The sequence below is a fragment of the Acomys minous genome, assembly GCF_964271855.1.
Source record: "Acomys minous genome assembly, chromosome: 16".
NCBI classification, from domain to species: domain Eukaryota; kingdom Metazoa; phylum Chordata; class Mammalia; order Rodentia; family Muridae; genus Acomys; species Acomys minous.
The window spans coordinates 74,392,938-74,532,417 of NC_140498.1; the positions used below are offsets into that span (position 1 = coordinate 74,392,938).

General features: G+C 50.5%; 6 protein-coding genes and 1 long non-coding RNA gene across 10 annotated transcripts; 2 read left to right on the top strand and 5 right to left on the bottom strand.

Annotated features, from left to right (window-relative positions):
• The first annotated feature begins 24,898 nt into the window (after positions 1-24,898).
• VPS37D (VPS37D subunit of ESCRT-I) lies at positions 24,899-30,700 on the top strand. Its single transcript, XM_084764667.1, has 4 exons — positions 24,899-25,564; positions 26,998-27,169; positions 29,025-29,107; positions 29,580-30,700. The coding sequence occupies exons 1-4, from the start codon at positions 25,427-25,429 to the stop codon at positions 29,976-29,978; spliced, it is 792 nt and encodes a 263-aa protein (XP_084620793.1). The 5' UTR covers positions 24,899-25,426; the 3' UTR covers positions 29,979-30,700.
• Positions 30,701-38,281: 7,581 nt separating this feature from the next.
• Positions 38,282-39,619, bottom strand: DNAJC30 (DnaJ heat shock protein family (Hsp40) member C30). The gene has a single exon (XM_084764675.1). It carries the CDS (start codon positions 39,608-39,610, stop codon positions 38,951-38,953), a length of 660 nt encoding a protein of 219 aa, XP_084620801.1. The 5' UTR covers positions 39,611-39,619; the 3' UTR covers positions 38,282-38,950.
• Positions 39,620-39,720: 101 nt separating this feature from the next.
• BUD23 (BUD23 rRNA methyltransferase and ribosome maturation factor) lies at positions 39,721-52,317 on the top strand. Of its 3 annotated transcripts, none has more exons than XM_084764663.1 (12): positions 39,721-39,861; positions 39,953-39,990; positions 42,675-42,770; positions 42,865-42,947; positions 43,157-43,253; positions 45,561-45,657; positions 46,906-46,956; positions 47,693-47,778; positions 48,755-48,800; positions 49,055-49,113; positions 51,569-51,658; positions 51,778-52,317. In XM_084764663.1, the coding sequence occupies exons 1-12, from the start codon at positions 39,814-39,816 to the stop codon at positions 51,830-51,832; spliced, it is 846 nt and encodes a 281-aa protein (XP_084620789.1). In that variant the 5' UTR covers positions 39,721-39,813; the 3' UTR covers positions 51,833-52,317. The 3 variants fall into 3 exon arrangements, with proteins under 3 accessions (XP_084620789.1, XP_084620790.1, XP_084620791.1); XM_084764664.1 differs by having other exon boundaries at positions 39,788-39,861; positions 39,953-40,015; XM_084764665.1 differs by lacking the exon at positions 39,721-39,861 and adding an exon at positions 41,178-41,258 and having other exon boundaries at positions 39,959-39,990.
• A 1,987-nt stretch (positions 52,318-54,304) lies between these two features.
• On the bottom strand, positions 54,305-84,037 carry STX1A (syntaxin 1A). 2 transcript variants are annotated; one of them, XM_084764655.1, is made up of 10 exons: positions 83,883-84,037; positions 68,140-68,217; positions 67,777-67,876; positions 64,954-65,028; positions 63,950-64,023; positions 63,739-63,847; positions 63,333-63,406; positions 60,545-60,682; positions 56,288-56,398; positions 54,305-55,630 (listed from the first exon to the last, which is right to left on the bottom strand). In XM_084764655.1, the coding sequence occupies exons 1-10, from the start codon at positions 83,910-83,912 to the stop codon at positions 55,553-55,555; spliced, it is 867 nt and encodes a 288-aa protein (XP_084620781.1). In that variant the 5' UTR covers positions 83,913-84,037; the 3' UTR covers positions 54,305-55,552. The 2 variants fall into 2 exon arrangements, 1 of the variants encoding a protein (XP_084620781.1); XR_014775916.1 differs by having other exon boundaries at positions 55,593-55,630; positions 56,288-56,481.
• A 14,193-nt stretch (positions 84,038-98,230) lies between these two features.
• On the bottom strand, positions 98,231-102,643 carry ABHD11 (abhydrolase domain containing 11). Its single transcript, XM_084764652.1, has 6 exons — positions 102,437-102,643; positions 102,155-102,290; positions 101,098-101,271; positions 100,756-100,926; positions 100,438-100,619; positions 98,231-100,165 (listed from the first exon to the last, which is right to left on the bottom strand). Exons 1-6 carry the CDS (start codon positions 102,550-102,552, stop codon positions 100,033-100,035), a joined length of 912 nt encoding a protein of 303 aa, XP_084620778.1. The 5' UTR covers positions 102,553-102,643; the 3' UTR covers positions 98,231-100,032.
• A 4,218-nt stretch (positions 102,644-106,861) lies between these two features.
• LOC311587634 lies at positions 106,862-108,569 on the bottom strand. Its single transcript, XR_014775923.1, has 3 exons — positions 107,927-108,569; positions 107,251-107,394; positions 106,862-107,044 (listed from the first exon to the last, which is right to left on the bottom strand). It is a non-coding gene; the product is annotated as an uncharacterized lncRNA (long non-coding RNA).
• A 12,642-nt stretch (positions 108,570-121,211) lies between these two features.
• CLDN3 (claudin 3) lies at positions 121,212-122,649 on the bottom strand. Its single transcript, XM_084764676.1, has one exon. The coding sequence runs from the start codon at positions 122,269-122,271 to the stop codon at positions 121,612-121,614; it is 660 nt and encodes a 219-aa protein (XP_084620802.1). The 5' UTR covers positions 122,272-122,649; the 3' UTR covers positions 121,212-121,611.
• Between the last annotated feature and the right edge of the window lie 16,831 nt (positions 122,650-139,480).

Here is a 139,480-nt window from a genome sequence, read left to right on the forward strand (position 1 = left end):
AAGGGGATCCTGAGAGTTCACCCTCTCTAGAGCAACTCCCTGTCCTCAGGCAATCTTTCTGCTCAGGAGGTTCTCTCCCTGACCCTGAAGTCTACCTTCTGTTCTTGCCTCCCCCCCCCCCTTCCTTCTTTTCTTCTTTTTTCTTTTTGTTTTGTTTTCAAGACAGAGTTTCTCTCTGTAGTTCTGGCTGTCCTGGAACTGAGAGATCTACCTCCCCACCGCTAGGATTAAGGGCATGTGCTATCACTGCCCAGCTTGTTCCTGATCCTCCCCCACCACAGACAGGGTTTCCTTGTATAACCTTAGCCTTGACTGTCCTGGAACTCACACTGTAGACCAGGCTGGCCTCGAACTCAGTGATCTGCCTGCCTCTGCCTCCCGGGTGCTGGGATTAAAGGCGTGCGCCACCGCCGCCTGGCCTGTTTCTGATTTTTAAAGGACAGACACCAGGCTGGGCATTCACAGCAGCCACCTAACCGAACAAGTCAAAGTCCTTTTCTGAGGCACCAGCTAGGGATGGTAGAGTGCTTACCTAGCCTTCACAAGGTTCCATCCCCAGCAGTGCACAAAGAAACAAAAAACCCTTGTCTGAGGCACACCACACAGGAATGAAAGCACAATCAAATGTCAAGGCCTGATCTAGATGTCCAGATGTTGGTTCAAAAAATGCATTGAGTGCCCGTAGCTCTCCCAGCGGGGTCCCTCAGGCCTTCTATCCCCCAGGGGAAAGAGTAGCTGTGCCTGAGTCTGGTAGAAGGATCATGAGTGGCTTTATTTCATCACACACCCCAACCATCAATTGCTCTTCAAACAGCCTCATTTTTGCACCTCAGTTTTATTCCCTAGGTCCTGAGGAAACCTTTGGCGAAACCAGCAATAAATAGAAAGATAGGTTAGCCTATAAAACCCCCAGTGCTATGGAAACAGAGACAAGAAGATCATAAAATTTAAATCCCAACTTAGTCTACAGAGAAGGTTCCAGACCTCCAGGTGATGGTGGCACACGCCTTAAGCCCAGCACTAGGGAGGCAGAGGCAGGCAGATCTTGAGTTCAAGGCCAGCCTGGTCTATAGAGCGAGATCCAGGACAGCCAGGGCTACACAGAGAAACCTTGTTTTGAAAAAAGAAACAAAGTCCCATACCAAGGCAGGGTCTGTAGTTTAGTTGGTAGAGAACTTGTCCAGACAGTAGGAAGCTATCGACTCAGTCCCCAGCACCACATAACCCAGGTATGGTACCACATGTCTGTAATCTCGGCACTGGGAAGATAGAGGCAGAAGATCAGAGTCCAAAGTCATGCTTGGCTACATAGCAAGTTTGGGGCTAGCCTGGGCTACATAGTGAGATACTATCCCTCCAAAATAAAACCGTGAGGTGGCTCAGTGGATAAAGCTGCTTGCTGTCACGCCTTGGAACCCACACGTGGAAGAAGAGAACCACTTCCTACAAGTTGTTACCGAACCTTCACCCATACACACTGTTGGCGCATGCTTTCACACACACACACACACACACACACACACAGGAACAAATAAAATAATTAAAAAAAAAAAGTCAAAACAAAGCCGGCAGTGGTGGCGCATGCCTTTAATCCCAGCACTCGGGAGGCAGTGGCAGGCAGATCGCTGTGAGTCCAGGACAGCCAAGGCTACACAGAGAGACCCTGTCTCAAAAAAAAAAAAAAAAAAGTCAAAACAAAAACAAACACTGTAATGTGGAACAAATGGGAGAATGCCCCAAACCTTTGACTTGTCCTCGGTGGCATGATAGGACATGACATGATGCCTCTTCCAGGTGGCATGGTGTAAGCTGGCCTGGTTCACCTCTGGTTGCCTCTCTCATTTGCCCTCTAGTACCCGATGCCCAGGGTCATAGCCTCTTAAATAAATAAATCTGGTTCACGGTCCACTGAGGTTGCACGATTAGATCCTGACTGGGTGTGGAGACTCAGTTTTTCCCAGAGTCCTTCGTGGCTCCACCTCAGCCTCCTAGGCTTGCCTCTAGACCGCTCACACTGAAGTTAAGGCTCTTCTTCCCCACAGCCCAGTTCCCATCACTGCTACCTAGGGTTTTCTTCTGCCTGGGATTCACAGAGGGTGCATGGCCTCTCTTTCCCACTAGATGGCAAATTCCTTGGCAGAATCAAAACTTGTTCCTCTCTACAGTCCCACTTCCTCTCAAGAGCAAACGTGGCCAGATGCGGTGGTGCGCACCTTTAATCCCACTACTCTGAAGGGAGAGGCAAGAGGATCTCTGTCAGGGCTGGGGAGATGGCTCAGAGGTTAAGAGCACTGTCTGTTCTCCCAAAGGTCCTGAGTTCAATTCCCAGCAACCACACGGTGGCTCACAACCATCTACAATGAGATCTGGTGCCCTCTTCTGACAGGCAGGTATGCATGCGAGCAGAATATGTATAAATAATAAATTAATAAATATTTAAAAAAAAAAAAAGAGGATCTCTGTCAGCCTGGTCTACATAGTGAGCTCCAGGACAGTCAGAGCTACACACTGAGAGGCTGTCTCCAAAACAAAACAACACACACACACACACACACACACACACACACACACACACACACGTACACAGAATATGTATTTGGTGAATAGATGAGTTAGCTATGTTGCGCCCATCCATTCACCTACTGTCCACGTGTCCACCCACCCATTCTTTCATCCGTCCATCTATACATCTGCCATCTGTTCGTCCATTATCCATCTTATCCATTTTCTATGTGCACATCATCTGTCCATCCATCACATATTTAGTTGTCTGTCCGTGTACCATCATCCATCTGTCCACTCATCATCTATCTACCCACCCATCAACCCATTCATCATCTGTTTATCCATGTATCACCCACTGTCTACCCATCCATCCATCCATCCATCCATCCATCCACTGATCAATCTCTCCATTCGCCTGTATCTTAGTTACTCTTCCTGTTGCTGTAATAACAATAAGGGAGAAAGCGTTTACTCTGGTGCGTACTTCAAAGGCAGCAGGAGTGTGAAGCATCTGGCCACACCCTCCATCAGGAAGCAGAAAGCATGCAATCTGCCGCTGCTAGGCAACCTTTCTCCACTTACGTGGTTCAGGATCCCAGCTAGGGAATGGAGTCACCCACGGTGGATGGGCCTTCTTATCTCAGTGAGCAAAATTAAAAGAATCCAGTTCTGGGGCTGGAGAGATGGCTCAGAGGTTAAGAGCACTGACTGCTCTTCCAGAGGTCCTGAGTTCAATTCCCAGCAACCAGATGGTGGCTCACAACCATCTATAATGAGATCTGGTGCCCTCTTCTGGTATGCAGTTGTACATGAAGACACAACATTGTATACATAATAAATAAATAAATCTAAAAAAACAATAATCCAGTTCTGGACATGTCCTCAGCCCTGTCTCAAAAGCCACTCTAGACTCTGTCCAAGTGGCTACAACTATCACATCATCTATCCAGTCACCTATCTACTCTTTGGTTTTGTTTTTTGTTTTAGGCAGGGACTCACTGTATAGCCCTGACTGGCCTGGAACTCACTGTATAGACCAGACTGGCTTCGAACTCACATAGACCTGCCTACCTTTGCCTCCTGAGTGCTGGGATTAACAACACCTGGCCCCATCCACCAATTCTAATACCCACCCATGTATATGTCATCCAATCATTTATCTATAAATACACTAACCCATCTATTATCTTTCTACTTATCAATCTACACACACACACAGAGAGAGAGAGAGAGAGAGAGAGAGAGAGAGAGAGAGAGAAAGAAGAAGAAGAAGAAGAAGAAGAAGAAGAAGAAGAAAAGAGGAAAGAGGGAGAGAGAAGAGAAGAGAGAGAGAAATATATAGTTTATGCATCTGTCTCAGGACTAAGAATCTACATTTTTGGAATGTGTATGTAAACATGCTAATTGGCCAACCACAGTTAAACTCTAAAAACTACCAGTGATAGAGTTGCCGGGCATGGTGGCACATGCCTGTAATCCCACTTAGGAGGCAGGTGGATTGCTGTGAGTTCGAAGCCAGCCTGGTCTACAAAGTGAGTTCAGGACAGCCAAGATAACAGAGAAAAACCCTGTCTCGAAAAACTAAAAAAACAAAAAAACAAAACAAAAAAACTACCAGTGAGCTGGGCATGGTGGTGCACACCTTTAATCCCAGCACTCCAGAGGCAAAGGCAAGTGGATCGCTGTGAGTTCGAGGCCAGCCTGGTCTACAGGAGTGAATTCCAGGACAGCAAGGGCTACACAGAGGAACTGTGTGTTGAAAAAGCAAACCAACAAAGAAGCAAGCAAAACAGAGGCTATAAAGAGGGTAATGAGAAGCTGACTATATAAATATGGTTCCCTTTTTCTTTCCGGTGGGCAGGGTTTTTGTTTTTTGTTTGTTTAGCTTTTTTTTTTTTTTAAGACACGCTGTCTTGTAGACAAGGCTGAGCTAGAATGTACTAATAACTGGGCTTTTGAATCCCCAACCTTTACCTCATTCTTTTTTTCCCTTTCCGGGACAGGGTTTCTCTGTGTAGCCCTGCCTGTCCTGGAACTCGCTCTGTAGACCAGGCTGACCTTGAAGGCAGAGATTCGGTTACTTCCGCCTCCCCAGCGCTGGGATTAAAGGTATGTGCCACCACCTGCTGGCTCCGACCTCTACCTCTGGAGCGCTGAACATCGAAGCAAGTCGCCGCCACAGCGGGCATAGGGCTCAGTCGTGGGTTTCCTTTTGCAGTGATGAAACTGGTTGAGTTTGATAGTGGAAGTGGTTGCACAACTTTGAGTACACCAAGTACCATGGAAAAGGTGGGTTAAGCCTGGTGTGGTGGCGCACGCCTTTCATCCTAGCACTTGGGAGGCAGAAGAAGGCGGATCACTGTGAGTTCGAGGCCAGCCTGGTCTACAAAGCAAGTCCAGGGCAGCTAAGGCTACACAGAGAAACTCTGTCTCGAAAAACCAAAAAAAAAAAAAAAAAAAAAAGAAAAAAGAAAAGAAAAAGAACAAAAGAAAGAAAGGAAGGAAAGAAGGAAGAAAAGTGGAGGTAAGGGGGCTGGAGAGATGGCTCAGTGGTTAAGAGCACTGGCTGCTCTTCCAGAGGACCCGAGTTCAATTCCCAGCACCCACATGGCAGCACACAACTGTCTCTAACTCCAGTTCCAGAGGATCTGGCACCCTCACACAGATATACATGCAGACAAAATACCAATGCATATAAAATAAAAGTAAATTTTAAAAAAGAAAGAAAAAAGGGTTAAATTTTTTTAAAATTACAAAGGGGATGGGGGAGCAAGATGGCTCAATAAGTAAAGGTGCTTGCTGCCAAACCTGAAGACGATCTGCGTTTGATCCCCAGAATCCACATGTCGGAAGCAGAGGACAAATTCCTAAAAGTTGTTCCCCGACTGCATGCACCTATACACGTACATACACATGAATAAATACAGCTTAAGGTTTTATCAAAAAGAAAGGGATTTTTGTTTTGGTTTGGTTTGGTTTTTCAAGATAGGGTTAATCTGTGTCGAGTTGGCTGTCCTGGACTCACTTTATAGACCAGGCTGGCCTCGAACTCAGATCCACCTGTCTCTGCCTCCTGAGTGCTGGGATTAAAGGTGTGAGCCACCAGTGCCCAGCAAAAAACCAAAAAACAAACAAACAAAAAACAAAACAAAACAAACAAACAAAAAAACATGGCCTTTTATAGCTAGAAAGACTCAGGCTGTAAAGACTCAGGCTTCTAATGGCAGCACTCGGGAGGCTGAAGCAGGAGGATTGCTATGAGTTGGGGACCAGCCTAAGCTATACAGTAAGTTCCAAGCCAACTGAGACTATGGGTGAGAATCTGTTTCAAAAAAACAAAACAAAATAAAAAACAAGAGAAGGGCAGGAAGTGGGAGGGAGAGACAGAGACAGAGAGAAACAGAGACCAAGGAAAATGTAACTGTGTGACTAAGTGGTATCGAGGAAGGAAGCCACTTCCTTGTCTAGGTGTGAGCTTTGATCTTCTGCAGGAGTCTAAATGCCGTTGGTAAACGTGGGCCAGTGAGATGGCTCAGCAGGTAAAGGCGCTTGCTTGCCAGCCAGAGTTCAATCCCCAGGGCCCACATGGTAGAAGCAGAGAGCTGACTCCTGCCGCTTGTCCCGACCTCCATACAGTGATAAACGCAAACGCGTTAAAGAGAGGAAGTCAGATTGGATTAATTTTCATAACAGAAATATCTAACTGTTCCTGGGAGGCAGAGGCAAGTGGATCTCTGTGAGTTCGAGGCCAGCCTGGGCTACATGAGACTCTGTAGTCTCGAACCAAGAGTAATGGAATGCTAATTCCCTCACTCGGGACACTGAGGCAGGAGGAATGTGAGCTGGGGGCTACACGGTGAGACTCCTGTCTAAGAACAGCAATAACAACAAAACTACTGCTATACAAATCACAACTGTATCGTTCCCATGCTTTATACTGTGGCTGCTCCATGTAAACTGCCTCTTGTCCTTGCTGAAAACAGTGATCTCTGGGCTCCGAGAGGGGAAGATGGCTGAGGAGGCAAAAAGGAAGAGGGGGGGGGTCTGTCGTCCATCCATACGGTCCCTTACCTACTTGTCATCCATCCATACGGTCCCTTACCTACTTATCCGTCCATCCTCCAGTTATCAATGTGTCTGCCCTTCTGTTGTTCGTCTACAGCCATCATCTCTCCATCCATCCACCTACCCAACTATCCATCCAACTTGGCTATTAGCCATACTCATTCTCTCTCTCTCTCTCTCTCTCTCTCTCTCTCTCTCTCTCTCTCTCTTCGAGACAGGGTCTCTCTGTGTAGCCTTGGCTGTCCTGGACTCACTTTGTACACCAGGCTGGCCTCCAACTCACAGCGATCCGCCTGCCTCTGCCTCCTGAGTGCTGGGATTAAAGGCGTGCGCCACCACACCCAGCAAAAATAAAAATTTTTTGTTAAAGGCAAAAGAGCTGGGCAAGGTGGTGCACACCAATGCCCCATCATTGACTTGACCCCATCACACTTTCCTTCCCTCTTCATTTCTTTTTAAAGCAGAACAAATGGAGAAAAAGATTCTGGTGAGTTACCATATAGCCCCGGCTGGTCTCAAACCCACAGAGGTGCACCTGCCTCTGACTCCTGAGTGCTTGTGCCTGTTTGCTTTATTCTCTTTCTTTCTTTTTCTTTCTTTTCTTTTTTTTTCTTTGAGGCAGGGTATGGCCTAGAACTCCGGATCTTGACCTCTCCTCCTCCCAGCGCTGGGATCACAGAACAGGCACCACCACACCCAGTTCATGCAAAGCCAATGATGGAACTAAGGGTTTCCTACATATAGGCAAGCATTTTTTTTTCCCAAGACAGGGTCTCTCTGTGTAGCCTTTGACTGTCCTAGACTCACTTTGTAGACCAGGCTGCTAGCCTCGAACTCACAGAGATCCACCTGACTCTGCCTCCCAGAGTGCTAGGATTACAGGCGTGGGTCACCGGCCAGCTTGTACAGTGGTTTTAGTAGAGGTTGTATTATGCAGGCATTGTTGACTAAGTCTTTGGCCATTGTTGGCTGTTGGGCTTGAATATGATTTGCTTCTCTGAATTACAGTTTTCAGTCACCAAAGTCACACGCCAACAGTATTGAGAGGGTGAGGGAAAAAGCCAGGCGGTGGTGGCGCATGCTTTTAATCCCAGCACTCGGGAGGCAGAGGCAGGCGGATCTCTGTGAGTTCGAGGCCAGCCTGGTCTACAAAGCGAGCCCAGGATAGTCAAGTCTAGACAGAGAAACCCTGTCTCAAAAAACCAAAACCAAACAAACAAATAGAGTGTGGGAAAAAAATTCCCCCATCTTTGGGTAGCAAGATGGGTCAGCTGGTGAGGGCTGCCTCTCAAGCCTGGAAATTTGAGCTTGATTACAGAACCCACATAGAGGCAGAAGAGAACGCAACTCCACAGAGGTTGTTCTCTGACCGCCAAGTGTGAACCCCTCTCCATCATGTTTGAGAGTGCTTGAGCACACACATGTGTACACACACACACACACACACACACACACACACACACACACACACAGGCTGAGGAGAAGGAAAGAAGGAAGGAAGGAAAGAAAGAAACTTAAAAAAAAAGAACCAATGTTATTTTAGTCCCAGGTAGTCTGAATCTGGAACTCACTACATAGCCCAGGCTAGCCTCAAACTCGTGACAATCCTTATTTCTCACTCTTGAGTGCTAGGATTGTAGGTGTTCACCACAACAATGGCTTTAGGTGGTGCTGGGAACGGGAGCCCTAGCTTGATGCATCTCAGACAAGCATTCAACCAACTGACCCGCACTCCTAGCCGATGCCTTTTTTTTTCTTTATAATGTTAGAAGTCTTGGTATTTCGTTACAGTAACGAAAAACTGCCTGATACTGTGATTGAACTCAGCCTCCAGTTCTTTTTCCCTCCCTAGAAGTTAGTGGGAGAGTGGTTGTAAATTCAGCCCAATTTAATCCCAGCACTTGGGAGGCAGAGGCGGATGGATCTCTGTGAGTTCGAGGCCAGCCTGGTCTACAGAGTGAGTTCCAGGACAGCCAAGGCTACACAGAGAAACCCTGTCTCAATCAATCAATCAATCAACAAATAAATAAAAGAACAAACACAGGGCTGGAGAGATGGCTCAGTGGTTAAGGGCGCTGATTGCCCTTCCAGAGGATCCAGGTTCACATCCCAGCACCCAAATGGCAGCTCACAACTGTCTGTAACTCCAAGATCTGACACCCTCACACAGACATACATGCAGGCAAAGTACCAATGCACATACAAAAAATAAATAAAAGGAAATAAAATTTTAAAAAGGCAAAAACATACTCATTGTAACGTAGCCAAACGTTACAGCTGTCTGCAGACCTGTCTATCAGTCCAATCAAACCACCGAGCCACAAGCTCATAAACTAAATCACACACTGCACATGTATGGCGCAGACGTCTGCAATCCCAGCAACCAGAACACCAAAAAGGCAGGACTATCTGTTCCAGGCCAGCCTGGGCTACATGGGGAGTCCCACACACTCACCCGAGCAACTTAACAAGATCCTGTCCCGACATTACTTAGGAAGTGAGAAGTTGAACATGTTAGAACACACCTGTGGCAGGAGGGTTAGGAGTTCAAGGCCAGCTTCGTCTACATAGTGATTTGAGGCCCCCTTAAAAGAGACCTTTAAGACTCTTTCTCAGGCTGGGTGTGGTACTGCACACCTTTAATCCCAGCACTCGGGAGGCAGAGGCAGGCAGATCAATGTGAGTTTGAGACAGAAAGAGAGAGAGAGAGAGGGAGAGAGAGAGAGAGAGAGAGAGAGAGAGAGAGAGAGAGGGAGAGAGACAGAGAGACAGAGAGACAGAGAGACAGAGAGAGAGACCCTTTCTCAACCTTCTGTTCCACAAAATGTACCAAAAAAATCCATCCCAACACAAATAAATAAGTAAATAAATAAACCTGGAGCTGTGGTTGTAGCTCAGTGGTAGAGTTCAATCTCTAGGATCAAGAAGGAAAAAGACAAAACAGTGATGAGGGGCTGGAGAGATGGCTTAGTGCACTGCCCCTGCAGAGGATCTGAGTTCAAGTCCTGACACCTCCAGTTGCCTGCAACTCCAGCCCCAGGGACTCAGACACCTTCTCTCGTCTCCAAGGGCACCTGCATTCATGTGGTCACATAACATATATGCACAAACTTAAGAATAAAAAAAAAAAAGCAAAAAAATATTTTTTTGATACTGGGTCTCAGTGTGTGACCTTAGCTGGTATCAAACTCACATAGATCTGCCTGCCTCTGCCTCCTGAGTACCAGGATTTAAAGTGTGTGCCACTATACCTGGCAAAAACAAATCTTTAAACAACAACAACTTGCTGAATATGGTGACAAATACCTTTAAGCCCAGCACTTGGGAGGCAGACTCTGTGAGTTCAAAGCCAGCCAGAGCTATGTAGTGAATCCCTGTAAGCCAAAGGTTCTCAACCTTCCTGATGCCACGACCCTTTAACACAGTTCCTCATGCTGTGGTGACCCCTCTACCACAAAATTATTTTTGTGGCTACTTCACAACTGTAATTTTGCTACTGTTATTAATCATAATGTAAAAATCTGTGTTATCTGATGGTCTTATGGGACCCCTGTGATGGGTCATTCAACACCCAAAGGGGTGTAGACCCAAAGGCTGAGAACCAATATTTACAGTAAAAACAACAATAGTGATAGGGCTCCATTTTGAGATCTGTTCCATCTGCGTGTCTTCCACGGGGCTACTGGGGAACAGAAGGGGGACCAAGCTTTTAGGCTTCTGCTCACTAATATAATGTCTTGGCAAGGCTGAGCCGAACAGTGGCTCCCTGCTGTTTACACAGGGGCGCCCAGCGTGAAGCAGGCGAGCTGAGCTGGATGACTCGCAGTACCAGGGCAGGTCTACAAAGTCTGTGGCCTGCCTCTGGTAGAGGAACTGTGGGGAAACAGGGCTCATCCACTGCTGGCCACCAAGACTGGCAGGCTGGATCAACACACCGCTCAACAGTGGACAAGGGAGACCGACCAGCCTGGTGTCCCTCACAGCAGTCACTCCCCCAGGGAACAAGCAGAGTCTCCTAGTCCTGGGCCTTGCATCGTTGGAGGAAAGAGAGAAAGAAAGAGAAAAAGACAGAAAGAGACAAAAAAGGAGAGAGAGAAGGGGGAAGGGGGAAAAGGGGGAAGGACCGAACAACCAAGAGAGACAGAGGGGAGGGAGAGGGGAAAGAGACAGAGGGAAAGACAGAAAGACAGAAGGAGGAGAGAAAGACAGATTTTTTAAAAGAAAAAAAAAAGAAAGAAAGAAAAAAAGAAGGACCTGCCCAGTCACGGTGGCACACACCTTTTATCCCAACACTTGGGAGGCAGAAGCAGGTGGATCTCTGTGAGTTCGCCTGGTCAACAGAGCAAGTTCCAGAACAGCCAGGGCTACAAAGAGAAACTCTGTCTGGGGAAGGTGGGGAAACAGACAGACAGAGATGGAGAGAGAGTGAGATACAAGCAGAAAGAAACAGAGAAATCAAAGGCAGAAAGACACAAAAACACACGGAGAAATAGACACAGAGACAAAGATAAAGCTATAGAGGGAGAGAGACAGACAGACAGACACACAGAGACAGAGAGAGACAGAGAGGCAGAGAGAGAAAGAGAGAAAGAGACCCAGAGATAGACAGATACAGAAAGAGAGACACAGAGTGAGTAAAGAGACGGGGGAGAGAGAGAGAGAGAGAGAGAGAGAGAGAGAGAGAGAGAGAGAGAGAGAGGAAGAGAGAAAATGGACAGTTGGAAAGAGAGATGTGATCCATAAGCCTACAATCAGGCCATTTTCCAGGTGGAAAGGTTGAGGCCACTCAGCAGGGATGCCTCTTGCTTTGGGCATTAGTGGAAGATGTAATCTCTAGCTTCCCCAAGTGACTGGATGGGTTCTGTGCACATCGCTAAGAAGAAAAGGGGGACCTTGGGGAACGGGGTGACAATCAAAGTTGCCTGCCCCATCACCAGTCATCATCTTAGCCTGGGGGAGAACAGGTTCAGACACAGCCATGGAGGACACAGTGCTCTACGGTTCAGGGGTCCCTGGTATGGAGCTCTGGACACTTTCCTATTGCATGGTCCTGGGCTCCGTTGTACAAAGAGAAAGAACACACTGCAGGAGCAACTCAATGGCCCGGGAGGCTGGTCCTGCCTGAACTGCTGTTGCAAAAAAAAAAAAAAAAAAAAAAAGTCAAGTAGGGCCAGGGAAGTGCCTCAGCAGATAAAGGCGCCTGCTGCCAGAGAGCTGTCTTTGACCGCCATAGGCATGTGCACATATACACACACGTCACACCTCAATAAATTAAAATGTTTAAAAGAAAAAAAAAAGACACGATAGAGCCTGTTAATAAAGACCTTGAACACAGAACTTTCTCAAAGGGGCTTAGGGATGGGAAAAGCCAAGTGGTGGCACGCAGCAGCTTTTCCTCTGCCTGGAAGGGCAGCCCCAGTGCCCTCTGGGATGGATGGTTAACGACAGCTGTGTTAGGGCACTGAGCCTCTGGAGGGATGGAAAACGGGTCACACACCTGGTGGGGCGAGCCATTGTGGAGGTGCCCCCAGATCTACCCAGTAGGCAGCGGCTCCAAGACCGGGAACTTGAACCAGTACCCTTGGCTAGCCAGGGAGCCGCTGTGCTGGTGTGACGCACTAGTGTTTATCAGTGTCAAGGCTAGCTCTGCGAATGTTCCGTCCTTGCCCTGGTGGGGAGACCCTCTTCTCTAATGTCAGTATCACCAGCTTGGAAGAGGAGAGGCAGGAGTGAGCCACCTCGGTAGAGTCTGGGGCTTAAGATGGATGGATTGGGGGGTGGGGAGAGGTGAGATAGAGGAGGCTGATTGGGCACTTAATTGTCTACAGCATTTCTAGCCCCAGGTACAGCTGGGTGGAATGGAGCCAGAGAAAGAGAGTGGAAAAGTCCGGGCCTGCAGGGGGAGCAGAAAGCAGCTTAGCTCTGCTCCATCTAGGCTGTGTGACCTTTAGCCACTGCCTCAACCTCTCTGGGCCGCTGCCTCTTCAACTACAAAGTATAGATAATATTCTGTCTCCTGTGGCCGTGAAGGAGGACCGGGGCCAAGAAAAGCCCCCCACCCCCCACCCCGTGGTGCCTGGTTTAGAGTAAATGTAAAAGAGTTTTCCATTCCTTCTTCCTCTAGCCAAAGAGAGTCTTTAGTTTTTACCTTTTTTTGGCTGTTGTTTATGGTAGGGGTGGTGTGTGTGTGTGGGTGTTGGTCTTTTGAGACAGGGTCTCACTATGTGACCCTGGCTGACCTGACACTCACTGTGGAAACAAGTCCCGCCTTGTGTTCGTAGAGATCTGCCTGCTTGTGTCTCCACAGCGCTGGAATTAAAGGCCTGTGCCACTACGCACGGACTATTCTTGCTGTTCTTGGTTGTTTTCATTTGAGACCCGATCTCACGTCTCTCAGGCTGGCCTCGAACTTGCTCTGCAGTCCAGGATGATCTGGAGCTCCTGCCTCCGCCCCCGGGGAGGCTAGCAATACAGGTGCGCAGCACCACGCCTGCTTCCCGCAGTGTTGGGGAAAGAGCTGAGGGCTTTGTATAAAAGTTAAGCAAGCGCTCTACCAACAGAGCTATGGTTCCAGCCCTGGTTTTTGTTTGTTTGTTTGTTTGTTTTTGTTTTTGTCTTTTCTTTGTTTTGAGACGGGGTCTCACACTGTAGCTTAGGCTGGCCTCAAACTCATCAGTCCGCCTGCCTCATCCTCTTGAGTGCTGGGATTACAGGCACGCACCATTCCCCTGCTGTAGAATCATCCGAGCCTTCCTTTGGATAACGAGGAAGGAGTAGAGACAGGCCAGTTGCTAAGATTCACCCAAGCTCTTGGGCAAGGTGGCAGACTGACGTGTGAAAGCCCTTGTGAAGACGCAGAGGGACCATGGTTGGAATGGCCTGCCCTTTCTTCCCAAGGCATTTTGGTGTCCCATTTTATTCTGTCCCTGTCTCCAGGTGGCCCTGGAGGAAGTTTCCAGCGTCACAGAGGAAGAAGAACCAGGCCCAGGAAAGGGCCAAGGTCACAAAGTCTGACAAAGGCAGGACTCTTAAAGACGGAAAACCCAGCCCAGACCTAGCCACACGGGCCCCCTCTCCCACCACAGTGGCCTCAAGAGCTACAGGCTTGGGGATAAAGTGCCTGAGAGCCAAGGGGAAACTCTGGCCCCTTCACGCTACATCAAGTGGGCAGGATTTCAACCAGGTCTCTAGACCCTGTCTGCTGCTAAACTGGGTGACGGAAATCCACAAGCCCCACCCTGACATCTGTCCCCTCCCTCGTACCTCCCTGGATCCAGTCAGGTCAGGCCCCCCTTCACGAGGTCACCACTCAATCCCAACCCAGCATGGGGGGGACCCCCCAGAGGCAACAAGACCCTGGATGATCCTAAGAGGTCAAGCAAGATAGAATAATATTCCTGATGCTCAATTCTTTCTGGGAAAGAGCCTGCCTCTTCCTCTCCCTTTCCCCCCCCCCTCACCCCCCATCCCCCTACCCCCGGTTCTGATCATGAGCAAGTGGGGCGGGGGCACAAAGAGTAGGAACCCCCAACTCCAGTTGTGATTTAGGAATACCCCTCTCCATTGCACACTGTGGAAACTGAGGTCGGGCAGGGCGGCTCTGTGTCCTGCGGAAGGCATCTATGTCCCTCTGACACCTTAAGACCCTCCCCGCTCACCTGAGCTCCACGCGATCTGCAGATAGCGTCCGGCTGGGCTCGGATCCTCAGACCTCGGGTCTCCGCGAGGCTGCAGATGCTCAGGCCGCTGCGGCCTCACCCCGCGCCTTCCCCCGCGCAGGCGGCAGAGGGCTCTGTGCGCTGCGCCCGCACGAAGCCCGGCTTTTAGACTGGGGTGTGGACGGCTAGGCTGCAGGTTCCCCCGCCCTCCCTCTCCGAGGTGTCCTTTGCCCCTTGGTCCGGTGCCTCCTTCTCTGCTTAGCACGTGGATGGCAGCCGCTCCTCCGGCGGGCGGCCTGTGGCGCGCGCCGTGGGCTCAGGCGCCTGCCAATCACCTTCTGCCGTCCCGCTCGTGCCCCGCTCACCTTTAACCCCCCTCTCCCCGGGGGCTTGCTGTCTGGTTCCCAAACTGTCGGGTGAGAGAAGGGAGGAGTGAGTATGGGAAGCATCTCAGCCCATGCCCCAGCCCCAGGTCCTGTTTGAAACTCGGGGTTGTGGGCTCCCCTTGTCTCCCTTAAGCTCAGCGATCCCCCATCTTTGCCCGAGGGGGTCAGCTCCATCCTGGGTCCTCTCCTGAGGAGCCTTCTCTTCCCAAATGCCCCTTCTGGAACATCCTCGCTTCTCACCTCTGCTCGCTTCTGTCCCCTCCTTTTGATCCATAAACGTGTGCGCGTGTGAGGTGTTTTTACGTGGATGGTGTGGGCACGTGCGCTGCAGTGCCGGTGCCCTAGGAGGACGCAGATACCCTGGAGCTGGACTTGGGTGCTGGGAACTGATGGTTGGCCCTCTGTGAGAGCAGCAATTGCTCTTAACCATCCAGCCATCTATCTCTCGAGCCCCAAAGCCTCCTTTTTTGAACCAGCGTCTCTAGCCCAGGCTAGCCTGGAATGCTCTCAAAGTAGCTGAGAATTGATCTTGAAATCCTCTATCTGCTGCCTCCATTTCCCAAGTACTGGTGTTGCAGGAGTGAGTCACCACACCTAACAGCAAAACGTCCCTCTCTCTCTCTCTCTCTCTCTCTCTCTCTCTCTCTCTCTCTCTCTCTCTCTCTCTCTCTCTCCCTCCCTCCCTCCCTCCCTCCCTCTCTTCCTCCCTCCTTCCCTCTTTCCCTCCCTCCCTCCCTTCCCCACCTCTGTTTTTCTTTGACACAGGGTCCAGTGAGTGTGCACCTCACTGGGGGATATCCCAGGTCAGTGGTCTGGTGCTAAACTGCACCCCAAGCCTTAGAAGAAAGATTCTAGGGCTCATTGGATACTGAGGAAAAGGGGGGCTAGGTTAGATGGTTTCTTGTGGATTGTTCTCCCTTGCTCAATGAAAGATGGGGAGATGTGGGGGGTCCTCATGTGAGGAAGAACCCTGAAGATCAGCAGAAACGATCTTCTAAAGATCTTTTCTGGCTGGGGGTGGTGGTGCACCCTTTAATCCCAGCCCAGCACTCAGAAGGAGGAGCCAGGTGGATCTATGAGTTCGAGGCCAGCCTGGTCTACCAAGAGAGTCCAGGACAGCCAGGGCTATTACACAGAGAAACCCTGCCTCAAAAAAACAAAAACAAACAAACAAACAAACAAACAAAAACAAAACAAAACCAATCAAACCAAAGAAAAGATCTTTTCTGTTCTTGTTTGAGAGCCGATTTTGTTTTGTAGCCCAGGATGCCCTCGAACTCCCAGTCTTCTGGATTGGATTACATGGCTGTGTAATTCCACGCTACGCGGCTGCTTCTCTCTTCTGCCTTTTGCCCAGCACACAGCACTTGTTAGGGTCCTTTCCTCACCTTCTCAGACCTTTATGTGGGTAGACATGGATCAAGAATCGGAGGAGGTGGGTGACTGCTCCTGGTTTTCCTAGTAAGTAAGAAAAGAGAGGGGTTGGTAGAGTGCCAGCCTGGCACTCCTGAAGCCCAGGATTACAGCCCTAGAAGCACACGAACCACGTGTGTGGTGTTGCTTGTCATCCCAGCACTCAGGAGGCTGAGAGCAAAGGACTGTGAGATCAGGGGACACCTGGACTACATAATGACTTTAAGGCCAGTCTGCAGTGCACGAAATCCTATAGAAAGGGGGGGAGGAAGGAAGGAAGGAGAAACTGTGCGGTCATGGTGCACCCCTTTAATCCCAGCATTCAGGAGGCAGAGGCAGGTGGATCTCTCTGAGGTTGAGGCCAGCCTAGTCTACAGATCTAGTTGCAGGACAGTCAGGGCTACACAGTGAAACCCTGTCTCGAAAAGCCAAAAAACAGACAGACAGACAGACAAAGAGAAGAGAAGGAAGAACACAGAGCAGAGAGATGCTCCACAGTTTATCTGGGTCTCTCTGCATGTGGGAGGTGCCAGAGCTGGGCTTTGGGCCCTTGGTGATGTATCTCTGCTTGTGCTAAGAGATCCTGCACCAGGTGCTCAGACTGATGACAAAACACAGCCCCTCCTCTCATGAACTGTGCAAACCTTAAGTGAGCGCAGTACAGACCAGACAGCTCCCGAGAGGCCAGAAAGGATGCCTCCAACCTTTAGTGACTTCAGCTTTAGGGTACCAGGTTGGGAAGAGGGTTTTGGGTCCGGGGGTGCTCTGAGGAACAGCAGAAGAGATGGGGGAAATGAAGGCCCAGGAGTTCAGGGTTTGCTACAGAACCGTGAGGACCTTAGCTGAATCCTCTGCACTAACATGAAAAGCCTGAGTGTTGGTGGTGCAAACCTTTAATCCCAGCACTCAGGGGGCAAAGTGATCTCAGCGAGTTCCAGGCCAGCCTGGTCTACAGAGCAAGTTCCAAGAGAAAGCCTGTCTCAGGGGGTGGGGGTGGGGATTAGGGTCAAACCACACACCTTCATTTCAGTGTATACTGGGGAAGCTGAAGGCAAGCCCATCCAGCCTAGCTGAGTTGGTCCAGAGCCTAGCTGATCACTGGGAGACAGGAGAGACCTTGTCTCAAAAGCTAAGGTGGAAGGCTGGCAAGGGGGCTTAAGCTGTTAAAGATGCTTGCTGCCAACCCCGACTACCTGAGTTCAATTCCCAGGACCCACGCTGTCATGCCGTGGAAAGAAAGAACTGACTCCCAGAAGTTCTCACTCTGACTTCCTCTTCCTCACCCTCTCTCTCTCTCTCTCTCTCACACACACACACACACAGAGAGAGAGAGAGAGAGAGAGAGAGAGAGAGAGAGAGAGAGATGGAGACAGAGACAGAGACAGAGAAGAAAAGAGGCCAGGCAGTCTAGGATTAAGGAATAGCCCCAAGACTGGCTAAGGATGCGGGTAAATTTTACAAGTTAAGTGTGAGATGAAGAAAGGAAAAAGTAAAATCCTTGTAGAGAGGACACAGATGTCAAACAAAGGCATGGAGCCCCTGGTGCTGGAGAGATGGCTCAGCCTTTAAGAGCACATGCAGTTCTTGCAGAGGACCTGAGTTCAAGTCCCAGTACTCATGTCAGATAGTTCACACCACCTTCAACTCCACTCTGATGCCTCTGAGGCTACTGAGGGCACCAGCACTTGTGTGCACTATACACACGTGGACAACACACGACACACACACACACACACACACACACACACACACGTACACATAACTAAAAATATAAAAATTAAATTTTAAGCCAGGTGTGGTGGCACACGCCTTTAATCACAGCACTGGGGAGGCAGAGACAGGCCGACTGCTGTGAGTTCGAGGCCAGCCTGGTCTACAAAGTGAGTTCAGGACAGTCAAGGCTACAGAGAAACCCTGTCTCAAAAGACAAATAAATAAATAAATAAAGTTTAAAGGAGGGGGCGAGGCTGGAGAGTTGGACCCAGGGGTCCTCATGACAGCTCAAAACTATCTGTAACACCTTCACATTTATGCACATAAAATTAAATAAGCTGTTAAAAAAATTAAATAAGAAGATGCTTAATAAATGTTCTGCTGTGAACTGGATAACAATAAAAATAATTCAAAGAGAAAGAAACCACATGAAAAAATAATATATACCCATGTTCTTATAAGCAACCTCAATCAAACTCACTGGGTCCTGAAAAAAGAAAATAGAAAAAAGAAAGTGAAAGTACATGGAGGAGTAGTTGGGAAGAGGACCTGGGAGGGGGGAGGGGGACTGGGAGAGTAAGGGGTTAACATGATCAATGTACACTGTATGCACCCATGGAAATACCATAATTATTATTTTACACCACCACCATCACTACTACTACTACTACTATTTTATTTTATTTTATTTTTTGGTTTTTCGAGACAAGGTTTCTTTGCATATCCTTGGCTGTCCAGGATTCGCTTTGTAGACCAGGCTGGCCTTGAACTCACAGTAATCCGCCTGCCTCTGCCTCCCAAGTGCTGGGATTGAAGGTGTGAGCCACTACCATCCAGCTATTATTATTATTATTATTATTATTATTATTATTATTATTATTATTAATTAATTTATTTATTTATTTATTTTTGGTTTTTCAAGACAGGGTTTCTCTTGTAGTCCTAGCTGTCCTGGACTCACTTAGTAGACCAAGCTGGCCTTGAACACACAGAGATCTGCCTGCCTCTGCCTCCCAAGTGCTAGGATTAAAGGTATGAACCACCAGTGCCTGGTTTGTATTCTATTTAAAGCAGTATTGATTATGCATAATAATGGGCTTCATGCCAGGCATAGTTGCTCACGACTTTGATCCCAGCATTTGGGAGGTAGAGGCAGGCAGTTCTCTGTGAGTTCGAGGCCAGCCTGGTCTACAAAGTGAACCCAGGACAGCCATAGCTACACAGAGAAACGTTGTCTCAAAAAGACAAAAAACAAAAAACAAAAAAACGGGCTGGAGAGATGTCTCAGTGGTTAAGAGCGCCTCCTGCTCTTCCAAAGGTCCTGAGTTCAATTCCCAGCAACCACATGGTGGCTCATAACCATCTGTAATGTGACATGGCGCCCTCTTCTGGCTTTCAGGTGTATGTGCAAGCAAAGTGCTGTATACATACTATTTACTAATAAATAAATAAAGCCTTAAAACAAAACAAAAACCCAACACCCTCCCCCCAATCTAGAAAATCAGGCTAACTATTAGCAACAGAAGATGAGTGGATAATGAATAGTTAAGCACTGACTGTTTGGTTAACTCCCCAGCATCCACAGTGGGCTCACAGCCGTATGTAACAGAGAGGATCCAAGTCTCCCTTTTGTCCTTCATAGGCACCAGGCACACATGTGGTGTACAGACACCCATACACATAAGAACAAACTCAATTTTTTCTAGAAAATATCTTTTAAAGAAATGATTAATCCCCCTCCCCATATTTCTGAGAATTGAACCTGGGTCTTCTGGAAAAGCGACACATGCTCTATTTTTTTCTTTTTCTTTCTTTCTTTATTTTTGGTTCTTCGAGACAGGGTTTTTCTGTGTAATAGCCCTGGCTGTGCTGGAACTCTCTTTGTAGACCAGGCTGGCCTCAAACTCACAGCGATCCACCTGCCTCTGCCTCCCGAGTGCTGGATTTACAGGCGTGCGCCACCACGCCGGTCTACGTGTGCTCTTAACCACTGAGCCATCTCTTCAGCCCCTAGATGACGAACTTTTTGTTGTCTTGATGGTTTCACAGAAGAACTGCTCCTGAACGTCTGCAACGGCACGCTTGGACAGACAGGAGCCGTGAGCCCAAACCATCTTTGCGTCTTTGATGTCACCTTACCTCAGACGCTTGACAGTGATGTAGCAGACGGCACTTTAGGCAACTCTTCAAGCTCACTGAGAAGGTGACTCAAAAGTGGCCTTCCTTCCCCAACCCCTTTAAGACCCAAGCATACAGCCAGGCATGGTGGCGCACGCCTTTAATCCCAGCACTCGGGAGGCAGAGGCAGGTGGATCGCTGTGAGTTCGAGGCCAGCCTGGTCTACAAAGTGAGTCCAGGATAGCCAAAGCTACACAGAGAAACCATGTCTCAAAAAACCAAAAACCAAAACAAAACAAAACAAAAAAAGACCTAAGGTCCTTGTCTGTGGATGGGCTGGGTCCCCCTAAGATGGCAGAAAGAAAACAGCAAAACAGGCCAACGGTGAAAGCGCAGTGTCCTTGAGAACATCTGAAAGGTGACCCCTTTCCAACAGAGGTCACTAATGTTCAACCCCGTGGTATAAAAGTGCTAGCCCGACATAGTGCTGCACGCCTTTAATCCCATCACTTGGGAGGCAGAGACAGGAGGATGCTCTCTGTGAGTTCGAGGCCAGCCTGGTCTACAGAGTGAGTTCCAGGACAGTCAGAGTTAGATAGTGAGACCCTGTTTCTGGGCGTGGGGGTTACCTGCAGTGGGAGAGAGAAGCTGGAAGCTCAGGCGTGGGGAGAGAGCTGGGTAGGAACCACGGGTGACTGATGATGTGTTTGCTCTTTCTCCCTCGTCTCTTAGTTAATTGTGTGTATGCACGGATGCGTTCATGCCACAGGGAGTTCGTGGAAGTCGGAGGACACCTTACGGTAGTTATTTCTCTCTAGGCTTGTGGGTCCCAGGGATCAAACTCAGATTGCTTGGCTTGGTAGCAGATGATTCATCATGCTTAGCCATCTTACTACTGCTGTAGGATTGTGTTTACATGACGGAGGCGTGACCACATGCCACAGCATGTATGTGGAGGTCAGAGTTTTAGTGTAATAGCCTTAGCTTTCCAGACAGGATTTCTCTTGTAGCCTTGGCTGTCCTGGACTGGCTTTGTAGGCAGCGATCTGCCTGCCTCTGCCTCCCGAGTGCTGGGATTAAAGGCGTGGGTCACCACTCTCAGCTTCTCCTTCCACCTTTATGTGGATTCTGGGGATGGAACTTAGGTCATCAGACTTACATGCAAGAGCCTTTACCCAATGGGCCATAGTACAGGTCCCATGTTTCTCTTTATTTTTGAATAAAAATAAAATTCATTTTCATTTAAACTGAGGGAGATATAAGCATTGAACAGAAGATACAGAAGAAAATGGGGTTGATATGAGCATCTTTGGGCTTTTTAATTTGTTTAGTTTTGTTTCTTTGACTTTTCGTGGGTTTTTTGTTTTTGTTTTGAGACAGGGTCTTTCTTTTGTGTAGCTCGAGCTGTTCTGGAACTCACTATGTAGACCAGGCTGGCCTTGAACTCACAGAGATCTGCCTGTCTATCTTTGCTTCCCAAGTGCTGACATTAAAGGCATGCACCACTGCACCTGCCTCACTCTATGATGGAATGTAGCATCGTAAGCACCAACCCAGCCTCTGCCTCCCAAGGTGCTGTGGTTACAGGCATGAACCACAGCATCCCACCCACTCTCAAGTTGTTTCTCACTTTTACTCAATCTACATTTGCTCTGCTCAAAAATAATACACAAAAAAGTATAAAAATTGTAGAGTGGGACATAGTAGCTCACACGTATAATTCCAGAACTCAGAGGTGAAGCACAGAGGATTAAGACAAACCTTGCCTATATGATGAAATCCTATATAGAAAATAAAACAAAAAACAAAGACTGAAATATAACTCAGTGGTAGAGCGCATGCCTAGAATCCCCCCAGTGAGGGGCTGGGGTGTGGCTTAGTGGCAGAGCACCTACCTAGAATTCCCCAGTGAGGGGCTGGGGTGTGGCTCAGTGGTAGAGCACCTGCCTAGAATCCCCCAGTGAGGGCCTGGGGTGTGGCTCAGTGGTAGAGCACCTGCCTAGAATCCCCCAGTGAGGGGCTGGTTGTGTGGCTCAGTGGTAGAGCACCTGCCTAGAATCCCCCAGTGAGGGCCTGGGGTGTGGCTCAGTGGTAGAGCACCTGCCTAGAATCCCCCAGTGAGGGGCTGGGGTGTGGCTCAGTGGTAGATCCCCTGGCTAGAATCCCCCAGTGAGGGGCTGGGGTGTGGCTCAGTGGTAGAACACTTATTTGTTTTTTGTTTTTTAACATTTATTTATTTATTATTATATATACAGTATCCTGCTTGCATGCACATCTGCAGGCCAGAAGAGGGCACCAGATCTCATTATAAATGGTTGTGAGCCACCATGTGGTTGCTGTGAGTTGAACTCAGGACCTTTGAAAGAGCAGTGCTCCTCTGAGCCATCTCTCCAGGCCAAGCGCTTATTTTTATGTGATGAGTCCTCCTCCATGGCTATCGCTACCACCTCAAACTACTAAGAGAGAGAGAGAGAGAGAGAGAGAGAGAGAGAGAGAGAGAACTGTCCTGGGGGTGGGGTGGGGATAAAAGGGAGTCAGTTAAAGCAGAAACTAAGGTGAACAAGGAACAAGACAGACAGAACAGAGTAAGGGACTAGCCAGTCACCTCCGAGGCGAGTGTGGAGGTGAGCTTCAAGGCTCTGCCTGCCTGTGTTGACCTCTGAACGAGCAGAGGTCACTCTTCCTGGAGGCCAGAGGGCAACTGGGACGGAGGGCAGGAGCAAAGAGCATCCGGAGAGACGGGGCCAGGACAAACAGAGGTGTCTTTCTAGGATAGAAAACAGTTCTGGAGAGAGGCATGGAAGGACAATTCGTCTTAGAGAGAGGGAGAGAGAGAGGGAAGAGAGAAGAGAAGAGGGAGAGGAGAGAGAGACTTACTTATTGCTAGAGAGATGGTGTCACATGCCTTTAATCCCAGCACCGAGAAGGTAGAGGCAGACAAGAGCTCTGTGAGATCTAAGCCAGCCTAGTCTGCGTAGTGAATTCCAGGCCAGCCAGGGCTACACAGTGAGTCTCCAAACAACAACAAGGTTTATTTATTCATCGTGTGTGTGTGTGTGTGTGTGTGTGTGTGCGCATCACATGTGTGCAGATGTCAGAGGAAGTTAGAGGAGAGGGCATTAGATCCCCTGGAACTGAAATCATAGGCAGCTCTGAGCCACCACGTGGACCCTGGGACCCAAGTCCTGGTCCTCTGCAAGAGAGGAGCAGATGCTCTTAACTGCTGAGCCATCTTTCCAGTCTCTAGGACTCGGGGTGGGGAGGATTGGGGCAGTTGGGGAGTGGGAGAGGATTGTCTCACACAGAGCAGGGGGCCGAGTAAACAGATGAGCCTCCAGGAACCTCCTGGACATCTTGCAGCTAAGGATGATGAAGGTTGCTAGCCCAGAGTAGGAGGGGCTGAGGGAGAGCCAGTCAGGAAGAGACCCCTCAAAAGCTCCCAGAAATAGCTAATGAGGCAGACTAGGGAAGGTCAGCAGGGCCTGTGGAGATGGACTGTTGTTGATGACGCTGGGGACCGTGGTCAAGGGACAGCAGAATTGTGAGTTCACAAGAAAAGAATGGGCTGGCCGGTGGTGGCGCACGCCTTTAATCCCAGCACTTGGGAGGCAGAGGCAGGTGGATCTCCCTGAGTTTGACGCCAGCCTGGACTTCAGAGAGAGTTCCAGGACGGCCAGAGCTGTTACACAGAGAAACCCTGTCTGGAAAAAGCAACCAACAAAACAAAACAAAGAATAGATAGAGGTTCATCCTGGGAGGTGGAGAGGCCTTCTGAGGTGGCGGGGCGGGGGGGTGTCTTTCATATGAGTGGATTTCAGTAACCGGTAAGTTATGGAAGAGCCAGATGTGGTGGTGCACAGCTGTCATCTTAACACTTGGGAGCTGAGGCAGGAAGGTGGAGCTGGAATAGGGACATTCGTATGCTCTTTGGTCCCCTGTGCTTTAGCTTATGGTCTTCTCCAGCCTATGAAACCTCGTTCAGTTGTCAGAGTCTCAGGTAAGTCTTTCTGATTGGCTGATGGCAGTTGTGTGCTTTTAAAGTGATGTACATACAGGGAACACATTTACTGTGTATGTGTGCGTGCTTGCATGTTGGTGAAGGGAACATGCATGCATGGGTGTACGCAGCAAGCAGAAGTCATGGACAGGGTTTCTCTGTGTAACAGCCCCGGCTGTCCTAGACTCGCTCTTGTAGAGCAGGCTGGCCTCGAACTCACAGCGATCCGCCTGCCTCTGCCTCATCCCAAGTGCCTGGACTAAAGACGTGCGCCACCACGTCTGCCTCTGCCATTCTGTACTGCAATAGATGTGGAGCTAAAACTCTGCTTTAACCTAAGAACTCTCTAAAGGTGATGATGCTGTCCCCCTAGGTTGTGGCTCAGCTGTTGTGCTCTGTGGACATCGCACAAAAGGGAACAGGGATTGTCAATCATCTGTAATGTGACTTTGGAAAAGTGATGTCATCTTTGAGATTTTTAAAAAACTCTCTTTTATTTTGTAAGCTTTTTTATTTTCTTTTTTACTCTTTTTTTTTTAAACATGTTTTCTTAAACATGTTTTTTAAACATGTAGGCCTGTCTGGCTGTCCTGGACTCTCTTTGTAGACCAGGTTGGCCTTGAACTCACAGCGGTCCTCCTGCCTCTGTGTAAGTTACCTTTTATTTATTTTTTTTAATTAAAAAAATTTTTTTTTGGTTTTGGTTTTTCAAGACAGGGTTTCTCTTGTAGTCCTGGCGGTCCTGGACTTGCTTTGTAGACCAGGCTGGCCTCGAACTCACAGAGATCTGCCAGCCTCTGCCTCCTGAGTGCTGGGATTAATGGCACACTTTGTGTGTGTGTGTGTGTATGGGTGGGTGGGTGGAAGAGTGTGGGGGGGTGGAATATAGGGCTTTGCTCTGTGGCCAAGCCACTGCACCAGCACTCTGTGACGCCTCCGTTATCTCTAAAGTAACAGAAACCAAAGTTAGTTACATATTCACCTGTCCTGCCTCAAGGCACTCCTCCTTCACTTTCTCAAAGCTCTCAACTCCCCATTTCACAGACGAAAAAAACTGAGGCGCGCTGGCGAGGAATGACGTGTCCAAATTAGCAGGCAGAGAGGGGCTTTGGCGCCCAGCCCAACTCAGAAAGCTGTAGGAATCCAAAGGGGAAATTTGAAAGATCCCTGCAAACTGTAGGCGCCTGGGGTGGGAGGGTCCGCGCTGAAGCGTGGCGGAATGAAGGGGTGAAATGAGAGAAAGATTTGAGTTTCGAGAAGGAGGATGGACTTCTGGAGAGAGACTGCTTTGAGCGACAGGTTTGCCGTGGCTCCCGAGCACCCAGGCGGGAGATCTCCGGGTGCGGCCCGCCCCCTACCTGCCCCACCCCCAGTCCTGCCAGCCGAGGCCGCGGCCCCTTTAAGAGCGGTCGAGGCGCCCCCTGGCGGCGGGACGCGAACAGCGCAGCGCGCGGCCGGAGCTGGAGCTGGAGCCGGAGCCCGGAGCCCGGAGCGGAGCCGGAGCGGAGCCGGGGCGGAGCGGGGCCGATCGGGCCGAGCCAGCAGCCGAGCTGGGGGCGCGGGCGGGCGGTATGTACCGGGCCCGGGCGGCGCGGGCGGGGCCGGAGCCCGGCAGCCCGGGGCGCTTTGGGATCCTCAGCACCGGGCAGCTCCGGGATCTGCTTCAAGATGAGCCTAAGCTGGACCGGATCGTGCGGCTCAGCAGGAAGGTAACGCGGGGGGCGCGGGCAGGAGGAGGGTGTTGTGGGGGGAGGGATGCAAAGGACGGGCCGCGGCCTGCGGGGACCCGGAGACCCAGCCAGCGGAGGCCACCCCCCTGGAGCTGCCAGGCCTCGGGATCATGGGAGCCTGGCACGTCCGAGTGGGCCCCGCGGAGCCGCCCCCGGGGGATGGGGGACGCCCCGATCCGGCCTGGGGCGAGTGGTGCGGGGTGGGGGGCGTCCGGGGATGCACCCGTGCACCCCGGGATGGCCGCGAGGCGTGCCCTCCGGAGGATGCTCCCGGGAGGTGTGTTCTGGGGGGCGGGAGGTGGAGGGTGAGCTGTGTTGTGGGGGGCCCTGGCTGAGCACACCCACGTTCTGTAGGGCCAGAAAGGGGAGGCGCCTTGCTAGGGGGAGAATTGAAGACCTGCCTGACACCTCGGGTGGGGAGGATAGCTGGGAAGGGTGGGTTAGGCATTAGATGGGGAGGGGGCTTTGTGTCTGCCATTGGGGATGGGTCTTTGAATACAGAGCCTTGTATTCTCTAGGCCACCATAAGAGAAAGTTGTATATTTCACGGGAGACATAGGCCTGGGCTGGTTGTCTGTTGGGGGGGGGGGGTGTACAGAAAGTGTGTGCTAGAAAGAGCCAGACGAGGAGGGGCATGTTCTTGGATCAGGGGACAGATGGAGGGGAGTGCGTTCTCCAGGGGCGGGGAGCTAGGCTTGGCCCTCCTAGAAACAGGCTCAAAAAGCCTTCTTCAGGGCCCCAGTGCTGCCTTCTGCTAGGTGAGCAGCTAGCAGGTGCAGGGGACGGGCAAAGCAAAGGGGGTGTGTATGTATTGTATTCTTGCGGGGGGTGTGTTTGGGGGGGCGTGTGGGGTTCCACTAGAGGGCCGATGATGGGGGTATAAGAGATGAGAGGGCGACCTGAGTCGGGGGGGGGGGTGTGCTGGGAAGATGCAGGGTGAAAACATCACTCCCCCAAGAGTCGGAACACAGGGGGTGGGAGTGTTTTCCACACAAACACCTGAGGAGGAAGCGAGACAAAGGCTTGGAATGAGAAGCAAGCTGTCCAAGCATGGAAAATGGGACAGAGGAGGGAGGGGGTAGTCCCCCGGGCCCTGAGGAGACATATTAATTGAAAAATTAAAAATTAACTAACATTTGTAGAGGCCTTCATAGTTTGGTTCACTTAAGTCTCACAACAACTCAAGTAAGATAGGCCCGGGTTTTTTTTTGTTTGTTTGTTTTGTTTTTGTTTTTGTTTTGCTTTTTAATTATAGAAGAAACTGGGGCCCAAAGAAAGGATGCAAAACCAAGCCAGGTCTCTCCACCTGTTGGTGCAGTCACCACCGCGCGGGTTGGGGACTCCCGGGGGTGCCATTGGCTAGGCCCTGTGTGCAAGGGAGCCCAGGCCCCTTAGCTCTCCTCCACCGGCAGTTCCAGGGTCTGCAGCTGGAGCGAGATGCCTGCTTGGCCTCTAACTACGCGCTGGCCAAGGAGAACCTGGCCTTGCGGCCCCGCCTGGAGATGGGCCGGACAGCCCTGGCCATCAAGTACCAAGAGCTTCGAGAAGTGGCTGAGAACTGCGCAGACAAACTGCAGAGACTGGGTGAGGGGCGGCCCAGGAGAACAGCTGGGGGCGGGGCAAGGTTCTTACGGGTGGGACTGGGGCACACCTACTCCTGGACAAAATCGGAAAGGAGTTGGTTTGGGCCTCCTGGAAAGTGAGGTTGTGAGCTGTGGAGGAACAGGCTTGGAAAACTGGGCTTGGTCCCCCCCCCCCCCCCCCCCGTGTGTGGAATCCCAGTACTTGGGAGGCCGAGGCAGGAAAATCACAAAACCTCAACACCAGCCCTAAGCCGTGTAGTGAGTTCTGGACCAGACTCCTTGCGCGCTCTCTCTCTCTTGAGGGGAGACCCTACCTCAAAAACATTGTATTAAAGAGGCCTGATGGAGACCCTTGGGCGGTAGAAGAAAGGGGGCCCAAGCCAGGCATGGTGGCATATGCCTATAATCCTACCTCTTGGGCAAGCAGACACAAGAGAATCCATAGTTCAAGGCCAAACCCAGCTACAGAGTGAGTTTTCAGCCAGCATGGGCTACCTAAGACTCTATCCCTCCCCCATCTCTCCCTTCCCCGCCGAAAAAATCATCAAGACTGGTGAGATGGTTCGTTGAGTAAAGACACTTGGTGCCAAGTTTGAGTTTGAGCCCTGGGACCTACATGGTAGACGGAGAGAAATCGCTTCTATCAACTGTCCTCTGACCTCTCCAAGTTTTCAGTGGCATGAGTGTATCTACACATATACACATAAGAACACAACATAAAAATGTAAAGCAAGTTTTTAAGAACCCGACATCAAAACAGAAAACAAGAAAGGAGACCGGAGAGATGGCTCAGTGGTTAAGAGCACTAGCCGCTCTTCCAGAGGACCCGGGTTCGATTCCCAGCACCCGCCTGGCGGCTCACAAACTGCCTAGGATTCCAGTTCCCGGGGATCCCATAGTATCTCTGATCTCCATGGGCCCCAGACACTCACGTGGTACGCACATACATACATGCAGGCACACATATACATGGTATAAAATAACATTTTAAAAAGAAGAAGAAAAGAAAACAGGGAAGGAAACTCAAGGAGTGGTTAAAGCTTTATTTGTTTTTTTACTCTAGGATGTAGGGTTGCCTCGTGTCTGACCTAATTAATGGGTTGGGTGGTGGTAGCCTCCATGTGGATGGAGGACATTTGTCTATAGACAGTCAGTAGTGTCCATGTTATTGAAGAAACTGAGCCCGGCATGGTGACACATGCTTGTAATCCCAGCACTCCAGAGGCTGAGGCAAGGGTACCATATTTGATAGGCTAGCCTGGGCGACCCAGTAAGACCAGTCTCAAATTAATAATAATAATAATAATAATAGTTATTATTATTATATAATAAATATGATATGTATATTTATATATTATAATATATAAATATAATAACTGATGACTGGAGAGATGGCTCAGCAGTTGGAAAGGACTGGAGTTTGGCTTCCAGTTCCCATGTTGGGCAACTCACAGGCTCTAATTCCATGGGGCTCTGACAACCTCTGGCCTCTTCAAGCACCTTCATTCAAGTGCGCATGCCCATACACAGACACCTACATATAATTAAAATAAATTTTTTTTAAAGAAGTAACCGTATTCTAAACAAAAATAAACTGAACTTGTTCGCATATGCCCATAATCTCAGCACTTTGAGGTCGGTCCAGAGACTATAAGGTCAGCAGTTCAAGGCTAGCCTGGGCTACACAGTGAGTTAAAGGTTAGAGAGGCTGTATGAGACTCTGCCTCCAAGGAAAGAAAAGAAAACATCGAAGCCAGTTGAGGAGTTGGAGGCCACAGAGGTGGGAAGGACTGTAGAGTCACCTGCAGTCAATGGGAGAGTCAGAGTCCCTGTCTGTCCCCCCCTGTGGTCCTCAGAAGAGAGCATGCGTCGCTGGAGCCCCCAATGTGCGCTGGGCTGGCTGCAGGCTGAGCTGGAAGAGGCTGAGCAGGAGGCTGAGGTGAGGGGTAGAGGTGGCTGGGTCCAGGCAAACAGGGAGGGAAGCTCATCTTGTCTCGTTGGGGTTGTCACTGCATCAAAGACCTGAGAGTGTCTTCCCTGAGAAACCTGCCTTGATTGCCCACAGAACTTTCTGGACTCTTTCCCCCTCCCCCTCCCCCTGGGGGCGGGGTTTGATGTCCTTAGGGATGTCAACAGACATTGGAGGGCAGGGTCCGTTGAGTAGTAGTAAGGCCCATTTCTCTGGGTTGGGTTGGGTTGGAAGCGGACACTTGGTGAGCTGAAGGGCATGGGACAGCCCCTCGGTGTGTGGAAACATGGTGGATGTCTGTCCAGTCTGGGTCAAGGCCAGAAGGCTGGGCCAGGTTAGAAGCTCAGGGCCTCTGCTGGCTGGTCACCGTGGGGATAGAAGGAGTCGGTGTCTGATCCGAGTGCCTCCCCAACTTTCTATTTCCCTCCTGGACACTACCCAGATCCAGATGGAGCAGCTGCTGCTGGGGGAACAGAGCTTGGAAGCCTTCCTGCCAGCCTTCCAGAGGGGCCGTGCCCTGGCCCACCTGAGGCGGACCCAGGCCGAGAAACTACAGGAAGTGCTGAGACGTCGGGAGCGCTCCGCCCAGCCAGCCCCCACTACTACTGCTGCTGCCGCTGCTGCTGCTGCCACCACCACGGATCCCCCCAAACCCTTCCCAGCTGCTGCCGTCCTGCCCACTGGGGCCGCCCGGGGACCACCACCTCCTGCAGTACCCCGGAGCCTGCCCCCCTTGGACTCCCGCCCAGTGCCCCCATTGAAGGGCTCCCCCGGGTGCCCTTTTGGCCCAGCCCCTCTGCTGAGCCCTCGACCCTCTCAGCCTGAACCCCCTCATCGGTAGGAGCCAGGGGACGGCCTCCCAGCGGGGGTCCAGACAAACTTGATTCGTGGCTCCTCCTCCTCCCCTACTGTCTGGGTGGGGGGAGGGGCAGGCCCCTCCCCCTAGCCTCAAGCAGGCCCAGGGCCCTGGAGGCTGAGCTGGGGAAGAGGGGCTCCCCGAAGAGGCCCGTAAAGGGCTTGGGGGTGGGGTGGGCAGGGTGCTGGACCTCGGTCACCAAGGAAACTCTGCCTTTTTATTTTATTCTATTTTATTTTTTTCGTCTCCCCGGCTGTTGGCCTCCAGGGTGCCAAGGCAGGTCCCCAAATGAAAAAGAACGTTATGGGATCCTGCTTCCCCCCCAAGGGGGGGGGCTTGCTTGGGGACCTGTCGCACCCTGCCACACTACTGGGTTCGAACAACCGCCAAGGCTTACTGGATTGTTCTCCTCATATCCTGAGCTAACTCTTCCTGCAGTTTGGGGGGCCTCCGCCTAGGAGCCAGGTGGTCAAGCCCCAGCTTGAGGGGGACCCAGGGACACCCCCCCACGGCCTTGCAGCTGGCCCTGGGGCAAGGTAGGACAGAGGTGAGAGCCTGCCATCCCCAGGAAAGTCCATTCGGTATTTTTTCTGTCCCTGTCTCCTTAGAATGGAACCTTTTCGAGGGCAGGTCCTTGTCTTTGTATGTTCTGTCCCCAGCCCCGCCTCCTACGGGCTGTCAATAAATGTGCTGATGGATGACGGTGATGATGGCCCGCCTCCTCTCTTGCTCCCCCCAGCCAGCCTCCATGCCTTCTTCGGCTCTGGCACTGCTTCCTTCTGTGGAGATGCCCTTTTCCCCAACGGTCCAAAGCTCAACTGACCTGCAAGGCCAACCATAGCTTCCTCCAAGAAGCTGCCTGGTTTCCAGCTCCCGAGAGCCTTTCCTAAGCCTTACTTCCCAGGCTGACCGGAAGTGACACTGACTGTTCCACCGTCTCTTGTTGCCTCATCTGGCTGCGCCTTCTTTTCCAGGATTGCCTGTGGGCTGCATCGGGAAGGGACCACCACCCTCTCTGGCCTGCCAAACCACACAGCCTCCGCTGACGGATACCTTCAATGGGTGATGGAGGGGTTCTGTTAGGAATGCAGGCAACTGATCTTCACTAGAGAGACATCAAGTGATAAACTTGGCTGATGTGGGACAAGAAGACGGTCACGCAGAACGTAGGGGATAGGGGCCTGTCCTGTGACCCCCCCCCCTCCCATAGCGTGGAAGGCTGAAGCGGGAAGATGGAAAGTTCAAAGACGCAGGGGCTGGGGAACAGCCCAGTCGGACGAGTGCTTGCATAGCGTGCAGGAAGCCCTGGGTTCGATCCCTAGCACTCTCTAAACCAGGCATGTTGAGTCACACCTGTAATCTAGCACCTAGGAGGTGGAGGCTAAAAAGATCAGGGGTTCAAGGTCATCTCACCTGTGTTGGGAGTCTCAGGCTGCCTAGGCTGCCCGCACTGTCTCAACGAACAAACAAAACCCAGGCGAAACACATTTAACTTAAGCCAGCCTAGACTATATAAGAGTTTTAATGCAAGCTGGGTGTGGTGGCGCACGCCTTTAATCCCAACACTCAGGAGGCAGAGGCGGGCCAATCACTGTGAGTTTGAGGCCAGCTTGGTCTACCAAGTGAGTCTAGGACAGCCAGAGCTACACAGAGAAACCATGTCTTGAAACAAACAACAACAAAAAAGTTTAAGTGGAAACTGAATACTTGGTGAGACCCCATCCTTAACACAATGCAGCAGTAGCTTTCCTGGGTCAGCCAAGGTCAAGTCTTAAGTAGAGGAAATTTGGCCGAGAGGTAGGCATAGAACCTTCTACAAATAAGAGTTGGCTGCCGAAAGCACCATGGGAACCCAAGTACGGTGGGCTTGTTCCCATAATCCCAGCATTTACGTGACAGAGGCAGGATTGCCTTGAGTTTGAGGGTAGCCTAGGGTAGTGAGTTCCAGGCCACCCTAAGCTACAGAGTGAGACTGGGTCTCAAAGTAACAAGAGTGCTACTGAGGGTCACAAAGCTAGTGGAGGTCTTTGTCCTTGTTACTAGAGAAAGAACATTCTAGAACAGTGCTTCTGAGCCTTCCTAACGCTGCGACCCTGTAATACAATTCATAATTGTGGTGACACCTGCCCCCTAACTAGAATATTATTTTCAAGGCTGCTTCACAACTGTAATTTTGCTACTGTTATGAAACGCGATGTAAATCTTTTTGGAGATAAGAGGTTTGCCAAGGGGGGGGTGTGACCCACAGGTTGAGAATCACTGATCTGGAATGTGGGTGTGGGGCCGATTCCACATTGGTATCTTTGGAGTACAAAGGATGAGAGGGAGGCTTGAAACTATGTTCCCCAGAACAGAAAAAGTGTGCAAATACAGGTGTGTAGGGTGTTCAGCCCGTGGTCTCCCAAGGACTGCTTCAAGTGTGGCCCCAGTGGGGAACAATGGTAGAACCCAGATGTGGGCTTCATGTGGGGTTCTTACTGGCTGTTCCTGGTGGGGGTTCCTGCTGATAGATGAGAAAAGCTTAAAGATTTGCTTGACCTTCAGGTTTCTCCACCACGAATCCCCCAAGACGGGATTTCTCTGTGTTGCCTTGGCTGTCCTGGAATCTCTCTGTAGACCAGGCTGGCCTTGGACTCAGAGCTCAGAGACGTATCTGCCTCTGCCTCGCTAGGGATGGGATTAAAGGTGAACTCCGGCTGGACCTTTAAAAGCCTGTAGGTTCAACCAGTCATCCCCAGACGCGTACAGGGAAGAGCTCCCACAGGAGAAACTCCACCTGGCCTTTGTCTTTCTTCATCCTCCTAGTCTCCTCAAGTGCTGGTCTTTGGACTGTTGACACATGAACTACAGCGTGCCTGGTGAATGGCTTGGCAAGACCTCCCAATACCCCTGCTCAGCCTGGGAGCAGGCTTGGTGCTCACATCCTCTGGGATGCCCCGTCCTCACCAGCATGGTTAGAATATAACCAAACAGAGAAAGAGGCAGGTGTGGTGGTGCAAGCCTTTGAGCTCGGCACTTAGTAGGTCAGTGAGTTCCTGGCCTGGCAACGCTACACAGGGAGACTTTGTTTTAAAAAATGTGGAGTTGGGGAGGGCTAAGGCTGGCCATGGCTGCCTCGTTTTGCATTATCAGGACTTTTGAGGAGTAGTTTCCAGAAGGTTAATATCTAGGACTGGCTTCAGCCTTCCTTGCTTAGGACAGTAAGAAGGAGGGAGAGAGCCAGCCGGGTTGGAGTGGGGCTCAGCTGGTGGAGGGCCTGCCTAGCAAGCAGCAAGACCTGAGTGCCATCCTCAGCATGGCATAAACCAGCTGTGGTGGTGCAGGTCTGTAATCCCAGTATTTGGGAACAGGATGCAGGAGGGTCAGAAGTTCAAGGTCACCCATGACTACATAGGAAGTCTAAAGCCAGACTGGGCTAGATGAAACCCTGTTTCAAAGTTCAAAACAAAGCAAAAAGCTCCGCCTGGTGGTGGTGGTGGTGGCAGCAGCGCACGCCTTTAATCCCAGCACTTAGGAGGCAGAGGCAGGCACATCTCTGTAAATTCCAGGCCAGCCAAAGCTACACAGTGAGACTCAGCCTCAAAAACTTTGAATTCATAGAGCTCTACTTGCCTCTGCCTTCTAAGCGCTCAGATTAAAAGGTGTGTGCCATCTTTCCCCACTAAATGGACAGTGTGCCAAGTCAAGCAGTTGCCAACCAGCCTATGGTCTATGCAAAGCTCTGCCTAAGAGCTTACCCCCAGTCACCCAGGGACAGAAAAATAAATGGTTTCCAGGATCTGGGCTGGCCGTGGGCTTATTCCACTTCACTCTCCAGTTTTACCCTCAGGGTTGAGTGGAGGAGTTGGTGTGACTGTACCATGGACTTCTGCATTTGGCTAAGCCTTTGTCATTGTCCTTAGTGTACCTATAAGGAATACAGACAACTCAAGGCCAGCCTGGGCTACATTGAGATATTCTGTCCCCCAAATGATAACAAATCAACCCATGGCTCATAAGTAAAGTGACTTACACTCAGGGACCCTCTGTAGCTCCTAAGTAGGGAGAGACATTGCCCAGAATCCCCCAGTGAGGGGCTAGGGTGTAGCTCAGTGGTAGAGCACCTGCCTAGAATCCCCCAGTGAGGGGCTGGGGTGTGGCTCAGTGGTAGAGGCACCTGCCTAGAATCCCCCAGTGAGGGGCTGGGGTATGGCTCAGTGGTAGAGCACCTGCCTAGAATCCCCCAGCGAGAGTCTGTGGATGTGGCTCAGTGGTAGAGCACCTGCCTAGAATCCCCCAGGGAGGGGTTGAGGCTGTGACTCAATGGGAGAGCCCTTACCTAGCATGTACAAGTTCTGGGTTCAATTCCCAGCACTGAAAAAAAGTGAAGATTTAAATCTGGGCAGTGATGGAGCACGCCTTTAACCCAAGCAATCAGGAGACAGAGACAGGCAGATCACTATGTATTTGAGGCTAGCCTGTTCTACAGAGCTAGCTCTAGGACAGCCAAAGCTACACAGAGAAACCCTGTCCTGAAAAACCAAAAAAACCAAAAACCAAAACAAAACAAAAACAAAAAAAGATGTATACTCATCTCTCTCTGTATAAAAGAAAGTTTCTTTAGAAGAAAAAACACATTTATTTGCGTGTGAGAGTGGGTGTATGCACATGCATGGAGCCACAGGACAGTTTCTGGGAGTTGATGCTCATTCTACCCTGGGTCCCTGAGATGAGGATGAACTCAGGTTGTTAGGCTAAGCACGGTGATCTGTTGCCCTATTTAATTAGCCAAGGCATGGGTCATTGTATCAAATTCAAATCCCTGCAGGGGTCAACCCACAGTGGTGCCAAGCACTCAATTTGTTTGTTTGGTTTTGGTTTTTCAAGACAGGGTTTCTTTGTGGAGCCCTGGCTGTCCTGGATTCACCTTGTAGACCAGGCTGGCCTTGAACTCACAGTGATCCACCTTCCTCTGCCTCCCAAGTGCTGGGATTACAAGTGTGTACTACTACATCTGACACAAAGCAGTCAATTTCTATGAAGAATGTTCCCATCCCCTCTTTTCTTTCTTTCTTCCTTCCTTCCTTCCTTCCTTTCTTTCTTTCTTTTCCCCCCTTTTTGGCATAGAAAAATATATATTTATTACATATTCTGCCTGCATGTAGGCCTGCACGCCAGAAGAGGGCACTAGACCTCATCATAGATGGTTGTGAGCCACTACGTGGTTGTTGGGACTTGAACTCAGGACCTCTGAGCCATCTCTGCAGGCCATCGTTTTTGGGTTTTGGGGGGGTTTTTTCCTTTGAGACCAAGTTTCTTTATGTAGCTCTGGCTGTCCTAGAACTTACTCTGTAGATCAGACTGGCCTTGAATTCATAGAGATCTACCTGCCTGTCTTCTGAGTTCTGGGATTAAAGGTGTGTATCACTACTGCCTGGCCTTTTTTTTTTTTTTTAAAGATTCATTATATATAATTTAATGTGTGTGTGTGTGTGTGTGTCTGTGCATGTGAGTGTAGTACCCACAGAGACCAGAAGAGGGTGATAGATTTTAGAGCAGGCCACTGTGAGCCACTTGATGTGAGTGCTAGGATCCGAACATGCATCCTTTACAAGAGCAGTACATGCTCTTAACCACAAAACTCTCTCCAAGCCCCAAACTCTATCTTGCCTTCCTTTTTTGTGGTTGTTATGATTTGAGACAGGGTCTCATACAGCTCTTGCTTTCCTGGAACTCATGTATAGACCAGGCTGGCCTCCAATTCAGAGAGATCCACCTGGTTCTGCCTCCTGAATGCTGGCATTAAAGGCTTACATTCAACTGCATCCAGAGAAGGCCTTGAAACTTCTGTTCCTCCTGCCTCCACTTCCTGTGGACTGGCCTTGCAGCTGGCACCACCATTATTTCTGCTGTTGCCATAATAGATGGTACCTAGGGCTTTGTGCATTCTTCATTCCCAGTGATCACTGTGGTGTGACTTTAACATAGAGGGGGGCTCTACTTGCCAACACGGAGGCTGTATAGTGCACTACCTAAGCTGCAAGTTGGATCTGAGCTAACGTGCATGGGGGGGGGGGGGGGGCTGCCCAGACAGATGCTCCCATGATGCTACCCACAGACAGATGCAAGTGTGACTTCATCCCAGGGAAGCTGAACTGCAAGCAGGCCAAGTCTGGGATTAAATCATCTTTATATCTGTCTGTCTGTCTGTCTATAGACAGAGTCTTATGTAGTCTAGGCTGGCCTTAAACTCTCTTGTGTCTTAGGATGGCATTGAACTTTGGATCCTCTTGCCTTCACTGGGCACTGTAGTTACAGGAATGCACCACCATGCACCCTGTGTAGTGCTGCAGCTGGAACCCAGGGCTTGTGCGTGCTGGGTACACAGTCTACCCACTGAGCCACGTTCTCGCTCTTTTCCATCCTCATTCACTCAAGACAAAGGCTGAGGGAGGCCTTCGACTGGCCAGCTCTCTCTTCATGGGACCTGCTGACCTTCTAGGTTCAAGATACAGGACTTGTTTCCCAAAATGAGTATTGGTGGTCATTCATGGGGTGCTGTGGGGATCTCCTGAGTCAATCATAACTTTTTTTCACATTTATTTATATTTATTTATTTTGCCTTGTGTTGAGGTATGGGGGTGCACATGGGCAAACATGTACATGCCACTATGCTTATGTAGAGGTTAAGAGAAAACTTTAGGAGTAAGTTCTCTCCTTCTACTATGTAGGCGCCAGGGTTGTTAGGCTTGGGGACAAGACAAACTCTTTAACCCACTGAGCCACTTCATAGTTCTACCCCGACTCCACCCCCCCCCCCTCTGGCTTTTCAAGACAGGGTTTCTCCGTGCAGCCTTGGCTGTCCTGGACTCACTTTGTAGACCAGGCTGGCCTTGAACTCACAGCAATCCACCTGCTTCTGCTTCCTTGAGTGCTGGGATTACAGGCATGCACCACTATGCCTGGCCCCTTTTTTCTTTTTGAAACAGGGCCTCACTAAGTAGCTCTAGCTAGCCTGAAACTCACGAGGTAGACCAGTTGGCCCACAAACTTGTGGGCGAGCCTTTTGCTTCTGTTTCCCCAGCACTGGAATTACATGTGTCCACCACCATACCCAGTTCCACCTTTCTTGAGACAGATGTCACTATAGTCTAGACCGGCCTTAAACTGGAGGCCTTCCTGCCTCAGCCTGCTACATGCTGGGATTATATACATGCTACTACATCCTGTCCTGACTAATACTGAAACCATGAGAGAGACCAAAGTTACACCATGCGAATGACCTGCCAGAAATATGAGAAGAAATCCAGTTGTATCAAAACAGCAATCAGTGCCAGGTAAGGTGGTGCACACCTATAATCCCAGCACTTAGGGAGGCAGAGGCAGGTGGATCTCTGCGTTCAAGACCACCGTAGTCTTCAGTGAGCTGTCTCAAAAAAGACAAAACTAAAACCATTATAACACTTGGTCGGCAGCATATAAGGAACCTAGTCTTTTAACTTTTTTTTTTTTTAAATCTTTTTTCTGTTTTGTTTTGTTTTTGCAGAGACAGGATCTCACTATATAGCTCTGGCTGTCCTGGAACTCACTCTGTAGACCAAGCTGGCCTCAAACTCAGAGACCCCCATGCCTCTGCCTCTGGAGTGCTGGGATTAAAGGTGTGTAACAACTATACACCTGGTAGTTTGTATCTTTTTTTTTTTTTTCCACACAGGGTTTCTCCTCGTAGCCCTGGCTGTCCTGGACTCCCTTTGTAGACAAGGCTGGCCTCAAACTCACAGCGATCCACCTGCCTCTGCCTCCCAAGTGCTGAGATTAAAGGTGTGTGTTACCACGCCCGGCTTCAGTTTGTGTCTTTTTAAAGACAGGCTTTGCTATGTAATTGGTCACAATCCTCCAGCCTCAGCCTCCCTGGATTACTGGCCTACACTACACTTTGGACTTCATCTCTATCTTGACCAGTGAACCGCCTTCTATTCCTGGCTACTCCAAAGCCCAAAATCTTCACACAATCCAAACGGCTCATTAGAAGGATTTGACTTGGTGGCACCCATGATCAACCCTGCAGATGCAAGGGCCACACTCAGGTCAGTTAACAAGCTGCACATTTAGCAAGTGGCTAGTAAAAGGAAGACCAAGGACAGGCACACTGCCTGAGCATTGCCACCCTACACCACCACTGTGTACTAGAATATGAGTAATAGTGACAGATCTCAGAAGACAAAATCATTTTGTTTCCTGCTATTACGTCCACACTCAGCACCTTCCCCCAAGGTCACACCCCGTATCAATATGAGCACAGGAACACATTCCTCATACACAAAGGCTTTGTTCTCTCCATCTTGAACGACGTTAGGTGGTGTGGAACAGATCTGAGGAAAAATGGCAACCTTTCACTAATATTTTTTCATGGTGGAGAAAGCGGGGACGCAAGAAGACAGCAAAGCCTGGGTCTAAACGCAGTGCTGTTGCATCCGCGCATTCTCTCGCCGACTTACATGTGGCTTCCCTTAACACAGAAAAATAAATTTCATGCAGGGCCCGTAAGAATTAAATCTTTTTGGCATCAGACAATCAACCAGTGGTATTGAACGGTTCAAAGGTTACAGTGGAAGCTCCGCACCATGGTACAAACATGTGGCAAGGGACGGGGCAAATCTTGCTCACTGGATAAAACCAGAGCAAGTTACGGGGATTGACACCTGGAAGGCAACTTCTAGAAACAAGCAGGCATCCAGGGGACTCTGGAAAGCACTTCAATTTCTGGTTTTCAGCAATCTTTATCCTGGGGCCTCTTTGTTGGCCACTGAAGAGGCCCTTTTTTCTGGACCATAGGAGACGGGTGTGCTGATCACCGGCCAGGCTGGAGGGTCAAGAGAATGCCACTAGAGGTAGCCAATTCAATCCAAGACCAGTAAGTTCAAGGGTCAAGAAAGGCACGTTTCTTGGGCTGACTTCCCTTCCCTCCTTTTCTCCGATTAAATACGAAAGCCGACGTAGACGAAGATAAGGAAAAGGACGACAAAGAAAGTGGCATCTCGGGTATCGTCCCAGCGGAGACCCTTGTTGGTTCTGTCCTCCTGCTTTTTGCGAAGGGCTTCCTTCCGAGCGCGCAGGCGCCGCTCTCTGGCTAGCTGTTCTCCGTAGTGCGCCTGGTAGAAGGCGTCAAAGTCGAACATAGTGCGACCGTCCCCGGGAGAGGACCGGAAGCCATAGTGAGCACGAGGGGTGTAGGGACGGGGGCGGGGAGGAGTGGGATCCGCCACGGGCTTCCTAGAGGGCTTGACACCGGGTCCCCGCAGGTCCTGGTCGCTGAGCAAACCTCGGTCATACTTGCGACGGAGGATGGAGCTGCCCAGGACCAGATAGGCTTCGGAGATGCGTGTGAAGCGCTCGGCGGCCTCGGTGCTCCCAGGATTGCGGTCAGGATGGTAGAGGAAGCTCTGCCGGTAGTACGCTGCTTTGATCTGTGCCTGCGTGGCCGTGGAGGGGACTCCCAGCAGCTCATAGAGGGCGGTGCGGGAGTAAGTCCTCACTCCGGGGCACAAGCCCGCGGCTGAATTTTGAGGCAATCCCGGGACCTGCCACAATCTCCACAGAGGTGACAGCGGCCACCCAAGGCAGCGCGCGGCCGCCATGTTGCGGCGGGTGCCGGGCGGCGCCCAGCCGGCCAATGAAAGCCGAGACCCCTGGGCGGCGCCCCGCCCCCGCCTTATAGCCAATCAAATAAAAGGAAAAGCGGGGACAATTTAGAGCCACTGCTAGGATGCGGTCGCAGGTTGGTGACGTCAAGACATCGCGCTTGGACTAGCCGGCACCAGCGTGCCGCGGTACCCTAGAGATGGCGTCTCGTAGCCGGAGACCCGAACACAGCGGACCGCCAGAGCTGGTGAGAGCGCCGTCATGTCTTGGTCTTTTTCTAGAATGACTACTTTTGGATTCTTCCCTTCTTATCCCACGTATTCTTTTCTTCCCAACAGTTTTATGATCAGAATGAAGCCCGGAAATACGTTCGCAAGTGAGGAGGGCATGGCTGTTGAGCGGTATTGGTGGGTCGGGATTGGCAAATCGCCTCGATTCTGGGCGTCGCTTGGAAAACATGTAAAATTGAGGAGTTGGGGGAAAGGAGGGACCTGAGTAAATGCCGTTCTGTCACCGGTAAAGTGAACTTTAAACCATTGAATTCCTGGAGAGATCTTGGTACTCCAGTACCAGTGTGGTACACACATTCATTCATCTCCAGTTTACACTAGGTCGCTTGACAGTGTGTTTTGGTTAGAGGATACAAGTAGGGTACTGTCATGTCGTGTAAGTGCTTTGTCAGTGAGCCACACCTCCAGGCCGTCACTTGGGGATTCTGGGCAGACGTTTTAGCTTTGGGCCACACCCCTAGCAGTTCACTGAAAGATTCTGAAAAGCACTCTACCATTAAGCTACACCCCCAGAAAGGAATCAGTATTATTAGGAAGGAGGACGTACTCATTATAGGCTTATTGTGATCCTTTTAAAATACATGGTTGCACTGAATTGTCATGGCAACCATTGACATAAATAATGCCTAAATCCTCTACATGATAATTTATTTGGTTTTGTTGGCTTGAAACATGGCCTTATATAACCTCGGATGGTCTTGATTTTGCCATGTATCGGAGGTGACTGAATTTCTGACCCACCTATCTCCACCTTACAAGGGGTAAAATTACAGGCACGGTCCAGCATGTACAACTCTATGGAAACTATTATGTGTGATGATTTACTATGGATTTTGGAATCATCAGGTGTGGCTCTTATGTCCAATATGGCAGCCAGTAGCTAGCTATTAAGATTTTGTGAATTTGAATGACCTAATGTGAAGAAATTGAAACACACACACACACACACACACACACACACACACAAACCACATCTCACAATTTTATGTTGAGTACATTTTGAAATGATACTTTGAGTATATTGGCCTGAAAATAATTATTTAATATATGTGGTTAAAGAAATTGATTATGGTTTTCCCTTTTGTTTTGTTTTGTTTTTCAAGACAGGCTTTCTCTTTGTAGCCTTGGCTGTCCTGGATTTTATTTGTAGACCAGATTGGCCTTGAACTCATAAGAGATCCTCCTAACTCTTGCCTCCCAAGTGCTAGGATTAAGGCGTGTCCCGCTACCACCTGCCCAGCTTTTTTCTTTCTTTCTTTCTTTTTTTTTTTAGATAAGGTCATGTTATGTAGCCCAGTCAGGCCTGACCTGTAGTGACTCACCTGCTTCAGCTGTCTGCACACTGAGATTACAGGCATGCACTGCTGTGTTCTTCTGTTTACTTCCCCGCCCCCCCCACCTCCTTTTTGACACAGTCTCACTATATAGCCCTGGCTGGCCTCGAACTCACAGAGATATACTTGCCTCTGCTTCCCAGGTTCTGGTTCTGTGGAGGTCTGGACCACACCTGGGGCCTGCCTTATATTATACTCCTCAGGGCCACCAATACTGTAAGGTTTCGTTTTCTGGTTACTGGGGATGGAATGTATGGCCTGGCACACACATTTTACCACTGAGGTGAATCTTTCTGGGTTTTTTTGGCGGTGCTGGAGATTGAATTTAGGGCCTCTTGTATGTTAGGCAAGTACTCTACCACTGAGCCACAGCTCTAACCCTTGTTCATTGGTGGATGATCTTTGTATATGGGAGTTTGGCAGGTGACTTTTTTTTTTAATTTTATTTTTATTGCTGTTTTGTCTGTATGTCTATGTGAGGGTATTAGACCCTGGAGTTACAAACAATTGTGAGCTGCCATGTGGGTGCTGGGAATTGAACTCAGGTCCTCTGGAAGACCAGTCAATGCTCTTAACCAGTGAGCCATCTCTCCAGCCCAATGGCAGATGACTCTTGGAGAGTATACATTCCTAAGGAATAAGACACAAAAGTCTAGTGGAGTTGTAGATACTCACTGACTGGTCCTTTGTTGAGTGGTTTGCTCTCTTTATCGGCTAGGCAACTAGTGCACTTAAAATTGGTGCACAAGGGCTGGAGAGATGGCACAGTGGTTAAGAGCACTGAATGCTCTTCCAGAGGACCTGGGTTCAATTCCCAGCACCCGGTTGGCAGTTCACACCTATCTATAACTTCAAGATCTGACCCTCTCACACAGATATGCATGCAAAACACAAAAAGCACATAACAAAATTATATATATATATGTATATATAGTTTAATAAAATATTTGTACAATAAAATGACATACTACTTTTGGAACTACTTTTTTGATGTTGTTTGGAGGCAGGGTCTTGCCCAGGTTGGCCCTAAATTCTTAGCCTTGTCTCAGCCTTTTGAGTACTGGAATTTTGTGGGAGTGTCCATGCCTATCACGGGACTAAGTTTAATAAGTGCATTTGAGTTTGTTGATTTCCGGTTAGAATTGTAAGTTTAAAATGTTGATCGAGGGCTGGGGAGATAGCTCAGGGCCTTATCCCCAAGCTTCTTGCCTGAGTTTAATACCTAGAACGTGTGTTGGAAGAAACGAACCAAATTGAGCAAGTTGGCCTCTGACTGCCACACACACACACACACACAGTAAATGAAATAAATTTAAAAAGTGTTAGAAAAAGTACCCCTACCTCACGATTCCTTTTCTCACTCTCCTGACTTCTTTGGTTTAGGAGAAATACAACCTAGAATTCTGTAACCATTCTGGTGTTTTCCTACTTCCCAGCTCACGGATGATTGACATCCAGACCAAGATGACCGAGCGAGCGTTGGAGCTCCTCAGTTTGCCGGAGGGTCAGCCCTCTTACCTGCTGGACATAGGGTGAGGTTCTGGGGCCCCAGGTCCAATTATCTGTGTTAGGATGGAGTGCCCCTGCTCTTCAGCCTTCTGAGCCCCTGTGCGTTGTTTCTTCCAGCTGTGGTTCGGGATTGAGTGGGGATTACATCTCAGATGAGGGACACTATTGGGTGGGCATCGACATCAGCCCTGCCATGTTAGGTAAGCGTACCCTGTCCTGTACCAAGGTGACTATCCTCTTGAATATGAAGTGGCTAAATGGGATGTTGGGTTGTTTGAGATAAGGTCTTCCTGTATTGCCCAGGCCAGTCCCCAGTTTGGGATACTCCTGCCTTGGCCTCCCTCTTGCCAGAGTCAAGGGCTGGCCCACCACACCAGCTATGCCCACACTTTCTTTTCCTCCAATGTAGATGCCGCCTTGGACCGAGACACAGAAGGAGACCTGCTGCTAGGGGACATGGGCCAGGGAATCCCTTTCAGACCAGGCTCTTTTGATGGCTGCATCAGGTGAGGGTCTTCACTTTTGTTTGTTTGTTTTTCAAGACAGGGTTTCTCTGTGTAGCCTTGGCTGTCGTGGACTCACTTTGTAGATCATGCTGGCCTTGAATTCCCAGCAGTCCACTTGCCACTGTCTCCCCAGTGCTGGGATTAAAGGCATGTGCCACCACGCCTGGCTAGGCTCTCCTACTTATAATTTCATAGACTAGTGTTTCCTAAACCCAGCTGAATAGCAGTCATTATATGGTATTGTAAAAGTTATGTGTTTTGGGCCTGTGAGCTGGCCCGGTGATTACAGATGCTCGGTACCAAGCCTGACGAACCAGAGCCTGAACACACATGGTGGTGAGAAAGAAGATTCTTGAAAATCTTTATCTGTATCCCATACACGAACCAGGATACGCGCATAGTAAATAAGTGTAATTAAACAAACGTATACATTCTGAGACTTTGAGATTTATAAGGACAAAATCTGCTAAAAAGAATAGTTGTGCCAGGTGTGGCGCACACGCCTTTAATCCTTGCACTCAGGAGGCAGAGGCACGTGGATCAATGTCAGTTCGAGGCCAGCCTGGTCTACAAAGTGAATCCAGGACAGCCAAGGCTACACAGAGAAACCCTGTCTTGAAAAACAAACAAAAACAAAAGCAAGCAAACAAACAAAAGGATGCTTGTGTGTGCACATTGTTGTATGTGTTGGTACAGACAGCCGGAGGCAAGAGAGCACCTCAAGTTCAGTCCTCAGACACTGTCCACCTTTTGTTTCAGACAAGCTCTCACTGGAAAGAGACCTTTTATTTTATGTGAGTGTTGGCCTGAGTATATGTGTCCTGGTCCCTATGGTGGCTCAAGGACAGTGGCCAAGCCCCTGGCACTGGAGATGCTTGCCAGCTATTGTACGGGTGCTGGGAACTGAACTTGTGTCCTGCGGGAGTAGCAAGTGTTCCTAATCACGGAACCATCTCCAGCCCCTGAACTTTAATAACCGGCTTTGGAGTATTGGAATTACTATTAGAAATATGAAATATGGGAGGCTGGAGACTTGGCTCCGAGGCGAAGAGCACTGGCTAGTCTTCCAGAGGTCCTGAGTTCAATTCCCAGCAACCACATGGTGGCATCTGGTGCTCTCTTTCTGGTGTACATGCAGGCAGAACACTGTGTTTATAATAAATAAATCTTTAAAAAAAAAAAAAAGAAATATCAACTGTTGCTGTGCACTCCTGTAATCCCAGCACTCAGGAGGCAAAGACAGGCAGATCTCTGTGTTTGAGGCCAGCCTGGTCTACAAAGCAAGTCCTAGACAGCTAAGGCTACATAGAGAAACCCTGTCTCAAAAAAATAAAAAATAAAAATAAAAAGCCAGGCGGTGGTAGCAGATGCTTTTAATCTCAGCACTTGGGTGGCAGAGGCAGGTGGATCACTGAGTTCAAGGCCAGCCTGGTCTACAGAACAAGTCCAGGACAGCCAAGGCTACACAGAGAAACCCTGTCTCAAAAAAAAAAAAAAAAAAAAAAAAAAAAAAAAAACACCAGAAAAAGGAGAAGTTCAAGCTCATCCTCTGCACCATGACAGCCTGGCTCAAAGTTAATAATGTTTAATAAATATGAAGCGGCCAGATGTGGGGGTGGGGAGGAAGAAAGACATACGAAGCTTCTGGCGTGTGGAGTTGTATGTCAGAGAGAGAGAGAGAGAGAGAGAAAGAGGCTTTGTTTTTAAAGACAGGATCTCGCTATGTAGCCCTATCTGACCTGAACTCCCTGTGTGGACTCACAGCGATCCACCTGCATCTCCCTCCTGAGTGCTGGAACTAAAGGTGTCCGCCCCCTGGCTGGAGTGTCGGTTTTGCTTTGTGGTGTTGGAGATCATACTGAAGGCCTTGCTCGTGCCAGGCCAGTAGTGTGGCATTCTGTGGCTGGGTGTGCAAAGCAGTGAGTAGGGGTGGGCCAGAAGTGAAGAGGGCAGCTGCAGAAGGTTTGAGATCTGGGGGATTTTAAGTGCCTGAATAGATACAGCAGAAGAGTGTCAGGGGCGGTGAGTGGCTGGTGTAAGTGCCGTTTGGTAGGTTTCCTTTGATTGGTGGAAGAGAATGAGGGGGCAGTAACAGTCTTGGCACCAGGAGACAGGCAGAGTCATTGGCTGAGAAGACATTTTCCTGGAATCAATGAAGGAAGTGAAAGCTGCCCTGACTGGTTGTGTGTTGCAAAGACGTGACCAAGAGTGGACTGTCCTCTGCAGGGTGGGAGCTATAGGCCGCCGATTATGGTGGCTAATGGCGGAGGCCTTTGGGGAGGACTGACTGAGTCCCTTCCTTTCCAGCATCTCTGCCGTGCAGTGGCTCTGCAATGCAAACAAGAAGTCGGACGTCCCTGCCAGGCGCCTCTACCACTTCTTCTCTTCTCTGTACTCTGTCCTTGTGAGTATAAGCTCTCCTCTTATGCATGTCTGTCTGTCTGTCTGTCTGTCATTTCTCCTTCATGCATTGCAAGTTGGAGGATGAAGTTGACGGGGTCCCATGAGAGGAAGGCTGCTAAGACAGGAACACATAATCTGTTGAGACTCAGCTAGGATGTGGTGGTATAGACCTGGAATCCTAACACTTGGAGGCAGGGACCAGAGAGTTGGGAGTTCAAGGCCAGCTTTGACTACACAGGAAGTTCAGAGTCAACCAGAGATGCTGTAAAAATGCGAAAGAAAAAAGCCCAGGTGCAAAGTGCCGACACGTGGTCAAGCACAGGGGCGCCATGGTTAACATCGGAGACACTTAGTTGAGTGAGGACGGAGACATCATGTCTGACACACAGGAGCCACCTGCCAGAGTGCCCGTGTCCTCTGCAGCTCCCTTCACTGCCTTCTTTTTTAATTTAAAAAAATCAGAGTCAGGTGGTGGTGGCGCACGCCTTTAATCCTAGCACTTGGGAGGCAGAAGCAGGTGAATCTCTGAGTTTGAGGCCAGCCTGCTCTACAGAGTGAGGCCAAGACAGCCAGGGCTACACAGAGAAACCCTGTCTCCACAAAAACCCTGAAAACTGAAAAAAACGAAAACAAAGGCATTGAGACATACACCTTTTTCCTTTTTTGTCTTACTTTGTTATATTACACATCTGAATGTTTTGTCTGCGTGTATGTGTGTGTACCACATCCATGCTTGCAGGGGTCAGAAGAAGGCACATCATGTCCTGGGTCTGGGGTCACAGACAGCTGTGAGCTGCCACATGAGTGCTGGGGATGGGCATCAGCTCCTTCAGAGGAGCAGCCAGTGCGCCCCACCCGTGAGCCAACACATTTAATCCCAGCACTTAGCGGGTCATTTTTGTTCCTGTGTCTTGTTTTGAGACAGGGACTTACTATTCAGACCAGGCTGGGCTTGAGCATGTGGCAATCCTCCTGCCTCTGCCTCCCAAAGGCTTAGGTTACAGGCATGCACCACCTGGCCCCAATTTTTTTCTTTCTACCACCAAACGACAACTATAAGTTAGATGCCAGCTTTACCAGCGAGTGCCCCACAAGTTCAGGAGTCTCTTTGTTCATGTTGGTACTTTGAGCCGTAAGAGTGGTGCCTTGCCTGTGACGGGAGCTCCACAAAGCTTTAGTGAGGGAGGGAGTGCTGCGGTCATGAGTCCACAGGGCACTTACACATTCGTGGCATCTCTGTTGCTTACAGGTCCGTGGGGCCCGCGCCGTCCTGCAGCTATACCCAGAGAACTCGGAGCAGGTGAGCAGGCGGCTAGAGCCGCAGGGAGGGGACAGTGTAGAACAGTTCTCTCTGTGCAGCTGCCTTCTTGCCACAGGGCGCCATGAGGGAGCAAGGAACTCATGCTGCCTGGTGGGGAGAAAAAAGGGAACGAGCACCCTAGTGGTAGCTCTGTGACACCAGGTGGCTCTCTGAGAGGGGCTGTCTCTGTAGGGGAGGCTGATCTTCTGCTGATACATGAGGTGGTGGGGACGCTGGAAGTGTGGCTCAGTGGCCGCGTGCTCATCTAGCGTTCATGAGGACCTGGCCCCCATCCCCAACACTGAGAGAGAAAAGTGAAAACAGCGTGATGTCAGGAAATGCTGCGATATTACTCAGTTCCAGAATGCAGCAGGTAGAGGGGGGGCAGGCGAGAGGACGGCCTCAGCAGTTCTGCCCTGTTAGGCCTATGACGATGACAGTGACGGTTCCGCAGCAAAAGAAGGGAGTCTGGTCTTGTTGGCGTCACTCGTTTCCTGAGAGCCTGGAGATGGGTGCCTGGAGCAGAACAGCTTTGCTCTGATCCTCCCTCAGGGTGGGGCCGCCGAGACCAGGTGCTGCTCACATGCTGCCTCCATGGCTTTCCCTGCCTCTGAGTCGGAACTGTCTGGCTAGAATATGTTTTAGATTCTGACCACCGAGGGCTGAGGACATCTCTCGCTTCTGTCCCTCCTGCCCCCTCACCCACTCCACCCATTCCCCTGCCCCCTCTCCTCAGCTGGAGCTGATCACGGTCCAGGCCACGAGGGCAGGCTTCACTGGCGGCGTGGTAGTGGACTTCCCCAACAGCGCCAAGGCAAAGAAGTAAGTGCTGGGCGTGGGGCCGATGGCAAACATGAGGGCCTGGATTCCCCTTTCCAGCACCCATGTGGGACCAGGCGTGCTGGGTGGTGGTGTATGTCCTTAATCCCAGCACTCGGGAGGCAGAGGCAGGCAGATCGCTGTGAGTTCGAGGCCAGCCTGGTCTACAGAGTGAGTTCCAGCATAGCCAGGGCTACACAGCATAGCCTGTCTCAAAAAGCAAAAACAATGGCTGGAGAGATGGCTCAGTGGTTAAGAGCACTGGCTGCCTTCCAGTGCTCTTGAGTTCAATTCCCAGCACCCACATGGCAGCTCACGACTGTCTATCACTGTAGTCCTATAGGATCTAGTGTCCTGTTCTGGTGTTCAGCTGTAAATGCAGACAAAACATCCATATACATGAAATAAAATTAAAACAAACAAACAAACAGGAAGAAGCCGGGCATGGTGGTGCTTTCTTGTAGCCCCGGCGCTGGGTAGATGGAGATAGGCAGATCTCTGTAGAGTCACTGGCTAGCCAGCCTAACTACCAGGCTAGTAAGAGACCCTATCAAAAAAATGAGCTGGGCAGTGTCTTGAGGAGTGACAGTAGAGGCTGACCTCTGACTTCCATGTGTATGTACATACACAGGGCTGGGACCAAGGGCTGCAGTAGACAGAGGAATGTTGGGTAGGTGGGCAGAGTCACCAAAGATGCAGAGCAGGGGCTGGTGGAGAGATGGCTCAGAGGTTAAGAGCACTGACTGCTCTTCCAGAGGTCCTGAGTTCAATTCCCAGCAACCACATGGTGGCTCACAACCACCTACAATGTGATCTGATGCCCTCTTCAGGTCTACAGGTGTACATGCAGGCAGAGTACTGTGTACATAATAAATAAAGCTTTAAAAAAGTATTAAAAAAAAAAAAAAGATCAGGGCAGAGACTCCTCTCCCTGCTGGGCCTTGTGAGGCAGGCTTCGGGTTGCTCTCTCTCATTTCAGGTTCTACCTCTGTCTGTTTTCTGGGCCTTCCACCTCCCTGCCAAAGGTAAGAGTCTTGGGCTCCAAGCCGTGCCTTGTTTTCCCAACACAAGAGCATGCAGGGAGGGCTGTGGTGGTCAGGGTTCCCCAGTCCCCTGCACACAGAACCCCACTGTCTGAGACTATTGCAGGTCCTAGGAAGGAACGCCCACTCCTGTAGCCTCGCTTTCAGGCCTGCTGGGCTTACTCTGGCCTGGATGTGGGTGTTTCTATGTTGGGGCAGTGAGCTCCAGGGTAACTGAAGAGTTTTGTCCCCTACAGGGGCTGACTGAAAGTCAGGATGCGGACCAGGCCACCGAATCCACTTTCACCAGTGAGCGGTAAGGACCACATGTGCCTCTTGGGCTGTGTCTGCCTCCTCCTAAGGCCAGGCACTGGGGCAGCCACAGTGCCGTAGCTCCTTCTTGACAGGAGCTTGGCAGGGTCCTCCTGTCCACCACGCCACCACCCCTCAGCCACTTTGACCTAGGGCCTGGGCCTCAGCCTTCCCTGGCTCCTGCATCCTCATCTCCTCACAGATGGGAGCGGCCACTCAAGTCATTCAACACAGCCCAGCTTACAGACCCAGTGTGAGGACAAGGGCCCTAAGAGACATGGGATGCCTTGTCCTTCCTCTGCAAAGCCGAGTAGAGACATCTAGAAGAGTCCCAAAGCTCAGTGGAGAACGAGCAGGGGAGCTGAGAGGCCCAGGCTCCCACGACACAGCAAGCTCCTTTACCCTCTGAGCCATGTCACCTGCCCTGGTTTCTGTTTCACTGTGAGAAGAAGCAGGTTTCACATGGCATTTCCCCATCGCTCCCGGCGCCTGTGGTCACTTCCCCTTCCCTTTCCACCTCCATGACTTTTTCTTGCCTTTGTGTAGTGGGACTTCTCGGACCCACCAGTGTTTTAAATAAGACACGAGATTTATTAATGTTTAAAGCTTAGGCCTTTTGCCCCAGGCAGTGGTGGCACACGCCTTTAATCCCAGCACTCAGGAGGCAGAGGCAGGCGGATCGCTGTGAGTTCAAGGTCAGTCTGGGCTACAAAGCGAGTCCAGGACAGCCAGGGCTACACGGAGAAACAACTCTGTCTCGAAAAGCAAAAAAACAAAACAAAACAAAACAAAAAAAACCTTAGGCCTTTTGCTGGGCAGACTCCCAGCCACGTCATCTAACTTTACCCTGACTGTTAAGCCCATGGCCACCACGTGACTAGTTCCTTCTCTCTGCAGAGTCCTTCCTGTGTCCCTGGCCAATCTCTTGCCTTTGCTTTCTTCCTCCCAGAGTCCTCTCTCCTGGAAGTTCCACCCTCCACTTCCTGCTTAGCTATCGGCCATCAGCTCTTAATTAATGAGGGAGGACGAATGTTTACAGACTATGAGACCAGTGACCATAGAAATAGCAATGCCTGGATCCAGCTAGTACTGAGCTCTCTGCCAGTTTAGCAGCCAACTGTCGAATATACAGACATACTTTATACAATGTGCCCCAACATTTAGTAGCTCCCATTTTGTGTCCATTTACACTCTGTCCCTACAGTGTTCCTTGTAATCTTTGGAAGGATTTCCATGTCTGCAGTAACCTCTGACTGCACCTGGCCCCTGACCCTTGTCCCCTCACGGTCCTTTTTTAGCTCACTCTCCATTGAGCTTTGGGATTCTTCTAGATGCCTCTTTTCAGCTCTGCAAAGGAAGGACAAGGCATCCAGCCCTGTCTATGCATCTTAGGGTCGCTCAGCATCACACGAGTCTCATATGAGGAAATGCTTGTCAGCCCCGCCTCTGCTCTTCTGGGCTATTCCAGCCCTCTTCCCGTTTTTCTTCACTCCACTCCCTCCCTCCCTTTCTTCCTTGTCTTCTTCCTGGCAGCTGGGGCCTGCCAGATCCTTGTCACAAGGCATCTTTCCACCCCCTGCAGTGTGCATGGCAGTGTGTCACTGTGCTGCTGAAACTGACCTCACTGATGTCTGTTATTCACCTGCCCACTAAGATGCCAGGCTCCTTCCTGGCTTCCAGACCAACATGGGTACCCTTCCCGTCCTCCCATGGCTCCCTTCCAGCCTCAAATGGCCTGCCTTCTTGTCCAGTGGCCTGAGTGGCTGCACACATCCCAGATGCTGGGTAACTTTTGGGCCCCTGCTCTGGCCCTGCATGGTCAGGGTCCAGCAAGGCTAGGCCATGGCTCTTGCCTGCACCCAGGGGCCTCAGTCTATATCGAAGCAGCCGGCAGCTCTGCTTCAAGCTAGTCTCCATCACTTCATCCTGGCAGCCAAAGGAAATGAGGCCGTGGGTGGGAGAGCAAGCTCCCTCTCTTCCCTGGCCTCTTGTCCATTGGGCTGTGGGGATCACGTTCCTCCTCAGCCAGGGCTGGAGGCCAAGATCAGCCTGTGAGGGGCATCTTCGTCAGGACTGCTATAAGCGGGCAGCCTTGTTTTCCGGCCTCAGACATTGACAGAAGCTGGAGTTGGGCAGCGGGTGGAGGTGGGCAGATGACACGGGCTTCTGCTAGGCTCACTGAATCCCAGTCCCGATGGGGACCTTAAGTGGCAGTATTGGATTGTGCAGGTACCATGGCTGCCCTTGGACACTACCAGGCTCTTGAGTTTCTCCTTCCTGGAGTTTACCCTGAGCAAGGTGTGTGCCAGGGCCATCTACCCAGTGATACCTTGCAGAGGCAGGGACTACACCCAGAAGTCCTGTTGTGGAGGTGTCCCGAGTGGAGATTACAAAACGGGAGAAGGGGCCCCAGGGCTGCTCCGTGCACACCTTAGTCATCCTCTGCTGTCTCTGGCCAGGGCTCCACACAAGAAGGCGCGGCGGGACCTGGTGAAGAAGAGCCGGGAGTGGGTCCTCGAGAAGAAGGAGCGGCGCAGGCGCCAGGGCAAGTGAGTACCAGCTGGGCGTGGACGGCAGGCAGGGAGGGTGATGCTGTGGCCGCCAAGAAGTCATCTGCACCTGAGGTGCTAGAGCTCTTCACTCTCCTGGGTCTGTTCTCCGTCTGCAGGGAAGTCAGACCTGACACCCAGTACACCGGCCGCAAGCGCAAGCCCCGCTTCTGAGGGCGCTGCATCTAATCAAGTGGCGAGCCCGGCCAACCGCACCTGCATCCAGTCCTGCAGATGGCCCTGGGCGCCCACACCTGCATCCAGTCCTGCAGACGGCCTTGGCCGCCCACACCTGCATCCAGTCCTGCAGACAGCCCTGGCTACCCACTCTGTTCGGAGGTTGGAAGCTGTCCAACCCAGGACTTGCCTCTGAGGAATTTTCTAGATTGAACTGTTTACCTCAGCAGCAAGCAACATAGTACTTTTAAAAAGCTCAGAAGCTCTCTCAAAATATTTTTTCACTAAAAAGAGTTCCGGGGAATGTGGGTTTGGCAGCCCAGATCCTGTATTCCCAACACCCTCCCCAGAGGCTGAGATAAGATGGAAAGTTCCAGGCCAGTCTGGGCTACACAGCAAAAACCTGTTAAAAAGCCAAAAAGAAAAAAATTTCTAAGGATGTTTTATTTTGTCCTAAATTCATTAAATTACTTTCTAAGTAACTGGTTGTGGCTCTAGGGTTCCTCTGTTGGGGACCACTGCACGGCTCCCAGGAAGGAACTGGAATGGACAAAGCATTCTGGTGACTTGCTAAGGGCACAGGTGGGTCCTTGAATGGGGACTCACCTTGCATGTCACGTTGTCCTGCAGAGTTGGGGATGGGAGTTTGAGGTATCTACTGCCTCAGGCCTCGGCCCCTTACCTCAGGTGGGAGCTGTTCAACAGCTTAGCACTTGGGGGCCTCAGGCTGTGGGGTGTGGGGTGTCCACCAGGCTATTTGATGGTTATGTTCTGTGAACCCTAAAAGGGAGACTGCACCTCAACATGGCATAGCAGGGAGGGCAAGAGGTGTAAGGCCCTGGAGTGGCACCTCCCTAGGACCAGATCTGAGACCTTGGCTCCCTGGCATGACAATTCCTCCCATGCAAATGAGGCCTGAAGATTCCCAGAGCCCGCCCCCTCCCCCCAAAAAAAAGATTCCCAGAGCCCATGTGAAGCCAGATATGGTCAGAATTCTCTGGAACTCATGGGTCAGCTATACACAGTGAACAAAAGACCTTGACTGCCTCAAGGCAGACTGTGAGGCCCAAAGCCTTGTCCTTGGCTCTCCTCACACATGTACACATGCTCAGGCACACAAGTGCCCGCCCCCCCTTTGTTTAAGGGGCTGGAGAAGGGATGGCTCAGTGGTCAAGAGCATGTACTGCTCTTCCAGAGGGCCTGAGCTTGGTTTCTTTACATTAGATTTATTTTTTATTATATATACAGTATTCTGCCTGTGTGTACATGTACACAAAAGAGGGAATCAGATCACATTATAGATGGTTGTGAGCCACCATGAGGTTGCTGGGAATTGGATTCAGGACCTCTGGAAGAGCAGCTAGTGCTCTTAACCACTGAGCCATCTCTCCAGCTCCCTTGAGCTTGATTTCTATAACCCACATTGGGAGCACAAAACCACCTATAATTCCAGGTCCAGAGGATCTACACCCTCTTCTGACCTCCACAGAACTGTACCCACATGACAGACAGACAGAAACAGCCAGTCATGGTGGTGCTCCCGTTTAATCCAAGCACCCGAGAACCAGAGCAAGCGGATCTCTTGTGAATTTGAAGTCAGCCTGGTCTACCCTGTAAGTTCCAAAACAGCCAGGGTTTCCTAATGAGACCCTGTCTTTTTTTCTTTCTGGTTTTTGTTTTTGTTTTTGAGACAGGGTTTCTCTGTGTAGCCTTGGCTGTCCTAGACTCACTGTGTAGACCAGGCTGGCCTCGAACTCACAGTGATCTACCTGCCTCTGCCTCCCAAGTGCTGGCATTAAAGGCGGGCAATATCCTGTCTTAAAACTTAAAAACAAGGCTGGGCATGGTGGCACACGCCTTTAATCCCAGCACTCGGGAGGCAGAGGCAGGCGGATTGCTGTGAGTTCAAGGCCAGCCTGGTCTACAAAGGGAGTCCAGAACAGCCAAGACTATACAGAGAAACCCTGTCTCCAAAAAAAAAACAACAAACAAAAAAACAAAAAAACAAACAAAAAAACCCAAACCAAAAAAAAAACCTTAAAAACAAGATCTGGGAGCTGGAGAGATGACGCAGCGTTTAAAAGCATTTGTTGCTTGTGCAGAGGAGAAACTGGAGCTGGTTTCTGGCACCCAACGCTGGGGTTAAAAACCATCTATAAATCCAGTTGTAGAGGATCCGACCCACTCTCCCAACCTCTGAGGGCCCCTGGTACACCTGTAAAATATGAAAGATAATGGAGCCATGCCTTGGATGAGCAAAGGCTCTGCTGTCCCCTAGGTAAGAGTAGGGTTCTGGGCTTGTCTCAGAAAAATCCAATGTTACCCGCTGACTACCCAGAGGCAACTGAAGGCCTGTGTGTTTGGGGGAGGGTGGGATCCTCCAAATCTGAGCCTCTTCCCCTTTGGTACCTACATGGTTGATCCCATATCCCCTACACTGCAGATGGAAAGAAAGTTCCAGAAGCTCACTACAGATACAAATGTTTATTCTACATAAAAATCTCACAAAATGGGCAGCTGGTTGTACCAAGACCTTTGGTGAAGGGGTGGAGGGAAGTGGCCGTGAGAGAAGGCAGCACGGACGGTGGTCACAGTCACTGGGCAGGAGCAAAGCTGAGGAAAAGGGGGCACACAGACACGGCCCCAACTCCCGCTGCATGCACTTGCATGCACACTCCTTGCCTGTGGACGAGAAAGGGGTCCTGGGGCAGGGGGTACATTTTTTGACTCTGAGAAACCCCAAGATGGCAGGGGAGAGAAGTGGGGAGCTCCCTCCCCAGCTGGCTACTGAATACTGCATCCAGTACACCCGACACCATGTGGCACATCAATGGGAGACAGAGCAGGGTGAGACTGCAGGCCCAAAGTGACACCTGGCTTTTCAGAGCATAAGGAAAGCAGGGAACCACTGTCCCCAACATGCAACTCTGGCCACGACTTAACATGCCTGTTAGAGACTGGGCAGAGGCCTACAGCCTGTTCCATCCCTCCAGCCCAAAGCAAGGCTAGAGATGGCACCACCAAGCTTCTTGCAACGAATGGGTCACTAGACTCAGGCCCAGCCCAGGGACATGACTCCCAGGGCTATGGTAAGGGCAGCTGAGGCCAGAGACACTGTCAGGCTTTGCCCGAAGTGGGAGTACTGGGTGCTCCTAACACACCAGCAGCCATGGCACCCTGAGCCTCCTGGCAGTGGGCAGCTAAGAAAGACTCAGTGCTGAGCTATCCCTTGGGATACCCCTCCCCTAACCTGAAAAGCAGCACCATGTGACCAACTGGTCCCCACCCTCCAGATGCCTTGGCATGGCAGGGAGAGCTGGAGAAGCCAGAGGGCCGGGCAGGTGAGGGCAAGGTTGGGGTCCAGAAAGGAGCCTGAGTCCCAAGGGAAGGGTGGAGCCCAGGCCTGAAAGGCGGACCTGGCCAGGGCCCGAGTCTTGCCCACACTGACCTGTTCCCAGCCCCTCCGGCTAGTCCCAATCCTGCTCCCCTCTGCCTCCTGTACAGACACACACTGTCACAAGATCATGCACACGACAGGGCTTGGGGCAGGGTGGTGGGAACGGGAGCCTCATGGCAGAGAAGGAGCAGTGTGGGATGGGAGGGAAAGGGCTCCCAGCCAAAAGGCAGGAGTTAAGGGAGGGCAACCCAGCTAGGCGCAGCAGCCAGGGGCCTCCTCAAGGAGACCCATCCAGAATGGAGCGGTGGGCGGGATGGTTTCTATCCAAAGATGCCTCCGATGGTGGAGGCGATGACGATGCCCAGAATCACACAGCAAATGATGATCATGATCTTCTTCTGCAGGGAGACAAAGGGCAGGGCCTCAGAAGAGCAATCGGGGTACAGCAAGGGGAAAACTAGAATGAGGCCTCATGCTGGCACTGAATAGTATAGTGTGTGCCTAGAATCCCCCAGTGAGGGGCTGGAGTGTGGCTCAGTGGTAGAGCACCTGCCTAGAACCCCCCAAGGAGGGGCTGGGGTGTGGCTCAGAGGTAGAGCACCTGCCTAGAATCCCCCAGTGAGGGGCTGGGTGTGGCTCAGTGGTAGAGCACCTGCCTAGAACCCCCCAGGGAGGGGCTGGGGTGTGGTTCAGTGATAGAGCATCTGCCTAGAATCCCCCAGTGAGGGGCTGGGGTGTGGCTCAGTGGTAGAGCACCTGCCTAGAATCCCCCAGTGAGGGGCTGGGGTGTGGTTCAGTGATAGAGCATCTGCCTAGAATCCCCCAGTGAGGGGCTGGAGCGTGGCTCACCGATACAGCTTTTGTCTAGCACGTGCTGGATTCTGGGTTCCATTTGACATATGGGGAGGGGGAATGATGACCTAATTGTACTATTGATGGATAAGGGTAGGCTATGGTTGGAGTTTCTGAAAACGGGACAGAGGCAGGTGGGGGAGTTGTGTCCCACAGTCTGGGTGCTCTCCGGGGCACAGACATGGGCAGAACTGGCTACTAACCCTGCGCGCCTTGCTCTGGTACTTGACGGCCTTCTTGGTGTCAGACACAGCCCTCTCCACGTAGTCCACGGCGTGCTCCACGTTGTACTCGATCCTGTCAATCATCTCCCCCTGCAGGACCAGGGGTACCCAAGGTCCAGGCCTCCCTCCTCACAACCAGAAGGGAGCTCAAGGTAGGGATTCGGGAAAGCACCCTGAAATAAGAGAGACGGAAGAGAAGTGTGAGGAGGGCACGTAGCTCCTCACCTGTGCCACCAGGCCCGGCACCCGGCCTGGGCATCTTGAGCACAAGACGTGCCAGGAGCAGCTCCCACCTTTCCCAAACAGCAGCCATTCTGGGGTGGAACTGGCCATGCAGTCTCAGGCAAGGGTGAGGACCATGCAGAGGGCGGTCAGCTGTGGCCCTTGAAAGTGGGCAATGCCAGGCAAAGGGAGGGAGGGCAGGAATGGGTGAACTGCAGTCTGAGCCTGCCCTGGCCAAGGCTTACCAGGTGAGCATGGGCAAACCTCTACTCAGGCAGGCCGAGAGTGGTGGCTCACGCCTTTAGTCCCAGCAATTGGGAGGCAGAGGCAGGCGGATCATTATAAGAGTTCGAGGCCAGCCTGGTCTACAAAGCGAATCCAGGACAGCCAAGGCTACACAGAGAAACCCTGTCTCGATAATACAACAATAAAAACCCTCTACTCTTTCCTTAGGGTATAGTTTCACGAAGCGCATGTCCGCTGTCTTCAAACATCGCGACCCTCTGGCCACCCCACAGTCCTCTTTGGGTCCTATGTTCTTCATCTGACCATGACACTGCCCCACAAGACTTAGAGCAGTGCTGGGGTCTCAGTCTAAGTCTGATACCTTCTCCTCAACGCCTTCAGGCCAGGGCACAGGTGCGCAGACCTCCCACTGCTTAAGGTTGTGTGACACTTACTTAGCCTTAGCATCCCCAGTCTAGCCAAACATGGTTTGTGAGCCTAGCATTGAGGAGGCTGAGGCAAGAGGATCAGGAGTTCAAGGCTAGCCTGGGCTACACAACGAGACACTTTCTTACAAAAGTAAAGAAATAACAAAGCACACAACAACAACGCCCTCCCCCCAAAGACCACAACCAAACCAAACAGCGACAATAAAAACATTTCAACAAAGCCAAGTGTGGTGACACAGCTAAAATTCTAGCACTGAGGAGGCTGAGACAGGTCAGGAGTCCCAAGTCTAGCTTGGGCTAAACAGCAAGACTGTCTCACAAAGGCAAAAGAACAAAACTCAAGTCAGCAGCAAAATCCACAGCAACAAAGCCGGACATGGCGACTCGCCCCTGCAATCCCAGCACTCAGATGGCTAAGGGACGAAGATTGCCAGAGGTTTGAAGGCAGCCAAGGCCCTAGAGGAAGATGCTGTCTCAAAACAAAAGCAAAGAAAGGGCTGGAGATGGAGCTCGGCTGCTATCGTGGTTGCTCAAGAAACCCCGTAGCTGACCTCCAGCACCGTGTCAATTGAATATAGCGACACAAGCTACATTGGGAAGCAGAGGCCAGAGGAGGAGGAGTTCAAGGTGCAGGAGGTGAGAAGGCTCAGGGGAGAAAGCCAATTGCCCGCCGCCAAACCTGAGATCAACGCTTGGCTCCAATGATAGGAAGAGAACTGACTCCTGCAACAGCAAACGGACAGAGACACAGACAAAGGGACAGACAGACACACACACACACACTCACAAATATAAAAAAGGATTTTTGGTTTTGTTTTTTATTTATTTATTAATTTGATTTTTCGAGACAGGGTCTCTCTGTGTTAGCCTTGGCTGTCCTGGACTCGCTTTGTAGACCAGGCTGGCCACGAACTCACACTGATCCACCTGCCTCTGCCTCCCAAGTGCTGGGATTAAAGGCATGCGCCACCACACCTGGCCCTTGTTTTTTTTTTTTTTTAAATAAAAATGTTCAAGGTTAGACTGGAGAGATGGCTCAGTCATTCCAAGCACTTGTGGTTCTTGCAGAGGACACTGGTTCAATTCCCAGCACCGACATGGCAGATGACAACCACCTATATATAACTCCAGTCCCAGGAGATGAGACACCCTCTTCTGGCTTCCATAAGCCCCAGGCACAAAGTCCACAGACATGTATGCAGTCAAAACACATTAAAATAGTAAAAAAGTAAATAAATTAAAAATTTTTTAAAGTTCAAAGTTGGACTAAAGAGATGGCTCAGCGGTTAAGAGCTTTTTCTGTGCTGTCTGCTCTTTTACAGGTCCTGAGTTCAATTCCAAGTACCACATGGTGCCTCGTAACCATTTATAAAGGGATCTGATGCCCTCCTCTGGCAGGCAGGTGTACGTACAGACAGATTAGTCATACATTAATATATATATGCATAACACACACATACACACACACACACAAATTAAAACAAAACAAAAAGTTCAAGGTTATCTTAAGCTACATATCAAGTTCAAGGCTCGCATGGTATATGAGATCTTGTCTCCAAAACAAAATATACTCGATAAGAGCCAAGTAAAAAATAAAATAAAACAAAACAAAAAAGAAAGTAAGCCAGGTAGTGGTGACACACACCTTTAATCCCAGCACTTGGGAGGCAGAGGCAGGCGGATCATTATGAGTTTGAGGCCAGCCTGGTCTACAAAGCAAGTCCAGGACAGCCAAGCCTACACAGAGAAACCCTGTCTCAAAAAACAAAAACAAAGCCAGGCAGTGGTAGCACACGCCTTTAATCCCAGCACTCAGGAGGCAGAGGCTGGTGGATCACTGTGAGTTCGAGGCCAGCCTGGTTTACACAGTGAGTCCAGCCCAGCCACGGCTACACAGAGAAACCCTGTCTCGAAAAACCAAACAAACAAACAACAAAACCCAAGCAAATAAATGCACAGCCTCATTCATATTCAGCAAGAGCAGTTACTTCATCTGTCTCCACCTTTGGATTGGCCTTGGCCACTCCTTGTGTCCCACACACGTCCTTTCTCCCCAAGTGTAGCCTCTTGCTGAGCCCTTGGCACTGCTGGTCCCTGAGCTGGGTGCTGCTTCTCACTGCTCCTGGGAGCCACTCTAGCTGGCCCCTCTCCACCACACGTGTGTGTCTGTGAGGGGCAGAGGAAGGCTTGACTGAATATGTGTCATGACGTGACAACGGTCTTTAATGCCAGCATTCAGGAAGCAGAAGCAATCAGATCTTATGAGTGCAAGGCTAACTTGGTCTACATAGCCAGATGCTGTCTCAAAAAATAAAAATAAAAACAGAAACACAAAACTTGCAATGGAAGTCAGGTATTGGGGCTGAAATTCAGGCACCTCAGTTTGGATCCCCTGGCGCCCATGTAAAAAGTAAGGCTTAGTGGCAGGTGCTTGTAACCCCACTTCTGGGGAGCTGGAAACAAGAGGATTTGAGACTCCCTGGCCTCAAATGCCTGGTCTATCTGATTTGGTGACTTCCAGATTCAGAGAGTGGCCCTGCCTTAGAGAAATACAGACCATATACATGCATACAGCACACGCGCGCGCGCGCACACACACACACACACACACACACACACATACAATCTCAAGATTTTGGGGTTTTTTCTTTTTTGGATGCTTCTTTTTCAAGACAGGGCTTCTCTGTGTAGCCTTGGCTGTCCTGGGCTCACTTTGTAGACCAGGCTAGCCTCGAACTCACAGAGATCTGCCTGCCTCCGCCTCCCTGAAGTGCTGGGATTACAGGCATGCACCACCTGACCCGGCTCACAATCTCAAGTTCTAATTTTATGATTTTGTGTTACGTTGCCTGTGGCTCACAGGCTACAGGCTAAGCACGCCTACCTAGAACTCTCCCAGGACCAGTGGCGAATACTCCATTTGTTCTCTACAGACGTTGGGCTACCCTATCTCACCCGACTGCCATTCACTCTTATTGGCACTGCTCAACTGCCCTGTCCATTGCTATGTCTTCTGCTTCTAGCAAGGCAGCCAGCCCATGAGGGGTCGGGGAAGGGGACCCACCCTGACATAGTTCATGAAGCCAGGAGAGGGCTGGGGTGAGGGGCAGGGCCATGCAGGACCTGGGGGGACACCAAGCAGAGCCATGCAAACAGGATCCCCGGAGGCCCTGACAACAGTCTGTGGTTACCTTAAAAACACTCTGTCCCTCCCGGGCAGGGCAGCGTGTTGGATGGAAAGCGAAGGGGTTAGTGTGGCCCTGGATGCTGCTGGGGGGGGGGGGGAGGAGGAGGGGCCGGAGGACACAAGATGGGGATGAGGAAGAGGTCACTCACTCACCTGGCTCTCCACCAGCATAGCCATGTCCATGAACATATCGTGCAGCTCCCGGATGCTGTTCTCCAGCTTGATGATCTCACTGTGTCTGGTCTCGATCTCACTGAGGGCCTGCTTCGAGATGCTGGAGTCCATGATGATCTGGAGGAGAGAGCAGTGCGACCCCGACGCTGACAAGCGTGGCAGTTTGGACTGGGAGGGTGAGGGAGGATGTCATTTGTTTGTTTGTTTGTTTGTTTTTAAAATTTGTCTGGATATATATATATATATATATATATATATATATATATATATATATATATATATATATATATGCATGCACTTGAGTGCGGTGCCTGAGAAGGCCAGAAGAGGGTGTTGGAGCCACTGGAGCTGGAGTTACAGGTGGTTATGAGCTGTCGGGCATGGGCGTTGGGACCCAAACTCATGTTTTCCAGAAGAGCTGCAAGGACTCTTTTTTGTTATTGTTGTTGTTTTTGTTTTTCAAGACAGGGTTTCTCTGTGTAGCCTCTGCTGTCCTGGACTCGCTTTGTAGACCAGGCTGGCCTCGAACTCACAGCGATCCTGCCTGCCTCTGCCTCCCGAGTGCTGGGAATAAAGGGGTGCACCACCGCGCCCAGCCGAGCTGCCAAGGACTCTTAACCTCCTTATGTCCTTTTGACATAACCTAGAATCACCTGAGAAGAGAGGATTGTCTAAATCGGCTTAGCTAGAGACACGCCTAGGAAGGACTGCCTTAATTATCAATGGCAACTGATGTGAGAGAAGATCCAGCCCACAGTGGGTAGCACCATCCCCTACACAGAAGATCCTGGACCATGTTAAGAGAACGCTAGCTGGGCACTGAGCATGCAAATGTTCATTCTCTCTCTGCTCTTGACTCCGGCGTGACTAGCTGCTTCAAGCTCCCATGAACTAAAACATGACCCCTCTTCACTGAGTTGCTTTTTGCCGGGGCTTCTTGTCACAGAAACAGAAACGGAACTAGAACAGGGCCAAGGAGGAAGCAGCTGGGATGAGTAGAGGTTTCCCAGAGGCAGCAGCCACAGCCTTTCCAACCTCCTGTTTGGCTCCGCTGCTAATTAGTTTCTGTGTGACTCAATTCCTGCCTGAAATAAGGAGCTGACGACACTCCCCCACACAGTTAGTGCTCACCAAGTGACTGTTTTATTATGGCAGGCGTGGTGGCGCACACCTTTAATCCCAGAATTCAGAGGCATAAGCAGGCAAATCTCTGTAAATTCCAAACCAGCCAGGCCTCCACAAAGAGTTCCAGGATAGCCAGGGCTACACAGTAAGACGCTGTTGGAAAAAAAAAAAAAACAACTTTTTTTTTTTCAAGACAGGGTTTCTCCGTGCAGCTCTGGCTGTCCTAGAACTTGCTCTGTTGACCAGGCTGGCCTTGAACTCAACAGAGATCCACCTGCTTCTGCCTCCTGTGTGCTGGGATTAAAGGCGTGCGCCACCATACCTCACTGTTTTTTGTTTGTTTGTCTTATTATGTATACAGGGATCTGGCTGTATATACACATGCATGCCAGAAGAGGGCGTCAGATCACATTATAGATGGTTGTGAGCCACCATGTGGTTGCTGGGAAATTGAACTCAGAACCTCTGGAGGAGCAGTCAGTGCCCTTAACCTCGGAGCCATCTCTCCAGCCCCTACCTCACTGGTTTCTTATAAATGTTTTTACACCTGTTTTAATTTACTCGCATATGTGGGAGTTGATGCACACCACAGCCTGCTTGTAGTCAGAGGACAACTTGAGGGGGCCAGTTCTCTCCTTCCACTGTGCGGTTCATGGGGATCAAACCCAGGTCGCAAGGCTTTAGTTCGCAGCAGGCTCCTTTCCCCTCTCAGCCATCTTGTCGGCCCTGCCTCTGTGAGCTGGTCTTTCTCACCGAACTAGAAATGCACCTTTTTGGTTAGGCTGGCTGGCCAGCGAGCTCTCAACTCTGGCCTGGGACGACCCCCCTCATAGCTGGAGTTACAGAAACTCACGGTTTGTCTTCAGGCAGGACCTCATCCAGCCCAGCCTCCAGTATGCTGTGTAGCCAAGGATGACAGCCACCTCATCCCCCGCCCTCCCTCCACCTGCCTGGCTACACTGGTACCCTGGCTGGCCTTGAGCTGGAGGCGATACTCTTTCTTCAGCCCCCCATGTGCTGGGCTTACAGCTGTGAGACGCCATGCCTGGCTTGGATACCGGTCTTAGTTTTCCTTATTACATTGTGTGTGTGTGTGTGTGTGTGTGTGTGTGTGTGTGTGTATGTTTTTATACACATGTGGAGTGTGTGAGTGGAGTGTGTATGATATATATGTGTGTATATGTGTGTACATGTACACACGCGTATGTGTATGTATATGTGTGTGTACATGTGTATGTGCTTGTGGTGTGTGGTATGTATGGTGTGTATGTGTGTGCACGTGTATGTGTGTATGTGTATGTATGTGTGTACAGACAACGTGCAGTTCTGTGCTTCCACCACCTGAGTCCCAGGGATCCACCTCGGGTCATCAGGCCAGGCAGCAAACTCCTTTACCCGAGGAGCCATCTTAACCTGAACACGCATCTTGTTTTGCCCCTTTGCCACTGACATTTATATGACCCTCAATCTGGCTCCCTTCCCTCTCTTGAGACTCGGGCTTTCTCTAAAATCTGCTTCCTTTGGGTGCCGTATCCAACCACTACCCTGACCCTGGGTTTGGCACAGACACTGAGCCGTAGTGTAGCGGGATGTGGTTAATGGGTTCTGGTAACAGGGGTTGAGGTGAGGGGTTCACACTCACCCCAGAGGCGAAGATGGCAGGATTCCCGCTCTCCAGCATGTCTTCTAACTCCTCACTAGTCGTGGTCCGGCCAGCTGTGGGTGGGAGGGATCACACTAAGTCCTGCCCTCTCCTGGGAGCTCAGGCGCTCCAGCCGAAGCCCCGCCCTCAACCACACCTCTAGCCACAAGCCCCACCCCCACGCCCTTATGGATGGCCCCCCCATCCCTCCAGCCCAAACCAAACCACACCCCTAAGCCACAGTCCACATGCACCATCACTTCAGCTCAAACCACAAACCCAGGACCTAGCTGGTGGCTCCAACCCTGTAGCCCAAATGATGACATCTCTCTAGCCAAGAGCCCCGGCTACCACTCCTTCAGTCACAGGCCCCTCCCCTCCAGCCCGGACGCTGGCCCCAGCTCACTGATCTCCAGCTGCCTCTGGATGCGCCCTTTGCAGCGTTCTCGGTAGTCGGACTGCGTGGCGTTGTACTCAGACATGACCTCCACAAACTTTCGGGACAGCGTGGAGTGCTGGGAGTCGGGGGTAGGGAGACAGGGGCGCCATTAAGTATCAAACTCCACGGGGGACCCAGAGACTCAGGGGCCCCGCCCACCCTTGCTGTCCTGCGGCACCTGAGTCTTCCGGATCCTCAGGTCGGCTGATGACCGGTTCAGACCTTCCTCCTGCTCGATGCTCTGCTCGATGCCTGGGGTGGGTAGGATGGTAGGGGATCGCTGAGAAGTACCCTGCTTCTAGGCACCGGTCCCACCCCTAAGTGGAGGATTTGGCTCCCTTCCCCCACCCTCCAGGGTGAAGCCTCTGCCTATGACACTAGAGATGGGGGCCACATGGAAGGCAAACTGTAAATAATGGAAGTGGGTCCAAAAAAATGTCCTTCCCCCCAGCACTCGAGAGTCAAAGGCAGGCGGATCGCTGTGAGTTCGAGGCCATCCTGGTCTACAAAGTGAGTCCAGGACAGCCAAGGCTACACAGAGAAACCCTGTCTCAAAAAACAAAAACAAAACAAAGCCAGCAAACAAAAACAAAACAAAACAAATTTGGTCCTCCCAGCTGGGAGGTGTGTGCAGCTGTGTACATTCCTGTGTGAGCACACATACACCTGTGAGTACCCAAAGGCGTGGGGTGGGTGAGCACGCACGCCTGCAAGCATGCCTATGGGTGTGTGTGACACACTCAGAAGGACTTGCTGTGTTAGGTCTGTCCCAGGCCACTTTGTGATAATTGCTCAGCAAAGTAGAGAGGACCAAGCATCTGCCACTTGCAGGACATGTCCCTTAATCTTAAGGCCGTGGCCACAGGGACATGCATGCATGTGTGTGAACACAGGCAACATATGCATGAATCTAGGACACCAACCACCTCTTCGGGGGGGGGGCCTTCTTAACTTAAAAAAATATTCTTATTATTATATTTTTTAAATTATTCCTATATAATTCTCATATAGCCCAGGCTGTCCTCAAACTACGTAGCCTAGGCTATCCTGATCTTTATACTTCCACATTCTGAGATGACACCTAACCTACCGGGTTCTGGGAATTGAATTCGGGGCTTTGAGTAGGCTACATAAGCACTGTACACCAAATGAGCCATGTCCCCAGACACCAGAGTGACTTACTCTTTAACTTGGAGCGAACTTTGTTTGCTGTCTTCTTAATGTCGGACATGAGCTCCTCCAATTCCTCCTTGGTCTCTATGGGCGGGAAGGGGGGGGGCATGACATGTTCAGATCCAGCCTCTAGGGGGCGCAGCCTCTAGCACCAGGAATGGGAGGGGGGGCACTCTGGGCAAACCCCAGCACTATGGTCTCCTCTCTTCCCTTGGCTATGCTTTTGTCTACAGCTGCAATTCTAGGCCAGGGCCACCCCAGCTACAGTCTCACCCCCTCTCCTGCTGCCTTCCAAGAAGCTGCCCTCCTCTCACACTGCCTCCCCCATTCCCTTTAGATAACAGATGGGGCTAAATTTAAGGCTGGTCGGGCTGCAGTAGGCGCCCGCTGAGGGCTGCGCGTATGCGGCTCAGTTCACCTGGCGTTACCTGGTGCCTCAGTGCCGGGCAGAAGCATGGTGGGCCACTTTGTCTACCCAGTCGAAGCAACAGCTGACCTTGAACTTCTCATAAAGCTTAGCTGCCCTGAGTGACTGAGACAGGGGGAGAGGGGGACACCCTGGTTTTTCGGGAGGGGGTTAGTAACAGAATAATTTTGAAGAGGTAATAGTCCTCCCCCCAAAGGAGGCTTGTAGCCTTGGCGGTGACAGGCCACTGGGAGTCACGAGAGGTGAATATAAAGGGAAGGGAGGGCAGTGGCCCTCGTCCTAGCCGTAGCTATGACTTTAGGCTGGCCAAGGCCTCAGGGTGTTCGGCTGGCTGCTCTCCCAGGAAGCCACCAGTCAGGAAGCCACCAGCTTCTTCTCTTCAGGAAAGATGGGGATCAGGTTCTAAACTCCCACCCTTCCTACCATACACACTGGGGACAGGGCTTAGGGGGGTGACAGCAGTGGTGTATCAGGACAGGACAGTCCACCTACTGAGTAGAATGTGAGTAGGGGCAGAGCGGGGTGGGGGGGGTGGGGGGGCGCTCTTTGCAGAGCGGAGGAGGGAGCCTTCCCCCCACGAACAAAAGGAAACTTGGTCACCAGCTGCTCTCGCCCGCCTGCCCGTCTCAGCCTTTTTTGCTCAGACTTAAAATAGCCCAGCCGGATGGCAGCCCCCCCCCCAGGAGAGAGAGCGAGCCAGCATTGATCTAGGAAAGCCCACCCCCCCACACACACACTGCCAATTTCCATATTCCTTCTTAGCTCTGCCCTGCCCCACGGCCCTGATGGGCCTGATGGGATACCCTCTCCCCCTGATGTGTGGCTGCACCTCAGCCTGGCTCTACTGCTCAGTTCCTGGGTACCATACCCACTCTATAGGCCACACAGGGAGGATGCTGAGAAAGGATGCTGAGTGGTGTACCCACCCCACCTCCAGCAACTCAGGGGTCCCCTTGCCAGGCCCCCGTTTTCCTTCACATAGAGTCTCATATAGCCCAGGCTATCCTGAAACTTGCTTTGTAGCCAAAGATGACCTTGAACTCCTAATCTCCTCCTCGAGTGCTAGAATGGCTCCAGACATATGCCACCAACGTCCCGGACTCGCTTTGTAGACCAGGCTGGCCTTGAACTCACAGCAATCCACTTGCTTCTGCCTCTCAAGTGCTGGGATTAAAGGCATGAGCTACCACGCCCGGCACAATGCCCTTTTCTAACTTCCATGGGCACCAGGAGGAGCACACGTGGTGCACTTGCATACATGCTGGCAAAACACTTGTGCATATAAAATAAATCTGAAAAATAATAAAATAATAAAGAGAGGCCAGCTTGGTCTGCAAGAGCTCCCCACTCTGTTTTTTGAGACAGGGTTTTTCCCTGTTTAGCCCTGACTATCCTAGCTCTGTAGAACAGGCTGACTCAGAGATCCACCTGCTACTGCCTACCCAGGAGTGCTGGTTAAAGGCATGTACCACCACTGCCCAGCTGAGACACTAACTTAAAGAACGAACAAAATAAAAGGTAGGCAGGACAAGAGGACACCTGACAGCTTGCTCAGGCCCTATAAATGCACATATGGGCACACATACCTGAACACTCACTTCCATGACAGACAGATAGACAGAGACAGACAGACAGACAGACAGACAGACAGACAGACACACACACACACACACACACACACAATCTCAACATGAGTGTGAAGGCCAGGTCAACGGGCCCTGTCTAGGACCGAGTAAGATCTAAATACACACAGGCCACCTGTGTGAAGGGACCCAGGTGACTGACTTCCTGGAGCCATGAGAATGCAGGGCTCTGGGCCTCCATGCTGCACACAGGGTGCCAGCTCTCACAGGAAGCTCTCAGTCTGCTTGGTCAGAGAGCTACCTCAGAGATGTCTTCTGCTCCCCTGAGAGTGAGAAGGGTACGGCTGAGCTGGGCAGCCTCCAATTCATTAGGCAACTTACTCTTTCCCTCCATCTGTCCATCCATCCATCCACCCACCCACCCACCCACTCATCCATTCATGGGCGGGCCCTCCTTCCCAGCATCCCAGGAGAGAGCTGCCTGCCCTTCCAGTTTCCCCTTAGCTGGGGAAGGTGGGGCTGGCCCCGAACTCTCTGTGTAGCTGAGGATGACTTTGAACTTTTGATCCTCCAGCCACCACCTACTGGCACCACAGACATGTACTGCCATCCCTGGCCGTGGCAAATCTTCCCAGCAGCAGGTCAAGGTCTACCGGCGACAGTGAGCACTGACTTGCTTAACTCCAGGCCTCGGTCAGTGCAAGGACCCCTGTCTTCCACACATGCAGATCAAACAGCCCACTGCCAATCACACCCTGGTGTGGGGTAGCTGGGGCTCAGGAACCCCGCCTCGCAGCTAGCTACCCGCCAGTTCTCACTCACTCTCGTCCGGGTTGGGGGAGGCCAGGATGGCGCTGTGTTTCCGCTTCACCTCCTCCACGTTTTCGGCGATCTTGTCGATAAAACTCCGAATCTCTTCCACCTGGGGATCCAGGTCAGGGGGTACGAGGGGTGGGGGTGGAGGGAGGAGGTTAGAGGAAAACAGAGTAGGGAATCAAGAGGGAAGGTGGACAGCTCCCGGAGTCCCAAGCTTAGCCAAGCCCTCACTGGCTCAACACTGGCGCCCCCTGCTGGGGGTGGGGTGGGGAGCACAGCAGCGCCGCGTAGGTGCGTAAGAGTCCGCCCCAGCTCCCGGGGTGAGGAACGGTATGAGATGGGACACAGAACAGGCTGGTTGGCTCCCACCTGTTCGAAGAACTCATCCATGAAGCGGTCTCGGTCCACGGTGACAGTGACATCGTCGTCGTCATCGCTGTCCTTGGCCTGGACAGAGTTATAGACATGTGAGTGGGCACGTGTCGGTCCCCTGGGATCTCAAACCATGAATCCTCTTCACACACAGCCCCAGGAGAGGCTCCTTGGCCACTTGTCTCCCTCTTAGGGAGTCTCTTGGGCAGGGACAAGGACAGACAAGCGGCGCTCCAACAAGCTTCCAGTCACAGCACCACCTGGAGGATCCCAAAGTGCCCAGCACACTAGAGAGGATCTGCCAGTCAAGTGGGTGACCGAGTCATGTCCCGTTCCTGTAGCTATGAAACCTGGTTACCGTGCCAGTGGTCCATAAGCCTGAAGCTAACCAATAGGTTGCTGAGTTAACTGAGCCTTGAGCCTCTCTGGGGTCTCCAGATTCTGCCTGGCTCCCTACAAGCCAGGGAATCCTATGCTCCAGACCCAACGGTTCTTGCTTTCTTCTGTTTTTAGACACGGTCTCACTTTGTAGCCCAGACTACGGTTAAACTCCTGACCTCACCTCAGCCTCTCGGGTGCTGGCATTATGGGTGTGTGCCACCATGCCGGGTTCTCAATTAAAACGGAGCACGGCGTTTCCAAGACCTGTAGGTCCCAAAGTCCCAAAAGCTGCCATACAAAAACCACCAATCACCAGCTAGGGAGTAATTAGACTAGATTTCTATCTTCCGGCCATGGTCATTTTTTTTTCCTTTCCATTTATGTGTGCACGTATGTGCGCATGCGCACGCGCTTGTGTTGATGCACTAGTGTGTATGCATATTTGCACACGTGTGGGTGCACATGCCTGTTGTCCTCCGTTGCTCATCCACCTTGTTTACTGAGGCAGGGCCTCTCAATCAAACCCAGAGCTTGCTGATTTCATGTGGCTAGTCCTGCTAGCCAGCTTGCCCTAGGAACGCCCTGTCTCTTCCCTGCCAGGCTGGAATTGCAGGGGGGCTGCCACACTCACATGGTTTAGGTTCCAGGGATCTGGACTAAAGTTCTATTGCTTGGTGCCTGCCAGTCCCATGTCCTTCCCATAGCCAAGGTACACCAGTGTGACCCTAAGACAAGCACTGTCACCTAAGGGGTCAGGAGCTCAGGGCTTAGCCGTGACTCACTGCTCGGTACCTCATGGCAGAGGATCTGTCTTGGTCGAGGGGGAGCTGAGAAAACCTGACTCGGGGCCAAAGCTTGCCCCCCAAAGACTGATGCTCTTCTGTGACACGGGGATAGTGACAATTGACTGTAGGGGGCAAGAGGCTGAGCCGTATGAGACGCAGGCGTTTTCCTTGGGCCCCATCACCTAGTCAAAGCAGGACCCACAGAATGCGAGAGGAGGCGGCTAGAAGCTTGTCTGCAGGCAGCTCAGCCGGGCCTCCTCCCATGGAGAGATCGCACCTCCTCCCCCGGGCAGCTAAAATAAGCCCCCTGCTCTGCTCCTTCTCCTCAGAGTGCCTGTAGGCTCCACCAGGTGGCCATCCCTCCCCCAAGGCATACACACAAGGAGCCACAGGGGACTATTGTCACACGTAGGGGCCAGGGGCCTGTTCCTGGACCTGGAGTTGAGTCACACAGGGCGCTCCCTAGGGAAACCGAGGCATGGCACAGAGCCTGCAAGAGCTCTGTCCCCTATCACTAGGTAGCCGGGTTCTGAGCAGTAGAATTGGGGTTCATGGTAGTCAGCCTCCTGCAAACTCTGAGACCCAGAAAAGGATGGGGGGGGGGGGGAAGGACTAGGAAAGGTAGAAGGAGAATGGACCATTTCCTTCCCCCCTCCCTTATTTAAAATTTCTTAATTAAGCTGGGTGTGGTGGTACACACCTTTAAATCCCAGCACTAGGGAGGCAAGAGGCCAGCCTGGTCTAAGAGTTTCAAGCAGAGGCTGCACAGAGAAACCCTGTCTCAAAAAACCAAATATATATATATATATATATTTTTTTTTTAATTAAAAAAATACTGTGTGTGTACAGGCATGTGTGCGTACACCCCTGTACTTGTGATCAGAGGGCACATTGTAGGGGTTGCTTCTCTCCTTCCACCATGTGCGTCCTGGCAGCTGGACTCAGGTTACCCCATGTTTAGCAGCAAGCCCCTTTACCTGCTGAGCCACCTTGTCTGCTTCTTTATTTTTATTTTTTGGAACAGGGTCTCATATAGCCCAAGGTAGCCACCAATTCAATTTAGAGCTGAGGATGGCCTTGAACTCCTGATCCTTCTGCTTCCAGCTCCTGGGTGCTAGAATGACAGCCATATGTCATCAAAGCCAGTTTCCTGTCCCTTTGTCTGGGAATGTCCAAGGCTGGGCAGATTAGCCTGTGCCTGTATTCCCAGAAACACTGAAGCAAGAAGATAAGGAGTCATCCCCGGCTATTTGGGGAGTTCAAGGCTACATGAGGTGCTGTGTCCAAAACAAAAAATAAACAAACAAAAAATAAAAAACCCCAAAAAACAAAACAACAACAACAACAACCCTAAAATGGTGCAAGAGAGACACGGTACATCAATTATGAGCTCATATGACTCTTTTTGTTTGTTTGTTTTTTGTTTTTCAAGACAGGGTTTCTCTGTGTTATCCTAGCTGTCCTAGACTCACTTTGTAGACCAGGCTGGCCTCGAACTCACAGCGATCCGCCCGCCTCTGCCTCCTGAGTGCTGGGATTAAAGGCGTGTGCCACCACGCCCGGCCTTCATATGACTCTTATAGAGGATCAGAGTCTTGGTTTCTGGAACCCACAACAGGTAAGCTCACAACCATTGTAACCCCAGCTCCTGGGGATCTGGCGCCCTCTGCTGGACTTTGCAGGCACCTGCACTCAAGTGCACATACCCACTCAACGATACACATATATACTAAAAATTTAAGAATAACAACACATTTTTTTAAAAAAAAGTTCAGTTGTTAAGAGGGCCTAGAATGCATGAAGCCCTTGGTTCTATTCCCAACACCTCAGAACCCAAGTGCCAGCCTTGCTGAGCTTCCTGTTCCACCCTTGGGACCCCTGGGGCTGGGCTAGTAACTTCGCCGTCCCTCACAGAGGCACCTGACCTCTGACCTCGTCCCTGAGGGCAACGCTGGGAGGGAATCACGGGGGAGGGGGGTGGGGGGGGGCAGGGGGAGACTCCGAAGATGCCGTTTGTAAGCGAATCGGAAGGTGTGGGTCAGACCTCCAAGTTGTGGTGAAACTTGTCCTGGCTCTCGAGTACCCTGATGGGGGGAAGCCCACAAGATTCATCCTTCCCAAGTCGCTCTGCCTCTGTCTTAATTTCCTCTCAGGTTACTGTGATGAATTTTCTGAGGAAAAGCACCTCAGCGGGGAAAGGGCTTACTTTAGCTTACACTTCCAGGTTACAGCCTATTACTGCGGGAGAACTAACAGTAGCAAGAGCTGGAGAGAGCCAGTCACATCACGCCCAGTGAAGAGCAGGGAGAAGGGCTGGAGAGATGGCTCAGTGGCTAAAAGCACTGGATGCTCTTTGCCAAGGACCTGAGTCCGGTTCCCAGCACCCACATGGTGGCTCACAACCATCCAGCTTACAACCATCCGGCTTTATTCGGTTCAGGACCCAAGGGATGGTGCCACCCACAGTGGGCTCGCTTTTCCCACATGAACTTAACACAGCCCCTACACAGACATGTCCAGAGGGCCAAGCCAGTATAAACAATCTGAAGGACTGAGTCTTTCCCTGGGTTGTTTCAGGCTGACAATTAAAACTATCCACCAGCCAGGCAGTGGTGGCGCACGCCTTTAATCCCAGCACTCGGGGAGGCGGAGGCAGGCGGATCCCAGTGCGTTCGAGGCCAGCCTGGTCTACAAAGGGAGTCCAGGACAGCCAAGATAACATAGAGAAACCCTGTCTCGAAAAACTAAAAATAAAAGAAAATAAAGTTGGTCATCACCGCCTGCTTCCTTCAGGACTTCTCCCTGGTACCTCTGTTGCTTTCTCCTCCCCCAGTCCCAGAGTCTACACCACCACTAAGAGCATCCTTCTGCCTCTGCAATCCACTGTTTCCCCTGTACTTCCCATTCCCTGAAACCTCCCCTCCCCCAACCCTCAGATGCTCCCTCTATCAGGAACCCTCCCGCTCTATGAGTCTCTCACTCCTCCGGTTTCCCATACACCATTTATATACCCTGATTGGAGCCACATCCATACTTTCAGGAACCCACGCACCCAGGGACCCGAGGAGTCATTCTCCTTTGCCTCAGCTGACACGCTTCCAGGGACAGAGGCCTCCAGGGCTCCCTCTTCCAGACAGCGTTGCTCATCTCTGAGGAGCCCCACAGTTGGCAGTCTCTGTTCTTTTCCTGTGGTTTAGCTCTCTGCTATAAAGAACCCATTCATACCTTCTCCCTAGGGCGGCCCTATCAGAGATCTAACGGTCTCCCTGCTCTTTTCTTCTCTTCTCACCTGGAGTATGCACTCCTTTCTTTCTCCCGAGGCCCAAGGCTCGATCCGTTCTGCCTCTGTCCTCTGTAGTACAGTCACAAACTGACTGAATAGTGTCAAAAGGGCTCACCAAGCCGGACAGTGGTGGTGTACACTTTTAATCCCAGCACTCAGGGGAGGCGGAGAGAGGTGGCTCTCTGAGTTCAAGGCTAGCCTGGTCTACAGAGTGAGGTCTAGGACAGCCAAGGCTACACAGAGAAGCCCTGCCTCGCAAAACCAACACCAAAGGAACAAAGGAACAAATGCTGACCAAGATGGATGGTCTGACTCTATTAATAGAGCCAGAGAACAGATAATCAATGCATGGCTAGTAAAAACGGCTTAGCAGGTCAAAGAGCTTGCCTTGCAAGCCTGATGACCTGAGTCTGGTGACCTGGATTCAATTCCTGGGATCCACATTTAAAAATAAAAAGAAGCCAAGCATGGTGGCACACACCTTTAATCCCTAGCACTCGGGAGGCAGAGGCAAGTGGATTGCTGTGAGTTCGAGGCCAGCCTGGTCTACAGAGTGAGTCCAGGTCAGCCAGGGCTACACAGAGAAGCCCTGTCTCAAACAAAAACAAAAACAAAAAGAAAGCTGGATGCAGTGGCAATTGTTTGAGATCTCAGCAAGCTTACAGGTGGAAGGGAGGCGGAGCCAGAAGCCTAAACAAGCAGCCAAGCTGCAAAAATCACAGGAGAGACCCTGCCTCAAAAACAATGTGGGAACTGGTGAGATGGCTCAGCAGGGCAAGCGCTTGCTGCAAAGCCTGGTGACCTGAGTTGGATCCCTAGAACCCACAGACGGGTGGACAGACAGAACCAACTATGCAACATTATTCTCTGACCTCAACACAAGAGCTATGACAAGCATACACCTCCATGATACATCTCACACACACGGGGGGGGGGGGGGGAGAGAGGAGAGAGAGACAGACAGACAGACATGATGCATACAGAAGAGAGAGAACTGAAATGTTTTGTTGTTGTTGTTTTTGCTTTTGTCTTTTCTAGACAGCGTTTTGGCTGTCCTGGAACTCATTTTGTAGATCAGGCTGGCCTCGAACTCCTATCTTTCTGACTCAGTTTCCCTAGTACTAGGATTACAGATATGGCCCATAATGTTCCGCACCCACCCACCCATCCCAACACATTCCAAAACAAAACAAAATCAGGTAGCGAGGCTATGCTGGTTATCCTGGCATGCCTTCTTCCTGGGGTCCTGACCAGGATAGATGTGGCACACAGACATGACACATGAGCGGAGCGGTTACCCACCATGAATGAAGCCCTGGGGTTGATCGCCAGCACCGAATAAAGCAAAGGTGGCGGTGCACGTCTGTGACCTTAGCACTTGGAGTCGCAGAAACAGGAGGATCAAGAGTTCAAGATCAAGCTGGCCGTGGTGGTGCACGCCTTTAATCCCAGCGCTTGGGAGGCAGAGGCAGGCAGGATCGCTGTGAGTTCGAGGCCAGCCTGGTCTACAAAGCCAAGTCCAGGACAGCCAAGGCTACACAGAGAAACTCTGTCTCGAAAAACCAAAACAAGACAAAGGTCTGAGTTCAAGTCCCAGAAACCACATGGGGACTCACAACCATCTGTAATGAGATCTGGTGCCCTCTTCTGGTGTGCAGGTGCACATGCAGGCAAGAAAACTATATATATAAAATCAATAAATAAATCTTTAAAAAAGAAAAAAAAAAGAGTTCAAGATGATCATCCTCAGCTATGTAGCAAGGCTGAGGTCAGCCTGGGCTACACGAGACCTCGTCTCAGACAAACAGATGAGCCCCAGTGAGCACCCAGATGTTTGCTGGGTGATTAGAGACCCAGGCAGGCGGTAGTGAAAGCGACAGAGAAAGGGCAGGGTAAGGATGAGGTCTTGGTGAGCACCGGCGTGGAGGCAGCAGCTCGATCCGGGAAGGAAGAACAGATCAACGCCCAAACATCTATGAGCTGACACGCCCAGATACCAGCGCCCTCTCCTCAAACTCCCAGCTCGGAACCCTTCCGTGCCCAAGATCCCCCAAGCCAGAAACGTGGGAACATCTTCACCCTCTCCTTCCTTCCTTCCTTCCTTCTTTCCTTCCTGTCTTGTTCTTTGAGACAGGGTCTAGCTATGCAGCCCAGGCTAACCTTGAATGCACAGAAATTCTCTTGCCTCTACCTCTCAGATGCTGGGATTACACCTGCGCGGCCGCGTGACCCCCACGCCCACCCCCACGCGCTTCCTGTCTTTCACACACTCCAACAACTTGATTCTTCCTGGTGGGGTTTATTTTGTTGCTTATCCCTGGGTTTGGTTTTGTTGTAACCTTGATTCATATCCAGAACCCTTTAGGAAAGGGGTTAAAAATCCTTTTTCCAGTGGGCTGGAGAGATGGCTCAGCAGTTAAGAACTCAATATTGCTTTTTCAGATGATTAAGTTCAGTCCTCAGCACCCACATTGGGTAGCTCACAAGGGCCATCCAGCTCCAGGGGATCTGACATGGTCTTCTGCAAACATAGGGCACCTCTGCACACATGCATATACCCATATACAGACATATACATATACAAATAATTAAAATAAAATCCTCCAATGAGGGGCTGGGTGTGTGGCTCAGTGGTAGAGCACTTTCCTAGAATCCCCCAATGAGGGACTGAGGGTGTGGCTCAGTGGTAGAGCCCCTGCCTTGAATCCCTCAGTGAGGGGCTGGGGTGTGGCTCAGTGGTAGAGCCTCTGCCTAGAATCCCCCAGTGAGGGGCTGGGGTGTGGCTCAGTGGTAGAGCACCTGCCTAGAATACCCCAGTGAGGGGATGGGGTGTGGCTCAGTGGTAGAGCACCTGCCTAGAATACCCCAGTGAGGGGATGGGGTGTGGCTCAGTGGTAGAGCACCTGCCTAGAATCCCCCAGTGAGGGGCTGGGGGTGTGGCTCAGTGGTAGAGCACCTGCCTAGAATCCCCCAGTGAGGGGCTGGGGTGTGGCTCAGTGGTAGAGCACCTGCCTAGAATCCCCCAGTGAGGGGCTGGAGTGTGGCTCAGTGGTAGAGCACCTGCCTAGAATCCCCCAGTGAGGGGCTGGGGTGCGGCTCAGTGGTAGAGCACCTGCCTAGAATCCCCCAGTGAGGGGCTGGAGTGTGGCTCAGTGGTAGAGCACCTGCCTAGAATCCCCCAGTGAGGGGCTGGGGTGTGGCTCAGTGGTAGAGCACCTGCCTAGAATCCCCCAGTGAGGGGCTGGAGTGTGGCTCAGTGGTAGAGCACCTGCCTAGAATCCCCCAGTGAGGGGCTGGGGTGTGGCTTAGGGGTAGAGCACCTGCCTAGAATGAATGCATAATGTCCTGAGTTTAATCTTCAGCACTGCAAACAAACATGACAATCTCTACTGAGGTCACGGTAACTCTAATCCTAGCATGCAGGACGCTAAAGCAGGAAGATCAATACAAGTTTAAAGATAACCTGTGCCATACAGCAAAATATTCCCCCAAACAACAGCAAAGTCACCAATTAAAAATAAAAAATAAAAAATAAAGCCGGGCATGGTGATACATGCCTGTAATCCCAGCACTCTGGAGGCAGAGGCAGGCAGATCACTGAGTCCAAGGACAGCCTGGTCTACAAAGTGAGTCCAGGACAGCCAAGGGTACACAGAGAAACCCTGTCTCAAAAAAAAACCAAACCCACCCCCCCAAAAAAAGCTTCACAGATCCTCTTTGGGCAAGTGAAATGTCTCAGTGCCTTGCTATTAAACTCAATGACCTAAGTTCAACCCACATAGTGGATAAAAAAAAGAACTGACTTGGGCTGGAGAGATGGCTCAGAAGTTAAGAGCACTGTCTGCTCTTCCAGAGGTCCTGAGTTCCGTTCCTAGCAACCACATGGTGGCTCACAACCATCTGTAATGAGATCTGGCGCCCTCTGCTGGCTTGCAAGCGCACATGCAGGCATGCTTGAACATTGTTTACATAATAAATTGGCAACCACAGCTTGATCCCTGGGACCCACGTGGAGGTGGAAGGAGAGAAGGGACTCTCCAGAGTTGACCTCTGACCCTTTGACCCTTCCAGGGCTGGGAGCAAGTGCAAAGATACCGAGGAAGACCTCACCAGAGAAATTGTGGGCACAAAGCCGGAAACAGCCTCTGGCGGTGCTGAGGACAGTCCACGTGGTCTTCCTGGCCAGAGACTCCGGTATTCCAGGACACTTTTTCTCCAGGAAGCCAGTGTGATTGCTCCGGGAGGCACAGAGGCTGCGGGATGGCAGCAGTCCAGCCAGCGGGGTTGATTCATCTGTTGAGCCCAGCCAGCCCTGCTGTCTGCCTCCAGGACTGGCTTTTTTTTTTTCCTCCTCCTTCCTCTTTTTAGTGACTAATCAAAGTCAATATCACTAGCGCAGAGAGGCCCCGATCCAGACAGAGGTATACAGAGAGAAGCCAGGCTGGGTCTCCAGAAAAACAAGTGTCTAACTCCTGCCTAGCAGCCTGTCTCCACCCCTGGAGCTGGGTGATGCCTACAATTCCACTTCCTACTTCAGGTCCCCTGCTCGGGCTCAGTGGCCTCCACAGACTGCAGAAAGGGGCTGTGCACCCTTAAACAAACCCCTGGTCCTCTCTCAACCTTGTGTTTGTAGGTGTTTTGACTAGATCAGTGGTTCTCGACCTACGGATCGTGACCCCGGGGTGTCAAATGACCCTTTCACAGGGGTCACATATCAGATATTTACAGTATGGCTCAAAACGGCATAGAAATTACAGTTCTCAAGTAGCAACAAAAATAATTTTGTGGCTGGGGGGGGGTCGCTCCAACATGAGGGACTTCATTAAAGGGTCGCAGCATCAGCAAGGTTGAGAACCACTGGACTATTTGGTCCTGTAAGCCATTGCATCCGCATCCCGGATGTACATTTATGTGCCCAAGTCCAGAGTGTATTCCGGACTCACTCCCAGGGGGTGGAGAGTAGTAAGGAAAACACACACACTAGGCCGACTGTCACCTCCTCTGGGAGACAGGTAACATTAGCTCTATTTTATTCTCTGTTTTCCTTTTTTTTGGGGGGTGGGGACGGACAGGGTATCGTGTAGCCCAGGTTGGCTTTAACTGCTATGAGCCAAAGATGGCCTTGAACTCTTGATCTTCTTGGGTTTTTTTTTTTAATTTTTATTTAATTTTAATTTATGTGTGTTGGTGTGAGGGTATCAGATCTTGGAGTTACAAACAGTTGTGAGCTGCCATGTGGGTGCTGGGAATTGAACCCGGGTCCTTTAGAAGAGCAGTGCTCTTAACCACTGAGCCATCTCTCCAGCCCTCTTCTTGGGTTTTTTGTTTTGTTTTGAAACAGGGTTTCTCCGTGTAACAGCCCTAGCTGTCCTAGACTCCCTTTGTGGACCAGGCTGGCCTTGAACTCACAGAGATCCACCTGCCTCTGCCTCCCTGAGTGCTGGGATTAAAGGCATGCGCCACACTGCCTGGCTGAACTCTTGCTCTTTTGTCTCTACCTCCTGAGTACTGGGATGACCCAGCTAGCATCAGCTCCACCTTGCAAATGAGAGAAGACAAGTGAGACAAGTGGTAAAGTAAGGAACTAGTGGGAAAAGAAAGAGAGAACGCTGGGCATCCTTTTCCAGAAAGTTCTGCCTGTCCTAGATTTCATGGGAACACAGGTGCAAGGTGCCAGGTGCCAGGGCCTCTAACATCACCCCTCTACTTTTTTTTTTAGATATTAGAGTTGAACCCAGAGCCTCATACATGCTAGGCAAGCACTCTATCACTGAGTCATACCCTGAACCCCTCACTGGGGATTGCTTAGTAAGTGCTCTACCAGTGAGCCACACCCCAAGCCCCTCACTGGGGAATTCCAGGCAGGTGCTCTACCACTGAGCCACACCCCCAGCCCCTCACTGGGGGATTCTAGGCAGGTGCTCTACCACTGAGCCACACCCCAGCCCCTCACTGGGGGATTCTAGGCAGGTGCTCTACCACTGAGCCACACCCCAGCCCCTCACTGGGGGATTCTAGGCAGGTGCTCTACCACTGAGCCACACCCCCAGCCCCTCACTGGGGATTCTAGGCAGGTGCTCTACCACTGAGCCACACCCCAGCCCCTCTCTGGGGGATTCTAGGCAGGTGCTCTACCACTGAGCCACACCCCAGCCCCTCACTGGGGGATTCTAGGCAGGGGCTCTACCACTGAGCCACACCCCAGCCCCTCACTGGGGGATTCTAGGCAGGTGCTCTACCACTGAGCCACACCCCAGCCCCTCACTGGGGGATTCTAGGCAGGGGCTCTACCACTGAGCCACACCCCAGCCCCTCACTGGGGGATTCTAGGCAGGTGCTCTACCACTGAGCCACACCCCCAGCCCCTCACTGGGGATTCTAGGCAGGTGCTCTACCACTGAGCCACACCCCAGCCCCTCTCTGGGGGATTCTAGGCAGGGGCTCTACCACTGAGCCACACCCCAGCCCCTCACTGGGGGATTCTAGGCAGGGGCTCTACCACTGAGCCACACCCCAGCCCCTCACTGGGGGATTCTAGGCAGGTGCTCTACCACTGAGCCACACCCCAGCCCCTCACTGGGGAATTCTAGGCAGGGGCTCTACCACTGAGCCACACCCCAGCCCCTCACTGGGGGATTCTAGGCAGGTGCTCTACCACTGAGCCATGCCCCAGCTCTTGTTTTTTATTTTTTTAATTTTTTTAGATTTACTTTATGTGTGGGAGCGTTCCACTCACATGGTTATCTGTGCACCACACATGTGCCTGGTGCCTGAGGAGATAAGGGGAGAGTGTCACACATACACACACAAACACACCAAGAACCAGAGTTACGGTCAGTTGTGATCCGCCATGTGGGTGCTGGGAATAGAACCGGCCCTATCCAAGAACAGCAAGTGTTCTTCACCACGGAGCCATGGCTGCAGCTCTCCCTTTATATTTTTATTTGAGACAAGGTCTCATTAAGATGTTGAAGCTAGGCCATGCAGGGGTAGCACACGCCTTTAATCCTAGCACTTGGGAGGCAGAGGCAGGTGGATCGCTGTGAGTTCAAGGCCAGCCTGGACTACAAAGTGAATCCAGGACAGTCAAGGTTACACAGAGAAACCCTGTCTCGAAAAACGAAAGAAAAAAACAAAGATGTTAAGGCTGATGTTGACCTCACAGTGTAGTTCAGGGTGACTTTGAATTTGAGTTCCTCCCTGCCTCAGCCCCCTGAGCAACCAGGATGTCAGGCGTATACTGTGAGACACAGCAGGCCTGGCACTGGAATCTTTCATTTGAGGAAGATCTAAATTCTACTCTCATGTCATCTGGCCCCTCCTTTTGGCTCATGGTCTCTACCTTAGGCTGCCTCTGGTACACACTCTGATTTCTCATCCACTTTCAGGATGGCCTGTCCCTGACCGCCCCTCTCCACTTCCCTCTACTTCTTGTCTCAGGTCCCCTGTGCCATGCTGGTCCCACACAGACGCGACCAACGATCTGAGAATAGTCTGGGTTAGCCTGGAGAAGGCCAGTTCCAGAATTCCCCAGAAGAAAATGAAGATCCATGGCTGGGACTGTGGTTCAGTTGCTAGAGGCGTGTGATTCGCATGCAGGGAGCCCTTCGCCCCACCCCGATCACTGCGCAAACCGAGGCCCAAAATCCCAACACCAGGAAGGTGAAGGCAGGAACCTCAGAAACTCAAGGTCGTCCTCAGCTGCACCATGACTACAGGAGACCTTGAACAGAAAAACAAGGACACAAAACACAACCCCCGCAGAAAATCAGGGTGCAGGCCTGCTCGTACACGCCTGGAACACCAAGGTCCAGTGCGGGCTCACAGGGCCAGTGCGGGGAAAACTCTGTCTGAAACATAAAAGATTAAGGGCCAACAAGATCGCTCAGCAGGTAAGGGCACTTGCCGCTAAGCATGACATCTTGAGTTCCATCCCTGGGACCCACGTGATAGAAGGATCGAGTCTTGTCCTCTGACCTCCATGCACAGGCACCCATCCCACAATCAATCAATCGATCAATCAATCAATGTAAAAAGATATGATGATAATATAATAATAATAATAATAATAATAATAATAATAAGAAGAAGAAGAAGAAGAAGAAGAAGAAGAAGAAGAAGAAGAAGAAGAAGAAGAAGAAGAAGAAATAGTAGTAGTAAAAACCAGGTATGGCTTTTATTCAACACTTAGGAAGCTGATGCAGGAGGATTGATTATAGTTCGTGGCCACCCTTGGTTTCAGAAGGAATTCCAGGCTAGCCTGTGATACACAGTAACCCTATATCAGCAGTTGGGGGGGGGGGGGAGACAATCAGTATAAAGGTATGTGCATGCCTGCCACCTAGCTTTTGGGAGGCGGAGGCTGCAAGATCAGGAGTTCAAGGCCACCCTTGGCAACATTCCAAGTTTAAGATCAGCTCCTCTCTAAGAAAGGAAGGGAAGGAAGGAAATGAGCGAGACCTCGTGGTTACAGGAACGAGGCCTCTTCGTGGTGTCACATGTGGGGTAGGGGGGGAGTGGGTGGGTGGGTGTGGAATACCTTACCCCTCAGCTGTCTCCCCAGCTGTGTGATCCTGGACCAGTCTTGGCCTCCGAGAGGTTAAGCTCTGACCTCTGTGGATTTACCTACAAGGCTGAGGTGGAGGGGCCCTGTTGGCCCCTTCCGGGTTGGTCGGGTTGGTCTTGCCGTGCAATCTGCGGATCTGAGAGAGGTGGGGCTGAGGAAGGCAAGAGGCCTGCGCCTAGCCTACAGAGCAGCAAGCGAGGAAGGACGCCAGCTCCTTCCCCAAGTGTGACTTTTATAAATAAGCTCCCTTCTTCTCCTTCCTTCCAAATGTGGTGGTGGCGCTGGGTGGGGGAAAGAGAGGAGGAGGAGGCAGAGGAGGACGAAAAGGGAGGGAAGGCTAGAGCAGGCACACAGATGCCGTGTGTGTGTGTGTGTGTGTGTGTGTGTGTGTGTGTGTGTGTGTGTCTCCCCGGCAGCATTCGCACCAGCACCTCCATCCCTGGTGACTCTGTGCTTTTCAAACCCCGACTCTTTGGGTTTCGGGGCCTCCTGCAAATCCAGTCACAGTCAGAAGACTTAAGAGCCTCCCCTCAAACTCCGGGAGCTGAGCTCTGGGTTTTCCTGCTTTTCTTTCCGTATGTATCCCATGCTAGCTAGGTAGGGCTAAGAATGGCGGTGAACTGCGGATCCTTCTGCCTCGACCTCCCAAGTGCTGAGATGATTGACAGGTGTGCCCCACCTCGCCGGGTTCACCCTAGGCAAGCGCTCTACCATCTGCGCTACATTTCTAGTGCCAATTGTCCTTCTTTGCATCTCACAAACTGGAACCCCAGGACAGGAGAACAAGGGATCTGTAAGACAGCAGCAGCCCCCCCAAGACTATTTCACCCCAACCATGGTTGGAGCAGCTAGAGTCCACCCCGCCCTCCCCCGTCCCCCATGGACAAGGCCAGCTGGCTGAGAGGACCATCTCCAGGGGCTTTGATGCCTAGATGAGGTGGCAAGCAGGTAGAGTATGTCAGTCATGACATCCTTGCATGGGGCCCCCCAGGCTAGTGTTGAGGGCATAGCTCTAGGAGCAAGCTTTTTACCACCCAAGCTGTCTGACCCCGATGGACCATTCCTCCAACAAACAAGCGGGCCACTTTTGCTGTGCCTCAGTTTCACCTTCAGCAGAGCGGCTGAAGGCTGATAAGCCAAAGGCCGCCCTATGGAAAGGCCTACGTTCCTAAGTACTTGGTTCCCTCGCATACCCACAATGTACCAAGACGGGCACAGCCATGTGCACCGCCTTCCATCACCTGGCTATGCTATGTGGTTTGATTTGGCATCAGTCTGAAACAGTGGTGCACGCTGTCATCTCAGCACTCATGAAGCTGAGGCAGGAGGATTGCTTTGAGTTTAAAACTCAACTGGGCTACCTAGTTCCAAGCCACTTTGGGCTACAGAGAAAGATTTTTTTTTTTACATATTAGAAAAAAACCATAAAACCACAGGAAACTTGAGGGCGGTGACAAGGGGCTGGTTGGGGAAGTGTTTAAAGGCTATATATGACATGAGAGACTGTCTGTTTCCTTTGAAAGGGATGAGGCACTGGGCACCCAGCCAGGAATACAGGTCTGAAGGTGGAACAAGAGGAAGGCAAACGGAAGAGCTCAGATACGGCTGGTATTAAGAGAGGAGGATCCAGGCATAAATGGGGAAGATACACAGAAATCACAGCCATTAGATCAAAAGACCCAAAACAAAACTTTCAATGACAGGCTGTAAGTGGGGCACGAGAGGAGGGATCTAGGAAGCCACCCAGCTTGGAAGCTTGGGGGGGTGGGGCCTCCGGGTGGGTCTCTCCAGGAGATTGGTCAGCTGCGGGATCAGGTAAGGCAACCTGATAAAGCGCTCTTATTCAACCCTCCCACGGGCTAGCTTGATTTCTGTCCCTCTACGATCTGAGGCCAGAGGAAGGACACTCCCCTGTGTGTTAAGACTGGGCGACTTGGGGGCTCACACGATTGAGGGATCACGGGCTCTCTTGACTTAAGAGAGAACCTTTCTGGTGTCTTCTACTCACCTCCAAACCCCGCCCCTAGAGCCACACCCCAGAGGCCTCCGTCACACAGGTAGGAAAATAGATCCAGGTCGCAGTTAGACCTGCAAATCCGGGAAGGGTCTAGGCAACGGCAGCATGGCTTGCCTAGAAGCCCAAAAGGGGGACCAAGGGTAGATATGGTTGAGTCCTTTAATCCAGAGCAAGCCAGGGATCCCTAAAGCGACCGGGGTGGATCGGGAGCCACAGGTGATGGGAGCCACAGGTGATGGGGCGCCCCAAGAGACGGCTCCAGCAGAAACCACCCCCACCCGGCGGCCTCGTTTCCGCAGGGCGCCCAAGGATGGGGGGTTTGGGAGGGGAACTCTGGGCAGGGGGTGGGAGAGACGAGAGGCTCAGCCTCCAGGGGACAGTGCAAGGACGGCGACAAGCGGGCGGAGAACAGGTCACGATTTTGCATCCCGCCACCGAAAACCCGTAACAGCCCTCCAATCGCCCCCAAACAGGAGCGCCTCGAAAAGTTCCTCAAGACCCCAGGCTCCAGCCATCAGTCCCGGTGCTGAAAAGCTCGAGTCCGTGACCCGAAGTGGATCGGAGGGGTGGGACTCCCATGGGGGTTCGGAGGTCCCCCAGGCTTGCAAGGCTCCCCCGTCCCCTTGTGGGCGTCCCGGTGGCCTGCGGGAGGGAGCCCAGTAGAGAATTGCGGGGATGGAGTGAGCGGCGCGCCGGTATCGGACTCACCGTGCGGAGCTCCTGGGTTCGGTCCTTCATGCTCCCGGGAGTGGCAATAGGCGCCGGCTGCAGAAGAGTGAGCCCCGCATGCGCGGATGCCGCCCCGCGGCTGCGCAGCGCCAACCCGCGCCCCGCCCCAGTCCCTGGGACCCCCAAGCCCAACCCCAGATGGCCACGCCCATCATCCTTCCGCGCCGGGATAGATCCCGCCCAGGGCTCCGCCCACGCGGAGCTCAAAGGGGTACAAACCCTGCAGTCTGGACCCTGTACCTCCTCCACGTTTCCACTATTGATCTCTACCTCGACGTGGCTCCAACACACTCGCCCTCCCCTGCCACAGCCCCTACCTCTGCTCAGCCCACCCACTATCCCTAATCCAGATCCTGACCCTCAGAGCCCTTCCTATTCCCTGGATTTGCTGGAGTGGAATCCTCCCCACTTTGTTTTAAAGACGGCGCCTCACTGTGTAGCCTAGGCTAGCCTTGAACTCCTGCTCCTGCCTCAGCCTCAGAAGTTTACAGGCGTGAACCTTCATGCCAGGTTTGAAAATCCTTTCTTGAATCGATTGCCTCAGGATCTCCAGCATCCCCACCACTACACCTTCTTCCTCAGGTCAAAATCCCCCTTCATCCTGTCCTGAGATGGAAAGTTGCTTGCCACCAAGCCCAAAGACCTGAGTTCAGTGGGGCGGTGGTGGTGCACGCCTGTAATCTCATCACTCGGGAAGCCAAGGCTGGCAGATCTCTGAGTTCGAGGCCAGCCTGGTCTACAAAGGGAGTCCAGGACAGCCAAGGCTACACAGAGAAAGCCTGTCTCAAAAAAACCAAAAACCAACAAACAAAAACCTCTCCGTAGTGGTCAATCTTAAAACCTTCCCATTTCTCTAGACATCCTCCCATCTCCAGACTGCATGTTGCCTTCTTATTTCCCCTGCGTTTCTCAGCTCACCTGTTAGATTGAGAACGACTGACTTTCTCTTTACACACATTAAATAAATAAAAATGTTTAAGATCTTTTCTTTTTAAAAAGCATGCCTCCGCTGGGCGTGGTGGCACATGCCTTTAAATCCCAGCACTCGGGAGGCAGAGGCAGGCAGATCTCTGTAAATCTGAGGCCAGCATCACTCTACAAAAGTGAGTCCAGGACCAAGAAGAGACTTGATACCCTATGAGCATATACAGGGGGAGGAGGTCCCCCTCAGTCACAGTCATAGGGGAGGGGAGTAAGGGGAAAATGGGAGGGAGGGAGGAATGGGAGGATACAAGGGATGGGATAACAATTGAGATGTAATATGAATAAATTAATTTAATTTTTTTTTTAAGTGAGTCCAGGACAGCCAAGGCTAAACAGGGAAACCTTGTCTAAAAACAAAACAAAACAAAACAAAACAAAAAACAAAAAACAAAAAACATGCCTCCACCCCAGAGTTCAAATGCCAGGCCTGCTGTCTTATTCCCATGCCAAAGCCCAGCAGAAAGATCTTGCAGTACCTGTGGAGCAAGGTGAATGATGTGCCAGTTGGTAGACTCGTACCTTTTAGTTCCCTATTGGCATCTTGTTACAGAGAATACACACACACACACACACACACACACACACACACACACACCTCCTCATCTGCCAACATCCCCACCCCCACTTCTGTGGAAGTGGTCTCAGGCCTTCTTGACCCCAAGCCAAGCACACCTACGCCTCTTTGGGCATTACGGTTACTAAGGCAGGGTTCTGGATCCGGTCCAGCAGCCTGCTGCCCGGTGTGTCTGGCCCTGGCGCCTCTCCCAGTCTTTCAGTGCAGGCTAGATGGCTGGCTGGAAGGCAAGCTGGGACACTGGCTCGCTCTTCCCTTCATCCCTAGAAAATCTGACAGGAGATAAATGTGGCCTGGCGTGGGAGACAGCCACATCCTTTCCAGTTGTCTAGACATCAACGTTATGCTATGTTTTATTTTTAATATTTATTACATCATTTACTTGTGTGCACGATAATGCCACAACTGGCAGAGTTAGTTCTCTGCTTCCACAGTGTGGGTCGCAGGGATCAGATCCAGGTTATCAGATTTGGCACATGTGCCTTTACTCAGTGGACCATCATAGTGTAGGGGTTTTTTTTGTTTGTTTGTTTGTTCGGTTTGGTTTGGCTTTTGGTTTTTTGAGACAGGGTTTCTCTGTGTAGCCTTGGTTGTCCTGGACACTCACTCTGTAGACGTAGACCAGGCTGGCCTCGAACTCACAGTGATCCGCCTGCCTCTGCCTCCCCAGTCCTGGGATCAAAGGCGTGCGCCGCCACGCCGGCCGCCTGTGTGTTTAAATAAAGGGTCTCTTGTATCTCAGGTTGGCCTCCAACTTGCTATGTAGCTGAGGGTGGCCTTGAATTTCTGATCTTCCTGACTCTACAGTGCTAAAATTCCTTCCCCTACTCTAAGGACCCCCAAACAAAGTAAGGTATGATGCAATCAGAGCTCACCCTGAGACACCAGAATCTATTGGCCTTACTTACAGAGCATGGGTGAGGGGTCTCTCGCAGGTGGGTGGATGCTCTGCCTCGCCCTGTGGTCATTTGGATAAAAACGGCCCCCATAGGTCCATAGGCAGTGGTACTATTGGGAGGTGTGGCCTTGTAGGAGTAGGTGTGGCCTTGTAGGAGTAGGTGTGGCCTTGTTGGAGGAAGTGTGTCACTGTGGGGGCGGGCTTTGAGGTCTCCTATGCTCAGGCCCCGCCCAGTGTCGCACACAGTCACTTCTGCTGCCTGTGGATCAAGATGTAGAACTCTCAGCTCCTCCTCCAGCACCATGTCTGCCTGCACGCTGCCATGCTCCCCTCCATGATGATAATGGACTAAACCTCTGAAACTGTGAACCAGCCCCAGTTAAATGTTTTCCTTTCTAAGAGTTACCGTGGGCATGGTGCCTCTTCACAGCAATATACAGGCTAAGTAAGACAGAATTGTACACTACAGGTTGGGAGGGCTGTCTGGATGCTCAGGTGAGAGTCCCATGAACCAACCTGCTCCCTCCTTCTCTGAGGAAAGGTCAACACTCAACAAGCCCGTCTGGGATGATCTTCTGTGAGCAGACCCAGCCCAGCCCACGAAGATGGTGGCTGTTTGGCTCAGAAGACAGTCTTGCACTGTGATTACAGACATGGGCCACCATTTCTCTTTTATTCAGTGCTATGGATGGGACCTAGTGTTACATGTGTGTTGGGCAAGCACTCTACCAACTGAATTACATGCCCAGCCCTTTTTTTTTTTTTTTTTTTTTGCCTTTGTATTTTGAGATAGCACCCCACACTGCTCAGGCTAGACTGGAAAACACTATGGTTATGTAGTCCAGGCTAGCTTCAAATTTAAGATCCTCCTGCTTCAGGCTCCTGAGTGATGGGAGTACAGGTACCCTACAGTGTGCCACTAAACTTTGCACATCTCCAAGCTATGTACTCCACAGGGCCCATTTGACTGATGGAGGAAGCTGCCTAGCCCCTGAACTAGTGGGTTTCCTATGTTTAGGGAAATCCAGTGGAGTGGGTCACAGCCACGTCCTCAGAATTCAGTGTCTGGCTGTGGGGAGAGACCTCAGGAAGATGAGAAGCAGCTGCTTCCAGAAGCACGGCATCTTGGGTATCTTGCCAACATTACTCATGCAAACAGGCTAAATATTAGCATGAAAAAAATGAATGAAGAAATGAAAGTGTGTACTTTAAACTGATGGTTTTTGGTTTTTGGTTTTTGTTTTTTTTGGATTGGTGAATGCTTTATTGCAGAGCCATGACCCTAGCCCTTCACTGGAGGATTCTAGGCAGGTGCTTTACCACTGAGCCACACCCCAGCCCCTCACTTGGGCAGTCTAGGCAGGTGTTCTACCACTGAGCCACACCCCAGCCCCTCACTGGGGGATTCTAGGCAGGTGCTCTACCACTGGGCCACACCCCCAGCCCCTCACTGGGGGTTCTAGGCAGGTGCTCTACCACTGAGCCACACCCCAGCCCCTCACTGGGGGATTCTAGGCAGGTGCTCTACCACTGGGCCACACCCCCAGCCCCTTACTGGGGGTTCTAGGCAGGTGCTCTACCACTGAGCCACACCCCCAGCGCCTCACTGGGGGATTCTAAGCAGGTGCTCTATGACTGGGCCACACCCCCAGCCCCTCACTGGGGGTTCTAGGCAGGTGCTCTACCACTGAGCCACACCCCAGCCCCTCACTGGGGGATTCTAGGTAGGGGCTCTACCACTGAGCCACACCCCCAGCCCCTCACTGGGGGATTCTAGGCAGGGGCTCTACCACTGAGCCACACCCCCAGCCCCTCACTGGGGGATTCTAGGCAGGTGCTCTACCACTGAGCCACACCTTAGCCCCTCACTGGGGGATTCTAGGCAGGTGCTCTACCACTGAGCCACACCCCAGCCCCTCACTGGGGGATTCTAGGCAGGGGCTCTACCACTGGGCCACACCCCCTGAAGCATGCTAAGGAGCTCTACCATGGAATTCCACTGTATAACCCTCTTTATGTAATCAAAGCTGACCTAGAAGTCCCTATGTAGTCCAGTCAGACTGACCTTCAAACGATGTAATCACCCTGTCTCAGCCTCCTAAGGGATGGGGACTATGGCTTGAGAATTACAACTTAGCCCCCGCTTCCCCTTCCACCCCTCCCCGTGTGTATGTGTGTGTGTAGATTGGTTTCTCTAAAGGCTTCATATCAACCTCTGCCATTGTTCTCCCAGTGTTTATTTTTTGTTTTTGTTTTTTGTTTTGTGAGAGAGGATGTGGTGGTTTGAATCGATCTGGCCCCATAGACTCATGTGTTTGGATGCTTGGCCAATAGGGAGCGGCACTGTAGGAGGGGTGGCCTTGTTGGAGGAAGTGTGTCACTGTGGAGGCGGGCTTTGAGGTCTCGTAGATGCTCAAGCCATGCCCAGTGTGACACATAGTCCTCTCCTGCTGACTGTGGGTCCACACGGAGAACTCTCAGCCTCTCCAGCACCATGCCTGCCTGCACGCTGCCATGCTTCCCGCCATGTTGATAACAGTCTAAACCTCAGAACTGTAAGCCAGCCCCAATTAAATATTTTCCCTTATGACAGTTGCTATGGGCATGGTGTCTCTTCACAGCATAAACCCTGTCTAAGACACAGGGTTTCTCTATGTAGCCCTAGAACTATCTTTGTAGACCAGGCTGGCCTCAAACTCACCTAGATCCGCCTGCCTCTGCTTCCCCAGTGCTGGGATTAAAGGTTTTGGCCACCATTCAGGCTTTTGTTCTCTTTTGTTTTGTTCTGGTTTGGTTTTTGTTTTTTGTTTTATTTATTTTATTTATTTATTTATTTGGTTTTTTCAAGACAGGATTTCGCTGTGTTAGCCTTGGCTGTCCTGGACTCGCTTTGTAGACCAGGCTAGCCTTGAACCCACAGAAATCCACCTGCCTCTGCCTCCCGAGTGCTGGGATTAAAGATATGCACCACCACCACCTGGCCCTTGCTTTTGTTTTTTGAGACAGGGTTTCTCTGTGTAGTCCTGAACTTACTTTGTAGACCAGGCTAGCTTTGAACTTACAAAGATCTGCCTGTCTCTCCCTCCTTCCCGAGTGCTGGGATTAAAGGCATGTGCTACCACACCTGGCCACCCCTCTTTTTTAAAGCATTCTCTATTATATAGTTTCTACCTCTGTGCCAACTTGCTTTTGTCTTTTAAAAATATTTATTTATTTTTTAAATTTATTTATTTATTTATTTATTTGGAGAGATGGCTCAGTGGTTAAGAGCACTGGCTGCTCTTTCAGAGGACCTGAGTTCAATTCCCAGTACCCACATGGTGGCTCACAACCGTCTGTATTATGATCCAATGCCCTCTTCTGGTGTGCATATAGACAGCACATTCATATACATGATAAATAAATAAATGTCTTTTTAAAGATATTTATTTTATGAAGTGAGCGGTGGTGATGGCGGCACTCGCCTTTAATCCCAGCCCTTGGGAGGCAAATCTCTGAGTTCAAGACCAACCTGGTTTACAGAGCAAGGTCCAGGACAGGCAGGGCTACACGGGGAAATCCTGTTTCGCGGGGGGAAAAAATGTGTGTATGGTGTTTTGTCTGCAGGTATATATGGGCACCACATGCATGCCCATAAGAGAGCATCAGATCCCCTGGGACTGGAGTTATAGACAGATCTAAGCTGCCGTGTAGTTGCTGGGAGTTGAACCCTGATCTTCTGCAAGAGCAGCCAGTGCTCTTAGCTGCTGAGCCAACTCTCCAGCCACTTCCTTCCCCCCCCAACCCCCCCCCCCACTCCTCTCCCCCACCTGCTTTTAAGATAGAGTCTCTCACTGATCTGGAGCTAAGCAGGTATTACTGGCTGGCTAGGAATCCTCCTGTGGCCACCTCCCAAGCATCCTTCTCGAAAGCACCAGCCACCAAGCCTAGTTTTCTCTTGTGGGTTTTGTCAGTCAAACTCAGATCTTCATGCTTGTAAAGCAAGTGCTTCAGTGACTGAACCAACCTCCGGTTCCTTTTGATGTTTATTTTCTTTAAATCAGAGTCTCAGCCAGGAGGCGTGGTGGTATTTGCTTTTTATCCCAGCACTCCAGAGGCAGAGACAGAGGGATCACTGAGTTTGAGGTCAGCCTGGTCTACAGACAGATTGAGTTCCAGGACAGCCAGGGCTACACACAGGAACTGCCTTGCAAAAATAAAATAAAATAAATAAGTAGCTGGGCACGTTCGCAAATGCCTTTAATCCCAGTACTTGGGAGGCAGAGGCAGGTGGATCTCTGTGAGTTCGAGGCCAGCCTGGTCTACAAAGTGAGTCCAGGACAACCAAGGCTACACAGAGAAACCCTGTCTCAAAAAACCAACAACAACAAAAGTAAATATATAAATTTTGGTCTCATGTAGCCCAGGGACCTTCTGGTCCCCTGCTTCTACCCCCCCCCCCCAAATCCAGGATTGCACGTGTGTACCACTATACCCTCCTCCAACTTTTTTTTTTTTTTGAGCCAGAGTCTTACTATGTAGCCTTGGCTGGTCTGGAACTCGCTATGTAGAGCAGGACAGCCTCGAACTCATAGAGAACCCCTGCCTCCGCCTCCCAGTGCTGGGATTGCAGGCGTGTGATGCCATGCCCAGCCCTCCTCGCACTTTAAATTAGAGGTCTCTCCTGAGAAGGCAGATTTTAAGGAACTTTCAGGAGGGGAAGGTTAAGCCATTGGGGTGGAAGGGAACAGTATGTACAACAGCAATGGCTAGGGAGCATCTCTAGCATGTGTGTGGGAACAGTAGGGAGGCGAGAAGGCCTGGAGCATTGTGGGTGAGGAAGAGCCCAGAAGAGATGAAGCCAGGGTCCAGGGAGGGGCTGGCCTGGAGAGCTTTAAGTGATGACCCTTGACCTTAGCCTATCACTGGAGTGTGTGGGAGCAGAAGAGTCAAGCATGCTATCCACCAGAAGCTTTGTTTGTTTGTTGTTATTGTTTTTTGAGACAGGGTTTCTCTGTGTAGCCTTGGCTGTCCTGGACTCCCTTTGTAGAGCAGGCTGGCCTCGAACTCACAGAGATTCACCTGCCTCTGCCTCCCTGAGTGTTGGGATTAAAGGAGTACCCACCATGCCCACCTCCACCATAACTTTAACAGGATCGGTCCAGGCTAAAACAGATTGGCAGGGGTTGAGGGCAGGTGCAAGGACATACATACAATGTGTCCTGAAGCCTGGCGTGCTGGTCCACGCCTCGCCTGTAATCCCAGCACTCCAGGAGGCAGATCGCTGTGAGTTTGGGGCCAGCCTGGTCTACAAAGCAAGTCCAGGGCAGCCAAGGCTATACAGAGGAACCCTGTCTCATAAACAAACAGACAGACAAAGATGTGTCCTGAATGCAGGTGACAGACAACCGTGACCATAGTCACTATTGTGGGTATGTATTAAAATTGGGGCAAGCCGGGCGTGGTGGACAGAGCTCAGAGGACAACTTGTAGGAGTCAGTTCTCTCCTTCCACCACATGGGTCCTGGAGACTGAGCTCAGGGCATCAGGCTTAGCCACAAGCTCCTTTGCCTGCCGAGCCCTCTCTCCAGATGCTTGGCACTACTTTTCCAAAGATGAAAAAGAGCTATGACATCATAGTAGATAGTGAAAGATGCAGCCTGAGCTACATAGTTAAAGCCTATCTCAAAAACCTTTTGAAGTGGTCCAGGACCTGGACAGATGGCTCAGTGGTTAGCTGAGAGCTCTTGCAGAAGAGCTGGCTTCAGTCTCAGTGCAACACAGGGTTCCTCGCGAGCACCTGTAACTCAAGCTCCAGGGGATCCAGTATCTCTGGCTCTCATCAGCACCCACACTGATGCTCACAGACATACATGCACACAATTGAAATGAAATAAAGCCAAGCAGTGGTGGCACACACAGTTAACCCCAGGACTCAGCAGGCCAATCTCTGAGTTCGAGGCTAGCCTGGACAGACCTGCTGTTCTTTCAGAAGACCTGGGTTTGGTTCTCAGCTCTCTCAAGAGTAGCTCAAGGGATCCGACATTCTCCTCTGGCCTCCATGAGCATCAGGCAAAATACCCATATACTTAAAATTAAAAACAGCTGCGTAAAGCCAGGAGGTGGAGGCGCACAGCTTTAATCCCAGCACTCAGGAGGCAGGGGCAGGCAGATCTCAGAGTTCGAGGCCAGCCTGGTCTACAAAGTGAGTCCAGGACAGCCAAGGCAACACAGAGAAACCCTGTCTCCAAAAAACTAAAAAATAAATAAATAAATAAAATAAATAAATAAAGCTGCGTGCGGCTCACATTTGTAACCCCAACACTCGGGAGGCAAATGCAGGTGAATAGAAACAAGGTTATGGTCAGCTTTGTTTACATGGTGACTTCCAGGACAGCTAAGGCTAGTTAGAGTGACAATCTCACAGGGTCAGGAAGACAGGGAGAGAGAGGGGTGGGAGAGGGAGTAGGATTGGACAGGGTAAAGGATAGTTGGACTGAGGTTCGGACTCTTAAATCTGAGCTCCCAATCACAGCTTCATGGGAAAGCTAGCAGACAGGTGTGTCCTGGAATTCAGATGAAGGCCAGGCTAGAAGACATTTACCCCAGGCTGGCCTCTACCTCATTTCTTTTCCCTTCCCTTCCCTCCTTCCTTTCCTTCCCTCCCTCCCTCCCTCCCTCCCTCTTTTTGTGGTTTCTGAGGCAGGGTTTCTCTGTGTAGCCTTGATTGCCCTGGAACTTGCCTGGTAGACCATGATGGTCTCCAACTCAGAGATCCACCTGCCTCTGCCTCTTGAGTGCTGGGGTTAAAGACGTGCGCCACCATGCCCGGCATGGCCTCTACTTTGGTTACTTGCTTCATATGTAACCAAGGATGAACTGCCTTTTCCTTTGGCCTCCACCTCCCCAGTGCTGGGATTACAGCCTTGAACGGAGCCGCCACCTAACTGGGTCATGTCCCTTGGTTTTAGAAGTGTCGATAGAGTGGGTAGAATACATGTGCAGGATCAGATGAGGAGCAGATATTTCACAAAGAAACCTTGGGAACTGCCAAGCGCCCTGAGCAGGGCTGGTTCCATCTCTTACCTAGGGGAGAAGGAGCCGCTCATGCAATTTCTGCTGTTGGGAGATTCTGCCGCCTTTAGGTCAAGGGTGGTACTGCCTCGCTTTGTCCAGCTGGTGGCGCCGACACCCAGAGACAAGAGGGTAATGGAGCTGATTGGGCCTGGTGCCACCATGCCTTGAATCCCAGCAGAGGCAGGCGGGTCTCAGTAAATTCAAGGCCAGCCTGGTCTATAAAGAGAGTCCAGGAGAGCCAAGGCTACACAGGGAAACCCTGTCTCGAAAGAAAGAAAGAAAGAAAGAAAGAAAGAAAGAAAGAAAGAAAGAAAGAAAGAAAGAAAGAAAGAAAGAAAGGCAGGCATTAGAGAAGGAAGTCTCGCCCCCGCCGCCCCCCCCCCCCCCCGTGTGTGTGGGTCTCTGTGTCTGTGCTTTGTTTTGGCTTTTTTGTTTTTCGCGACAGAGTCTCTCTGGACTTGCTTTGTAGACCAGGCTGGCCTCGAACTCACAACGATCTGCCTGCCTCTGCCTCCTGAGTGCTGGGATGCCTGGCTTTTGTTTATTTGTTTTAAAGATTTATTTATTACTTATACAGAATTCTGCCCACATGTGTGCCTGCATACCAGAAGAGGGCACCAGATCACATTATAGATGGTTGTGAGCCACCATATGGTTGCTGGGAATTGAACTCAGGACCTCTGGAAGAGCAGCCAAGTGCTCTTAACCTCTGAGCCATCTCTCCAGCCCCCCAGTGTGTTGTTTAGCATTGGGGATAAAATACAGAGCCACACAATGCCCCCTACCACTGAACCACACCCATGGCCCCTCACTGGGGTAATTGTAGGCAGATGCTCTATTGCTGAGCTACACCCCCAAGGTATTGCATATGGTTTTTTTTGTTGTTGTTTTTTCTGTTTTTTGTTTGTTTCTGAGCTAGGATTTCTCTGTGTAGCCCTGGCTGTCCTAGCCTCACTTTGTAGACCAGAGTGTATAGCATTTTTTTAGTTTATTTGTGCATGGGTGCCTTTGGAGCCCAGAGGAGGGCATCGGATCCTCTGGAGCTGGAATCACAAGCAGTTGTGAGCCACATAACATGGGTGCTGAGAACTGAACCCTGTCCTTGGCAAATGGGCTCTTAGCCACCGAACTATCTCTGTGCTGGAAAAGAACGGTCTCGATATGGCACAAGGAAATACAAATGAAGAGAAAACAAACCAGAGATGCGACGATTCCCTTTCTTTTTAATGTGTATGGCTGTTTTGCCAGAGTACATCAGGTGCGACCCTGGTACCCACAGAACTCAGAAGGCAACACCAAAAAACTATCTCTTACTCTCTCCTTTCCTCGTTAAAGACATGAACCACCATAACACACACACACACACACACACACACACACACACACACACACACACACTAACTAGCCCTGTCTCAAAAACATATCCCAGTACGTGGGAGGCAAAGGCAGGAGGATCTGAGTTGGAGGCCAGCCTGGTCTACAGAAAGAGTTAAAGGACAGTCAGAGCTACACAGAGAAACCCTGTCTTGAAAAAAGAAAAGAAAACAAACTAACAAAACTAACAGAGCCTGGAGAGGGCAGTTGCTGCTCTCATGTGACACTCTAGTTTTATTCCTAGAACCCATATTAATTCCAGGGTCCAACACTCTCTTCTGGTCTTCACAGGGATCTGCACTTATGTGTGTACATATCCCCACACAGATACATAATTAAAAATGGAATAAAATCTAGGAACACACGCCTTTAATCCCAGCATTTGGGAGGTAGAGGCAGGTAGATTGCTGTGAGTTCAAGGCCAGCCTGGTCTACAAAAGCAAGTCCAGGACAGTCAAGGACACACAGAGAAACCCTGTCTCAAAAAACCAAAAAAAATCTAAGAACAAAGCCAACCAAATAAATAAAAGTTGATCTGGCGGCCAGGCAGTAATGGCATATGCTTTTAACCCCAGAACTCTGGAGGCAGAGAAAGGCGGGTCTCTGTGAGTTCAAGGCCAACCTGATCTACAAATCGAGTCCAGGACAGCCAGGGCTACATAGAGAAGCCCTCTTTTGAAAAAACAAAAACAAACAAACAAAAAAGTTGATCTGGCCTTGGTGGCTCACACATTTAATCCCAGCATCCTGAGGCCGGTGGATTTCTGTGAGTTCAAGGCCAGTCTGGTCTAAAAATAAATAAACAAAAGGTGAGGGGTGACCCAATGGAAAGATTAGGGCATACTAAGGAAGTGAGCAAATCAGTGAGATGTAAGGAGAGCCTGGCTTCTCTTTCTTTGTAACTTTTAACTTTATTATTATCATCGTGTACCTTATGCGTGTAGTCATGCCTGAGCCACAAGGTGTACATGTGGACATTCAAGGACAGTGCTGTTCCATTTTCTTGGCCTGTGAAAGTTTATTCAGACCCTTCATTTGCATTTGTCCCTCGCACAGTCACTTTCATAATCGCCCCGGAAGATCCCAGCGTCTTTAGGCTTGGCAGGAGGGTACTTACCTACGTAGCCACTTTGCTGGCCCTCTGTTTCTTTCTTTTTGAAGAGAGGAAATAAGAAAGGACAAAGGTAAGGCTTCTCTGAACACCACTGCAAAGTGTAAGCGAATGTGCAATCTATGAAGACAGCAACACAGATGTGAAGATGGATGCTTGCATGTACAAATGCACCCACCCATCAAAGGGCAATGAACCCATTTAATAGCGACCTCATCATGATCTCTAAGTACGGTTGTCCTTGGAGATGCTGGTTCAAGAATCTCTACCACTATGCTGAAGGGTGGGGTGGGGGGTGCATGGCTTTAATCCCAGGACTCCCAGGCAGAGGCAGACAGATCTCTGAGTTTGAGGCCAGCTTGGTCTACAGTGTGTTCCAGGACAGCCAGGGCTATACAGAGAGACCTTGTCTCAAAATTCCCCCTCCAAAGTAAAACAAAAACCAAAAATCCTAACCACAACCTAATCCAAGGATGCTGAGATGTTCAAGCCTATCACATAAAATGTTATTGTAGCTGGGCGTGGTAGCGCACACCTCTAACCCCAGCACTAGGGAGGCAGAGGCAGGGGATTTCTGTGTATCTGAGGCCAGCCTGGTTTACAGAGTGAGTTCTAGGACAGCCAAGGCTATTACACAGAGAAACCCTGTCTTGAAAAGCAAACAACAAAAATAAATAAATAAATAAATAAACCAAAAATGTTATTCTACGAGCAGGGGGTGTGGCTCAGTGGTAGAGCACCTGCCTAGAATCCCCCAGTGAGGGGCTGGGGGGTGGCTCAGTGGTAGAGCCCCTGCATAGAATCCCCCAGTGAGGGGCTGGGGTGTGGCTCAGTGGTAGATCACCTGCCTAGAATCCCCCAGTGAGGGGCTGGGGTGTAGCTCAGTGGTAGAGCACCTGCCTAGAATCCCCCAGTGAGGGGCTGGGGTGTGGCTCAGTGGTAGAGCACCTGCCTAGAATCCCCCAGTGAGAGGCTGGGGGTGTGGCTCAGTGGTAGAGCACCTGCCTAGAATCCCCCAGTGAGGGGCTGGGGTGTGGCTCAGTGGTAGAGCACCTGCCTAGAATCCCCCAGTGAGAGGCTGGGGGTGTGGCTCAGTGGTAGAGCACCTGCCTAGAATCCCCCAGTGAGGGGCTGGGGTGTGGCTCAGTGGCAGAGCCCCTGCCTAGAATCCCCCAGTGAGGGGCTGGGGTGTGGCTCAGTGGCAGAGCCCCTGCCTAGAATCCCCCAGTGAGGGGCTGGGGTGTGGCTCAGTGGCAGAGCCCCTGCCTAGAATCCCCCAGTGAGGGATTGGGGTATCTCAGTGGTAATACACCTGCCCAGAACTCCCCTGTTAGTTAATAGAACGTGGTTAGGCAGCAGAACACTTGCCTAGCATGTGCAGGTGCCTATGTTCACTCATTAGGGAACACTGAACAAAGAACTAAAACAAGAAAAAAGATTCTCAAAGTCTCAAAAGTATTGAGGGGAGGGGGCGTGGCACACACCTGTAATCCCAGCACTCAGGAGGCAGAGACAGGAGGATCACTGATTTTGTGGCCTCCAGGGCTACAGACAGAAACCCTGTCTTGGACAAAAGAAGTCTTAGGTGATTGACATTAATGTCATGCTTTGAATCCACACAGGACAGCAGCAGAAACCAGCCTCATTGTTGGGATGCTTCTGTTGGAAGTGCAAAAGGATGGTTCAATCAAGAGGAAATGGCGGAGTAAACCCAAATGAGAGAGTGGTTCAGATGTCAAGGTCATAAAAACAGCACAGGCTGCACATCATCTGGGTTGAGACTAGGGAACAAGCAGGTATGATACATGGTCCCACGCTAGATTTGAAAAAAAAAATTTACTTAATTTCATGTGATTGGTGTTCTGACCCCATGCATGTCTGTGTGAAGGCATTGGGTCTCCTAGAACTGGCGTTACAGACGATAGTTGTGAGCTGCCTTGTGGGTGCTGGGAATCAAACCCAGGTCCTCTGGAAGAGCAGCCAGTGCTCTCAACCCCCGAGACGTCTCTCCGGCACCTTATAATAGATTTCTACTTTAAAGGGATTGTCTTGCAGACACTACAGAGCGATGTGAAATTGGGATGAAAAAAACCTGAGCCTAGTGTGGTGGCACACACGCCTTTAATCCCAGAACCCAGGAGGCAGAGACAGGTCTCTCTCTCTCTCTCTAAGCTTGAGGCCAACCTGGTTTACACAGTGAGTTCCAGGACAGCCAAGGGCTACACAGAGAAACCGTGTCTCAAAACAAAGGCCCTTGACTTGGAAATGTAGTTCAGTTAGAGAGCTTGCCTGGCAGCGCATGTTTGGGATATAGTAGTAACAGTATAGAGTGGATGTTCAAGGTATTTATTGATAAGGAGCTGGGTGCTGGTGAGACATGTTTTTAATCTCAGAAAGCAGAGGAAAGTAGATCGCTGAGTTCAAGGCCAGCCTGGTCTATGAAGGATAGCCAGGGCTACACAGAGAAGCCCTGTTTGAAAAACCAAAAATAAACTCAACAACAACAAAACCATATTGGTAACACCGCCTTCGGATTTTTTTGTCCCTGCTTTGCTGTTGCAAGACATAGGTGGAGCGCCCCCTGGGGGCGAAGGGAGGCAAGACTTGGGGAAAAGGGCCGAGGCCTTCCAAGGTGTAAGAGGGAGGTGTGCTTGCTCCTTGCCCTAGTCTGTCCTTCAGTAGGTGGAGTCTGCTGGGGAGTGCCTTGCCTGGAAGGGCAAAGGGCTCTGCCTTCTGCTGGCCTCAACCAACTGAGTCTCCTGTCACCAGGCAGTCACTCTCTAGGACCATCGAAAGGTAAGCGTCCCCAGCTTACTCACTATTATTTCCTGGGGACTATGTGGGAACCTCTTTCTCTTTGGGAGTTCCAAACACTGTCCGCTCTGTTGAACCAGGCCATTCCTGAATAAGACCCAAAGTCCTATGGTCTACTTCCCAGCTAGCCAGGCTAAGTTTCTCGTGGGGCTTTACATGATGAGGGTGGAGCGCCCCCTGGAGGCATAGGGTGGAAAGACTGGAAGGAAACAGCATAAGGTAGGTAGTGGCCGGAGTTAAGGCCAAGGCAGAAGACTTGGGGGGGGGGGTGCCTTCTCATTCATACAAAGCCCAAATCACTGCCTTCTTACCCATCACCCTCCAACAGAACCCAGAATCCTGAGCGGCTGAAGCACTGGGGGACATCCGGCCAGAGCCCTCCCTGGAGCAAGTCCTGCAGGAGCGGGATGAAGCCATTGCTAAGTGAGAGAAACTGCAGGAGAGGGTCGGAGGGGGGGTGGGGAAAGACCCTTTCCTGCTAGAGGAGAGGAAGGGGACTCCAGACATCTCTGGAAGATAGGCACTAGAAAACACACACACACACACACACACACACACACACACACACAAACACCACCCCATCCCATCCCATCCCCGCCTGCTGCCTGCAGGAAACAAGCTGTGGAAGCTGAGCTGGACTCCTGTAGAGCCAGGCTGCGCACAGTGGAGGCTCAGCTGCTGGAGGTCCTGCAGGAGAAACTGAGGCTGAAGCAGGAGGTGGAGTCCTGGGAGGTAGGGTGGGGCCTGTGGCTCTCGGGAGGCTCGGAAGGCACCCCTCAGTCCCCTGGGATCGCCTTGAACCTGCTGTCTTCTCCTGGGCCCAGGAGGACATGCAGCAGATGGTTCGAGAGCGGGTGCAGAGTCAACTGCAGCGAGAGTCCAGGCCTGCTCCGGGCACACAAGGGAACCCAAGTGCTGGCAGGAGCCCCTGGTTCCAGCTCTCACAGAGCCAGAGGGGACGATGGTGGTGAAAACGGATCCCACAACTCTCAGGGGACTGTCTTTAATCATTAAAGTGTTGGACCCCCTCTGTGCCCCTTAGTCCTCTCTGTGCCCACCTGAGCTTTTCTGTGTGGAAGCAAAGGAACAAGTTGCGTGCTCTTTTAAAGACCCACTTCTTTTGTTTGTTTGTTTGTTTGTTTGTTGTTTTTTCTCTTTTTGGTTTTTCAAGACATGGTTTCTCTTGTAGTCCTGGCTGTCCTGGGACTCACTCTGTAAATCAGGCTGGCCTCGAACTCACAGAGATCCTCCTGCTTCTGCCTCCTGAGTGCTGGGGATTAAAGGCGTGCGCCACCATGCCCGGCTAAAGAGCTACTTCTTAAGCCAAGAAGCTGTTGACAGCATCCATGAAGTCTTGGGGTTTGTCGCTGTGGACCCAGTGGCCAGCATTAGACACGGTCTGGATCTGGGCTTGAGGAAAGAGCCGCCTAATCTCCGAGTGGTGGCTGGGTCTGGCCGCCATAGTAAAGCCGATCCAGATGGCAATAAGTGAGAGAGAGACAGAGAGAGAGAGAGAGAGAGAGAGAGAGAGAGAGAGAGAGAGAAGAGGGGAAGAGGGAACAGGTGAGAATTAGAGTTACATGAGCCTGTATGCCCAGTGGCCTTTCCAGGCTCCCAGATACCCCATGGCCACACCCAAGGACCCCCCCCCCCCATCCGCACAGGCTCCCACAGCTGGGAACCAGTAAAACATGCCCCTCCCTGTGGTCCCACACTGGCTTACTGTACATATTTAGAATTTCCACCACACAGAAAGAGAGTGGGCCCCGGGTAGGATCCAAGCTGCTGTGGGAAGGTCAAAATCTTGTCCAAGTGCTGCGCTAAAATATCCAGGTTCACTCTCCAGGAGAAGCGTCCATCTACCTCCACCAGGTTAGTGAGGAGGAACTGCCGAACACTCGGGTCCTGTTGCAGGGAGGAAGGGGGGATCCGGCAGCTGTGAAGGGCTCTCTGTGAGGCCCACTTACCATTTTTTCCTCTGACACGTCTTAGTCTACAACACCACGGGAAGGGGGGGTGCGCAAGAGGAGTGTGTTATCACCTTGACAACGGAGCTGAGCTGTCTATCCACCAGTTTTCGGGCCTGGGAATGGGGCACCTTCTCTGGGATATCAACGGCCTTCATGGCTGTTATGAAGTCTCCCAGGTAGGATCCAGGTGTGGTTCCTACTGGGCTTATGTCTACGACGACCAGTCGCTCCACAACATCTGGCTGTTGAGAATCAGAGCACAACAGGTCCCAAACAAACTCACTGTACCTCACTCACTCCAGAGTAATCTCTGGAACCTGACCGCCAGAGGTGGGGCTGGGTCTCACATTATTAGCTGGGCACTTAAGGTTCACAGTGCATCAAGAGGGGGTGGGGGGGGGAGTGCAGATCACCTTCTGCAGTGCCAAGAGCATGGCTGTCTTTCCTCCCATGCTATGGCCAACGAGGACGCAGGGCATCAGGCCCAGCTGTGGCAAGAGGCCCTGGAGGTCCTGACTCATGGCCTCATAGCTTGCGTCTGTACTGTGGGGGCTGCTGCCATGGTTCCGGGCATCAACTGTCAGCACCTGAGGAGTGGGGTGAAATAGGAGGAGTGGTGTTACCCTGATTCTGGAGAATAGAAAGCCTTGTAGGGGCTATGGGAGATTATGTGCGGGCCAAAGGTCAAATAAAAAAAAAATTTTTTTTTGAGACAGGGTGTCCATGTATATATAGTCCTGGGTGTTTTGGAACCCTCTTTGTAGGCCAGGCTGGTCTCGAACTCACAGCGATCCGCCTGCCTCTACCTCCCGAGTGCTGGGATTAAAGATGTGTGCCACCATGCCCAGCTCCCAGAGGTCAATCTTGAGTGTCTTCTTTAGTAGATACCCACTTACTCCTTGGTTTTATTATGTGCGCGCGCGCGTGTGTGTGTGTGTGTGTGCGCGTGTATGTATGTGTATGCAAGTATGTGCGTGGACACACATGCCATGGTGTACACATGGAGGTCAAATGGCAACCTGAGGTGCCAAGGAGAGAGGACATGCAGACCAAAAGAGGAGCCGAGTACCAAGAGAGCACATGGCCGAAATGGCTGGGTTATATAGGAAAGAGAAGCCGTGGGAAGGCAGCGAAGCCGCTGGGCTGTAAAGGTTTATGGTAAGGAGTGGGGGTGACAAGAGCGGAGAGGCGTGCCTGGTAGAGTAAGTCAAGAGACCAGCGTGTGTTTTGGTATGCTAACGGGCACCAGAATTTTGTCCTGGTTCCTTTAGGACCCGACGGAGGGAACGGTGGAGGTCGTTACCATAAATGAACTAACTGGAAGGCACCTTGCAGGGCCAGGCTTCCTCTTAGGTGTTTTCTGGGTTACTGTGCGCACCGCAACTTTTCATTTATCAACAAGAGTCCACTGCCCTCCTACTTCCCCTTTAGCCACCGCCCACCCATGCACCGCCCCACCCGGAAGCTCACCCTCCTGCCGGTCCTCTGAACCATCGCCTTGGCGATGGAGTTGAAGTTGGTTTTGCTGCCGAAGAGTCCATGCAAAAAGACGATGGCTGGGAGTGTTGTCTCTCCATCTAGAAGCGTATAGGACAGCGGCAGCGGCCTGGAAAGTGGGGTCCACCATGGAGGAAGGGGGGAGGGGAGGAGAGTGAAGGAGAGAAGGGGCGGGGCCAAAGGAGGGGCGGGGCCAGCCTGGCCGCGTGGGAAGAGGACCAGTGGTGTGCTACCCTCCCGGTGTCCTTGACTGACCTGGGATCGGCGTTTCCTTGGCCACTACTGAACGCGACAGATACCGCTGAGCACCTGGGAGAGGAGGCACCAAGTGTCCCACGGGGGACTCTCCACGCTCGGGCCCAGCGGAGCATGCCCAAACAGCCCACAAAATGTACTTCCTAGAGATGTCCTGCGCACGCTCCGCCTCCCAGAACCCTGTAGGTTTCTAACTAGGGCTCCGCCTACCTCTCTGCCCCCATCGAGTCGCCAATCCAGGTCACGTGGCCTAATGTAAACTAGGCGCTCAGTTCAGCCCACTCTTTGCACCGTTACCCAATGCAGACGCTTCTTGGGCGGAGCTGTCAGTGCTAGCTCCAACCCTGGCACATTACGTTTTTACCTGCAGCCACTTAGAGTCTGGTCTGTGGGACTAGCTGTCTTGGTTACGCGCTGGGCGTAGCCATACAACGCTGGCCCTGCCCCTTACACCATTACGCAATTCCTGCAGACACTGCGAACTGCTTAGAGCCTAGCTCCTGACCAGGACCAGGGCGGTGCCATATAGGACTGGCCCCGCCTCTTGGGCATTACACTATCTCTTTCAGACCTGTGAGCCCCTGTCACACCCGGGGCGTGGCACGCCCCTCACTCACTGCTTTGTTCTTTGCACCATCTATCGCCATAGCCACTGAAGGACAATTGGACATGGGCTTCTTGACCACGCTCTGGGCGGAGCCACCGGAGACTTAAGGATCGCCCCTTGCATCATTCCGTAATTTTCACTTTCAAGTCTCTACGAGCTCTGCTCCTTGGCCACGCCCTACTACGGGTGGTCTCTTGCGTGATTTCGCAATCCCTCAAGAGGTTGCAGCTCCGGAAGGTCACTCCCTTGGCCCCGCCCTGGGCGGAGCCACCTAAGATTCTGGCCCTACCCCTTGCGTCATTACGTAATCCTTTCTGATTCCGTGCACACCTCCCAGAGCACATTGGTAATGTCTTAGGCCAAACCCCAGTCTTCTAGAGTTCTCCCGATTTGACCGGAGGTCTTCGGGTCAAAGAGCATGGGGCGCGTCCCTGGCAAGCTGAAGGCATCCTTTCTTGGCTGGCGAGCAGACCCTACCTGGCCGGCTCTTCTGTCCTCAGGCACAGCCCTGGGTGGATGCCATGCTCTTGGTGCCGCCAGCAAGGGCAGGAGGCGCCAGGAGTGGCTCTTGTTCCAGAGCCTGCCAGCTCGGTGGCGCCATGCTTCCACAGCTGGGGGCCATGTCAGGCTTCCTAGAGCATGAATGCTTTGTTTCTCTTAAGTCCCCTCAAGAAACAGCTAGGAGGGAGCTGGAGAAATGGCCCAACAGTTAAGAGACCTGAGTGGTCTTCCAGAGGACCAGAGTTCAGTTCCCGTAACCCACATGGCAGATCTCAACTGTGTGTAACTTCAGGATCTGACACCCTCACATAGAAATACAGCAAAAACCAGCCGGGCGGTGGTGGCGCACGCCTTTAATCCCAGCACTCGGGAGGCAGAGGCAGGCAGATCGCTGTGAGTTCGAGGCCAGCCTGGTCTACAAAGTGAGTCCAGGATGGCCAAGGCTACACAGAGAAACCCTGTCTCGAAAAACCAAAAAAAAAAACCAAACAGCAAAAACCCAATGCACGTTAAAACTAAGAGGAAGAGGCAGGCCGGGCGTGGTGGCGCACGCCTTTAATCCCAGCACTCGGGAGGCAGAGGCAGGCGGATCGCTGTGAGTTCGAGGCCAGCCTGGTCTACAAAGTGAGTCCAGAACAGCCAAGGCTACAAAGAGACCCTGACTCGAAAAACCAAAAAAAAAAAAAAAAAAAAAAAAAGAGGAAGAGGCTTTCCAGGTCATCTTCACCGTGATGTAGGTCATTATGGAAAGACCCAGGATCAACCCCGGGCCAGGGGTTTGTGTGTAATTACAAAAGCCTTGAATAGATATGGCTCCAGGTGTGGTGGCACACACTTGTGATGCCAGGATATCGAGGCAGGCGGATCTCTGAATTCAAGGCCAGCCTGGTCTATACAGTGAGTTCCAGGACAGCCAGGACTACACAAAGAAACCTTGCCTTGAAAAAGAAAAGAAAAAAGAAAAAAAAAGGAAGAGAAAAAGAGCTCTAGAGAGAGAGCGCACAAGCCAAGATTAGCAACATGCCATTTACCAGCAGTGAAATCACTTCCTACAGGAAGTCTAGTGAGAGTCCATTTTTGGTTCCAGGCCCCTTCTGCTGCGGTGTACCCTTTCACAGTTCGGAGCTGTTTTGTTTGTTTGTTTTTGTTTTATTTTTTGAGACAGGGTCTCTCTGTGTAGCCTTGGCTGTCCTAGACTCAATTTATAGACCAGGCTGGCCTCGAACTCACAGCAATCCACCAGCCTCTGCCTACTGAGTGCTGGGATTAAAGGCCCTGGAGCTGTTTTTGTCATAGCAAGCACACCTGCTGGAGAGCCTTCAGGACTCCTTGCCACTATACCTGAGATTCGAGTAGCACTTAAAGGCCTCAGTCAAATCCATCCCAGAGTCCCCAGCCAAGCACCATATCTTTGATCTTTTGTTTTGTTTTGTTTTTTGACACAGGGTTTCTCCATGTAGCCTTGGCTGTCCTGGACTGGCTTTTTAGATAAGGCTGGCCTCGAACTCACAGAGATCTGTTTGCCTCTGCCTCCCAAGTGCTGCCCAGCATGCCTTTGGATCACCAAGTGGCTAGAGAGAGGGCCCAGCAGTTAAGAAGTATGACTGTTCTTCCAGAGGAACTGGCTTTCTTTCTTTCTTTCTTTTTTAAAAAGATTTATTTATTCATTATGTATACAATATTCTGCCTGCAGGCCAGATCTCATTATAGGTGGTTGTGAGCCACCGGCTGGTTGCTGGGAATTGAACTCATGACCTTTGGAAGAGCAGCCAGTGCTCTTAACCTCTCAGCCATCTCTCCAGCCCCTGGCTTCGTTTCTAGGCACCCACATAGCAGCTCACAACTGTCTGTAACTCCAGTTCCAGGGGATCCAGTGCTGTCTTCTGGACTCCATGGGCACTTCAGGCATGTGATGCATGGCCTGGTTTGCACAGTGAATTTCATGATAGCCAGGGCTACATAGACTCTGTCTCAAACAAAACAAAATAAGACAAACAAAGAATATATTTCCATGATGGATTGCTTGTTTCCTTAATTCATGACTCTCTGGGTTCAAATTTTCACCCCACACCCCCCTCTCCAACACACACACACACACATACACACACACACACACACACATACACACACACACACACACAAGTATTTAAGAGCACTGGAGAAATATTTGGCAAAACTCTCTCAGGAATCTGGTCAAGTGCCCACTAACCAGACATAGAGATACAATGAGACTAGGACATGTCTGAAACAGGCTGTGTACCAACTCCCAGAGTTCATCTCTCCGCAGGAGGGGACTCCACAGCTGTTCTGTTCTATTCTGAGTTAACAAAGGGTCCTTCCAGACTGTCATTGATCTGTTGGCCTCAGAGAGTTATTAGATTTTTTTTTTTTAATTGAGGCCGGATGTGGTGGTGCACGCCTTTAATCCCAGCACTTGGGAGGCATAGGTAGGAAGATCCCTGTGAATTCGAGGCCAGCCTGGTCTACAAAGTGAGTCTAGAAGAGCCAAGGCTATACAGAGAAGCCCTGTCTCGAAAAAAATAAATTTATTTATTTTTATTAATTTATTATGTATACAATATTCTGCCTGCATGCGTGCCTGCATGTGTGCCTGCATGCCAGAAGAGGGCACCCTATCTCATTATAGATGGTTGTGAGCCATCATGTGGTTTCCGGGAATTGAACTCAGGGCAGCCAGTGCACTTAACCTCTGAGCCTTCTTGCCAGCCCCAACTTATTAGATGTTTGACAGGGACATCTGAGCTCTATTTGATTCAGGGCGGGGAAAGACCTATCTGTTATTTTCTTTCTTTTTCCTAACTTTGCTTTTAGATTTATTTTTATTTTATATATATGGGTATTTAGCCTGCATATATGTCGGTGTACCACATGCGTGTCTGGTGCCCACAGAGGCCAGGTAAAGGTGTTGGATCCCCTGGAGCACAGATGGTTGTGAGTCACCATGTGTAGGTGCTGGGAATCAAACCCGGTTCCTCTGAAAGATCAACAAGAACTCTTAACCACTAAGCCATCTCTCCAGCACCCTCTTTGTTTGACTCTTTGTTTCTTTTGCTTTTTTGAGACAGAGTTTTTCTGTGTAGCCTTGGCTGTCCTGAACTCTGACCATGCTAGCCTTGAACTCACAGGGAGGCACCTGCCTCTGCCTCCCCAGTGCTGCCATCATGCCCTGCTAAATTCTTTTTTTTAAAACATGTATTTATTTATTTTTATTTATTGTACATCTACGTGTATCTTTCTGTGTGTTTCTCGTGTGTGTGTGTGTGTGTGTGTGTGTGTGTGTGTGTGTGTGTTTCTGTCTGTCTGTCTGGATGCAAAAGTGTCACAGCACACATGCAGAGGTCAGCAAACAACTTGAGGGAATCTCCTCTTCTTTCTCCGTGTAGGATCCAGGGGTTGAACTCATGTCATTATACCTCGCCGCAAGTGCCTTTATCCACTGAGCCCACTCACCAGCCCCCGGAGCCAAAGGGTTCATAGTTCTGTAGGGGAAAAGTAGTGTTGTTAAACAGTTTCTGACCAGTCAACTTTCTGTCTAGCCAGCTCACCCCAACCTGGCACACAACCTTTGAGCACAATGCCCAAGAGCAAGCCAAATAGCCCAGATCTGGTGTCAGGAGCCGCCTTGAGGACAGACATAATCCCGCTACCTCTTCCCCCCCCCCCCCCCCATCAGCCATGTGGTCACCTGGCTTGCTCAAGGCCGAACCTGGCAAGCAGAAAAACCAGCTGGAGTGAAGGTCCCAGGTGAACATTCCAGAGAGAGTAGTAGTGGGAGGGACAGAGAATCGGAGAATCCGGTAAAACTCTCTGGGCACGGTCTGGGGATGGCCTGTTGGGGGAGAGTCATCCCAGAGCTGTCCAACCTTTCCCAGCTTGTTGGCCAAGCCTGGGAATATCCGTTGGTTGGCTTCCAGCAACTCTAAGAATGCTTAGAGTACATTCTCCTCTTGTGCGTGTTGGACAAGGGCTGTGTACTCCTGGGCCATAGCTCCTAGCCCCCCCCCCCATATTATACTTTTTTTTTTTTTTGAGACAGGGTTTCTCTGTGTAGCCTTGCCTGTCCTGGACTCGCTTTGTAGACCAGGCTGTCCTCGAACTCACAGCGACCCACCTGCCTCTGCCTCCTGAGTGCTGGGATTAAAGGCATGTGCCACCACCGCCCCGTCCCCGCCCCCCCCCTTTTATAACATTTATCGTATGTCTTTACGTGTGTTGCCAACATGTGGAGTCAGAGGACAAATGGTGATCAGTTCTCTCCTTCCATGTAGGTCCCAAGGACTGAAGTCAAGTCATCACCACTGAGCCATCTTGCTCAGCCCATCCTTATTTTATCCCAAAGGAAAGAAAGAAAACGAAGTTACCCAGCTCGAGTCACTAACGTGGTTCAAGCTAGATTCCTTCCCAGTCTCCATCTTCCACCTAGTCTAGGGCCCTCATAATTTCGTCATTGCCCCTCGGGCTGCAAAACCAGGACCTAAGAGATATATGTATGTGGCTTGGCTGGAAAGCAGAGACACTGCACCCTGGCGGCGAACGGGCGGCGAACGGGTTAAAGCTGGAGGCCCGCAAGCGTCCTGTTAACCGCACCTGGCTCAGTATCGGTCACGTGGCCGCCAGGGTTTCACCTGCCCTGCTGGGCAGGGACAATCAGGCTGCTTGTTCCCTAAGCCTGTCGCCATGGTGACAGGAGTGTGCCTGGGGAGGTCACTAGGGGCAAATTCCTGCCTGCTGGCCCGGGTGTGGCAGGGATGTCAGCTGCATTGCAGCTTGTTTAGGGGTTCCCTGAGGGCCCCTGGAGGTTCCAGATTGGGCTCATCCTCCCAAGGGCCCTACCCCCACCCTCTGTATGTTTTCCCACCTCACCACCTGAGGTCCTGTTTCTCCATCAGCCTGGCGTCTCCCCAGCTTTTGAACGGAGAGGTTGAGAAATCTGTTGATGCTTTCTTGTACATTCTCTAGTTTAAACCACACAGGAGTTAGGAACGTTTTATGACCCACAACGTTTTTTTGCTTGTTTATTTATTTGGAATTTTGTTTTTGTTTTGTCGTGGACTCGATTTGTAGACCAGGCTGCTTTCGAACTCACAGAGATCCCCTTGCCTCTGCCTCCCGAGTGCTGGGCTTAAAGGCGTACGCCACCACGCCCACTAGTTTATTTTATTCAATGTCTATGGTGGTGGTTGGTTTGTTTTCTGTTTTTGCCTGCATGTGTGCCTGCATACCATATGCACGCCTAATGGCAGGGGAGGTCAGATGAAGGTGGCAGCTTCCCCGTGGACAGGAGTTATGGACAATTGTGAACCACCATGTGTGTGGTGGCAGGGGTCCTCTGCAAGAGCAAAAAATGCTCTTAACCACTGAGCCATCCCTTCAGCTCCTGAACACAATTATAATTAAATTGAATATTTATTTATGTTGAGGCAGGGCCTCGCATAGTTTAGGATGCTGAGAATTGAACCCAGGTTCAGAATGGAAGAGCAGTCAGTACTCTTAACGCCCTGAGCCATCTCTCTAGCCCTGTTTATTTATTTTTAAGTGTTTGTTTCTATTTATGTATATGTGCCTGTGTGAGTGTGGGCCACAACGTGCAAGTGTCCTCGGAGGCTAGAAAAGGGCATCAGATCCTCTGACGCTAGAGTTACAGATAGTAGCTGTAATCCCAGCACATGGGAGGCAGAAACTGGTGGGTCTCTATGAGTTAGAGTTCGAATCCAGCCTGGTCTACAAAGCGAGTTCAGGACAGCCAAGGCTCCAGAGAGAAACCCTGTTTTGAAAAACCAAACAAACGAGTGAACAAACAAAATAGCTCCAGTGCTAGGGAAGGGCAGCCAGCACTCTTAAACTGCTGAGCTGTCTCTCCACCTCCTTATTTATTTTGTGGTTCTGGGAAAGAAGGCTGGCTTTGAATAGGTAAGTACTCTACTCCTGAGGCAGGCTTTTTTTTTTAAGTGGGCTGTCACGATGTTTCTCTTCTTGTTGCTGTGGCCAGGGCAATTCATGGAAGGCAGGGTTTATTGCAGGTCACAGTTCTAGTGTTCAGTTGGTTTAGTAGGGACGTCACAACAGCAGGGGCGTGAGGCGGTTGGCCACAGTGTATCCACAGACAGGAAGCAGAGAAAGGTGAAACCTGGTGCTCAGCTCGCTTTCTCCTTTTAATTCTGTCCTGGATCTCAGTCCAAAGGTTCTCAAAGATTTAGCCGGACAGTAGTGGCACATGCCTTTAATCCTAGTACTTGGGGGCAGAGGCAGATGGATCACTGAGAGTTCGAGGCCAGCCTGGTCTACAAAGGGAATCCAGGACAGTCAAGGCTACACGGAGAAACTCTGTCTCAAAAAAAGAAAACAAAACAAACAAGCAAACAAACAAACAAACAAAAGACCAGAGATTTGTCTGCTAGATGATTGAGGATCCTGGCAGTTTAAAAATTAATGATAGGGTTGGAGAGATGGCTTAGAGGTTAAGAGCACTGGCTGCTCTTCCAAAGGTCCTGAGTTCAGTTCCCAGCAACCACATGGTGACTTATAACCATCCATAATAAGATCTAGTGCCCTCTTCTGGTATGCAGGTACATAATAAATAAATCTTTTTAATTAATTAATTTATTTATTTATTTTTGGTTTTTCGAGACAGGGTCTCTCTGTGTAGCCTTGACTGTCCTGGACTTGCTTTGTAGATCAGGCTGACCTTGATCTCACAGAGACCCGCCTGCCTCTGCCTCTCGAGTAAATCTTTTAAAAAAAAAATATTTATTTATTTATTTATTATGTATACAATGTTGTATCTGCATGTACAACTGCACACCAGAAGAGGGCACCAGATCTCATTATAGATGATTGTGAGCCACCGTGTGGTTGCTGGGAATTGAACTCAAGACCTTTGGAAGAACAGTCAGTGCTGTTAATCTTTGAGCCATCTCTCCAGCCCAATAAATCTTTTTTTTTTTTTTGGTTGTTGTTTTTTGTTTGTTTGTTTGTTTTGTTTTTCAAGACAGGGTTTCTCTGTGTAGCCTTGGCTGTCCTGGACTCACTTTGTAGACCAGGCTGGCCTCAAACTCATAGTGATCCGCCAGCCTCTGCCTCCCGAATGCTGAGATTAAAGCCGTGTGCCACCACGCCCATCTCCCCAATAAATAAATCTTAAAAAAGAAAAGAACATTAATTTTAGCCATCAGGCTCACAGCCCCTCTTACCCTTCCAAGTACGGAATCATGGGGGTAACCACACTAGGCACAAGCATGCTCACAAATCTAGCAGCCTGTTCCCCTTGAGAAATGCCTTCCTAAAGGTTATAATCCCATTTTAGCAGGGTGTGCTGGCACACACCTTTAATCCTAGCACTTGGGAGGCAGAGGCAGGCAGATCTCTGTGAGTTCGAGGCCAACTTGGTCTACAAAGTGAGCCCAGGGCAACCAAGGCTACACAGGGAGACTTTTGTCTCGGGGGAAAAAGGAACAGCAAAAACAAAAACAAAAAACCATCTTCTCTGCCTGCCCGAGCCTTTGTTTACTGAAGATCTGCTATATGCGGAGGTCTGGGACGTAAGAAGGAGCCCAGATCAGCTCAGATGGAACAGATGCTAATACATCTGCGCGCGCGCGCGCACGCACGCACGCACACACGCGCGCGCGTGCACACAAACATATTTAGGGCTGGAGAGATGGCTTAGCCCTTAAAGGCTAGGCTCACAAAAAAAAAATTTTTTTTTTAAACAGAACTTCAGAAACAAGAAAGCTGCTAGCACTCAGGAGGCAGAGCCAGGCAGATCGATGGGAATTTGAGGCCAGCCTGGTCTACAAAGTGAGTCCAGGACAGCCAAGGCTACACAGAGAAACCCTGTCTCGGAAAAAACAAAAACAAACTCCCAAAACAACAACAACAAAACTCCAAGAAATCTGGCCTGACCCTGGATCACCTAAGATACATCAAAAGAGACTGTTGAGTAAAAGCCCCGGAGGCTGAGGCGGTGTGGACTAGGTGAATGGGGCAGAGAATGTTCTAGAAGCCAGAACGCCATGTAACTATCTCTCTCAGGCAGAACATCCAACCCTTACTTGCTTTTGAGATGGGGTCCCCATATGCGCCTTAGGCAGGTACAGTGTGTTTGGATGGATGGTTTGAGGGCATGGAGCCCATCTCGAGAGGAAAGGCGTGGCACCAGGAACTGCTCATGCTGAAAACACAGGAAGCAAAGAGAAATGGGTGCTGCTTGCTTCCTCCACTGATTCAGTCCAGGATCCGAGCCCTTGGGATACTAACACCCATGTTCAGGGTGGATATGGCCAACTGGGTTCAGTCTCTCTGGGAACGTATTTACAGAGGTGTGTCATCGAGATGATTCTACCGGACAACCCCCAGCGCATCAGATTAATCAGTAACATTTCAGCCCTCGGCCGTTAATAGTTTATGCCTCCCTCCTCCCTCTATAAAACATGTTTAGCTCCCCTCTGACCTCAGACTCTTTTTGTTTAAGACATAATCCCCAGCGCTCCGGAAGCAAAGTCAGGCAGATCTCTGAGTTTGAGGCCAGCCTGGTCTACATACAGAACAAGTTCCAGGACAGCCAGAGCTACACAGAGAAACCCTGTCTCGAAAAACAAAAAACAAACAAACAAAAGACAGGCTCTCAAATAGCCAAGGTTGACGTTGAACTCAATATGCAGCCTAGGATGGTCTTAGACTCTGGATCCTCAACCTCTCTAATGCTGGGATTACAGGCATGTGATCTGGAACTTCCCCCCCCCCCCCAGACAGGGTTTCTCTGTGTAGCCTTGGCTCTCCTGGACTCGCTTTGTAGACCAGGCTGGCCTTGAACTCACAGCGATCCGCCTGCCTCTGCCTCTCAAGTGCTGGGATTAAAGGCGTGCGCCACCACTGCCGGGCTGAAACCCTGGCTCAAAAACCAACCAAACAAACAAACAAAAATTGTGACTCAGATTACATGTTTCTTTTCTAGAGGACCTAAGTTTGTCTCCAGCACAGCACCCATAACAAGTGTCTCACAGTGGCCTGTAACTCCAGCTCCAGGGGATCTGACACTCCCTGGATTCCTTACACACATACACACACACACACACACACACACACACACACACAGGATCTCACATAGCCTAAGCTGCCTTCGAACTTACTATGTAGCCAAGGATGACCTTAAACTCCTGATTCTTTTGTTCTGCCTCCTAAGTGCTGAGGTTATAGCTTGCAGCACCATGCCTAACAGCTATTTTTTTGTTGTGTTTGTTGTTTTGTTTTTAGTTTTTGTAGACAGTGTCTTGCTACACAACTCTGGCTAGCCTGAGACTCATTATATATAGTGATACATATACACATACATACATACATACATACATATATACGTGTGTATATGTATAGATAGGTAAATAGATGATAGATAAGATCGTGTGTGTGTGTGTGTGTGTGTGTGTGTGTGTGTGTGTGTAGAGAGAGAGAGATAGATGATATATCAGGCTAGCCTTGTACTTTCAGGGCTCCTCCTGCCTCTGTTTCCTATGTGCTGGGAGGGTTGGCATAAACCCCCATAATGTTCTTGAGTCTCCTCTACTTTGTTGGATTTGAGGTCCACTTGGGAGGTCTGAAGTTATACTGTTTGTAGCTGTCTCTGCAGGATGAAGCATCAAGGTTCGCCTCACAAAGAATTACAGAAAATGTCATTACACATCTAAGTCTGGTGACGGTCATTTGTAAATGCTGCAATGCCCTAAGCACATAGTGTCCCATTCACTGACTTCTCTTAAATCAACAAGCCACTGTTCCTTTGCTTGACAAATATTTACTAAGTGCCTGCTAAGGACAAGGATGACCTTCATTTTTATATCATTTAGGTTTTGCACGACTAGGGATGAATTTGGGGCTCAAGCATGCCAGGTAAACACTCTAGCTGCTGAGCCCCAATCCTGGTCCCTCATTGGGGAATTATAAACCAGCTTGCTATACCATTGAATGGTGACATCATCATCATCATCATCATCATTATTTTGGGTTTTATTTATTTATTTATTTATTTTTATATTTTGGTTTTTTGAGACAAGGTTTTTCTCTATGTTATCTTGGCTGTCCTGGACTCGCTTTGTAGACCAGGCTGGCCTCAAACTCACAGCAATCTGCCTGCCTCTGCCTCTCGAGTGCTTTTATTTTTATTTTATTTTTTTTAAAGATTAACTTATTTATTATGTACACAGTACTTTGTCTGCAGGTGCACCAGAAGAGGGTGCAGATCTCATTTTATTTTATTTATTTATTTATTTATTTTGGTTTTTTTTTTGAGACAGGGTTTCTCTGTGTAGCCTTGGCTGTCCTGGACTCGCTTTGTAGACCAGGCTGGCCTCGAACTCACAGCGATCCGCCTGCCTCTGCCTCCCGAGTGCTGGGATTAAAGGCGTGCGCCACCACGCCCGGCGCAGATCTCATTTTAGATGGTTGTGAGACACCATGTAGTTGCTGGGAATTGAACTCAGGACCTTTGGAAGAGCAGGCAGTGCTCTTAACCTCTGAGCCATCTCTCCAGCCCCTCGAGTGCTTTTAATCCCAGCACTCAAGAGGCAGAGGCAGGTAGATCTCTGAGTTGAAGCCAGCCTGGTCTACAGAGTGAGTTCCAGAACAGAGAAACCTTGTCTTGAAAACCCAAAATGGCCAGGTGTGGTGGTGCATGCCTTTAATCCTAGCATTCCGGAGGCAAAAGCAGGTGAGTTTGAGGCCAGCCTAGGCTACACAGAGAGACCTTGTCTCTGAAAAAAAAAATCTTATTTATGAGGACTTTTAAGATGGCTTAGTACAGGGACTGGGGAGATGGCTCAGTAGTTAAGAGCATTGGTTATGGCCAGGCATGGTGGCACACACCTTTAATCCCAGCACTTGGGAGGCAGAGGCAGGTGGATCTCTCTGAGTCTGAGGACAGCCTAGTCTACAAAGTGAGTCCAGGACAGCCATGGCTGCTACATAGAGAAACCTTGTCTTGAAAAAAACAAAAACAAAACAAGAGCACTGGCTGCTCTCCCAGAGGACTTGAGTTCAATTCCCAGCACCTAGCCTGGCAGCTAACAACCATCTGTATGTAACTCCAGTTCAAGGGGGTCTTTTGACCTTCTGATGGCACTAAGTACTCCTGTGGTGTACAGGCACATGTGTAGGCAAACTCATTATATATATAAAAATCAATATATCTAGATATCTGGATAGATAGATAGATAGATAGATAGATAGATAGATAGATAGATAGATAAAAGTGCTTGCTGCCAAGCCTGAGGACCTGAGTTTGATTCCAAGGACCCACATGGTGAAAGGAAAGAACTGTCTTTTTTTTTTTTTTTTGAGACAGGGTCTCTCTGTGTAGCCTTGGCTGTCCTGGACTCACTTTGTAGACCAGGCTGGCCTCGAACTCACAGCAATCCACCTGCCTCTGCCTCCCGAGTGCTGGGATTAAAGGTGTGCGCCACCACGCCCAGCGAGAGAACTGTCTTGCTAAATTGTCCTCTGACTGCTATGACCCTCTGGGTTTCAGGCAGTTACTACTTCCTCAATTCACCAGCATTTGTTCTAAAGACTTGGGAGCAGCTGGGAGTGGTGGCACATGCCTGTGATCCCAGCGCTCAGGGAGTCAGAGGAAGGTTCATCTTTGTGAGTTCGAGGCCAGCCTGGTCTACAAAGCGAGTCCAGGGCAGCCAAGGTTACACAGAGAAACTCTGTTTTGAAAAACAAACAAACAAACAAACAAAAAGCCTTAGAACACAATAGCTGTGGTGATCATGAAGAAATCATTAAAGAAATATGATTTGAGTTGCCTAGAATCCCTCAGTGAATGTTTAGGGACTTGGCTCAGTGGTAGAGCACCTGCCTAGAATCCCCCAGTGAGGGGCTGGGGTGTGGCTCAGTGGTAGAGCACCTGCCTAGAATCCCCCAGTGAGGGGCTGGGGTGTGGCTCAGTGGTAGAGCACCTGCCTAGAATCTCCCAGTGAGGGGCAGGGGTGTGGCTCAGTGGTAGAGCACCTGCCTAGAATCCCCCAGTGAGGGGCAGGGGTGTGGCTCAGTGGTAGAGCACCTGCTTAGAATCCCCCAGTGAGGGGCTGGGGTGTGGCTCAGTGGTAGAGCACCTGCCTAGAATCTCCCAGTGAGGGGCAGGGGTGTGGCTCAGTGGTAGAGCACCTGCCTAGAATCCCCCAGTGAGGGGCTGGGGTGTGGCTCAGTGGTAGAGCACCTGCTTAGAATCCCCCAGTGAGGGGCTGGGGTGTGGCTCAGTGGTAGAGCCCCTGCCTAGAATCCCCCAGTGAGGGGCTAGGGTGTGGCTCAGTGGTAGAGCACCTGCCTAGAATCCCCCAGTGAGGGGCTGGGGTGTGGCTCAGTGGTAGAACACCTATCTAGAATCCCATTGCACGTGCAAGGCCCTATTGTGGATCCTGGCACTGCAAAACAAGAAGGTGAAATGGTGAGGGGCTCATAATTGACAAATAATGGGTAAGTTATACTAGAAGGAATCATATCTGGTCTACTTTGTTGGATTTGTGGGGAAACTGAGGCTGGGGGTGGGTGGGAAGCACTTTCTCATCACTTCATGAAGCTAGCTCACAGCCTTCCAGCATCACATTTGCTGTGCTAAAAACCCCTTGATGAGGCTGGGGATGGGACTCAGCAGTTAACAGCCTGTACTGCTCTTGCAGGGGGTCTGAGTTCATTGCCGTAACCTCACTGGGCATCTCACAACTACTTGTAACTTTAGCCTCAAGGGATGTGACACCCTCGTATGGCCTTTGCTAGCATCTGTACACATTCCAACACACCTCCCCGATGTGGTGGCATACACTTTTAATCCCAGCACTTGGGAGGCAGAAGCAGGCAGATCCCTGTTCTGTTTCAAGCCAGCCTGGTCTACAAAGTGAGGCCCAGGACAGCCAAAGCTAAAATGAGAAACCCTATCTCGAGAAACAAAACAGAACAAAAACAAACAAACAAAAGGGCTTAACTGCTTAGCAGTTAAGAGCACTTGCTGCTCTTGCCAAGACCCGAGTCCTTTTAGCACCACTCACATGGTAGCTCACCACTACTTCCAGGAGACACAGTGTTCTTCTGGACTCTAAGAGCATTAGGCATGTGTGTGGTGCACATACATACATGCAGGCAAAATATGCATATAATTTTTTTGACAGGGTTTCTCTGTGTAGCCCTGGCTGTTCTGGAACTCAGTCTGTAGACCAGGCTGGCCTGGAGCTCACAGAGATCTGCCAAAGACAAAAGCAAACAAACAGCCGGGCATGGTGGCACACACCTTTAATCCCAGCACTTAGGAGGCAGAGGCAGGCAGATTGCTATGAGTTCGAGGCCAGCCTGGTCTACAGAAGTGAGGCCAGGACAGCCAGGACTGTTACACAGAGAAACCCTGTCTCAAAAAACAAGCAAATCAAAACAAAACAATAACAACAACAAAAACCCACCAAAAAAAGAAAGAAAAGAAAAGAAAAGAAAAAGCAAGCAAACAAATAACCTACAGCTGGGACAGTGGGACAACATTATCTGTTTTACAGATCTGAGCTAAAGGTCCACAGGTTCTGCAGAGGTCTCTCAGCCACCATCAGGAGCCCCATTTCTGGCTTGCTTCTTTACCAGCTTGGCAAAACCCAAGCATGTTGGCTTGGGTGACCTTTCCTGGATTGCTGGCAGGGCATGGAGAAAAAAAAAAGGCGGCTGTTTAAAGCTTACTGAAGACTTTGAGAGCCACAGTAAACACTGCAGTTGTGTCTGATGAAGCCTTTGCCTTTGGGTCCCTGCAGCAGGAAGAGCTCAAACTGGTGTGGCAAGATCAGGGTGGCCCCAGGCAACAATTTGACTGCAGGGCTTGGAACTGGGTATTCTAAAGAAACTCAGTGATTTTTCTCCCAAAGGCAGTCACCAGATTTGTATCTGTAAGCTCCTGGGTGGCTGGATGTACTAAAACATTCATGACAAAGATGCAAATTAATTAATCCCCACTAAACCCAGCATGGTACCTGGTAGTCTTTTGTTGTGTTTTCTTTGTTGGTTTTGAGACAGGGTCTCACTAAACAGCCTAGACAGGCCTGGAACTCACTCTGCAGAAGTAGGCTGGCCTTAAACTCACTAAGATTCACCTGCCTCTTCCTCTAGAGTCTTAGAATTAAAGGTGCTTCCCCCCCCCCTTTAATTTGAGAATGGTTGTCCCTTTGTAGAACTTGTGAAGATTCTTCTGCTGCCTCTGCCTACCAAGTAGGTTATTACAGATGTGTGTCGTTAGACTCTCTCTCTCTCTCTCTCTCTCTCTCTCTCTCTCTCTCTCTCTCTCTCCTGTTAGGAACTGAACCTAAGGTCTCAGTCTACTAACTACTTAGACCAGGCTGGCCTCCAGCTGAGAGATCAGCTTGCCTTTGCCTCCTGAGTGCTGGGGTTAAAGGCATGCACCACCACCATCTGACTCTTCTTTTCATCTTTCTTTCTTTCTTTCTTTCCCTCTTTCTTTTTTTTCCCCTGAGACAGGGTTTCTCTATGTAGCTTTGGCTGTCCTGGACTCGCTTTGTAGAGCAGGCTGGCCTCGAACTTACAGCGATCCACCTGCCTCTGCCTCCCGAGTGCTGGGATTAAAGACGTGTGTCACCACACCCTGCGTCACCTGCTTCTTCTTCTTCTTCTTCTTTTTTTTTTTTTTTGAGACAGAGCCTCATGTAGCCTAGGCTGCCCTCCAACTCACTGTGTAGTCCAGGTGGCTTTGAACTCAATGCTCATCCTGCTTCAGCCACCTCTGAGCTGAGATTACAGTCAGGGCACACACTTGGTCCCAAGACTCCTCTCTCCGAGGCTCTCCTCATCCGCCCCTTGCTCTTCCCTGGCCTTCCTCCCCTCCTGGATAGAAGACTAGTTTCCTAGGGGATGATGCTCACGGTTGGTCACCGGCACACTCCCTTCCTAGGACCTTATGAGGAATGAACTAAACACTAGGATACTTACTATTAATAGCAACCCCGTTTCCTCTTCCTTAGGTCACCCTGATGTCAGCACGCTGGCATTCCTTAGGGAGGAGGAGGAGGGGCTTTAGGCAATCTTTTGGCGCTGGGCACACCGGAACCTGCCTCTGATACCAGATGCTGAGGTAAGAATGAGCAGCAGGTTAGCCCCGGGCTATCTTGTCTCAAACCAAACCCAATATCAAGTTCGTTTGATCCAATGTTGCTGTGACTCTCTTTCCCTCCCAAGTCACCATAGCTCAGCAGCCTACTCCAGCCTCCCCAGGAGTCCCTTTTTTTAAAAAAAATCTTTTTATTTATTTATTTATTGTATATGAGTGCTTTATCTGCAGAAGAGGGCATCAGATCGCATTACAGATGGTCGTGAGCCACCACGTGGTTGCTGGGAATTGAACTCAGGACTTCTGGAGGAGCAGGCAGTGCTCTAAACCACTGAGCCATCTCTCCAGCCCCAGGAGTCCTTTCTTAAGGCACGTCACTTGCACTCGTTGTCGAGGTGCCCAGCCTCCCACTCACTTTCCCCTCCACCCCTGTCCCCAGCATTCAGCAGTCTTGCGAAGGCCACTCACAGGCACCTTGCTGTCCAAAGCCCAGTCTCTTCTCCAGCCCTCATCTTCTATCCAGGTCCTTTCCGTGGGCAAACACTGCTGTTCATCCCCAGTTCCTTAAACTCTTTTTTTTTTTTTCCCTTTTGGTTTCTAGGCTGAGCTCTTCATTCTCTGGTTTCGGCTGCCGTCTGTATGTTAATGACTCCTGGGTTTACAATGTCTCTGGTACATTCGTTCTTCTTCCTGTTTCCTGGATCGTCTTACCTGGACAGTCTTAGTCTGACCAACTCTTACAGTCCTCGGCGAACCTCCTCAGGCCCCACCAGGAACCTGAGCTGCTATTTGTACCTGTTCCATTACCAACAACCTAAGGCCGAAAGTTTAGGCTATTTTGTTTTATCTTATTTTGTCTTTCCCAGACAAGAGTTTCTCTGTGGAGTCTTGGCTGTCCTGGAACTCCCTCTTGTAGACCAGGCTATCCTCGAACTCAAAGATCTGCCTACCTCTGCCTGCGCTGGGGTTAAAGGTGTGCGCCACCACCTCCTGGCTCAAGTTGAAGCTGTCTTCTCCCCCTCATTCTAACGCCCTAGTGGCTCTGGAGTTTTAAGAATCTCTGGCTTCCTTAAAAAAAAAAAAGAGAGAGAGAATCTGGCCTTCCTGGGCCGGGCATGGTGGTACACACCTTTAATCCCAGCACTTGGGAGGCAGAGGCAGGTGAATCTTTGTGATTTCGAGGCCAACCTGGTCTACAGAGTGAGTTCCAGGACAGCCAGAGCTGCATAGAGAAATCCTGTCTTGGAAAAAAAAAAAAAAAAGAGTCTGGCTTCCTTAAATCACTCATCCATTCCTGGACATCACTGTCTCATCCTAGATGGGGTCCCTTTAGCATCTTTGACTGTTTTGACTGTGTTCCTCAAGTTTCTTTCACTTTTTTTTTTTTTTTTTTTTTGCATTTGCTTTGTTTGTTTGAGACAAAGTCTCCTTATGCAATCCGGGCTAGTCTGCTGCCTCAGAGTGCTGGGATTAAAGACATACTCCAACACACCCATTTTGGTTTTCTTTAGACAAGTCATGCACAAACCCAGGCTGGCTTTGAAATTGATATGTGATCCAGGCCTTGTAGTCAGCCTGGTCTTCATCCTGAGTGCCAGGATAGCCAGGCTCTCTATGTAGAGAGAATCTGTCTCAAACGAACAAAACCAAAACTAACAAACATACAAAAACAAAAACAAAAAAAAAAAGAAAAGAAAAGAAAAGAAAGAAAGAAAAGAAATTGATACTTGGTGGAGAGAACGCGTGATATTTCTGTGTGCTCTTTCCAAGCGCTCCCACCCTTTTAAAACATAAGAACCTGGGAACCTGTTTTCCCATCAAGGGTCCTGCGTCAGCTCCTTTTACTTTATTCCAAGAGCAAGTGCCTCGCTTCTCGGCTTGTGTAAAGCTAGTTCCCTTCCTCCCTTGAGGGCACCGGGAAGACGTTGGCGTACCTTTTTTCCCCTCACCTCTCCCCCTCCAGGTCAGAAGAGGTCCTTAATCGTTCCTTTTAGCCGTGCCCCCTCCCCTGCTGTGAAAGGGAACCCAAGCCGCTCAAGTGCTCTACCAGTGAACCACACCCCCGTCGCTCAGACGTCCTTTTGGTGAGAGAGAGGCATTTGATCCAAACAATAGGTCTTTTTGTTTGACGTCTCCAACTACGAAATCCCGGTATAGAATGTAGTTCTTTAACCTGAACAGCAGCCACCCCAAAAATGCCCAGAGCAAGTCTCTGAATCCAAGCTCCAAGAGCAAACCGAATAGGACATTTCCGGAAAAGAGTCCCTGTCGTCTTCCCCTTGCCTTCTCCAGCCACGTCCCTCGGAAGCCCTCTGGCTGGATTGCTAGATAAGCCTGACTATCTATTATAGGCTCTCTTGAGTTCCGTCCCGGAATACCTCCCAAGTGTTTCCCACCCAGTGAGCTCCAAACTCACCGTGTACCCAACACTTTCTCCTTACTGAACCTGTATGCTGTTTAAAGCTCACTGCCCACGGTGAGGGCTATCCTAGGAACACTCCCCAGCAGGTGCCCGATAGGGAATGTGGTAGCCTGTGGGGCGGTCAGGATAAGGAGGCTCCAGCAACTGCAAAAACGAAAAGTTTTTTTTTATTGAAAAACATGAAACGGCCCGTTTTATGGTTGCCTGTCTCTGCCCACTGTGAGCCTTCCGGCTGCGGGGCTGGCAAGTAGCTGCGATGGCCACCCAAGCCCTGTACTTGGGAAGGGCGAGGTTTCTTTGTCCAGACGGCTTGGACGGTTCCTAGGCCCGGTTAGTCAGGTGGCAGCCAGAGGTGGGGGGGGGGGGGGGACGGACGGGACGACACGCCAGGCTGTCTGTCCTCTTCCAGTCTAGCAAGCCGACTGCGAGGCGTCTGTAACCATCTGGAAGGTGGGGTGGTCTCCAACGCGAGGCAGCACGCTGGACTTGTGGGGTGCTTCGACTGCTGGTAGTGGTGATGGTGCGGTCTGAATGCAACCGGCCCCTCAGACGTAGTCCTTGCGGTCATAGACGGTGCCGGTAGCGGTGCCAGGCCCGGTGGATCGAGGCGCAGAATAAAGGATCTTGGTGGCAGCGTACTTCTCGCGCGGTGGGCAGGAGCAGCACAGCAAGGCGCCCCCTAGTAGCAGCAGCGCGGAGGCAGCCCAGCCCACGTACAGCCCAGCTCCCATCTCCCGCTTCTGGGCTTCGGGGACCAGCGGGTTATAGAAATCCCTGATGATGGTGTTAGCCGACCAGGACACTGGCACTAAGGTGAGCAGAGCCGCCAACAAGAAAAGCACTCCCGCCACGATGGTGATCTTGGCCTTGGCCGTCTCGTCTTGTACGCAGTTGGTACACTGGGCGCCCACGAGCGCCACGAGGAGCCCGAAGACGGCCAGCAGGATGGACACCACGAGGAGGGCTCGGGCGGCTTGCAGGTCCTGCGGCAGGGCCAGCAGCGAGTCGTACACCTTGCATTGCATCTGGCCGGTGCTCTGCACCACACAGTTCATCCACAGGCCCTCCCAGGTGATCTGCGCTGTGATGATGCTGCTGCCGATGAATGCAGAAACGCGCCACATGGGAAGGGCGCAGCACACGATGGTGCACAGGAAGCCCAGCCCGGCCAGCGACGTGCCGGTGATCTCCAGGCCCATGGACATGGTTGCTGGACTTGAACCGGCTCGGCCTGGCAGCTCCGGGAGTTGGGAGACGAGGGGTCGCTGCCGGTGGACCTGAGAACCAACTGCCCTGAGACGAGAGACGGACGACTGTCGCCGTGTCCGACAGGTGAATGGCAAAAGAAGCAACGCGCTAACGGCTCCTCTCCTGGGGCTCGCACGGAGGCTGCCCTTGCACCTGCCTGTGGCTTTGGAGGCTGGCTTCTGAGATTGGGTTGGCTCTAGAATGGGGGTGGGTTGGATTTAGCTTGATGCCCAGAGGAGGAGGGTGGAGCTCGCTTTCCCGGCCCAAGGGATAGTGACGTGTGTCCCGTCCAGTCCGGTCCGTCCTCCTCCACCCCCTTCACCCTGAGAGGACAGACCTACCCAGAATCCGAATGCTGGGGGTGGGGGCCGAGGGAGGGCGGGATCCTCTGAGATCCCTCCCTTCTCAACCTCCCCTAGCTCCTTAACGAATTCTCTGGAGACGTACAAAGTGGGAGGGGCGCTTCGGGGATTTGAAGTTCAAATCACCAATTGTAAACTGCTTGGCTCTCTTGCCCCCAACCTCCGTCCTCTCCAGCGCGGGTGGCGTAGGATGGGGGCGCGGCTAATTCCTCTGGACAGCCGGGACTGGGAGGACCCAGGTGTGGGCGAGGCCGAGGCTGTTTGTCACTGTAGGTGGAAGGAATTGTATCACCTGCTCTGGGTCCCTCCAGCTTTGAGGCAAACCCGATGCAGGCTGGTGGTGTTGTCTTTATTCAGATATACTGCCCATCTGAAAAGCCCACTCCCCACCCCAGGGACAGGTGTTGAGTTCAAATTCTTTTTATTTTATTTTATTTTTAAATTTTTTTCTTTTTCTTGTTCTTTTTCCTTTCTTTCTTTCTTTTTTTTTCTTTGGCTTGTTTGTTTTTGGTTTTTCGAGACAGGGTTTTTCTGTATACCCTTGGCTGTCCTGGACTCACTCTATAAACCAGGCTGGCCTCGAACTCACAGCAATCCACCTGCCTCTGCTGGGATTAAAGTCGTTCGCCACCACGCCCAGCCCGAGTTCAAATTCTTGTCTAGCCCCCTCATGTGACCTGGACTGGTGGCAAGCCTATGTGGCTTAACTCAATTGCTGTCCCCCCCTGCCTCCTCCCCCCGCCCGAAGCTGCCTTTCCCTTTGAAGTTCTTTGCATGGAACCGCGTTTTCTCTTCTTTCGGGAGGGGTGGTGGGAGACAGAGTGAGTAAAGTCAGAAAGAGATTTGATACAGATGAGAAAAGAAAAGAAAAAACTATCAAGCCAAGTGTGTTGGCTCATGCCTGAGGCTGAGGCAAGAAGGTGGCTGTGAATTCAAGGCCAGAGTGAGCTCTACAGTGAAACTGTGTCTCAAAATAAAACACAACACACATACAAAAGCCCTATGCAATGTGTCATGCCTGTAATCTCCTCCCCTGGAAAAGTGGAGAGAGGAAAGTGTTTGAGACCATCTTGGCTACATGGCTCAAACAAACAAACAAAAACTACAGTTTAAAAAAAAAATCCAGGCATGATGGCACACTCCTTTAATCCCATCACTCAGGAGGAAGAGGCAGTTCGAGGCCAGCCTGGTCTACAAAGCAAGTCTAGGACAGACAGCTAGCACTACAGAGAAACACTCTATCCCAGGGGCGAGGGGGGAGTAGAAAAAGCCCAAACCACCAATCCCTTTTGTTTCTGAACACTGCTTCCCCTGCCTCACAACTGTTAAGAGCTGTTGTCATCATGGGGACAGCATAAGCTCTGATGCCTCCCTTCACCTCTGCCCCCTCACCACAGCTAGGGTATAACTTTTTTGGGGGTTTTGTTCCTACATACTCACTCCAAGGACCTGTGATTGGGGTTCTTTTTTTTTGTGAGGCACTCCTGCAGCTGCCCAGATGGCTAGTGCCTGCCTCCCCACAAGCCTTTTGTAGTTTCAGGGGTTTGGGATACAGCTTAGTGGGTAGAGTGCTTGGCCAGCATACACAAAGCCTTGGGCTTTCCTTGGCACAGAATAAATCCTCAGAGACGGTATGTCTGTATATATTCACCACAGCAAGATCCTCCCCAGCATGGATGGTTTGGGACCCTGTCCCCAAACAGAAACAAAAGACAGCAACAAAGCCATCTTAGCTTTTTACCCACAATGCCCAGTCCTCTTTTATGTCTGTGTTTTCTTTTGTATTTGACACCATCCAAAGGGTACTTTCTTTCCTTTCTGTTTCCCTCTCTTCCTCCTTCTTTAAAAAAAAATTTATTTATTTAAATTTTAATTTCACGTGCCATGGTATTTTGCCTGCATGTATGTCTTCATGAGGGTTTCTGATCCCCTGGAACTGGAGTTACAGACAGTTTTGAGCTGCCATGTGGGTGCTGGGAATTGAACCTGGGTCCTCTGGTAGAGCAGCCAGTGCTCTCTTAAACACTGAGCCATCTCTCCAGCACCCTCTTCTTCCTTCTTTTCTCCCTGCCTTCTGTTTTTTTCCTTTTTCCCTCCCCCCTTTCCCCCCTCCCTCACAGGACTTCACTATGTAGCCTAGGGTGCCCTTAAACTCAAGATTGGTGAGCTTTGTGAGAGAGAGGCCACGCTTCGTTTCTCATTTATTTTCTGTTTCTTTGTCTCTGCTCCGGTCTGTTACCACCACTGGGACATTCAGAATGTTCCAAGACCGACAAGCATTTTTGTCAGTTTTATTGTATGGCGCTCCCACCACCTAGAACAGGGTTGGGCAGTCAGGGAAGTCATTGACTTAGCATTTTCTCTTGTTTTTGCAACCTGTCCTGGCGGGGCTCAGGAAGAGGATGTTGTTGCATTGTGAGGGCCCCGGGGGCTCTGCAATTAGCTAAGAACCTAAGACCCATCCAGCTAGATAAGCTTGGGGAGGATAAAAGTCCTTGTTGCCATCTGGGCAGTGCCTCTAATCCCAGCACTCAGGAGGCAGAGGCAAGTGGATCCCTGTGAGTTCAAGGCCAGCCTGGTCTACAAAACTAGTCCAGGACAGCCAAGGCTACACAGAGAAACCCTATCTCGGAAAAACAACAACAACAAAAGTCCTTGTTGCCAAACTTGATAGCCTGAGTTTGTCCAAAGATGAAAAAAGCCCATTTCCCAAAGTTGCTCTCTAATCTCCACATGCTTGCTGTGGCACGTGCATGCGCGCGCACGCGCGCACACACACACACACACACAAACACACACACACACACACACACTCTCTCTCTCTCTCTCTCTCTCTCTGTCTCTCTCTCACTCACATATACATACACACACAATACTCTCACATACATACACACAGGCTCATACATGTACACACACATACACACACACATACTGACACACACATACATATTTTCATATAACACATACATACACACACTCACACACACATACATACTCACACACACATACTCTCCCATACACGAACACTCACACACATACTGACACACTCACATCCACACATACTGTCATACACACTCATACATACACACACTCACACACATACACTCTCACACACACACTTTCATACACACTCACACACACATATACACATTCATACACTCACACACACACACTGAAAAACTAATTAAACAAAATAAAGGTGCAAACTTTTATTGAGTTGGGTCTAGGTTTTTTTTTTTTCCTGGTAACCCTCCACACACCTCTCAAATTACAAACATTCAGACTTCACCCTCTTACCCCAGAGCCCAGAAGATTCAAATAAACAGTCCCAGAGGCACATGGAAACCAGGGCTCTGTTTCTTCCAGGTGCAAAGGTCTTGGGCTGGTCCTGATGGGCAGGGCTGGGAGTGCCAGGCCAGAAGGCCCTACTGGTGCTGGGGCAGGCCAGTTCTGGAAGGAGTTTAAGCCCAGGTCCTCTTTAATGGATGGTTGGTGTGGTGGCATCTTGGATGGGGAGGGGGGGGTGCAGATGGCTGTCTATAAAGAATGAGCACCTGGGCAGAAGCCCAGCACTCAGGAGGCAGAGGCAAGCAGAGCTCTGTGAGTTCCGGGTCAGCCTGCTCAACAGCGTGAGTTCCAGGACAGCAAGGGCCACACAGAGAAACTGTCTCGAAAAGCCAAAAAACCAACCAACCACCATCGCCAACAACCAAAACTGAATACAATGGCTCCCACGTGTTGTCCCAAGCCCCAGGTGGCAGAGGCAGGAAGATCCTTGGGGTTGGGTGCCAGCCAAATAGATGAGTTCCAGATTTAGTGAGAATCCTGCCTCCAAAAATAAAATGGGGGAGCTGGGTACGGTGCCTCACGCCTATAATCCCAGAACTCTGGGAGGCAGAGGCAAGTGGATCTCTGTGAGTTCAAGGCCAGCCTGGTGTACAAAGTCCAGGGCAGCCAGTGCTACTCAGGGAAACCCTGTCTTGGACCCCCCCCACCCCCCCAAAAAAGATGGGGAAGTGGTTGAGGAAGACACCTGAAGTGCCTCTGGCTTCCATATAGTCCCAAACACACACATGTGTACACAGACTTACACCCATGGGCATACATGAACATACAACAAATATATCAGGGTGGGGTAAACCTGGAGTGGTGGGTTTTGCCTTTAATCACTGCAACTGGGTGGTAGAAACAGGAGATATTTGTGAGTTCGAGGCCAGCCAGTGCTACAGGGTGAGATGCTTTCTTTTTTCTTTTTTCTTTTTTTTGAGACAGGGTTTCTCTGTGTAGCCTTGGCTGTCCTAGACTCACTTTGTAGACCAGGCTGGCCTTGAACTCACAGCGATCCGCCTGCCTCTGCCTCCTGAGTGCTGGGATTAAAGGCGTGCGCCACCACGCCCGGCTCATGAGATGCTTTCTTAAACAAACTAAACCAATGTGAATTCTGTTTTTTATTCTTGTCTCCTGTCACGACCATCCATGCCTATTGTCAAGTTGCCTCTGATGTTACAGACTCTCTCCTTCTGGAATTGTAAGCCCAAATAAGCTCTTTCTCCCATTTAAAAAAAAAAAATTAAAGGCTGGGCAGTGGTGGTGCATGCCTTTAATACCAGCACTCGGGAGGCAGAGGCAGGTGGATCGCTGTGAGTTCAAGGCCAGCCTGGTCTACTAAGCGAGTCCAGGACAGCCAAGGCTACACAGAGAAACCCTGTCTCAAAAAACCGAAAGAAAAAAAAAAAAGATAAGATAAAAAAAAAATTAAGAAAGAAGAGGAAAATAAGCATGAAAGAGGATCAATCATCCCAGCAGTGTGTTGGAGGGCACACTGATTTAGAGACAGGGTAGGCCACCATGGCTGGCTGTACTGCAGTGTGACGCCATGAACTTTGATTCCTGTTTGTCTTAGAGGCTGAGGAAAACTTTCGATGACTTTTCCAACCTCAGTTTCTACCCTTGTAAAACAGGAGGGGGGGGGGCGCGGGGGACTATGTTCCCATGACTCACGGCTTAGGACTGTGGAGAGATGGGCAGCCACGTATCTTTCCTGTAAAAACAGAAACAGCCAGGGCAGGGCGCAAAAATCGCACAGAGAAATGATGTGCATTCTGACCCGTGCTAATCAACCCTGGAGACCTTGAGTGAGTCCTGCTCCTGCCTTGATGCCAGGCTTCCTCCGAGACTCTGGACAGGGTGTGGAGGGGGATGGGCAGGAAGAATTGGCTTGTTTTTGAGGTGGACCTGCTGGGCAGGGCTGATCAGAGGCAAGCAGGATAGTTTTCGTGCCCAGGGGCCAAACTTCAGGGACTCCACAAATAAGACTTTGGCTCCTAGTAAACACCTCCAATCAGCCCTCAGCTCAGTATCTATCACCGGTCTTATAACTCAGTAAATGAAAGGCAAACAGCCCAGTTGAAAAACGGGCGAAGGAAATCGAGACCATGAGCTATTGCCTCATTCCAGATAGAAGGACTGTTATAAAAAAGGCAGGAGATACTGGGTCCATGGAGAAAGTGGAGAAGAGAGAAATCTGCGTGTGTTGTAGCAATGTGTGCTATTAATTACACTGGTCATGAGAAATAATTCAGAAGGATTGCTGGCAACATGGCTTGGCAGTTTACAGGGCTTGCCTCCAAGCCTGGAACAACCTGAGTTCAGTCTCCTGGACCCACAGAGTGGAAAGAGAGAATTGACTCACGAAAGTTGTTCTCTGACCTCCACATGCTTGCTGTGACACACACACACACACACACACACACACACACACACACACACACGAATAAATAAAGAAATGTAAAGAAAAAAATTTGGTTTTTTTTTTTTTTCGAGACAGAGGCAAGAAAGTTGCTTAGAGTTTAAGGCCGGCCTGACCTATAGAGTAAGACTTGTCTTAATAGACCAAACCAAACCAAGAAATTGGTAAGCAAAACCACTGGCAGGGAGACTTGTCTCAAATAATAAATAAATACATAAGTAAATGAATAAGATATATACTTTTTTTTGTTTTGTTGTTTTGTTTTTTCGAGACAGGGTTTCTCTGTGTAGCCTTGACTGTCCTGGACTCACTTTTTTGTTTTGTTGTGTTTGCCTTTTGTTTTTTTGTTTTTTCAACACAGAGTGTCTCTGTAGGCCAGGCTGGCCTCAAACTCACCGTGATCCGCTTGCCTCTGCCTCCTGAGTGCTGGGATTGAAGTCGTGAGCCACCACGCACAGCTTCCCTTTTCCTTTTTTATCTTTCCATCTTTCATCCTGCCTCAGGTACATGTACACAGGAAATAGAGTCAGTACACGGAAGAGGCATCTAAGCTCCATGCTCTTTGTGGCCGTACGTAACAGCTGAGCTACAGAGACTGCAAGCGAACAGATTGAAAGGACCAACCCCCATTTTGAAAAAGAAACTCCATTTGGTGTTAAACCTAGCCAAAGGCTGAACCCAGATTCCAGGAAAACCACAAACTAGTCTAAACAGAAAAATAGTCCCTAGCAACACACTCAGCTCACCTTGGGAAAGTCCAAATATACTCTCTGCTGGTCAAGCTGACCAGCAGGTGGTCTAGCACACAGCAACAACCAATTAGGAGAAGCCAGGCCATAGTTTCTAATACCCACATATCTGCTTCAACCAATCTTTTCTATAGGCCAACTTGTCCCTACACCTATTACCCAACCACGAAACACCAAGGCTTGTTACTCACTGCCTGCAGCTTTTCTGCCCAAATGTCATCCAACCATATACTGTAAAACCCATTTCTTTGTCGAAAACCTATTAAAACAAAAAAAAAAAAACAAAAAAACAAAAAAACACCCTCTCAATCGAGACTCAGGGCCACTTCCCTGCATCTGCTGTTCAATAAAGACTTTCTTGTTGGCCTGGCAGTGGTGGCACACACCTTTAATCCTAGCACTCGGGAGGCAGAGGCAGGTGGATCTTTGTGAGTTCGAGGACAGCCTGGTCTACAGAGAGTCCAGGACACCCAAGGCTGCTACACAGAGAGACCCTGTCTCAAAAAAACAAAACAAAACAAAACAAAAAAAAAACAAAAAAAAAAAAACAAAAAAAACACAAAAAACAAAACAAAACAAAATAAGACTTCCTTGACATTGCATTTGGACTGTTGAGTGGTCTGTTTGGGGAGGGGAGTTCTTTCAAAATTTGTCGATAACAAGATAAAGCTTCTCTGGGCATGGAGATGATCACAGCCCTGGGAGGCAATAGTAGAAGCAGGAAGAAGACCAGGAGATCAAGGCCAGGCTAGCCTTGGCTACACAGTGAGTCCCAAGCCAAAAAGAGGAAAAGGGAAAAAATACCATGGAGTATCAGTCAGATAAAATCTTGTCAATTTCAACAACTCTGATGGCCCGGGAGGACAGCAGTTCTGTGGAATAAGGAAAATGAGCGATCACACTCACATCTGGAATCCGAAAAATGCTGGTGCCATAAAAGTTAGACTAGTAGCTACGTTGGGTGGTGGTGGCGCACACCTTTGATCCCAGCACTCTGGTAGCAGAGGCAAGCGGATCTCTGTGAGTTCGAGGCCAACCTGGTCTACAGAGTGAGTTCCAGGACAGCCAAGGGCTGCACAGAGAAACCATGTCTTGGAAAAGGAAAACAAAAGCAAACAAAAGGACAGTCCATATCAAAGGTGGAGGGGAGGATGGGGAGACATGGGTTAACAGGACCAGAGTGGCTGGGATGTGGTCAGGAGTGATGAGGGTGGCGGTAGGATGCTTGCCTAGCACACATGAAGCCCAGAGCTCTATCTCTAGTAACGCATAAACTGGCTATGGTGGGGCCTGTTATCCCAGCACTCAGAAGATGGAGCAGGAGACTCAAACTCAAGGTCAGTCATCCTTGACTATATCGGTAGTTTAAGGCCAGCTTAAGCTACATAAAACCTCGTCTCAAACAATAAAGAAACAGGGAAATAGACGTGGAGGTACAAGCCTCCTAAACACTCAGACAATGAGCTGGGTGGTGGTGGCACTTGGGAGGCAGAGGCAGGTGGACCTCTGTGAGTGCGAGGCCAGCCTGGTCTACAAAGCGAGTCCAGGACAGCCAAGGCTACACAGAGAAACCCTGTCTTGGAAAAACAACCAAGCTGGGCGTGGTGGCGCACGCCTTTAATCCCAGCACTCGGGAGGCAGAGGTACGTAGATAGCTGTGAGTTTGAGGCCAGCCTGGTCTACAAAGTGAGTTCAGGACAGCCAAGGCTACACTCCCCCCTGAGAGAGAGACAGAGACAGAGACAGAGACAGAGACAGAGACAGAGACAGAGACAGAGACAGAGAGAAGAGAGAGACAGAGAAAGAGACACACGGAGAGGCAGAGAGACAGAGAGACAGAGAGCAGGATAGGGACAGGGAGACAGAGAGACAGAGAGAGAGAGACAGAGAGAGAGAGACAGAGAGAGAGAGAGAGAGAGAGAGAGAGAAACAGGAAAAACTCAAAGTGGTACCACCATGCACCAACGACAAGGATGGTTAAAAATGTAATACCTTTACAGTAACAAGTGCTGGCAAGGTGATGGAGAGTTTGTCCAACTCCCTTCTGGAGCCCATGCCTCTAAAAGATAGCATCTCATGTAGTCAAGCCTGGCCTTTACTTCTCAACTTCATTAACAGCTAAGGATGATTGCGAACTTCTCATTCTCCCTTCTCCAACTCCAGAGTGCCAGAAGAATGAATGTGTACCATCACACCCAGTTTTATGCAGTCCTGGGAACTGAACCCAGGGTTTTGTGCACACGAGGTCAGCACTCTCCCAGCTGAGCTATACCTCCAAGGCTGTTTTGTTTTTATAAGTCAGGATTTCAATCTGTAGGCCAAGATGCTTTGAAACTTAGTCTTTACTGTAGAACCATGGTCCCAGCCCCTTACACCCTGCCCCAACTGGGGGATTCTAGGCAGGTGCTCTACCACTGAGCCACACCCCAGCCCCTCACTGGGGGATTCTAGGCAGGTGCTCTACCACTGAGCCACACCCCAGCCCCTCACTGGGGGATTCTAGGCAGGTGCTCTACTACTGAGCTACTTCACCAGCCCCTCAGTGGAGGATTCCTGTCTTCAAGAGATGATTTTCAACTGAATTGTGGATTTGTTTTTTCATTTTATGACCTGGAACTCTGGATATTACTTTAGCCTTCTGTCTTATTTTATTGTGACATCATGCTAACATGAGGAGGGCAGGGTACTTCCTTATCACTGACTTGCAGAAGCAGAAGTCCAGGTCCCTATTCAGCCTGTAGTGATGTGATAGGGGAAGAAAATAGCTTCTCATGACTGCTGGGTAGAGGGTGGGAGTGCCAGCTCCCTTGGCAGGTTTCTATTGATAGTTGGGTAAGTGTGACCTCCTGGGATATTGACCCAGTGGTTAGTAGGGCAGGGGTGTCTTATCAATACCTTCTTAGTAGAGAAGACTTGCCGTTCATGCTTGGCATAAGTAGGAGGGCAGGGGTCAGCACACCATCTTGTTGGATGTGCTGAGATGCTATGTTCCACCTTGTGAAAGTAGAAAGTCAATCTACATCCCTGCCTGTCCTTTGGTGGAGCTGGTGTGTGTTTGCCCATGATTTTCCTAAGGTGTTTCAATTGTTTTTATCACTGCTGTAACAAAAGCAACTCAAGGGAGGAAGGTTTTATTTTGGCTCACAGTTTGAGGGCACACAGTCCATCATGGTGAGGAAGACATGGAGGCAGGAGCATGAGGCATCTGGTCACATGGCATCCACAGCCAGGAAGCAGAGAGAATAATGCTGGAGTGCATTTCTTCTTCTTCTCCTCTTCCTCCTCCTCTCCCTCCTCCTTCTCCTCTTCCTCTTCCTCCTTCTCCTCTTCCTCTTCCTCCTTCTTCCCCCTCCTTCTCCTCTTCTTCTTTTAACTTTGCAAGATTTATGTCAAGCTCTTAGCTGGTGGGATGGTACTGGCCACATTCAGGGTAGGTCTTCCCTTCTCAGCAAAACCTCCTGGAAACATCTTTGCAAACACATCCATCCACAGGATCATTTCCTAGTTGATTTGAATACCACTCACGATGGCAGTGAGAATTAGCTATGGCAGTTAGAATCAATTCCTGTCTGGGTCACCATTTCTTTCCTGATGCCCAGACTAAAAACAGGCTCTGTTTGGGGTGTGTTTTATGCACATCATTTGTATGCAATTCCTCTTGGAGTCCAGAGAGTAGTTCCCCAGAACTGGAGTTATGAGTAATATGCATCACCTGATATGGGTTCTGGGAACTGAATCTCAGTTATCTGCAAGAGCAGTAAGTGCTAACCACGGAATCATCCGGCCCGTCCTGATATTGTTCTTTTGAAAGAGGCTCTCACTGCCTACCCCGGGCTGGCCATGACCTCTCAATCCTCCTGCTTCTTTCTCTTAAGCAATGCGGTTACAGATGTGCCCCACCTCACGCGGTTTGTGCTGTAACTGAATCCCATCTCTTTCCTACTCTGAGACATTATCACAATGGTCTGTTACCAAACTGGATGGCAATGAATGGACTCTACCTTGCCATCCTTTTTTAAAATGACTTATTTGTTTTATTTGCATTGGTGTTATGCCTGCATGTATGTCAGTGAGAGGGTGTCAGATCTCCTGGAGCTGGAGTTAAGACAGTCGTGAGCTGCCACATGGGTGCCAGGAATTGAATTCAGGGCCTCTGGAAGAGCAGCCAGTATTCTTAACCGCTGAGCCATCTCTCCAGCCCCGTAACTGTGATTTGACGTGTCATTGAGTTTATTTTGCAGCACTGAGAGTAGGGCTAGGGAATCATGCATGCCAGGCAAATGCTCTACCACTGAGCCACACCCCAGCCCCTCACTGGGGGATTCTAGACAGCTGCTCTACCACTGAACCACACCCCAGCCCCTCACTGGGGGATTCTAGGCAAGTGCTCTACCACTGAGCCACATCCCAGCCCTTCACTGGGGGATTCTAGGCAGGTGCTCTACCACTGAGCCACACCTCCAGCCCCTCACTGGGGGATTCTAGGCAGGTGCTCTACCACTGAGCCACACCCCAGCCCCTCACTGGGGAGCTTCAAGGCAGGGGCTTTACTGCTGGGCTACAGGCCAGGCCTGAAGAATTTTTCTTTAATGATCTTCTCTTTGGTCACTGTGGCTCCAAGCCCCTAGAACAAGTGCTGGTGAAGCAATTCCTTGACACCCGGAGAACTGCTTGCGAGCTTCAGCAGCAAGACTTCCTTTCAGACCTTAGCTCCGAGCCAGCTGGTAGAGCAGAGCTGCTGGCCTGACCTGGAGCGTGCCAGTGATAAGGTAGGACCTTACCGACACTTGAGTAACCACGATAGAGCCGTATCTTAAATCAACTTCTCATCACAGGTCTTGAAACCTGCTTTGTTTAACTTCATGCTATTTGGATGAAGATATGATAAGGGCCCCCGGGTTTAAATAAACTTAGAAATCAACAGGGTGTGCTGTTCTGCACTCTGCTGGGAATGCGGCTTACAGACTGCAGCTCAGCTGGCCCTGCAGAGGCCAGGGGACCTCTCAAGACCTTCCCAATCGCTGCCTCCTCCTTCCTGCCCACTTGCCCACCCCAGCCTCCACCCAAATATCCAAACAGGCTTCCTCTCTGACTCCCCCTCTTCCTTTTTTTCTTTCCCTTTTTCCTCCCCTGCCTCTTTTTCCTCTCCATCTTCCTCTCCTTTTTCCTTCTTCTCCTCCTCCCTTCTTCCCTCTCTCCCTCTTTGTTTTTCCCTTTTCCTCTCTCTCTCTCTCTCTCTCTCTCTGTTTTTCTGTGTTTTTTTTTTTTGAGACAGGGTCTCTCTGTGTAGACCAGGCTGGCCTTGAACTCACAGTGATCCTCCTGCCTCTGCCTCCCGAGTGCTGGGACTAAAGGCGTGCGCCACCACGCCCGGCTCTCTCTCTGTTCTTCAAGACAGGGTTTCTCTGGGTAGCCTTGGCTATCCTGGACTCGCTTTGTAGACCAGGCTGGCCTCGAACTCACAGTAATCCACCTGCTTCTTCTGCCTCCCAAGTGCTGGGATTAAAGGCGTGCGCCACCACTACCCGGCCCTCTCTTCTTATTTTTGTCTCCTCCCCTCCCTTTATTTTGAGACAAGGTCTCATATATGCCATGTTGGCCTCAGACTCACTATGCTGCCAAGAATAACCCGGAACTCCTAATCCTCCTGTATTCTCCCGCCCCCATCCCACCCCTGCGAGGGCTAGGATGACAGATGTGCACCACCATGCTCAGTTTGTATGGTTCTGAATATGAAACCAAGAGCTTCCTGCATACGAGGCAAGCAGTCTACCAACTGAGCTGCGTTCCAAGCCCCCCACCTTTGTTTTTGTTTTATTTTGTTTTTTTGAGACAGGGTTTCTCTGTGTAGCCTTGGCTGTCCTGGACGCGCTTTGTAGACTAGGCTGTCCTCGAACTCTCAGTGATCCACTTGTCTCTGCCTCCCAAGTGTTGGGATTAAAGGTGTGTGCTACCATGTCAGGCTCTAAGCCACCTTTTAATACATACATACATACATACATACATACATACATACATACATACATACAAACAAAAAAAAGACAAGGCAGGGCTTGGTGGCACACACCTTCAATCCAGCAAGCTAGCTCTTGGAAAACAGAGTAAGGTGGATCTCTGTGAGTTCTAGGCTAGCCTGGGCTACATAGTAAAGGGAAAGAAAAGAAAAACAAACACACACAAATTCTAGAGTTCTTCAGAGAGGACCCAACCAGTCTCCAAGCAAACCAAATCAAATGTGGACCATCCTCCTGCGGATTGTTCACTTCTTGTCTGTCTCCTCAGCTCACTCTGCCATCTACAAATCCACCCAAGCCTGGCTGGCTGCGGAGATACATTTGGCAACACTGCTACTGACGTACCAGGTCTCCTATAGCACAAGTGTGTTGGGTGGGGCCAGCAAGGTGGTTCCCTGGGTAAAGGTGATTGAAGTTAAGCCAGATGACCTGAGTTTGAGTCCCTGAACTCTCATGGCCGAGGCAGAAAAGCTACTCCTGCAAGCTGTCCTTGGATTTACCTCCTGTGGCACATGTGGGACACACACACACACACACACACACACACACAGAGAGAGAGAGAGAGAGAGAGAGAGAGAGAGAGAGACATATGCATGAACACACACACACACACAGGAATACACACACATGCACCCATGCATGTACACACACACACATGCATGAACACACACACACAGGAATACACACACATGCACCCATGCATGTACACACACACACATGCATGAACACACACACACAGAGACACACACACATGCATGAACACACACACACAGGAACACACACACACACACACACTATGTTTTGTTTTGTTAAGCATCTCACTGGGGGATTCCAGGCAGGTGTTCTCCCATTTAACTGCAAACCAAGCCCCTTTTAACCTTTTTCTTTGTAGACCAGGCTGGCCTAGAACTCTCAGACATCTACCTGGCTCCGCCTCCTAAATGCTACAATTAAAGACATGCACCACCTTGCCTCACGCTAGTTTATTTTATTATTTGATCTGGTTTGTAAAGGTCACCTTCAATTCAGGCTGACCTCAAGCCCAAAGCAACTTTCCTGCCTCATTTTGCCACAGTCCCGAGGGCTGGAATTGTAGACCTGAGCCACCATATCTGGGTCAGGTTTTGCTAATTTTATTATCTTGATTTATTTATTTGTGTGAGGGAGTGTGTATGCACGCATTTGTCACATGTACACCATGGTGTGTGTAGGTCAGAGGTCAGGGGTTGGAGGACAACTTTTAGGAGTTAATTCTTTCATTATGTTAGTTGCAGGCGTGAAATGTATGTACTCAGGTTTAGTGCCAAACGTGCCTCTGAGCCACCATGAGAGCGTCTGGCTCTCCATTGATTTACTTACTTATTTTGAGATAAACTTTCTCTGTGAAGCCTACATTTTTTTTTTAAATTTTTTATTTCTCAAGACAGGGTTTCTCTGTGTAGCCTTGGCTATCCTAGACTCACTACATAGCCCAAGCTGGCCTCAAACTCAGGATCCTCCTGCCTCAGCGCCGTGACTGCTGTGGGGACAGGCTTGTGTCACCATACTCAGCTAGAGAATTTTGTTATTGGTGCCTAGACTGAAAGTAGAAGGAAGCTGAACGTCAATCACTTGCCTTGGAGAACTGAACTTCTGGTTTATGTGGTCTGCCTCGGGAAGGATGCTACTGAATAAGATAGATGAAATATGTCTTTAATCCCAGCGCACGGGAGGCAGAGGCAGGTGGATCACTGTGAATTCGAGGCCAGCCTGGTCAACAAAGTGAGTCCAGGACAGCCAGGGCTACACAGAGACACCCTGTCTCAGAAAAAAAAAAATTACAAGAAATGAAAGCCAAGACAGACAGACAGATGGATGGACAGACTGACAGAGAAACAGCCATGCTTAGTTACTTATACCTGTAACTTCAGCAATGTTGAACCTGAGGCAGGAGGATCACAAGTTTGAAGCCAGCCTGGTTTACAATGTGAGTTCCAGGACTCCCGGAGAGGTACAGAAAAACCCTGTCTCAAACACAAAACAAAACAAAAACAAGATTTAAAAAAAAAAAAAAAGTAAGCCAAATGTGGTGATATAAACCTGTAATCCCCACACTAGGGAAGGTGAGGCAGGAGAATTGCTAAGAGCTCAAGGCTAGGTTGAGTTACCAGAGACCCTGTCTCAAAAGCAAGAAACAGAAATACTGGAAAGCAAAAGCAGTTCTCTTATCTCCCTTGTCTGGAAATTCGCCATAAACCCCTCCTTGTAGGCCCCTGTGCCATTCACCACTTGAAAGAAGGAATGCTCAGAGGCCAAGAGGAATGTGAGCGGACAGGCCTTGCCTGCTGCCTCCTGTCCCGTCCGCAAGCCTCAGAATGTACTCTTTGTCTAGTTATAGCCTTGCATGGCGGTTCAGTCGCACCTGTAAAATGATGCCTTTATTGAGACCCAAGGGTGGGGCTGGACGTGTGGCTCCCTTGTGTCAGGTGCTCATGTAGCAGGCATGAGGCCCTGGGTTTGTTTCCAGCCATCTATAACCCCAGTTTCAGGTGACCTAACAGGCATGCACTTGGTGCACAAACATGCAAGGCAGGCAAAAACATTCACACACATAAAATAAAATTTAAAAATCTGAATGAAGCCCAGGTGTGGAGGCACACGCCTTTGTTCCCAATACTCAGGAGGCAGAACAAGGTGGATCTCTGTGAGTTCCAGGCCAGGGCCTGGTCTACAAAATGAGTCCAGGACAGCCAAGGCTACACAGAGAAACCCTGTCTCAAAAAGCAAACAAACAAACATCTAAATAAAGTTCAAGGTTTGGGGTCAGCCTGGACTATGTGAGGCCCCGTATCAAAACAAACAAAAACAAAAACCAAAATAGAACTAGGTTCAGTGTGTGGTTTTTTGTTGTTGTTTGTTTGTTGGTTAGGTTTTTTTTTTTTTTCCTTTTTTTTTGAGACAGGGTTTCTCTGTGTAGCCTTGGCTGTCCTGGCCTCGCTTAGTAGACCAGGCTGGCCTGGAACTCACAGTGATCTGCCTGCCTCTGCCTCCCAAGTGCTGGGATTAAAGGAGTTCACCACCGTGTTCTGCTCAGAGGATAGCTTTGGGGATTCAGTTCTCTCCCTCTACACTTGTGTCTGGGCATTGGGCTGACACTGACACAGCCTGACAAGGCTTTATCTCTCCGACCCTTTCTCATTTGTCTATTTTGCTTTTTGCTGTACTGAATCTAGGTCCCTTGCATGCTAGACAAGAGCTCTACCACTAAGCTGTATTTCCAGCCCTTCAGATTTTTTTTCTTTTCCTTTTTCTTTTTTTTTAACTTTGGAGACAGCACCTCAGTCTCCCAGACAGGCCTCGAACCTTTTATCTTCCTGCCTCATCTTTCCTCGGAGCTGGTGATTACACATGTGAGCCACCACACCTGGCCCTGTGTAATATCTTTATCAAAAGCTACTAACCACTGTTATTGTCTTTCTGAGAAGGATGGCCGGCTTCAGGAGACCGAGATGAATAAACCAATAGAGAGTACAAAGACAGCCTTAATTTACAGCTGGCGGGCCAGACACTCAAAGAAAATGACCTGTGGTAGCATGAAGCAAGCTTGTAATCCCAGCGCTCAGGAGATGGGGTCAGACATCAGGGTATCAAGGTCCTCCTCTGCTATATAATGAGTTCGAGGCCAGCCTGGGCAGCACTCAGACCCTGTCTCAAACGAGCTATGTAGCTGAGGATGACTTGGAACTTCTTTTTGTTGTTATTTTTTGAGACGGGGGTTTCCCGGTGGTGCCCTGGGTTTCCTGGAACTCACTCTGTACACCAGGCTGGGCTCGAACTCTGGGATCCACTTGGCTCTGCCTCTCTGAGTGCTGGGATTTAAAGGTGTGCGCCACCCCCACCCCCCCAGCACCGATTTTAATTTTTGAGTGCTGGGATTACAGGAATGCGCTACCTCAGCCAGTAGTGTTGGGAATCAAATCCAGGGCTTCCTGCATGCAGGCAAACTCTCTACTTACACATCCATAGCTCTTTTTACTATTACCTTTGGTTTGTTTGTTTCCAGAACCGAGTCTGTCTACATAGCCCTGGCTGTCCTTGAACACTATATAAACCACAACGGTTTAGACTCACAAAGATGTGCCTCTGCCACTGGAGTGCTGGCGTTATTATTATACCTTATTATTACCTTTTTTTTTTTTTTAAAAGGTTTACATATTTATTTTTTATGTAAACAGTGTTCTGCCTGCAAGGCAGAAGAGGGTACCAGATCTTGTTATAGATGCCTGTGAGCCACCATGTGGTTGCTGGGAATT

What these genes read in the sequence shown, in the direction of transcription:
- DNAJC30 (XM_084764675.1), bottom strand. Translation starts at nt 39,610, where the DNA reads ATGGCGGCCGCGCGCTGCCTTGGGTGGCCGCTGTCACCTCTGTGGAGA.
- BUD23 (XM_084764663.1), top strand. Translation starts at nt 39,814, where the DNA reads ATGGCGTCTCGTAGCCGGAGACCCGAACACAGCGGACCGCCAGAGCTG. An exon ending in TCTTTTGATGGCTGCATCAG is followed by an intron (nt 43,254 to 45,560) that starts GTGAGGGTCTTC and finishes CTTCCTTTCCAG; the next exon opens with CATCTCTGCCGTGCAGTGGC. An exon ending in CTTCTCTGTACTCTGTCCTT is followed by an intron (nt 45,658 to 46,905) that starts GTGAGTATAAGC and finishes TGTTGCTTACAG; the next exon opens with GTCCGTGGGGCCCGCGCCGT.
- ABHD11 (XM_084764652.1), bottom strand. Translation starts at nt 102,552, where the DNA reads ATGCTCCGCTGGGCCCGAGCGTGGAGAGTCCCCCGTGGGACACTTGGT. An exon ending in CAAGGAAACGCCGATCCCAG is followed by an intron (nt 102,291 to 102,436) that starts GTCAGTCAAGGA and finishes CCCACTTTCCAG; the next exon opens with GCCGCTGCCGCTGTCCTATA. An exon ending in TTCAGAGGACCGGCAGGAGG is followed by an intron (nt 101,272 to 102,154) that starts GTGAGCTTCCGG and finishes CCCACTCCTCAG; the next exon opens with GTGCTGACAGTTGATGCCCG.
- CLDN3 (XM_084764676.1), bottom strand. Translation starts at nt 122,271, where the DNA reads ATGTCCATGGGCCTGGAGATCACCGGCACGTCGCTGGCCGGGCTGGGC.
- VPS37D (XM_084764667.1), top strand. Translation starts at nt 25,427, where the DNA reads ATGTACCGGGCCCGGGCGGCGCGGGCGGGGCCGGAGCCCGGCAGCCCG. An exon ending in TCGTGCGGCTCAGCAGGAAG is followed by an intron (nt 25,565 to 26,997) that starts GTAACGCGGGGG and finishes CTCCACCGGCAG; the next exon opens with TTCCAGGGTCTGCAGCTGGA. An exon ending in AGACAAACTGCAGAGACTGG is followed by an intron (nt 27,170 to 29,024) that starts GTGAGGGGCGGC and finishes TGTGGTCCTCAG; the next exon opens with AAGAGAGCATGCGTCGCTGG.
- STX1A (XM_084764655.1), bottom strand. Translation starts at nt 83,912, where the DNA reads ATGAAGGACCGAACCCAGGAGCTCCGCACG. An exon ending in GAACCCAGGAGCTCCGCACG is followed by an intron (nt 68,218 to 83,882) that starts GTGAGTCCGATA and finishes AACTCTGTCCAG; the next exon opens with GCCAAGGACAGCGATGACGA. An exon ending in CTCCCCCAACCCGGACGAGA is followed by an intron (nt 65,029 to 67,776) that starts GTGAGTGAGAAC and finishes TCCCGCCCATAG; the next exon opens with AGACCAAGGAGGAATTGGAG.